Raw genomic sequence first — 144179 nt, forward strand, 5'->3', positions numbered from 1 at the left:
AGAAAACATTTGTATTATCTTTAATTCACAGTGCACGCACTCTTAAATTTGTGTTTGCCTTCCTTAATGCATCTTCAACACTGTACCAGATGTTCCCCAGCCTTTCAGGAGCTACAAGGATTGAAACTTCTTTTCCAGTCAACACTAAAAAAGCAACAACCCAAACCCAAAACGATGGCAAATTTTAATGTGAGGGGGGAAAAAGATGAATACAGCACTCTGCAATTGATAGTATATTCACAATTACACAATTTTGTGTAAAAAAAATAAAAAAGTATATTTTCTTGTCAGGGGTTGGTTAGGCTCAATGTTTAAACTTCGTTAGTGTTCTATTCTCTCTCTCTTTCCCCTCGCTCGCTCTTTTCTCTCTCTCTCTCTCTCTCTCTCTCTCTGTTTACAGCTTTGAATATCTGACATTTCTTTCTCCCTCAAACACCAGTCAGACCTGCTTTCATCACAAAGGTAAGAAGCAACACTCTTGATGAATTAAGTGGTGATTGTCAGTGGTTTTTTTTTTTGTTTTTTTTTTTTTGTTTTTTTGTGGGCAGAAGTGAAGTTTACATTTCATTTATTCATTCATTGTAATTTTTTTGGGGTGGAAATTGTGCTTTAAGTCACTTTCTGGTAAGAAGGTGAGCGTATCTTCATGTAAACACTTCATTATTCACTTCATTATTTGTTTTATTAAAGTTTAATGGGAAAGCTGCACCAAATTATGCAGCTATAATTCTATTAATGCTGAGTTTGGTTTGAGTCTATTGATCAGAAATAGAGTTAAGAATCTATTCAAAAATATGTGGAAATGTACTGCATCATACCGAGAGATTTTACTTTTTCTTCTTTTTTTGTGTATTTGTTATTTGATAACCAAATAAGGTAACAAAACTTTAAGGGATGCAGTGCAGACTGTAAACAAACATGACAAATCTCTGAAAGTCATTCAAAACTATTTTGAAACATGCCCTTTGGGCTTTATTTGACAGATCAACAATACCTGATGCTATGGCGAGTGAGAGCCTGAAAGCTCCCTAGAAGCAATTATTCATCGCTAAATTGCGACCAAAGCGAATCTCATTGGCTTACAAACAAAGCTTAGTGATCACCACTGTCAATGAACTGTCATCATTAGCTAATATAATGAATAGTTTCCTTCATGGCTACTCCATCATCACTCTGGCTCATATTTACATTGCATGTCGAGTTTCCATAGCAGCTGAAACCCAGTTTGATGGCAACTATGAATGAGTCTAAAGTTAAGGAATGTTGATGCAAGGCAGTGGCGCCCAACAGCTGTTATTAGTGACACAAATTTTAAAGCGTACTCCACTAGCAGTTACAGGACATCACCAGCAAACCTAAAGTCCATCTCAATTTCAGGCTATGAAAGGGCAGCTATCCTATGCTCTTTTCAAGTTCTTTGAGGAGCGTGAGATTGCTTTTGCGGATATAATTGACGGCGCATTCCAAGCACAGCAACACTTTTTGTACTTTCACATGCAGCCACATGACGCATCACAGCCACAGTGGAGTGATGCCATGTGAAAAGGGGTTAACAATAGCTGCTTGTGTTCAGTCGTGGTCGTTGACTGAATGGGACAAAGTCTTCGCTTCTTGAAATAAAAAAGAAACAACCCAAAAAATAAAACTTTTAGAAAAAGCCATAATCGTGGGCTTAAAGAAATGGACCCCATGCCAAAAAACTTAAAATAATCGCACAAATGTAATTTTACATGTAGAAAACAAACCTGGCACTCAAAATTCCCTTTTCCCATTTATTAGATATTCCATCCAAAACAATGCATCAAGGAACACCCTTTTTTTTTTTTTAACAGCAATTCTGCTTGTGATGTCACACCCAGAATTAATAATCATGCCTGGCTTTCAAGTGCTGCGCTAGCTAGCACATGTTGACAGAATGACAGAACGGTTACACGGCAACAACAGAATAGAAAGCCTATGGATACCATGCAAGCAGACTGCAAAAATCTGCAGCTTATTCTGATTGTGACATCAAATTCTGTCAGGAGATTTTTGAGAAGGTGGGTCAAAGGCAGCTGAGAAAGGAAGACTAATAAACCTTTTCTGTCACTTAACAGATTTTTGAAAAACTTATGGTCTGCTATCATGTTAAAACAGTGCTTCTCAATTATTTTCTGTTACCCCCCTCCCCCAGGAAGACGTAAACGTTCTGCGCCCCCCCCAACTCTCTGCCGCCACTGTGAATATACTGTAGTATCACTTGTCTATTGAATTCGTGTTATTATATGTACACCTCTTCATCACATTCTGTCCTAATATTAAAGAAAAAAAAGTATTTTAAATCAACTTACAATGACGTGTAAAAAACAAAAACCACATCCATACAGTAAAAATACACTCAAGATGTTATTTGACCATTTGAAAAATAAAATTAAATAAAATCAACAAATAATAATAAATTCAAATTGATAAGCAATATTAACTCATAAGGGCAATATGCCAAACAATTGACCGAAAAAATAAAAATTGAGACAACAAAAACAACATTTTTCATTTTTGCTGCAGGCAGTATCAGCTCCTTTGCTATGGTGTGGGGATATTTCGCACTGAGCAACTTGGTATGCCACCTTATATGATGCTAACAGTGCTCGCTGCTTTACTGATGTAACACTGACAAAGCTGGACGATTGTTGGCAATATTTGGCAAGTTTTCGCTGAAAAAAAAAAATTCCTGCTGTCTTCTGCGAACATTTTTAGGCAAAGTAAACAGACTGGTCTTTCTACGTTTCCCACTGTATTAAAAGTCAAAGCCAAAAACCAAATGGTACATATGCGTAGTCGTGTTTCTTCGTCTTACCTTTTCATATCTCTTGTGCTCTTTGCTGTGTGCTCTTGTTTGGTTAGAAAATACTGTGCACACAATGAAAATGGGAGTGCCACTGCATGCCGCTCACTGAGAGGATGTGCAATTACACTGTATTCTAGTACGGCAAAAAAGTATGTTCCCCAAGGTCACTTGCACCACCCCCAGCATCACTCTGCCCCCCCCCCGGGGGGGGGGGGCACCCCACTTTTTGAGAAGTACTGTTTTAAAGTCACATGCTGAAGTATTTCATTGCAGACAGACAGCAAGTGGTGACACAGAGATGACTTGCTGAAAAATGAAGATTTTAAATCTATCTAGTCTAGACGGGAGATAAATTTAGCAGAGGCCCTGAAAGCTTCTCTTATTTACTGGCAACACTGAACTATTTTCACTCATTAGCAGCGAAAAACCGAGGATTACTTGTACATTGTTCTTCGTGGGAACAGCTGACTATCTGACTGTGGCAGAGCATAAACACTCGGATTAAGTGATGTTGTCACTTTTATGGGGTCACAATTAGATTGCTGTTGAGACAGAAGATTTAGATGTGGTAGACTTTAAAAGAGAAAAAAAAACCCTGCAGAATTAAGGACAGCAAATTTGTTAATTGTTTTATAAGCCAATTGTTCCATTCATTGTCTATCTTAAACTTGATAAAATTAACAAAGATGTGAAATTCTGAACCTTGCAAATTTCGTACTCATAGCCCCTTTCACATACACCTGAACACCGTTTAAATCCTGGTATTTAAACGGCAGCCCTTAAATGTCAAAGCAATTTCCAGGGTCGACTGACACGGACATTTACCAAGTCACATCTTAGTATAATGTCCGGGACTTTCCCGGGAAGCGGTGTGTGTGAGAGTAGAACTTTAAATTCATGGGTCACAGCACGATGGCTGATGATGTAAATATCACAGCAGGCCGATCGTAACTTCCTTTTTCTTCGCAGGAAGACAAAAAGCGGAAAAACAAACATCACAATTATCAACATAGCAAGCTGGAAATAGCTAAATTAAAGTGAAAACGTAACGAAATTAAATTGCTACTGGATCGTAGAGCCAAGGAAGAGAGTCCATTGTCCATCTTTGGAAATGTGTGGTTTATTTTGGTGCCAATGTTAGGGTCCGAAACAAGGTTGTACCTCAATGCAGAAAACAACAGGGGATCGCGGAAAAGGGGGAGTAGCACAATGGGCCCATGACAGTAGGTCGACGGGGATCAATAATACTATTCTAAGCGGTAGGCAGAGAACCAATTAAAACAACAAAACAAATGCACTCAAATACCAGCACAACGTAGGGGATTTCAAAACAAGGACGGCAAACGAACCATCTAGCAAATGCACAAAATTCGAGAGTACAAGGTGTCGAAAGGCGCCCAGCAAGTTAATATCTCGGCACCCTTCTCTTGGATCGCCTGGGCTTTAATATACAGTCTTAATTAGCTTGAATTGGCTGCAGGTACGACGTTGGGAATACTCCCACAGCTGGCTTTGTAACAAAACACGATCTGACCAACAGAACGTGACAGCTGATGCCAACCAAAAATGACGTAATGTCCAGGTTATAAAATCGCGCCAGCAGCCCTCCCTGTGCAGAGAGCACCAAGAGGGCAACACGGGACAAGTCTGTGAAAGTGTCCAACCCGCGAGTAAATCCCGCGTCACCTTACATGGAAATTTACCGGGATATGTGTGTGAAAGAGGCTCAAGTTTACTAATTAATGGCTCATAATTATTCGTCTCAATTCTAATTATTTATCGATCTTTGTGGGAAAAGTTGGGGTGAGGTCTATTTCTGTTCCAAAGCAAAGTCTGTATGCATTTTGTGCGCAACACCTTGAGGTTTTGGATCACAAGATTTTCATATTCCTTTGAATAAATGAATGAAAAGTTTTTACACAGATACACATCAAATCCATTTGTTACTTCCTGAAGGTATGTAATGGACAGTGTTCACATGGTGTATATTCGTTACCTTTCAATAATTGGGGGGGGCATAAAGCCTGTTTTAGGGATTATCAGTGCAGAGGAGACCAACATACTTAGAGTTATCTTTCAGGAAGTGAGGCTGTAAAAGGCGTCAACATGTCAAGTGGTAATCAGAGACTCAAGAGTTCAGGGGTGGAAGAAACAAATCAGAATGATAAAAATACAGTAGTGGTATATAAAAATAATCCAAAGCTCACTACCTTGTAAAAATAACATAGAACTTGGCAGAGGTGCCATACCAGTGCAAGATGGTCACTATTAGCAGCAGGGTCTAATACAAAAGCATGGTCACCTTGTTGGATTGGCATTGTTCAAAGGAAAGTCCCGCATCAAATCATAAAAGGGATTCAAAGCCGGCGTTGAAAGACATTTAAAATGTCATCCCATGTGCTCACATTCATCTTCCCTCAGGCTCAACATGCGGCAAACCTTTTGGCTTGCGACTATGTTGGAGAAATGTGTAAAAGCAACCGCAGCGACTGAGTTCACATTGTTGTCATGACATCCACGCTGCCACTCCCGCTGGTCTGGGATAACACATCATCAGACCTCAGCTGGCGCCTCCAGGCAGTTCTCTTATCATCACACCATGTGCTACACCACAGTGGAGGTCATGTGATCATAAAGGAGAAAACTAAAGGAGGGTGCTGGAGTAATGCACTGGAGCGCTAACCTCCATCTAGGGCGAAGAAGCTAACACAGAAGAGCAATTTAGCCTCAATACTTAAAAACTGTGGTTCAAATAGATTATTAGCAGAGGTGGGTAGAGTAGCCAAAATTTTACTCAAGTAAGTGTAGCGTTACTTCAAAATAATATTACTCAAGTAAAAGTGAAAGTAGTCATCCAAAAAATGGACTCAAGTACAAATAAAAAAGTATTCAGTTAAAAGAATACTCAAGTAATGAGCAACATTTTGAGTAACTGCTTATTTTTGTTTGATTTCTTTACAATGGTAGTTTTTTGTATCTATATTAACTGTTGTTATAATGATGCTGTACAATAACCCATTAAATAAGCACATTAAGCCAAACAAATTAAAAAAATAATAATTAAAGAGAGAAAAAAAAAAACAGTGAGTGCCCTGCCCTCTAGTGGAGAATATAGTTCCTAGTTTGAATAGTGAATACTGTAGTTCCTTCATAGTTTCTATTATGAAATTAAATACTGTATATCATATCTCCGGTTTTCCGTGGTCAATCGGAGCCAAATAAAAACTGGGAGAAAGTTTTAAATCCGTGCTTTCAATTTATGTTGAGGGCAGCGCTCTATGTCAAATACTTCATTTGTTACGGTGCTTTAAAGACAGGTGATTGAACAGGCTTGCGCGAGCGTAGAACAGCAAGCTTGCGTCTGATTGGTGTAATGGAGTCATGTGATTATTGTTGCGACGTCTCACTGGTGAAATTGGTAGAGCTACTCTTGGCATTGCTGGTAAAAAAAAAAAATCTAATTTGTAGAATACAGAGGAAAACTGTAACTATTGTGTAGCTCAAAGTAGCGGAGCAAGAGTAGCGTTTTCACAAATCTACTGAAGTAAAAATAAAAAGTATGGCATAGTAAAACTACACTTACAAGTACATTTTTCTCAAAAAGTTACTCAAGTAAATGTAACAGAGTACATGTAACGCGTTACTACCCACCTCTGATTATTAGAGACTGTAGCAGTTTCTCAGTAAGCGTTCTTATCAGTACTTCTGTTCTCGCAAACCTTGAAAAACGTCATCAACCAAGTACTATTCCAATTCAAAAGTTTGCATCTGGCCAAGTCCGGTCGAATACCCCAGATGTGCTCCGCCCATTTAATTGAGGTTGTAAGCAGATGTTTTTCACAGTCATTCTTGCATGTAGATTTTTTCTGTACCAAGTGTCTAATATAAGACTGAAACTGGCAGGCAGCATGAGGGTAGACTTTTGATGCATTAAAAAAAAAATCTCTAACCCATTCATCTGAAAATGTAGGTCTGAAATGGTTACATTTTGTGATTGGCAGATGGAATTTGAAAATATTTATTTACAAAATAAAAAATAGGTATGAAAACAATTCTAAAACCAAGATAAAAAAGTAACAAAGAAATTCAGGGGCTGAAGACTCACCATGCTGTGAAACAGGAAATGACAAAACAGCAACACGTGACAAACCATCAGGGTCGAAAGAAAGCCGGGAACTAAATACAAGCAAATATACTGGACTGTCTCAGAAAATTAGAATACACAATATTCTAATTTTTTGAGACAGTCCTGTGTATATATACAGGACTGTCTCAGGAAATTAGAATACACAATATTCTAATTTCCTGAGACAGTCAGGAAATTAGAATATTGTGTATTCGAGAATACACAATATTCTAATTTCCTGAGACAGTCAGTATGAGAAAACAAGGAACACCTGTTCAGGACACAAGTGGCCCAGTGAATCACATAAGTCGGCATGCAAAGAGCTTCTGATAGTTCAGGAAAATACCAAAACCTGGCCTTAATCAGCCCTTCACTTGGCCTATACTCAGGCTGATCTAGATTTAGATGCCTGTGAAAATAGGGCCAAATATAAATATACGTATATAGCCATGGACTGATGAACATCAACAGCCAGACTTTTAGGGGTATTTTTGTAACTTTTTCCAGAAAAGTTCAGATATAAACTCCTGAGGTGAAGTCTACTCCATTGAGATGCTGTGGTATGACCTCTAGACAGTCGATATAGTAGTATTGTTTTTTATTTTTAATAAAGGGAAATGGTACAAAAATAATCCTGAATGCTGTGTATAGATAATGTTTAATTATAGCACTTGCTGCCAAAGGAGGGCCGACCAGTTCCTGAATCAAAAATTGTCCTCCTACTATGTATACCATCTCTAGTTTACGGTAAAATCCTTTAATTCAGGGCTAAAAACGCTTTTGTTTAGCACTGCATATCAATAATTGTCTATATATTTCAATCTACTTGCTTTCTATTCCTCTTGTGCTTATCTCCGTTGCTCAAAATAAATCTTATTAGTAGTAGTAGTTTTTGTTTTATTTTTATTCATTTATTTTTATTCTATTTGTGATTAAATGCGATTTTTATGTATAATTATATTTCCTATTTTCATTGTCTTGGCTTTTACATTGTATTGATTTAAATGTGATTTTTACGATCTTCATGTGAGGTAAAGCACTTTGAATTGCCTTGTGTTGAATTGTGCTATATAAATAAATTTGCCTTGCCTTGCCTAAAATGTTGTACCGGTACTTTTGCATAGACGGAATTGTCAAGCCACATAGGCTAGGTTCATACTACAGGTCTGAATGCACGAATCCAATTTTTTTGTGTTTTTCTGACTCGAATCAGGCATTAACTTGATGGTCTGAACGGGACAAGTCGCATTGAAGTGGACCATTTCAAATCCGATCTATGTCACTTTCGTATGTGGTTCAAATCCGATCTGGGCCACATTTTTTCAGAACGTGACTGGTGGTCTGAACTGTCAAGACTCCCAAATCGGAATTCATGCAGCAATTACGGTCAGCAAAGAGCAAGAGGCACGGAGGACAGCAGCTATGTAGGCATTAGCGCCTAGCTTGAACTCTGCTTTTAAGCACGAAGCGGGCTTGACCACAGTCATAAAAAAATAAAATGAAGAGATGAATAAGCCTTACAATTTTTGATTTTCATTTTGTGCGCCAAATGAGCAATATTTCATTATTGCACACATGGCCGAGTCGGGGCAAACTGACGCAACCACGTCATTTCACGTACAAACGTCAAAGCTTTGAATATGAGACTAAACGGGGAATGTCTGTTATTTGTGTCCTCTTTTAGGAAATCAAAATATGATCACTCTGGAATGACATACAGCTAGCATGTGTAATATGTTTTGACGCTTCTGCGCATGCGGGTCTCTTGGCTGAGCTCATCTCGGACTGCGAATTAGTGCGCATACGTGATATTTGAACGATCTCATTGGACAAAGGAAGTCTGAACTGGCACACCAAAAAAACATGGCAAAAAAATCTGATTTGTGCATTAAGACCTGTAGTATGAACCTAGCCATATTTACAGTAGCTGATTTTCTACTACAACACTTTTAAAAATGTGTGCTAATTTGTTTCTGAGTGGTGCTCATAAAATGACTTATTGATGATTTCTTTTACCTGCAGAAGAAATAAACGTTCCTTTGGCATAACCAGTCAGGACCAGAACTACTCACATCCAGCAATATCTTGATGTCCTGAGTCCATCTTGCTATCTCGACTTCACAGTCTTTTCAGCTATAGAAGAACGCAACAGTACAAACATGGAGCGTGTCCAGCACATTACGAAGTCAGCCATCCGTCGCGCGTCTCAAATCGAGGTGACTCCGCAGGCTAGGAGGAACCTGCAGGAGCTCTTCGTCAACTTCACCCTCATCCTTATCTGCCTGCTTCTCATATATATCATCGTCCTGCTGAGCAGCTGATGCTGCAACTGTGGACTGGGCACCCTCACACTTCATTCACCCACTCCATGTGTGACTGCATGTATCCCTAATGCTGCTCCAAGTTTGTCCACAACTTGGTGAAATTTTTTTAAACTGAAGAGTGAGCGAGCTATAGTATACACCTGTCGGCAGTATAGAGTTGGACATTTTGCACATTTACCAGAAAGGTTGTGTCACATTTACTTTAAAACATAAACAATGTGTGACACTCACAGCTACTCAAGACTTCCACAGGTTGGTTGACGTCTCACTCTTATTCTGAAAACGAAAGACAAAATCATTGCTTGTTGTGCACTGTTCAATAAACACAAAGAAACCATGGCTATGAATGAGAACATTTTCTCTTTTTTTATATTCACATGGACTCTTGGCATATGCTTTATGCAGTCAAAAGACAATCATAGCATACGGATGTTCTGGGAAATTTAAGATTACAGCTGTCATTTTCACTGAGAGACATACTAGTATGGAAATGAAGGCCAGTTACCGTAATGGGGGGAACTATGACTACACTAGACAAAATGAAGCTTCTTTCAGAATTGAGCATAAATGATTTGTAGTCTCAGCCTCTTAAATGTGCTATTGGAGGAAGTGTGGTCAAGTAGCCTTTGACAAAAATCCCAAAATCTGTTGAAGGTTAGAATCCTTTAAATCTAAGCGTGTTCCGAACAGCATTTCTGCTTTATGAATTAGATATGCCTATTGATAATCAAATCAGTACACAGTGAGACTTTGCATGAAAGTAGCTTTGTTAAATGTTGGTCTACCAAATGTACATCTTTTTGCATTTTGCAGTCACAATTTATCATAAACAAAAACAAAAAAATATATATATATATAATACCCTACCAGGCCTGAAACATGGCTGTATGTTGTGATGTTCTCTTCATTGTTCTTTTAAAACTTCAACATTCCAAATAAAACACACAAGCACAACAATGTTCAGGTATTTCTTCACAAAAAGTGATCTGTCAAACATGACAATACACAAAAGCCAAAGTGCACAACCAGATATTTACTGTTTAATAACATACAACAGAAATTATATAAATATAAACATTGTTATAATTGTTGTACATTTACGTCAAGACAAACAAAAGTCTATAAGTCACAAGATTGAATCCACTTTCACCCCAGTTCAAATAGCAAACTTGGGCAGATGGATAAGCACCAATGTCTTTCTGCAGTTTCAAAACAGGGAGTTGAAAGTGAATTGAAGCAAGCCTTGGACAGTACTTTATATAACACCACATAAATAAAAGACTCCATTTACCCAAAGGAGTTGCTATTTATGGTTCACTGGCGGCCAACCGGTGGCAGTGTTCGATCATTTTCCATGAGTTGCTCCTCAGCTGTTATTTTAAACAGACTTTCACAGGACTCGGCGTCAGGTGCTCACAAAAGTTAATATATTGTATACGGCCACTGAAGTATTAGCTTTTTTGGTGATTAAAAAACATTTGGTGGAAGATGTTAGGTCGCCAGTTGTGAACTTAAAATCTTAATTACAGTAATTCAGCTGGAAGACAATGGATGTCAGTCCAATATATAAAATAGATGCAACACAAAAAATGAGGGGTAAAAGTGAATTTTGATTACCTTTCCTACCCTTTTAAGTCAGTGTGTGGTTCTAGTTGGTGTCTGTGACATCTGTGAACAATTGAAAACATTCAACTACAACAGAGAATTTACATAGATATGTACGAAAATGTTGGATGTGCTTTTTGGTATGAACAGAGTCAGAAAACAAATTTTTAAATGCACATCCACACGGAAATTAAAAGTAAAAAAAATAAGTGCAATTAGATGCAAAGAAGTAATATAGAAATCAAAGCTTAATAACATCAACAGCTCAGTATTCTTATCACAGTGTGCAAAGTAGTGTGAACCAACAGTGGTTCAGTATCGGGCTGTACGAAACAATACAATCTGCTTCATTTGTATAGATCTTTCCTTTGTTGCACCAAAAGTTCAAATCAAAGACTTGATTTTAAAAAGCATGACGACACTCGGGATGAGATTCATGTCCAAAACAACAGCGGGACCAAAATGACATGAGAAAAGATACATTCTTTGTTTCCATTACTATTTTGTTTGCTCAGAGGAAGCCTTTCTCATCCGACTAAGCCTTGTTGCTACTGTGCTACAGAAAGGACAAAACAAAAATGAATCAGGTGAAAGATGTCAGAAATGAGCCAACAGTGAATGTCCACTTCTGTCTCTCAAGGTGCAAGCACACCACACATAGTATAGTTATTGGACTCGGCATGCCCATATATGTATATGTATATATATGTGTATATGTATATATATATATATATATATATATATATATATATATATATATATATATATATATATATATATACAGTGCCTTGCAAAAGTATTCGGCCCCCTTGAATCTTGCAACCCTTCGCCACATTTCAGGCTTCAAATATAAAGATATGAAATTTAATTTTTTTGTCAAAATATACAACAAGTGGGACACAATCGTGGGAGGAAGGAGAAAACTGATCAGAGATGCAGCCAAGAGGCCCATGATCACTCTGGATGAACTGCAGAGATCTACAGCTGAGGTGGGAGAGTCTGTCCATAGGACAACAATCAGTCGTACACTGCACAAATCTGGCCTTTATGGAAGAGTGGCAAGAAGAAAGCCATTTCTCAAAGATATCCATAAAAAGTCTCGATTAAAGTTTGCCACAAGCCACCTGGGAGACACACCAAACATGTGGAAGAAGGTGCTCTGGTCTTTGACTTTTTGGCCACAATGCAAAACGATATGTTTGGCGTAAAAGCAACACAGCTCATCACCCGGAACACACCATCCCCACTGTCAAACATGGTGGTGGCAGCATCATCGTTTGGGCCTGCTTTTCTTCAGCAGGGACAGGGAAGATGGTTAAAATTGACGGGAAGATGGATGCAGCCGAATACGGGAACATTCTGGAAGAAAACCTGTTGGTATCTGCACAAGACCTGAGATTGGGACGGAGATTTATCTTCCAACAGGACAATGATCCAACACATAAAGCCAAATCTACAATGGAATGGTTAAAAAATAAACGTATCCAGGTGTTAGAATGGCCAAGTCAAAGTCCAGACCTGAATCCAATCGAGAATCTGTGGAAAGAGCTGAAGACTGCTGTTCACAAACACTCTCCATCCAACCTCACTGAGCTCGAGCTGTTTTGCAAGGAAGAATGGGCAAGAATGTCAGTCTCTCGATGTGCAAAACTGATAGAAACATACCCCAAGCGACTTGCAGCTGTAATTGGAGCAAAAGGTGGCGCTACAAAGTATTAACGCAAGGGGGCCGAATAATATTGCACGCCCCACTTTTCAGTTTTTTATTTGTTAAAAAAGTTTAAATTATCCAATAAATTTTGTTCCACTTCACGATTGTGTCCCACTTGTTGTTGATTCTTGACAAAAAATTAAAATTTTATATCTTTATGTTTGAAGCCTGAAATGTGGCGAAAGGTTGCAAGGTTCAAGGGGGCCGAATACTTTTGCAAGGCACTGTATATATGTATATATATATATATATATATATATATATATATATACAGTATATGAATATACTGTATATATGGCGGAAAACACAGACAAGACTGAAAAAGCAGTCTCTGCTCTTGCACCCATTTTTAAAATAAACTGCTGTATCTTAAGCCAAAATAACAGTTGTGTTTGATAGAACAATGTCTATATGCTGCAATAGCAGATTCATTTTGTCCTTTTTACCCTGGAAACCCCCGTTTACAGATGTTGCGCAACCGCTTTTGTTTCAACCCAGCCATAAAAAGAAGGTAAGTAATTATATTTCTTATAAGAAATGTCTGTCAATTTTAGCTTAGAATAATTAATTGATGTCTAATATTTCGTTAAAAAAAAAAAAAAAACTACTTTAAAAAATTCACTCGAATATTTTAAACTTTTAAACAAATTACGTCTCAATGAAAAAAATGCTGTCTGTAAATAAGTAACGGATATCTACCGCATAACTATGGCTTGATTTTATTTCTTTTTGTTATGACTGTTGCATTTTCTCTGATATGTTAGATGATATTAAGCAATCCAAACAAAGGGGAAAAAAACAAACAAACAAAAAAAAAAAAAACCCGATTAAAATGGTAAATATATGAAAAAGAACATCTCGACCACTCCTTGATGTCTGCGATTTCTGCTTCACGACCCTGGTTATATTACCATGTTTCACCCATAAAATCCCCCCAAAATCCGGCTGTGGCCATTCACATCTGTTTCTTTACACTGAATGATACGTGCTACATTGAGTTTTTGGATCAAAGCAAGATAAGTACGCGATAATGTCTCGTTAAAATCATGGCGTCTTTAATTATGCTCTCGCGTGCTCTCACCTCCAGTTAGGGTTTTGCTGTTTAAAAAAATGTTTTGTTTTAAAAAATGCCCTCCTGTTCAAAAATTTTCTTCCCCCAGAAGATTGAGGTTTTAAGCTTTCCAATGATGTATCACATATGCATATCGGACAATTTTGAAATTTGGCCAAATTGGGGGGCTCAGAGCGGATTTTCAAGTTATCTGTGTTTTCCGCCATATATGTGTATATATACACAAAAATATATATGTGTATGTATTATGTATGTAGAGAAAGAGAGAGAGAAAGCGAGAGAAAGAAAAGAGTAATGAGCTACATGCAATCTGGAGGTTTACCACTAGATTGCACTAAAAATTAATATCATTCCTTTCAAAGCTGGCTCTGTGATCTATTGTTAATGCAACTATGACTAAGTTGAGTCAATTTGAGCAACATCTTTCAAGGTGATGCACTACTCTTCCTGTCTGGGCAGATGATGATCATGCAGTTGGAAACTGTGCAGGATACCGAATGGCCATCATGGACTTTTACACGTAAAAAATAATTCACAAGAAAGGTTTTGTTGTTCGTTTGTTTTTTCTAAATGGACAGTACCACAAAAAAAAAAAAAAAAAAAAAAAAAAAGCATGGTGACATTTCAAGTGAGCAACAGCGGCATTACAAGAGTGATTTGTTTTTGCATGCTCTATGGTCTGTAGTGCAGGCAGAGACACAAACAGCATATAAATTCAATGCTTCTTCTGTGCAACCAGATAAATAAAAGCACGAGAGGCTTGATTACTAATTTTCCCCATAGAGCTTCTTCTCTGAATGTCTCTGGTCTGATGTCAGACCACAAACGTACAGTTTTTCAGTACATCAAAAATATTTGAATTGTAAAAGAGCCCCTATGTCACTAGCTCCCGTTTCCCAGACTGCTGGTGCCTCATAGTAAGCTCAGAGGTTGCACTGAATTTGTACAGTCAATGCAATGAGACAGATAGCTACAATTGGTCTAAGGAGGCCAGAACCTGACTAGAATCACCAAAGGGCATTCAAAAAGTATCTGCATATCAAACTAGATTTCCTAAAGGTTTTAAAAAATCTAAAAAAAGAAAAGAAAAGAAAATAAAGGAGATCAGGAGAAATATTCCAAAGTGTCTATCTTGCTATGTATTTGCACAGGTGTGATTGTATAACAGTGCCTCTCCCCTTGCCGAAACTTGAGTTAAACTGTTCTCCAAATGTAGTTATGTGTCCCATTGCATCCCGGCGGAACAGAATTGCATTTAGCCATCAGAAAGAGAAGCAGTGAGCATACAGCTCCTCTTTTTTTGCAGTGAAAACTTTGCTTTTTCCTTCCTCCATTGCTTTGCTGTCTGACGACGTTGCATTTGCCTCATGAAGGCTAAGGGAGGGAATAAGAACATCCGTTAAAATGACTGCCAAGTGTGGCACTGTGTCGCTTTGATAAAACTATTCTCAAACAGACATGCATATGTCTTCACATTAGTGGCATCAGAGGCATTACGTCACATGCCATGCATGGACCAAGCACGTACACGACTTCACCTTTGCATTCATTTATGCAATAACACATACACAGTGTGGAACTCTGTCTTCAAATTCAGCAACGATACAAACATGCCATAAAAACGCCACGAAAACACATTTATCAAGAGACTTACATGTCCACGCATATAATTTATTGGTGCAAAATCATATAATTTAGCAGATTAGATAGGCTATAGGCATGTGTTGTATGTGTATTTTAGTATTTCAATGCTATTTTTCTCCTCCTTGTGATGAGTTAATTATAAAGTGTTTGTCCTCCACAGTTTCCACAATGGATGCTCATAAACACTGTCTCTGAGAGAAAGAAAACACATTGCAGTTATTATCTTTATTCACACATTTGCAGCCTGTGCTTTAATCGGAATTCCCAAATGATTTGTAAATTTGGACTCAATTTAGGAACAACTAAGACCAGAGTGGGATTTGAAAGGCTTCAAATTGTAATCTGGTTGAAAGATTGAATTGTAATTTATAAAGCATAATGGCTCCCATTATCCCAAGAAATGTCAACAACCTGCAAAATCTAACTTCATTCATTCATTCATCTTCCGAGCCGCTTTTCTTCACGAGGGTTGTATGAAAAATATTAATTATGAACTCGACTGGCAGAAAGGCGTTTTTTTTTTTTTTTTTTTTTAATGCCTTGGTTATTTTTGGCACATTTCAATAGTGGATAAATTCTAATGACTGTCAATAAAGAGTAGCACTAAAAGAGTGATGTGATCTGAAGGCGACAACGTCTGTGTACGTAAGGCATGATAGGGAAGCAAAGACAGGCTTTCTTGTCCAAAAAATGCCTGAAATAGCACTGCTTAAAGTTTTTGGGTAGGCGGGTAAAGTGACAGATTGAAAGAGTAAGGATGGTGTTGAAAATTAAAAGGGGAGGTTGGAGACGGTGATGAGTGAGGGCAGCAAAACACAGCTGCCGCGTTGTCTCGAGGCAGCAAGTCACAAGGGTTCTCACCTCCTACAACTTGCCTGATGCTGGGGCTCCTGAGGGTGAGGAGGATGGGCGAGAGCATGACTTGGCGGGGGATGAGGAGGAAGAGGTGGTGGATGCTGAGGGACGTGAGGGAGAGGACGGAGGAGCGGCGGAGCTTTCTTAAGCCGGGGGAGGGTGCGTCGGAGGGGGGAGTGGGGAGGCGCAAATCGGCCCGGTCCTACCTCCTCCACTACCCGACTCTCCGCCTCCTCGCTCGCAAGACTCACGGTGGGAGGGCTGACGAATCGGAGAGCTGACTGGCTAGGAAAGCTGGCCAAGTGTTGGTCTGATTGGCTGCCCGGTTTTAGCTACACACAAACATAGAGAGGCGTGTCGGGGGGGGGGGATACTGCACGGTAAGCAAAACAGCAATTTTGTATAGAGGTGGCTTTCCACAGAAGCATGCTGTTTTTCTCGGCACTGGCGGATAATTTATTGATGAGACAGCTAAACTACACAACTAAAAGACATCATAGGATGCTGAGCAGCTTTGTAAACAGAACCAGCCTTTTAATGATTGTGACTTGTTTTCCGAAAGAATGCCTCTCATTTAAATAAGATAAAATCCCACATATTATTATGTATTATTGAGGATTTCATCAATCCACGTTTCCATTTTGTAGAACCAATCTCCATCTATTTGATATTTGGATTTCTGAAATGTCCCATGATGCCACAAGATGGGGTTAAAGTACTGTGCACATAGAAACCATTCATTCATTCATTTTCCAAGCCGCTTTTTCCTCACGAGGGTCGCGGAGGTGCTGGAGCCTATCCCAGCTAACTACGGGCAGTAGGCAGGGGACACCCTGAACTGGTTGCCAGCCAATCGCAGGGCACAAGGAGACATACAACCATTCGCGCGCAAACTCATACCTACGGACAATTTAGAGTGTTCAATCAACCTACCATGCATGTTTTTGGGATGTGGGAGGAAGGAGGAAACCCACGCAGGCACGGCCGAAGCCCGGGATTGAACCCTTGATCTCAGAACTGTGAGGCAGACGTGCTAACCACTCAGCCACCGTGCCGCCACATAGGAACCACTTTCAGGTAAAACTATTGCTTAAGTTTGGCTAATATCAAGAAACCCATTGAAATGGCAACATATCAGCTTTTAAATTAAAATCTTGAGAAATATTTTTGTTGCCAATGGTCCAAACAAACGTACCTTTACTTTGACCAAGCATTTAGAATTAACAGAGCACATTAAGAGTACATTAAACACAGAGCACATTAAACAGCTATACTTGCGTTTACTTTTCTTTAACCGAAGTGTTACACAACACATCAATTTGAGTTCAGATCTTTAAAAAGGTACATTGGCTCCAGCTACTTATTTGAACAAATATGCTTCCTTGTATAAGGGAGGTAGTAAGAACACAATATTTTGTTGCGTATGTGTTGTAACACATGCATCATGTGCAAACATGCAGATACACTTCAGAACAGACAGTCTCTCTACAGGACTTTGCCGTCTGGCACAGGCAGGTGAAGACATACACGCATACTGACCTTGATCAGAGGGTTGATAACCCCAACATTGGCACTGGAGTTAAAGACCTTGCTGAAACCTGTTTCTCTGTTGACCAACTCCAGCTGATAAAACTTTTTGTCATCCTGTTTAAAATCAACACAATGTCGGAAATTGAAATTCTTGCCCAAAATAATCGCCGCGATGGTATTCTGTTTACTTACCACAAGCTTTTTGACCAAAGCCTCTCTCTCTGAGACCATCTCACGGAGCTCTGCGATAAGATGTAGGTCTTCAGGCCGGCTCTCTCTGTTTCGCAACTTCTCTTCGGTCCCCTCCAGTCTGGACAACGGAATGTTACACAAATGAAGAGGAAAAAAGTAGCAAATGAGATGGTAGGAAGGAGGCATGGGGAGGGCATGAAAAGGGCAATTCTGGGAGCCTCGCGCTCTGGTTCTCACATTATTTGCAAAGCAGTGATCTTGTCTTTGAGAACCTCTTGAGCTTTGTTGAAGTCTGCCAACATGATATGAGTTTCTCTGTGATGGACCACAGTGAGCTCCCCCAACTCCCTCTCTTGCCTCTTGGCAAAGTCTTGTTCATGAGCCCTGCAAAAGCCAAAGACATGCATTTAAGGCAACAAGACACAAGTATACAGATAAAGCAATATAGAGGTGCTTTCAGATACGGGTTTAATTTTTGCTGGAGTCATTGTGCAAATCACAACTCCCATCTCAAATAATCCTTCAGCAGTTGAACTAATGAAAATGCCTTCAATTTGTTATAGCCTTGCCCGTAAAAAAGAAAATAGCACTCTGTAGTTTTGTACTTTATAAAAAGATACATTAAAATTGCTATTGTGCTGCTCCCTGTGGTGTGCACGAGCTAGCAACCTGGGGCAATATAATGCTGTACAGACATACTGTTATACCTGTACAAGGAACTGGTCAAAAATAGTCTGTAAAATGCAGTAATTCTTCAAAGAGGATCAATGATAAATACCTCTGAAGTATTCTTATTTTATCTATTTATTTATTTTTTGACCTGTCCTGTTCAGCTGCTTGGATACGGAGAATGGGAATTTGAGTATCCTTATGGTCTGAACAGCTTTAATGTATTACATGGGATTATGATATACTCACGTTGTGATTATTCATTGTGTTTCGTTTATTAGGAGAAAGCAGCGAGCAAGGAGTTATGGGGGGACAGAAAAAGGAAAACAGAAGAGGAGAGACAGAGACAACGGAGGAGACAACAAGAAATACACTGAATGCCTATAAACTAATATAGTGGTGCTATCTTTAGCTAATTGTATTTCCCGTGGATACTATGTGGGAGCCCGAGGAGAAGGGGAGGGGGGTGAGTCAAAAAGAGATGTGATTAGGTGGGGTAGAGCATACACAAATCAGCAATGTGAGGTGTAGAACCCAGTTATATGTGAATCACTTGTATGTGTGGATATGTTGACATCCTATTCTATGATGCCTGATCGCTAATCCTGGCAACGACAATCTCTCTACTTGAGTGTGTCTAGTTGCACCCAGTCATGCATGAATCCCGTTAGATGTGTGATAGTCCTGCAAACAAGTGGAAATGCTGTGTGCGGGGCCACGGCCCCTCCCCAGTTAATCAGGATCAGGGGAGGTGAGCCAGTTCAACCCATGTTTCTTCCCGCAGCTCCAGCAGGAGGCTGGAGCCATTCCCCTGGGACTCAGGGTGGTCCCCGAAACCATCTGCGCCCCCATTAACCGGCCTTCAGGGTAGGGATGAGGGGAGTCGCCACCGCCCCCCACCATCAATCGCCCACCCGGCCTACCAGCCACTGCCGCAACCCCTCAACCGACATGGCACACAGCTGGACCCCATGGCCCGTATGCCTCGGGCAGGACAGGGTCCCCACCCGGAGTGGGGATCCACCGGCATTCAGCCAGCGACCCGCGCCGGAGCCCAAGGAGGATACCCGGGTGGAAAAGAGAGGGGAAGACAGGAGCAGGAGAGCGCCGAGAAGCCCCGATCCCCACCATCGCAACAGGCAGCGCAGGTGAAGAGGAGGCCACTCCCCGGGAGCCACGCCATGGAGAAAAGTGTGGAACCCACCTACCCCTCTATTACTGTGGCTGCCAAGTCCCCGACTGGCAGCCATTACCCAGCACCATGATGGGATTGTGTGAGGAATGTAGTGCATTTTATTCATTAAATGTACATTAAACATTAAACGTATGCATTGAATATTCCTATATAATCTGTCCAGATATGTTGCGTCAATGTTTGTGTTCAAATATTCGTGGCTAAAAAGATGATCAAAGAAACTCTGATCCGAACTCTTGTGGTGTTTTTGCATTATTTATAGCAGTGGTCTCCAACCCGGACCTCAAAGGCCCACTGTGGGTGCAGGATTTCATTCCAACCAGACAAATGACAACACTTTTTCACCAATCTGGTGTTTTACAAGTGCAATCAGTTGATTGCAGTCAGGTGCTGCTTTTTTTATTTTTTAAATTTTTTTTAAAAGCAGAAACCTCAGTGGTTCAACTCTCTGTGCTTGATCAGCAGGAACAAAAACCACGACCCACAGCGGGCCTTCGAGGACCAGGTTGGAGACTACTGGTTTAAAGCAAGCATTAACCGACTTAAATAGTTAAGCAATGTTGTTGTTTTAAATAAACTACATTCTTAGTTACTGTTTAGGTTGACAGTAAACGTAGCCTGGAGATAATAAAGAGAGATAAAAAAGGAATAAAGAGCTTGAAGTCTTTTTGTTAATACTGACTTGTATGTTGCAAAAAAATTGTAAATTGGGTCACTACTGTCTCAAAGCACTGCCAAATAGTCATGAAAAAAAAAAAACAACAAACACGTATACTGAAAAGCATCATTTTACACAGTGTCACCTGATCTGGAATTGATATGTGTCACGTTTTACATTATTTATTATACATTGATCTAGTCAATACGTGAACATTAAATGGGATTACCTTATCTGATGATTTGCTTCACTGCGAACCCGAAGCACCTCTTTACCCTTCAACTCCAGTTCTCGGGTAAGGGTGTCAATGGTCTCATTTAAAGTGTGGATTTCATGGTCTAGATCTGTGATGCGGTTACTACGGGAAAGCACTTCTGCCTGAAAGTCTGAGATTCGAACTAACAGCTCTTGCTCCTGTACAGCACAAAAGTCCGGACAAGTTGTTTTGAACTTTGTAGGAGATACAAGCAGATTTAAAAAAAACATGAAAATTAGTTCTTTGTTACCTGTTGACGGCTCTGCTCCATGGCCTTCTCTAGCTCCCGTTTAGCATTAGAGTTTTCTTTCAGGTGGATCTGCTTCAGATGCTCGATTGCTGTCGCGTGGAGGTGGTTTAGCTCAGCACGGAGTGACGCTGCCACAAAGACAGTGGCAATCAAGCTCAAACTTTGGTTACATTTAAATCAAAGAGTGAATGAATGCAATCATCAAATCAGCACAACAAATTACAATCTGATTTCATGAGTTTTGACAAATTTTGTGAACTCATAGTTAGGATACACTACCGTGAGTGTGATCTATCAGGGAACACTTTATAAATGAGGCTGAAACATTTTACTGCATGGATCAGATCTGGATGATACCTGGTTATTGCATTAAAGCTTCTAAACATGTATACACAGTATAAAGTAAATTTCATACAGCAGTTTTTTTTTTTTTTACCCTTAACGTTGATGAGTCAAGAGTAGACAGAGAGTATCAGACAAAACAAATGGCAGTATTTACTTGCAGCAATTACCTAGCTTTGCTTTGCCTTCATCTTCCAGTTCAAATCTCAACGTCTGCAGCTCCTGGTCTGACTGTTGTCTGAGGATCTCCAAGGTTCTCCTGTGGGCTTCCTTAAGAGCATGAACTTCCTCTCTTTGTTCCTGCTTTAGACGTTCCTCAAGGGCCTGGGCAGTGACAATCAACAAGAGGAAGAACAAAGTAGATGGGACATAAAAATGCCTATAAATCGTAAGTCTGACAATTTAGGTGATATAAAATCCGGTCGTGTCAGAATAGAATAGAACAGAACAGAATAGAATAGAATAGAATAGAATAGAATAGAATAGAATAGAATAGAATAGAATAGAATGGAATGGAATGGAATGGAATGGAATGGAATGGAATAGAATAGAATACGCTTTTATTTTTTAAATTAGGTAATCTGGCAGCAAAGTGGTAAATGGTAGCACACAAAGGTAAGAACATCAAATGAAAACCATAAATATGAATATATCCATGTACATGTTAGCAAACAACAGCCTTCAGCAAGCAAACTAACATTCAAACAAAGCCGGACCGCCCTTCAAATCATTCAAAGCAATCAAGACCTCATTAATTATTCATTGTGCTTTAAACGTTTCTGCCAGAAATGTATTCTAGAAACAAATTAGCCATGAATGCCTGTAAGGAGCAAATAGGTTTCTTCAAATAAAAAAAAAAAAAGTCATTTATTAGGGAAATGAGAAAAATCTAACAAGTAAAACAATTTACTTAGTCTGTCCATTCTCTGCAGTGTTGGGAATTTCCTCACAGGCTCACAACTCATTCTCTGGCTTTCCACAAAAGACCATTTATACGATTTAGGTAATCACCCTGCCTTGGCATTGGCAAAGCAACCATTGAACTCTATGATTTCCTCTCTGGAGTAAATGACTTCAGACAATGTTGCGCTTCAATGCTTGTAATGTCTTAAATTTTACCCCTTTATCCAGATGTTTGTTACGATTCCATCGTTAAATATCAATCATTATAATAAGGATTCACACAGAAAATAAAAGGAGACTGATTCAATTTGATTAGTTCTTTTGCATCTCTTTTACACTTTGCCATATTATACTATGTTTGAACTGCTACAGTGAACTACATCGGTAGATGAACTCATACTACTTCTGCCCTGATCTTTTTTGCAGTGCACTGTTTGCCCCATTTGTATTGCGCGCATATACCCTGATTTGATGCTGCCGGGCCTCCTCCATGGTGCTCAATGCACAGCAGTGAGCCTCTTGTAGCCGGTGTTCTCTCCTCTGGTGTTCTCTCTGCATCTCTGGAAAACATAAACGAGGTGGTAAACAATGCTACAACCCGTTTTACACGCCAGATTACATAGATCAGAATATTTTGACAAATATTCACTGTATGTTATTATAAATATACCACAAAGTAAATTAGGGCTGTCCCAAACGACTAATTTTCTCCCGATTAGTCAGCCGACTATTTATACGATTAGTCGACTAATCTTATAATTTTAAAAAATGTATTATTTTTTTTTTACTAATTTAGCAATGAATTTTTTTTTTTTACGCTTATTGATTCACAAAAACATTTTGGAACACTTAAATTCTTTATTAAAGTACAAATAAACAGATAAATAACAATAATAAATCACAAATGAACAATGAGTTCAAATGCTGATAGAATTAATTTGTGCAAAAGAATGGAAAGTAAACAGATTCAGAATACTGACTTCACTTTTCCAACACGATACAAAACAATTCTTAAAAAAATACCTAGCATTAATATTATAGTATACTGTAGTACTATATATAATAGTATTACAATAATTATTCATTGTCAATCAGAATTTTCATAAAGGGTGTAATTTTAAAAGTATTCTTAGTGTAGAATCTGAAGTATGTGGGATTAACTCCAGAAATAGTTATTTATATGAAGAACATGACATGCTTTTATTTTGAAATGTTCACCGGAAGTACGTTCGCTAAACCAATAATTTAAGCTTTACACTCAGCAAAAAAAAAAAAAACACTTTATGTCATTGCATGTGGTGTCAGTAATAGATTTTTTTTCCTTTTGCAAATGCTGTTAACCAGCGATTTTTCATGTTTGAAGTGTCACCTTTTAACTGCAAGTTTGAGAAGGCTGCCTGTTTTATAGAGAGCACCGGCTAAAGTAGTAGATCGTCTTTTCCCCCCATTCACCTCAATGTAGCAATGCTAACGTATATGGTGTTTAATATAAATGTGTTTTCTTATTTTGTATGTCTGAACTTTAATTCTACAGCGTGCTGATGAGAGAAAAGAGTCTCATATGCCATCAGCACGCACGCACAAATGTATGCACGCACGCGCGCACAGCGATAAAACGCAGCCGTGAAAATAACCGCCCTCATTTTTATTTACCATGCGATAAATGGACTCATTGCATATCGCGACAGGCTTAGCAACTTCAATAAAACATCTCATTAGTTAGTTAGATGGACTTACAATCTCCTGTCGTTATCATTCACGGCCGACGTGCAGCCAAGCTTGGCATTGAAGAGACAGGACACAACAGTGTACCCTCCTTTGTTTCTTTAAAAATAAGTCAATGTTTTGGACTCTGGTGCGCTTTTTTTGGCTTTGTGCCGCTTTCCCCGCTTGCATACCAAGCGTCCGACATTCTGAACTTTCCACGCATATATTTTTTTAACCCTTCATTAACCGTCGATGGGATGTTGTGCTCGTCGACGGATTTACGTCATTGATGACGTCGACTATGTCGACTAGTCGGGACAGCTCTAAAGTAAATATGTTTCTTTATCTACATAAATGGGAGAAATGCGGGAAATGCCCTTTACTAAATATACACTTATGATCCTTTACACAATTGTCTTAATACTGTGCAACAACGTGAAAATGTCCACATTTAAATTCATTAAGACAATAAGTCCAAATATTGTGCTCAAGGGTATCCTTTGGCTCTCAACTCAGCATGAGACTGCTCTGTGCTTGTATTTGGTTTTCTGTTGCTATTCCTTCATTTAAATTATCTTACGTTAAGCTGATTTTGTTTTGTTTTCGACATAATATATGGCAGTGTGTGTGCAGCTGTAGTTGTTTTTATAGTACTATATACAGTGTACTACTGTGAATAAATTTGAGTGTGGTTGAGTTGAGACACCAAGTAGTGACAGGTAGGAGAATTAAAAATGAAATACAGTGAGTAAAATAAGTATCTGAACACCCTGCGATTTTGCAAGTACTCCCACTTAGAAATGATGGGCGGGTTTGGGTAGGTGCTTGTCCACTGTCATAGACAATCTAGAGAAAAATAAATCCAGAAATCACAGTGTATGGTTTTCTAAAGAAGACACAGAGTTTTTGGTGCTCCCTAATCTTATCAAGGGTGTCCCTTTTTGGGACATCCTAGGATCACCCCCAAGCCTAGCCTAGCCTTTGTTTTGTAAATGGGGCCCTTACTGATGCACCGCAGGGGGGCACGTCGGCCCAATCCTATTTCAATTTTTCTACCTTTTTCTACCCCTTGGCCCTTCTAAACGGAGCAATAAGGGGTAGAGCTTGAAACGTCAGCCCTACAAATTGGGACACCCCTTCACACTCACGTACGTCATAAGTCCGTTGGGCAAGTTGTTACGTAACCAAAAGCGACGATAAAAAGTGCACTAAGTGCACTTGTGCATTTAGCAAAACTGAAAAACAAAACAAACATTACAAATGAAGAAACACAATGAACATTGAACTAACATTACAATTAGTGCTGTCGATTTTTTATTTATTACACCCCTAATTAGTGCACTTTTTATCGTGATTAATCTTTTTTAACTATTACTTTTCTGACCTAAGAAAACACATTGAGAGTAGATGATACTGGTCATCAGCTGTTAGAATATTATTTGTCTGTATCAAGCTTGTTTCATTTAATTTAAGCAAAACAAACAAAACAAACACTTGTAACTAACGGAAGGGTCCACAAAACATGCACATAGATGTGGAGCACTAGTTCAGTTTAATTTAATTTGGTTTCAAATTAAATGTAATATTTACACCATTGTATGAAACCTGAATGAGAGTTTGTTTGTTGAACCAAGAGTGGTATTTACTAATCTTGCATATTTTTTTCCCAGCAATTTCATGTGAGGTGCTTTTCTTGTTACCACTGCTGCCTGGTGTGCTTTGTTGTAGTATATCTATCTAATATCTATGTATATCCATGTATATCCACAGCAAATTGTTAATTGATCTTTTCAAAAATGTTTTTAACACCTAGAGGGTATTTAAACAAATACATCCGAATAAATTAGAATGATTAAAACACTATTATTAAAATATCCTCAGACGTTTATCAGTTTAGTGTCAAGTAAGAAGTAACAGTGTCTGAAAGTAACCTGACTCAGGAATGTTTCACCCAACCCCCTCCTCAGCTAATGGCTGAATTTGCAAGCAAAGAGAAAGTAGCCTGACTCAGGAAGGTTTCGCCCAACCCCCTCAACCTTCGTTTCGCCCAACCCCATCAACCGTCCTACCCCTTATTGCTCCGTTTGAAGGGCCAAGGGGTAGAAGTAGAAAAATAGAAACGGGATTGGGCCGACGTGCCCCCCTCTGGTGCATCAGTAATGGCCACATTTACAAAACAAAGGCTACACTCTGTCCCACAGTGGAACATTCTTGCAAAAGGGACACCCATGGGAGTTCTAGTGTTATATTATACTACTGGAAATAATTGTTTGGACACCTGTCTGTTAGCTAGAATTATGAGCTTCAAAGACCTGTTAGTCACTTTTAAAAAGTCCAACAAATAAGTGCAATGGAGATGGACTGTTTGAGTCTGACTTTTTGACCTGTTTGAAGGGGTTAGCCGCATTTAAGCAGCTGTCCACCCCATGCAATCAGGAATACTCCAATTCCTAACATGGTCAAGACCAAAGAGCTGTCCAAAGACACCAGTGACACAATAGTAGACCTCTACAAGGCTGGACAGGGTTATGGGGCAATTGCCAAGCAGCTGTGTAATAAAAGATCCACTGCTGGAGCAATTATTTAAAAAAAAAAAAAATGGAGGAAGCTAAACATGACTGTCAATCTCCCTCAGACTGGGGTTCCATGCAAGATCTACCTCGTAGGGTCTAAATGATCCGAAGAATGGTGAGGGTTCAGCCAAGAACTACACAGGACGAGCTGGTCAATGACCTGAAAGGAGCTGGGACCACCATTTCCAACGGTAGGCCACTGTTGGTAATACACTAAGATGACATATTTCAAAAATCATGCATGGCACGAAAGGTTCCCCTGCTTAAACCAGCACATATCCAGACCCGCTTTAAGTTTGCTTCTGACCATTTGGATGATCCAGAGGAGTCATGGGAGAAAGTCATGTGGTAATATGAGATCAAAATCGAACTTTTTGGTCTTAATTCCACTCATAGTGAATCTGAGGAAGAAGAATGATGAGTACCATCCCAACAACACAATACCTACTGTGAAGTATGGAGGTGGTAGGATCATGGTTTGGGGGTGTTTATCTGCATATGGGAGTAGACGACTACACTGTATGAAGGAAAGGATGACCAGGGACATGTATTGTGAGATTTTGGTGCATACCTCGTTCCCTCAGTTAGAGCATTAAAAATGGTTTGTGACTGTGTCTTCCAGCATGACAATGGCCCGAAGCAGACAGCCACTGGGTCTTCCAACATGATAGTGACCCGAAGCAGCAAGCCATAATAACCAAGGAGGGACTTCGTAAAAAGCATATCGAGATTCTGGAGGGGCTTATCCAAAACCAGTAAGAAATCTTTGGAGGAATCTCTAACTCAGTGTTTCTCAGTGTCAACCCAGATACCTGACTGATCTGGAGAAGATCTGTGTGGAGCAATGGTGCAAAATCCTTGCTGCAGTCTGTGCAAACATTGCGAAAAGTCACAGGAAATGTTTGACCTCTGTAATTGTAATCAAAGGCTACTGTACCAAATATTAACATTGAATCTCCCAGGTGTTCAAATACTTATTTGCAGCAGTACAATACAAATAAATTGTTAAAAATATCATACACAATTTTTTTTTTAGATTGTCTCTCACAGTGGACAAGCACCTACAATGAAAATTTCAAACCTGCTATCATTTCTTCGTGTATGTTTCTAAGCGTATATGTATCATGACTCACTGTATATTAAATATTTGACAAAAGGTTCAATAAACTTGTCATCCACCTTCCAAATATTGCAAAGCAAAAAGCAGTAACATACATTTGTGCTCAACAGGCCCAGAAACCAATACCTAAGTTTGAAGCGTGTGAAACAAAAAAAAAGACATTTGATGTTGCGTTTCACCTAGAAAATATACATTTCACCGTAAGGTCTGTTCGCCTTATTTTTGTGTCTCCATCTCATTCTACCGTCACAATCTTGCGTCACACTTTGTGTGCCATATTTTCGTGGTCTAAAATATGACACAAGTCTGTTTTTGTACCAGCACCGTCAACGTTGCACATGTTTTGGAATTTGGTAGTCCAGTCTGCAACAATAGAGGCAAGACTGTGTCCTAGCAGACTGCCTGGTAGGTCTGCTGTACTTCTTCATACCAGATGTAAGTCAACTTCCCATTAACATTAATAGTTTTCCTCCCCTTAGGTAGCAGTTAAAGGGAATAGAATAGAGCCTGTGGATTGGGTGCAAACCAGTCAGTTCACTCCCGTATCGGGCTTGTGTATCTTAACCTTCACGAAACCCCTTCGGCTTTCTCACCGAAACCCTGGGGTTTGATCAAACCTAGGTTAGGAGCCCCTGCTGTAGAGATTGACATACCTTTGAGCTGTTGACCCAGCAGCTCCCTCTCCTGGTTAAACTGAGACTGCAGCTGCTGAAGGGCTGCCTGTGACTGAGACAGCTGCAGCTCCAGAGACTGTTTCAACAGCGAGATCTGCAGGGGGGCAACGGATGAAGGGGACACAGACACACACCAGGATTAAAATCCATGTAAATGCTGGGAGCCAAAATGTGGCATGTGTGAGCAAGCGTTGATGTTTTCAGATACTTAACTCTGACTTGGCAGCGTTTATTTTTTATAATGTTATTCGAGAAAGATTGATGATACATGATGTACTCAACCCTGTTGCATTGCATTTTGGCATATCTTCTATAACTATGATGTCGCTGTTGTAGTCTAAACGAGTTGATTACATAAAAATCCAGGTACCAGCTATACAGCCCAGCATCAAACAGGCCATATTGGTTATGTCAACAGTATGATATAGAAGCCACTCATTTCAAACATTAATAGCTTGTCAGTGAAAGCCAAGAAGTATGTTGTTTTGAGGCGATACTATGTTTATGAGACGCTTAAGGGGCAGTGAAGGGCATGACTCTCCTTCATTCCATTGGCAGTCAAATCCCCTGCAGGATTTAGTGAAGTAGGATGAAAAATGAGAAGCTGTAGGGTTAGTTGGCGTTAACAGGAGAGGATGTGAAGAAGGACTGGGTGAGATTAGCTGAAACTGAATAAGGCAGTGGGGATGACCAGAAATGTATACGGCTCTTGTCAGTGTTCACTGGAATCATTACTTTGTGAAAATATAAGGATTAGAGGTATAGTTTTGATTGCTGTTTGTTAGGTTTATTTCTTTTTGATTTCGGGAAACTAATCAAATTTTAGTTCCAAATAGAAATAAGATTAAGAATATATCCTTTTGCAATTTACTTGGAGCCAAGTAGGTCAGGAGCTAAGCAGCTCTGCTGATGGAGCTACAACAGCATCAACAAATTGACACATTTAGGAATGTATGGCCTTGGCTGAGGAGATTGCTTTGGTATCCTAGTTTGCATTAGACATCAGCGCAGATGCTGCCGCAACATCGACAAGTATCAACAGACAGAACAATTAAATTATTTCATTAAATGGTAGTCAGTAAATTAAACCTGTGTATCATCCAGACGACATTCATATAATAAATTCATATAACAGATTCACTTATGACTATTTATGATCATTAAACCAGGCTCGGATTTCACAATAGGTCAGTCAATTTTTTGAATAAATTAGGAAAGGAATATGATTAATATCACCTGTAGGCACAACTTACCGAAAGAGGTTATATATTCGGTTGCAAGAATAACTATATAAACGAATAAAGGGATTATCAAACTTGCAGGGATATGTTTGTAATATGAAACAGAACACACGGTTAAATAATGGTTTACTGAGGTCAAAGATCACAGAGGTCAGAAAAGGAATTTTGCGATAACGCAATAATGGATAAAAGGCTTATTATTAAACTTGCAGGATATGTTTGTAACATGTAACAGAATTGGTAAAGCAAAGCAAACCAAAGCAATTATAGCTCGTTTCACAGAAAGGGGTGACAAAGTGCTTCATAAGTGTGTTAACATTCACGCACGCATTCATACACCAATGGGTGGCTGCTCCTGGTGGGGTGAAGTGTCAATGTGACTTGATGACAATGTGCACAAACGGGAGCTAGGTTTGAACATCCGACCGTTCAATCAAAGGTCAACTCATTCTATCACCTGCACTACTGTTGGTGGTTATATCTTGGGGTAATGAGGTCAAAGATCACAGAGATCAGAAAAGATATTTCGTGATAACTTGTTTTATACTTAAAGGGAGTGCCCACTTTACCAAATATGGTGATACTTTGAATACGGCTGCTTAGGCGCTGGTCTGCTTTCTCTGAGTGCTCCTCTAGTATATATGTATGAAAAATAAGTGTCTAGGGCCATTATCATTAAAGGAACAGTGGCAGTTTCTGGCAAGGTTAATGTGTGGGTGGCTACAGAGGGTTGTAATGCACAATCAAGCAACAAAAAGTTTGCCCAGGCCTTGTTGTGGCAAGAGGGCTTGCGTGTTCGCATAATTTGGAGAGCATTACAGGTAGTCCCTGGGTTGTGAGCGAGTTCCACTCCTAGTCTGGTGATGTAACCTGAATTTCCGCGAAAGTCAGAAAACCCTTTAAGTACCCCTCAAAACAGAATAACTGTCCAAAAACATGTATTATACGTCATATTAATATGATAAAGTAAAAAAATAGGATGCTGTGAAGTACGTTGTGTTAAATACTGTTATTTTGAATGACTAGTCGGGCTTTACAAAAAAAAATATTCAGGCTTTACTTGCGAGTAAGTTGCCTTGCCGAGAGAAAAGGGCGCTGTGAAAAGAGTAGGGAGGTCAGAAAGGGGGGGGGGGGATATCATAGCTGCTTAGGTCGCCAGCGTTGCCTCTCTTAAGGCGAGCCTGCCGTCCAAACTCAAAAGGCAAGAAGGTTCGGCACCGGGGGAGAAGCAGCAGCAGCAGCATAAGAACAACGAAGTGGGACCAGACGCAGTCAGGAACTGCAGGACGGCAGTGACTTTGCTGAGGGAGAAGGTGATCCTGACATGGCAAGAACTAGGTACTGTTTACGCGACTAAAAACAAAAAAGCAATTGGAGACAATGGCGGATGAGACTCCGGTGTTGTCAAGTCGAAATCACGTATACGCTATGTCGTAACCTGGGGTCTACCTTGTCAAAAGCTCGCTCCTGAGAGGGTCCCTCTTGGCAGGCCGTACTGGCCGGGAAGACAAACAGAAAAACACGTCCCCACATTGTGTTGTTACGCAGCAATGTGGCAGCCCCACTCTCTTACTATTCTCATCCAGGAGAAAGTTGTATTATTACAAAACCGATTACAAAAAGAAACAGGATTACCCAATATGATAATGCAGTTGAGCTTGTTAAGAGCTTTGTGTATCTGGGTTCCATGGTGACAGACAACTGGGACCTTAAACTGGAGATTATCAGCAGAAGAGCCCTCAAAGATTCAGATCTGCAATCTCTCTGGAATTTTTTCAGGTGGCATCATTTTTTTTTCACCCAACACAAAACCTCGGATCTACAACTCTGAACAAGCCCTTGGCTTTGAGAATGGATGAACAGAGTTCTTTATTTCTTTATTATAGTTTGTTATTTATTCCCACATATTTGTTCGTTTTACTTGGTATATTAATTCCCATTTTGGTTGTGTTATTCACTATGTGTCTGTAACCAAAGAATCTATTTGGATCAGAAGTGTTTCTCCCAACCATGGTCGTTATAACAGATAAGATGTTTTTCAGTTGTGCCTCACAGCTGCATGGGGAATTTCTGTTTTGGTGTGCGCCACGCGAGTTCCCTTACAGGGTCCACTTAAGGGCTTGCATCAGCCTGCCTATTCGCATATGGAATAACGAAAAGTGGATGATTTGGAACGTCAGGCACCGAATCTTCTCAAGGGCATTGTTGTGGACTCAGGAAACGAGGTCCAGATCGGCCTGCTTTTAATTGTTCTTTAATGATGATTATTGCTTTCTTTTTGCCCCTGAGTTGTGTGTTGTCAAATCCTGTTCATTTAAAAGAATTAAAAGAACCCTTTAAAGGAGAAAACCGACATTTTTCTTCTCAACTCAGGGGGGGGGGGGGGGGGGGATCTAATACTTGAATGTTTAATATTAAATACAGTAGCAGCAGGTGACTGAACCTAAGCCGCATACATCCATTGGTACAAAATCCTTTTCAGAGTCATAATTAACCGGTGTGACATTGTCAAAATGACATCTAAAAAATATAATAATATGTTTATTGCTGTAGTGATGTAGATTTTTCAATTACATTGTTTTGCAATCCATAATGCATGGAATAAACAAAACAATAAAATATGGGAAATAAAATCAGAAGTAAATATGGGATCTTTTAATATTGCGCATGTGAAATTAACACAGCAAGTATAGATTTTGTGTAGAAAATTTTATGTGCTGACCATTTTATGTCCCATGTGTGTTATTTTACAGACGTTTTCACAGAAACAAATTGATTTATGATTGACGTTGGTTAGCCTGAATGTGGGATTCTCAGCATAGTCAGTAGTCACTGCTTACAGCTTGTCACAAAGTACTTTCATCTGAGGCCATGGGTGTCTTGGCAAAAATCAGGACGGGTCTGTTTTGGCGCTTTGGTTTGTGACACAGCAGAGCTTAGCCAGAGGCAGGATGCACAGCACTTGAGCTCCAACCAGAGTGGCTCGAGCAGCCCTGCTTCTGTAACTTGATAACAAATGAGGCTCTTGTGATTAGAGCTAGAACTACACTTGTGCGTAAATACATTCAGCATATAGCGTTGCTTCAGGCAGAATTATGCTCTTTTCTTCACTGCTGGAGGCAAAAAAACATTGAGAGCACATAAATAGCTCTGCAGGTTCATTTACTGTTGCAGATGGAATCATGTTGATAGTGCAAAACAGGCAAATGTTGTTTACGGCTCACTGTTAATCATATGCACAGAGACACACCAAGGTGCGCAACGACATCTGAGAACATCAGTCAATCAAAGTGGGGGAGGTAATGGAAATTGATGAAGGACAGATGTGCCCAAACAGGTGTTGATTAACTGGTCATGATCTAAAATTATTTTTGCACAATTGTGGGCATTTGAGTTTAGCGTTTGGAAATTAACAGAAGGATGTACGATGTACATTTCAAAGATCTATTATCTATGCAAATTCAACACAGGAAGGGTGAAGCCTTGTTTTCAGAACTGTGGGGCATCATGCGAACCAGTTAGCCAGCCATGGTGCCACCCATAATTGGATTTATTTTTCTTTAAATGTGTCATGCAATAGTATGGCAACTGCTGGCAATACTATTTTCTAAACCTGTGAAGGACCATGTAAAGCTCCTCCACAAGTCTAAAATCCAAAGTAGCTTTGTTAAGGGTTCCATCTTATATGAGCTAGTCTGCACTCTTCACGAAAAAAAGCTTTATTTTGCATCAGAAACTGAGTAAGTCTGATTCATGACTTTTTGCTGTTTACCTGTTCGAGCAAGTCCTCCACCTTCCTTTGCCAGCTCTCTCTGGCCGCCATCATTTCCAGCTCCTTCTGCTGAGAGAGTTGAGTCAGGGCTGCCTGCTTGTCAACATCGTATTCCTCGCTCAGCTCCTCCCTCAGTAGACGCACTTCTTCACTAAAGAGGGAAACAAATCATTATTTTAATACACCATCTTACTCGTTTTAAGGCAGTGATTTTCAACCACAGTATTGCTGTTCATTAGAAATGATCCAATTTGACTTAATTGATGAGAAAATGATTAATTTGTAAACATAAATTTAAAAAACCTCCTTCTTTCATCTATGCAACTGACATATCATAAATAAAAATAGTTAAATGTTCTTGCAATCAATAGTAGATAATAATAAGGTACAATTAACCTGTTTATCCACCTGTTGCTATTAATACAATACTGCATACTGGCTAACTGGTAATGTATTTTTTGACCTATAAGGTGCCACTTAAAGTCTTTTATTTCTCTCAAAAATGGACAGAGCGCCTTATAATCCAGAGTGCCTTACGCATGGATTCTGGGTTTGTTGGGGCATAACTGCGTTATACTGCTCCAGTAAAGTGCTCAAGACATACGCTTGTCACTCCATAAATAAAACAATAAAACAAACAATAAATGAATAAATACAACAATTATAACAATATTAAATAATTAAAACAAGTGACAAATGCATTGCACTGATGCACTAATAATCAGGTGCACATTTTACAAATGAACTCTTCATTGGTGGGCCTTATTTTGAGAAAAATTTAGGTTTTTTTTTTTTTTTTTTTGCATCTGCATTCCATTTGAGCTCTGGAAAAAAATTAGACCACTAAAATAGCAGTTTATGCCAACATATCAAAAACGAGATGCATCTAAAATGTTATGCTTGGCGAAATAAAGGTTAGAAAACACTGACTTAATGCAACTCAGCATTAAAAATGTTTGTTCATCACATGTCATGCTGAGCAACAACAATTACCCGTATGTACATATTTGCACAACATACAAACCAATGATATACAGTCATTGTGTGCTGAATTATTCAGAAGAAATTACAGTTGGGCATGTGATGGAAATTTTAGTTGAGACTTGTTAACCACATCTGCTAATGTTACCATAACAACTTGTGCACTTCTTGCCCTTTAGACGAACTAACAAAAGTTGACACAGGATGAGCCTGAGAGGTGTAAATGACGCACATTAGAGATCTCATTTGACACAATTGACTTTAACAATACAATATTTGTTTAACCAATAGCAACAAACACATTATGATAATAGCCATATAAAGTCACGTCTTAGGGTTGGACTCCTCTCAGGAAGTACTGTACAAGGGTAAAAAAGCAGGTATCGCACCCCTTTTGGGGGGAACGCTGTGTCACAGACATTATTTTCTGTTACCGGTACATTGTTTTCTCCAAACTGCAGTTTGTAATAAAGAAATCTAGTCATCATTGTACAGAACCTTTCATTGTCTTGGTTTCCCTGGACAAGACAGGCACCAAATATAAGAAAATGTTTCGAGTTACCGAAGCGCTTCTCTCCATTTTTGCTCCAAGTTGTCAGCCATTTTGTCCATTTTCTGCTTCTCTTCAGTTCGGATGGACATCACTCGGGCTTCATGCTGTTGCTTCTGTGTCTCAATCTCCTCCTACAATGTTGGGAATTACACGAACATACAGTATAATGCATTGTTCCATTATCTCCCTGAGCATTTCTACAGCACATATATACACACACTTCCTGTCCTCATCTATAGTAGCGGGGGACTTGTCATAATGGCTCTATCATCATTATCTCACAAAGGGTCCAGCAAATTATTTCTCTACAAAATCTCCTTTCCTGCTGGTCTATCTCCATTGCATTCTGGGCTTAGAACTCGATCCTCTCTCACCTGTAAATCTGTTAGCAGGTTGCTGGTCTCTCGAACCCGAGCTCTAGTTGCGTCCAGTTCGATCTTGAGCTTTTCCTGTGTCTCCCTCAAACAAGTGATTTGGTTCTGTGCTGAGCTAACGTTCTGGTCCCTCTCTCTCACAAGCTCCTGGAGGTGGGACACCTGCAATGGTGAAAAGCAACATGGTATATTTTGTAACTGAAATTATTTTTTTTTTCAATAGGTATGTGAACTAGGGCTGTCAAACGATTAAATTTTTTAATCGAGTTAATTACAGCTTAAAAATTAATTAATCGTAATTAATCGCAATTCAAACCATGTATAAAATATGCCATATTTTTCTGTGAATTATTGTTGGAAATTGGAATGGAAAGATAAGACACAAGACGAAAATATACATTCAACATACGGTACATAAGTACTGTGTTTGTTGATTAAAACAATAAATCAACAAGATGGCATTAACATTATTAACATTCTCTTAAAGCGATCCATGGATAGATAGACTTGTAGTTCTTAAAAGATAAATGTTAATACAAGTTATAGAAATTTTATATTAAAACCCCTCTTAATGTTTTCGTTTTATTAAAATTTGTAAAATTTTCAATCAAAAAATAAACTAGTAGCTCGCCATTGTTGATGTCAATAATTACACCATGCTCACCCATTGTGCTCAAACCCATAAAATCATTTGGACCCAAGCGCCAGCAGAGGGCGCCAAACACCAAAAAAGAAGTAACAAGCGGACATTACACTGCTGTCATTTTTAATCTGTTTGAGCGGGGCATGTGCGTTAATTGCGTCAAATATTTTAACGTGATTAATTAAAAAAAAAAATTACCGCCCATTAACGCGATAATTTTGACAGCCCTAATGTGAACGTAAATTGAGAATGTATTTTTCAGATTAAATGTCTTGTTATTGTGTTCTTGCCATCAAAATTCTGTTAAAAAAAACTATATTTTTTCAGTTTTTCAGTGATTTCAGCATTATTTTTTAAAGCAAATTATTAAAAGAGCTAAGTACAGTATCTTTGTGTGAAGATGGGCATAAAATAATTTACGCTTCCTGGGGATTTGGGGGTATGGGTCACAACAGACAATAATTGTGAAGCACTGCACAGTGGGATTTCTGTTTACCATTAGTGTTATTCACTTTGAGAATCACTGAGTCTAAGCCGAGTTAAATCAGTAGCCTCCTTCTACTATTTTCTCAGACAAATTTTACCCACAACTCATCACGGTGGTGCTTGGAGCCAAAAGGCGATAAAATTTATATTTTCCGAGTTGTACCTCTTGATTGGCCATGTTGAGTTTGGCAGAGAGCTCTTCTTTCAAGTTGTCCAGCTGTTGCTGCACTCGGTCTCGCTGTTCCTCCAGAGACAGACGCTTTATCTCAAACTCCTGACTCATTTTCTGGGGAGGAGATTTAGAGCTAGATGAACCACCACAGATGAATGTTGACACTTGAGAGAGAAAGATTTAAAATGAGAGGACTGTTTGGGAAATCTGGGAACAGGGGAAAACAACTAGGAAGGAGGATTGCAAGTTTTATATACAGTACATTTCTTTCTTTTCTTTTTTTATTTATTTATTTATTTTTTTGTTAAATTGATTTTAAAGTGCCTGTGACACCAAAAAACATGTTTATTTCATACTACACGCGGTATTTTATGCTCCTGAATGAAATGGACCGCTTGGATGTGTGTGGAAGTGATCAATATATTTTTTCAATTTTTGAATCCCATGCCATGAAAATGAGTGACTTCCGGCTCCAGTCTCGGTTTGAGAAAGAAGGCGAATGTGACGTCAGCGGTAGAGATTATCTTCACAAAACAGCCTTTACTATAGACCCTACTCACTAACGTCACAGAATGACGTGTCGCTGTATCTGGCCACCATATTTTTGTCTCTGTTTAGCCCTATTCTCAATGGTTTCAATTAGTCGTTCAGTTTATAGAGCAATTCATGGAAGCCCCGGTGCTTTCAGACTCTGTAAACTCATTGGATGCGTTGCATAAAAGGCGTTATGTGGAAAAGCTTCAGTCTATTCATTCGCCAGATCCATATTCCAATGCCTAAATCGATATTTTTCGACCCGCTGTCTTCGCCCTCTCTGCCTGACATCTGCTACCATGATATCTACGACTATCTTGTCCACACAAAATCAGCCTATTCTCACGAAAGTTTGAAAAACTTTAAGAGCAGCACTCTAAGCAACATTACCACGTGTGACCCTTTACTTCCAATTTTCTAAAATGGCGACAATCAATAAAAAAAAAAAGTTGACTGCGATGACCAACGCTTCAAGGATAGGTGGATATTGGACTATTTCTTCAATAAAACACGCAACAACTGTGTCTGCCTCATTTGCAAAGAGACGGTCGCTGTTTTTAAAGAGTTCGATGTGACGCGATAATATTACCGAACAAGACACGCTGACATGTACAACATTACAGGGAAGATACGCAGCGAGAAATTATAGCAACTAGAAGCTAGTTTAATTTCACAGCAGCAGTATTTCGCAAGAGCCTGAGTGTCGAAAGAGAACGCCACAAAGGCGAGATTGTTGAAATTATGAATTAATGAAAAAAATAAAAAATAAAGTAAATGTGACACACAGAAGGGCTTGCTAAAATTTGTTTAAATATATTGTTCTATGTGAATCAGCCAAGGTAGCCCCCCGCATTTTTACCACACCAAATCTGGCCCCCTTTGCAAAAGGTTTGGACACACCTCTTTAACTAATGATCCGTAGACGAGGCCAGCTTCTTTCACTTGGTACCAGCTAAATATTATTCAAAATGTAATGATGATGGAAGAAATAAGCATCTTGAATTTGATACTGTATGTTGTCGGCGATTAGCCTCGTAATGATCTTAATTGTGGTTGTCAGCCCAAAACCCTCTAAATATATATTAAATGCATCTTACCAGATATAAAATGACTACTACATAATCTGTGGTGATCGTTTGGAGCCCAGTTTTCTCGTCGAATTGCAACAGTCCATCTCGCTCTCCTCTCCGGGTCTCTCGGAATACGGGAGAACTTCAAGTCTCTCTGTCTATCTTCTCTGTTAATGCAACCAACCGCCACACACGCCTTCACCATTTTGATTATTAATGTTAACGAGCAGAAAAACACGCCATAATAGGAGGAATTTACGAAGCGGTAATGCGTTAACATGACGAGTAGACGGACAACATGGCGCAGAGGCGTGGTTGTGACGTCATGTGAGTAGGGTCTATATAGCATGCAGATGGACTGCGGACTCAGCTGATTTTGCAGATTAATTTGTTCATTTTTTGCGTCACGCCAGCCCAATGTGCTGCAGGCTTTTGTTGCTACACCAGGGAGAATGGTGTGAGGCTTTTTGGATTTCCAAAAGATCCTTGTTCACCGCAATTGCAAAAACAAGTCAGATAACCGAGGAACCATCGGACAGGAAGGAAGTGAGTAAGCTTTGTGTTTTATATTATGTCAAATACAGGGATCATGGCAAACGTTTTAATAAGAAGGTGGCTTGCATTTTGTGAGTAATAATACTCCTCCTGTTTTGTTTATATTTTCGGCGTTACCCCTTGTCGCCTCGACGACAAGCACTGCCTGCCTGCCGGAGCGCAGCAGAACGACAAGCCATAACTTGCTCGCCGCCAGCATCTGAAGACAATCAACCCCACCACCGTGAATGACATGAGTCAGGGTAGTTTTGCGTGATTTTTCATTTTCGAAAGGCGTGAAAAAGACTTGGAAAAGCCGCTCGGTTCAGGTTAGCATGTCGGCTAACTGTCACGCCTCCTGTTTTGTCTACGCACTTTCCTCCGTCTACAAGGCCAAGGCGGGGAAATGACAAAAGCCGGACTAACTCCAGTGGCATAAAGTACCGTTTGGGAGGTGCAAGAAGTCGGCAGTTTTGACCATTATGCAGTAATTTTGCCCTGTCGTACTGAATAAATGCATTTTTAATATTTCATATTCAATTTAGCACAAGACTGTTATTTGTCATGACCATACCATTTATTTTGCAAGGGGGGAAAAATACTTAGATAAAAAGAATATTGTGTAAAAAAATTGGGGCATACAGATTTAAACAATGATGGCATTTTACTGCTCTCTGTCGCATTTACCTTGTTCTGAATCTTCCCCCTCAATGAGCTGAATTCTAAATCATCTGAAATCATGACCCTGCCGACGTCATCATCCAGCTGGGGACGCTGGAGCGCTATAATGACAGGCGGGGCTAAACGGCAGATTAAAAGACTAAATTCTTGTCATCTGTGCATTGCCAAATCGTTGTATACAGTCGATTTTAATTCACATAATAATGCTATTTAAGACTTTTCTTTATCCTATGACAGGCATTTTAAAGTTTTTTTTTTTGTTTTGGTCTGTTGTGCTTTGCAGGAAAGAGTAGAATAAATAACAGATGAGTTATAAAAATAAATAAAAGTATTAGGTTGGTGGAGCTAAAAAAAATGTAAAAGTTGAGCCCCAAACTAGTTTAAAGGTCTTTCAGGATGACCATGTTTACTTGTTTTAATTACCAGATAAATAAAAGAAAATGTTGCTGTTCTTATGACCAAAAATTTAGATTTAATTACAATGCATTCTCAAATGCTGATATGATTGTGTGCCGATGTTTTGCAAAACTGTGTCATCACTTTCGTATCCTCACCTTAGCCTGGACTAGCTTTTTACATGATGTCGAAGGTCGTCAGTTCTTTTTTTTTTTTTTTTTTTTTTTATAGAGTATTTGGTCACAAAATGCTTTGAAATTAATTATGCAGGCACTCAGTTCTTGTATCCTAATGTCAAACGTCTCCCTTTGGAGGATGAAAGCTTTTACAATCTGCATGACAGGTGGTGTTAACCTAATCCAACACAGAGCGCTTATCAACATTCACACCACAGAGCCTGTTCTCTTCAAGGACCAATGACTCATTTGGCATGCCCAATTGAGCTGCCACCTGCAGGCGGATTGAAGAAATTCTGCTGCAGTCTTATCAGGGCTTTTGGTCAACTGGATTTGGAATTAATAGAGCATGAGAAATTCATGGCATGTTTTAGGAAAAAAACGTTTTAATATCATGCTTGCAAGGATTAAAAGTTTGTAGGCGATTAAATTTGTCTTTAAAAAATGACCACTTCTGCATCGCCCTCATCTCTGCCCTACCGCATCCGCTTCATTTTGCATCCTAAGAACAGACATTGCTCGTAAGACACAAGGCACAATATGATTTATTTTTCTATTCCACTGTATTCATTTTCTCCCATTCTCATTCTTTTATTCTTTGAGAGAATCCGTCAGCTGACGCTGATGTGCTTGCACAATACTCTTTGGTAGGATTCAATGTCAGTGAAAATCCACCAATTAGCAGTCAGTGCCGATCAGCCTTTGAAGTGGAAGAGTAGAGAGCAAGTGGGCACATAATAATGAAAGATAAATCTCTTCTGAAGTAAAACGGTTTGTTGTCATGAATGAGAAAGAATTCTCTGCAGGTACAAAAATTAAACAAACACATGGCCAACCATGCTGAAAATGTACGGCTACAGACTGATGTGTTTTTGGAAAATGAAGGAAGAGAACTGAAGAAGAACTTTGAGTGAGAGATGTTGTTTGACCTAATTAAAATTGTGCAGTCACAAGAGAGGGGTGTGCATTTCTTGGCCATACATTTATCTAAAACGTGTTTTGCTGAAGGGCAAAAATTAATTGCTGATGCTCCTGCACAGCTGAGAGATAGAAAAGCTAGAGGCTGCATGTCTTAATTACTGTGTATGAAAGTTGGTACCTGCCAGATTTCATTAACATCAACCAGAGATGGGATCAATTCACTTGAGAAAGTCTCAAGTCTATATTTTCAAGTAACCTCACCAGTAGTTGCAGTATCTTTATAACCCAGACAAATGTTTTTTATTTTCCTTGCACACTGAATATATTTAGGTAAAATTCGGATCAAATTTTTCTCAGGAACCGATCATGTGTTAGCTTGGAAGACATTTTACTTCTGAAGCAGGCTTTATCAGACCTGACAGCTCCAACCTGAATGTGAGTGTGGAAACTCAAACACAGTGTATCACAAAAGTGAGTACACCCCTCGCATTTCTGCAGATATTTAACTACATCTTTTCATGGGACAACACTGACAAAATGACACTTTGACACAATGAAAAGTAGTCTGTGTGCAGCTTATATAATAGAGTTAATTTATTTTCCCCTCAAAATTACTCAAAATATAGCCATTAATATGTAAACCCCTAGCAACAAAAGTGAGTACACCCCTTAGTAAATACCTACATCCCTAAATGTCCAAATTGAGTACTGCTTGTCATTTTCCCTCCAAAATGTAATGTGACCCGTTTCAGGAGTGCTGTCAGGATTGCTGCAGAGTAGAGCTGAAACGAATACTCGAGCAGCTTGAGTAACTCGAGTTTAAAAACTGATCCTAGTAATTTTATTCACCTCGAGTAATCGTTTAATTTTGACAGCTCTAAGCATCACGTTTTGTCTGGACTACTTTTAATGTGGGACAACGCGCTGATGTCACGTGCGTAGAGGAAGAGGCAATTAAAAAAAAAAAAAAAACTTCCTGCAAAGATTGAAGAGGTGAGGGGTCAGCCTGTTAGTGCTCAGACCATACGCCGCACTCTCCATCAAATTGTCGTGCTTTGCTGTCACCTCAGGAAGAAGCCTCTTCTGGTTTGGTACGGTACACAAGAAAGCCCGCAAACAGTTTGGTGAAGACATGTCAACAAAGCAGATGGACTACTGAAACCGTGTCCTGCGGTCTGATGAGACGGGCAGGCTTTCTTGTGTACCGTCTTCAGAAGAAGCTTCCTCCTGGGGTGACAGCCATGCACACCAATTTGATGTAGAATACGGTGTATGGTCTGAGCACTAACAGGCTGAACCCCCACCTCTTCAATCTCTGCAGTAGGGCTGCAGCTATTGAATATTTTAGTAATCGAGTAATCGACTGACAATTCTATCGATTCATCGAGTAATTGGATAAAACATATATTTTTAGGTGAAGAGCAATTCTAAATATACATGAGAAAACAAGACATTTCATCTAATATTGAGCATTTTCAGTCAATCAATGTCTTTATTTTCGATGTACATTATTGAAAACAGCCAACAATTGCATCTGAGATGTAACTAGAATAAGAAAAGACTAATTGACTGATTTCGCTCAAAAAACTTTTAGATCTTATGAAAAAAAAAATAAAATATATATATATATACACACACCGTAATTTCCCGAATATAACGAGCACTTTTTTTCCCCAAAATCAACTTGTAAAACCATGGTGCGCATTATAAATGGGTACATGGATGAAGACAGATGTATATATAAACCGATTTTTTTTTTATTGACACGGCCACGTTGTGTTGAAGAAACGTATGCGGCGACCCGTTGCCGACAATTACGATACGTGATGTCACCATTTTGTTTTGGTAATACTTCACTCTAATCGGCCGAATGATTTCGTCTGTGTTAAATTCTGCTTTTTTCACTCTTCATAAAGCACAGAATTTAGTTTCTTGAACTCATTTGAGTCAACGTTTATTGCAGCTCCGCAACTCGGACCATAACAAACGTAAGCACACACTTCCTGTGTCCGTCAACTATATCTGTCCCTCGGGAAACTCAAACCCAAATAAAAATAGTTCCTCTTGTTACTGTCGTATTGACAGCAATGAGCTCTCACGGATTTCCGGCTTACGTTCCCACTTTCAGTTTACCATATCAATCCATGGAAGAAACATTTATTCATCAGGATGAAACGAGCAAGTTATACGGCAGCCTTTAAAAGAAAAGTCACATGTTTTGTTTTCTCCTAGATTCTGGTAAGTTGGAGGAGTTGTCAAATCATATTATTACCTTAAATATTGTCAGTTTATGGTAATGTTTTGAACTACCAATGTGCTATGCTTGTGCTGTGTTTCACTAGTCAGTAAAATGACATTTCTGTATCTGTACACGACCTCTGTTTTCTTGTATTCTTCTATTTATTGGTGCTAAAATTAGGGTGCGCGTTATAAACGGGTACAATAATTTTCCCTAGATTTTACAAGTAAATTTGGGGTGCACATTATACACGGGTGCGCCTTATATGCAGAAAATTACGGTAATCTATTTCTTACCTAAAAATGGCATTACACTTGATAACACACATCACTAAAAAAGTTAGGTGTTTTCCCCACGTATTTCAATTGAATTTCTATTTGTGTCAAGCTATTTTTAAGTTCTAGTTAAGTTTTAAATGAGTCCAAACTGTAAGTCCTGATAGGATTTTGAGTTTTTGCAGTGTTCAAAATAAATGTATGATACCTGCTGTATTGGAGCACATTAGGGACCGGTGCTACTTGGTATTTTATCCAGCAATGACTACTGTGCTAAAATTGACAGTTCGCATTATTAAGTTTTTATTTCACACCCTCATCACTCTACAACGCTATGTTTTCACAGATTAAATAAAGCCTGTATGTAAGACATATTAGCCACGCATCGACAGTGGTCATAATTAATAGAAACCTAGCCCTCCGCAGGGCTAACGTTACGTGAGCGAGTGACAGTAACGTTAATCTTATTTATAAGCGCTTAGAAGTCTACTGCTGTAAGATGGCGGCTGTTTACTAACACTGCTGACTCTGTCATTTCTCATCTAGTTCAACATACATGTGATCTCTATCAGATGCTACCTGCTACCACCGTAGCATCATGCGGGCTAGTTTTTAGCAACGTCGGCGTCGTTTGTAGCGGCAGTCGGCTGCAATAAGTTTTTATTTTTATTTTAAATTGCTTCTTCCTCCACACACGTGACATCAGCGTGTTGTCCCGCATTAAAAGTAGTCCGGGCAAAACGTGATGCTTAGAGCTGTCAAAATTAAACGATTACTCGAGGTGCATAAAATTACTAGGATCAGTTTTTAATTTTATTCGTTTCAGCTATACTCTGCAGCAATGCTGACAGCACTCCTGAAACGAGTGAAATGACATTTTGGAGGGAAAATGACAAGCAGTCCTCAATTTGGACATTTAGGGATGTATGTATTTACTAAGGGGTGTACTCACTTTTGTTGCCAGGGGTTTAGATATTAAAGGCTATATTTTTTAGTTATTTTGAGGGGAAAATAAATTAACTCTATTATAAAAGCTGCACACAGACTACTTTTCATTGTGTCAAAGTGTCAGTTTGTCAGTGTTGTCCCATGAAAAGATATTGTTATAGCGAATGAACTGAGAGCATCATACCTTGTGGCGAACCATATTGATAAAGCCAAGAAACCTTTCACGTTTGGAGACAAAGTCATTACGCATGCGACCAAGGATATTTGACGTTTTAGGAGAGGCTGCTAAGGTTGACTCAGCGTATGATGATTAGCATTTCCCCTGCACTTAATGTTCATTTTTAGCCCCCTTGTTTTATTTTATATTTACTGTATTTGTCTGCCACACATTGTCGGTTATTGTTTTCTAAAGATTTATTACAATCACAACTCGGTGACTGCTCGTAAAAGCCGAGCGTGCCCTCCTTTTACTCGTTCAAATAATGCGTTCAAATGCGTTCATAAAAAAAAGGGGTTCCTGATCCCTGGCAAGAAATTCCAGCTGCGGCCCGTAGTTCTCGCCCATCCTACCACGCCCCTTTTTGGTGCCCTTTGCCATTGAAAGCAGGGGGTGCAGTTGGCGGATAACGACGCTTGATCTGATTACTAGATGAAAGCACCCCTGGTCTTGAAGTTGTAGTAATTTTGAAATTTCCCGCCGGAAAGCCATAAGACCATAAGTAACGACACTACCTATTTCCACATCTCATTCTTTTCATCCTTTTAGCCTTCAGCCATTGTTAAAATTGAATAGTACACAGGTAGTTCCCAGTTACAAACGAGTTCCGTTTCTACGTTGGCAACGTAACCCAAATTTCCACGTAAATCGGAATGAACCCTTTAAGTAAACCCCTAAATGGCCCAGAAATCTCAAAATAACTATCCTAAAACATGTATATCCGTCATATACGGTCCTCGCCAGCTAAACTGTAATCTTTGCCCCCTGTCTCACATGGCTGCACGACTTCTTCGTGGGAGTAAATGCACCTTTTTCGTGAGTACATGTGCTCTTACTCACGTGCAAAAGTACCACCTGCTCTACGCTTCCTGCGGCAAAATAAAAGCATGCATCACAAAGTCAACATTATAATCAAATACACATATCGCCAAAGTGCAGAACAGTCATATTAATAAAATAAAGTAAACAATAAGATATTGTGAGGGACAATAAGTTACTGTTTACGCGACTAAAAAACAAACAAACAAACAAACAAAAAAAACACTGGAGGTAAAAATAGCGGATGACTCCGGCGTCGTAAAGTTGAAATCACCTAAATCGGGTAAATCGTAATCCGGGGTAATCCGTAATCATTAAGAAGATGATTTCACTCAAGTCACTGTTGTTGGTAGGCAAGGGACTTTTTGTATTGTAACAACTGTCCGTTTGCATTATAAAAGACTGTTGCCTCTAACTTAGAAGAATCTAGGGTTTCCTCAACAATACTACATGTATACTATAATACAATACTCGGCTAGAGCTATCCTATTAAACGTGGTTGCATGAACTGATGAAACCCCGTAAAATGAGATGCAAAACATGTTCTAAGACAACCCAAACAGTCTATTTTCGACATATTTCATACTAGGGATGGTAATTTATATGATTTTTACAATTCTGATTCCATTATCGATTCGATTCTTTATCGATTCTCTTCTCGAGTCTAATTTGGGGAAAAAGAAGAACAAATGTTTTGATTTGCACCGAGTTTGTTTAACCAGAAGTCACAGCCTTACAAACTCACGACGAGGTCAAAAGAGGCCCAAAGCCTCAATGTTAACTGTGGCAATAAGTGGCAAATGCACAAGAATGTGTAACATTTTACTGAAACATTTTTCTAATAGAAATAAAAAATATTGGTATATATTGGCATATAGGTCGTTGTTCTGCCTTTGGCAATATTAAAGTGTATTATTTACCATTATATTGAAATGCATGCCGTCTAGTTTTTATGGTGCTTTCACGCTCAAGTGGGGGCGCCCTTGCGCTTCCTCATGTGAAGAAGAACGCACTCACGTGAAGAAGAGCGCGCTTACACGCCAAGAAGAAGTGCAGCTACAAAGCATCCAAGCGAGTGAGCGAGTTAGTGAGAGAAAATAACACTGCTACAAGCCTACGTTCTTTGTTAATGTTTGTAAAATATCTACAGAGGCAACGCCTGTATGTATTATCTTTTGTTTTGTTGTTGTGTGTTTCCACTCGCGATCGGACACTTAAATCCAGTTGTGTAGTGGTTTGAACGATGTGCTAATGCTAGCGAACACATGCTAACCGTTTGTGTTACAGTATTACAGTATTAGCAGCTAATCATCGCTGATTTCTGTTGATGCAAACCATGTTTGTTATTGGGGACGAAATTGATTTGTTTCATTTCTAGTTTTAGTTTCACTCTTCAAGTGATGGTTGAATAAAGTCAGCAAATTATACCAACGTCTTCTGCATCGTCATTTGGGAGTTTAGCTAGCTGTATAGCCAAGACTCAGCCTTAGCGTCTCGGTGAGGACAGTGCATTCGTATTCCCTCCCGATGCATTTATCTCTACCTTGCAATGACTGCAAGTCGCTTTGTTGTAATTTTTCCTCGTGAAGTGAAGACACACTTTCGAGCGTTTGAACCTACGTGCTGTCATTGTTTTGTTAACGGCTGCAATGCTTGTGCTAAACCATCGTAACCTTTCATTTTCACCTTCTTTCCTGGTGAAGTGTAGCCAAACTTTGGAGTGAGTGGTTCTTGGCGCCATGCTAGTTTGATGCGCATGGACAACAACACACGTCACGACGCAATACGCGTCTTTAGGAATCGTTAAAGGGATCGTTAAGGCTTTTTCATTGTGATGTTGAAGCCTCGAAACACTAGGAACCGGTTTGGAATTGGAATCGGATTTCAATTCCCATCCCTATTCCAAACCCTGTGGAAACAATGCACTGGTTGAAAATATTGACAAGCATATTAAATTATGAACTACTGATCTTTTAAAAATGCTTTAATAGTCTTTCTGGCATCAATACATTAACGATTGAAGCCTACTGAATGTTTCAGAGAAAAGGGAAAGTGTATCTAATTTGAAACTGTGCAGTAGCATAATCTTTTCTTCCAAGTGCAGACATTGCAATTTTGTCAGGCATCCTCTGACCATTCACAATGAACCTTTAAAGAACACAAATTCATGTTTCGTCAGTGACCACAAATGTGGTGTAAACAGAGCCAGTTCTAAGGATTGTTTCATGCACGCCCTTGAACACTGGTACCGCTGTCACACAAAAAAGTCATACAGATTCAGACCATTCCCATTATCTTTCATACTTCGTACACTCTGATTAGTCTGACTTTCACTTGACCAGACACGGGTATAAAGTGGAGCCAAAGGGTATGATGAAAGACTGACATTTAGGATATTTCATTCCTGTAAAATGTCCCAAGAAGGTCACAAAATATCTTGAGAGGCCAACAAGGGCAAACAGAGAAGCAACAGAAACAGAAGCAGAAGAAAAGAAAGAAAGAGAAGAGCAGATCAGATTGAATACTAGCATAGGCCAAACCAGTACAGTACTATATACAGTAGTGTTAGACAAAATCAGGGCATTAGTTAAGGTTCAATTTTCTTTTTAGTTTTTCTCAAGTCAAAAGTACTTACAAAAATGACTAGACTCAATTTGACTTCAATCACATTACTCACCATCATTAGAAGCTTCTTCTCTTCCTCTTTCTCCTGTTGAGCCTCCTCCCTCATGGCTCGGTGTTTCTCCTCCATCTCCTCCAACGCCCTGATTTGTGCCTCCTTGTAGCGACGCGTCTCCTCTTCATAGTGAGCTCTCAGTCTGGAGAGCTCTTTCTCATAGCCCTGGTGCTCCTCACGCAGAGACTGATGGGAAGAGGAGACTGTTAATGGGATCATAAGAGCTTGCATTTCCTCCCACTTCCGGAGACTCAAAAATGCACCTGCTCCAGTTTTAGCACTTGCTGTTTATGCTGCTCGCTGGCCACCTGGTTCTGGTTAAGCAGGGCCTCCCGCTCCTTCTCCAGCCTACCAATCTTCTCCTTCAGTCGACTTTGCTCTTGGTCCAGGTTCCTGATGGATGCCTCGTGGGCCATCTGAGTGGCCTGTAGGGATCCGATCTGACCTGGGAAGCATCAAATGGAAAAATGCGTGACTACTACTGAAGATTTGTAAGATATACAGTACATACGGTACACACATACATACATATTAGTCACAACACTAGCTACACAGGATGACTAATAATATATGTCTGTGTCCTTATATTCATTAGGCATGAAAGTTAGCGGCAATTTTCCAAAGTGACTTTGGCTTAGACATCTTGAACTACTCACTAATGAGATCAAACACATACTGTATTCAGCGGTACATTGAAATAAAAGTGAACTGACTTATGATTTTTACCCTTTGAGAGCTGTAAAGAACCTAAAACAACTGGAGGTGGCATCCGAAATAATCTTCAGACAACAAGAGTGAAAGTCAATAACACGAGCAATGCAAATGCAACATTTTTTTCCAACAAGAATGGGATGGTCAAGCTAGCGTTTGTCAAAAAGTACAGAGATAAACAGAAAAAATTCTGGACGTTAATTTATGGAATGTTGAGACAAAGATGAACCTACGGAAGTGCTTGACAAGCTAAATCCTTGAGATGTAAAGGATGTGCACTGATCACAAATTTACATATAACTTCATCCTTGAAACTCAGTCAAAGCACTGTTGAATCTTGGGCTCGTGAAGCTTTTTCTGGGACATGCATACTAATTTTCACTGATGATGTAAGATAATGGACCAAGCCACACTGCTAAAACAACAAAGGAACAAGAGCTGAGCGCTCAACAGGCATTGCTTGTTATCATGCACACACATCAGTGATGCAATGAAATAGTCAAAGGATGAGATATCAGGGCAAGGAATCTCCGACCAAGTCATGTAGGGTAAGTGAATACAGGGGGCCTAGCTCAGCTGACTTTAGTCATGAGCTGAGGCATCCTCTGAACTTGTCGCCATTCAATCACACTGTACATAAAGACAAGCAAGCATTACGACTCCCACTTGCAGCAATGGAAAATTGACAGTTGAGTAACTAGTTAATATTAAACTATTAAACTTAGCATTATTTTGCATATTCTAAGCCATACTGTATTGTACTAGTCCTTGTGTTGTAAAGGTCTCACTAGCTTTGTGGAGGATCTCCGTTGCCTGCTGCTGTACTCGTTCCCTACAGCCCTCCAGTTCATACTCGGTGTCCTTCAACTGCATTACCCAGATCTCACCGTCCTGGATGGCTTCTTCCAGCTGCTTGTGCAGGTTCTACAGAATATCAAAATGAGTCAATAATCTCCATTTGGTTTTTAATGTCCATAGAACAACACACAACAAAGCAGCACGCATATCTACAACTCTTGCTTTTACCCAAAAGTGTTTTGTTTTCATCGGGTTTTCTAACCCAAACCCTCTGGTTTTGCAGAAGCGGCAAAAACTGTACTCAAACACTGTGAAAAGTGAAGCAAATTTAGATTGTATTGTAAACACACTGGAGATGGTGCAATCATTTTGTTAATAGTTCAGATTCCAGAATTTTTGCACATGTCTAAATTAGACCCCAGTGATGCACTTTTGTATCTGTCAGTTATCTGTTCTCCCTCGTGTAATGCCTTTGGTCGCATCAGTACGTATTTAACAAATACTTACCGTTAGTATTGCTGTATTTCTAAGCCCGTTTCTGCGACTGATATGTGTAATAATCTATCAAGCTAGCTACATACCTATACCTACGCCAGAAAATACATCTTCCCTGGATGACACATTTTACAGAACAGCTTGTTGCTATTATTTTCAGTAAATTCTCAAGCAAGGTGACGCTGAGGGGAGCTCCTTTATTTTGTTAGGTAGTTGATGGCTACCATCTGTCATTGTGACACGGAAAGCTCACCAAAGACCTGGTGAGAAACAATTTTTCTGCCACTGTAGGCTTACAGCACATTCAGCAGTGACACCATGAGTAGGGATGGATTGGTTTTTTTTTGTTTGTTTCTTTCTTTGTTTCTTTTTTTTTTTTTTTACTATTTTGAAAACTATTTATATAATAATTCTAATTTGGCAATGTTTTAAATAGCATTCCACAGTCTGTTAAATGCAGAGGAATTGTGAATGTTCACTCTAGTAGTTTTAATAGCACAAGCGCCTTCCAAAGAGTGTCCTTTTATACCTTAATGGTTCCCTCAGCATTAACCAGTGATGTCTGCAATCTGTTTGTCTTGTCCCGGTTCTCACGGGCCTCCTCCTGGGCTCTCTGAAGCTCACTTCTCAGCTTTGATAGTGAACGCTGCAGTGCCGCCTCCTGTGACTGGAACTCTTTGCGGAGCTCAACCTGAATATGCAGAAGTAAGTAATTACATTCGTAATTAGGCCTTCAAGACAAGATATGTAGTGCAGGTGCTCAGGACAAGGTGAAGGTTGCAATATGGGGTTGGGAGAATCCACCTCGGTCCTTTTCCAGGCCAGCAGGTTTTCGGTGGTGAGCTGGTGCGTCCTTGTCATGGCCTCCAACTCCCGTTCGTAGTACTCTTGAGCCTTGGCCAGTTTGGCCTCATACTCCTCCACCACCCGAACCTTATCCTTTGTCAGTTCTTCCACCCTTTCCATCAAGGAGTCCACCTACATGTGTAAACAAATGAAACAGCTCTTGTTGCTGATGTATTTTTTTTGTTTTGTTTCCAATTTACTCACCGATAACTGGCGTAACGCACACAAGATTATCACAACTGGATTTTATCATTTTTGTTATCAGTTATATTAGTTGGTAGGAAAGGAAAAATGTGAGTAAAAGAGCGTGATGGCATGCAACAACTCACATCTGCACAACAACCAATCCCATTGTTTTTGTTTCATTTAAATTAAGTCACCAAAACAGCAATTACCCAGTTCAGTAACTTGCTGTACAAACTGTCTTCAATAGCCAAAGTTAATGAGCGTCAACCTCTTCTCTCTTCGTTTCTGTCCCACCTCTTGTCTATGGAGCTCAGCCAATTTCTCCTGGTCTTCAGTGGAGGTGGCACTCTGGTTCTGCTGGCTGTTTAGGAGTTCCTCCACCTCCTGGCGGTGGTTGGACCTCAGTTCCTCCAGTGCTCGACGCTTATCCGCCTCAAACTGGGCCTGTGCCTGGCTGAATGCTCGCAGCTTCTCCTCAAAATCCCGGCGCATCTCCTCCACCTAGTGAAATCACGGGAAATATTCTATTCTATTTGAAGCGCTGGCGTGCAAGCGGTGCCAAGCCCAATTCCCACGGTAGTTCCCTCCAAAATAGCAAAAATATTTTGAGTTTAATATCTTGACATAAGCGAATGCTTGCAGCCTCTCTGATCCTTCTGACACAAGAAATCTGACACAAAGACAGATCACACAGACATGAGGTTAAAAAAATATATAGAAAAATGTAATGTGAGGTGTCATGCTATGAGAAGAAAGTCTGCTACTTGATCCAGAGAGTAAAACTAGGAAAGACTTGCTGCTTTGAGATGATACCAAAAAACGATGACATGGATGATGTGTGTGGCATGGTATGATATATGAAATTGTAATATTTATTTAGGAAATAGTGTTGTTTTCTTTTTGAAAAATGATTGTTTTGTACAATTAGGTTAACAACTGAAAGTATGTGTTCACATTCGTTTTTACAGCGTTTTACATGCTTATTTTTTATTATTAATATTTCTTTTGTTGTTGTTCTAATTATGTAAGCAGAATATAAAATCCAAATAAAGGCTCTTCAAATGAATGACAAAATGTACAATAAACTGTTTATACACCTGATGACGTTCTTAAAACAGAAGCTAAAAGCGCCCGTGCTCACACCACAAGTTTTTACCTTTCCTGTATGCCGCTATGGAACCCAATGCGCATTCTGATACAATATTATTGGCTGCTGCACAGCTGACGGGTAAGCCACATGTCGTATACTAGAGGCATGGCTCTACACTCATGCTCTATAGCACAATTACTCATGTTGGTAAAAACCGAACACATGCAGACCAAACGCAGAAGTGTTTTGTGATACGATCCGGATCACAGAATGTATTTAACTTGTATCTCAAAGCACAGCAGCATACTGTTAAGTCGTATCACGCCCACACCAGAAACATTAAATACTTTTTTTTTTTTTTTTTAACTATAGGGTGCACTGGATGACAAGGTGAGACATCAATAAACGAGTTTATTGACATCCATCAGGCACACTCGATTATAGAGATTATGAATGTACTGTATTTGTTCTTTGTCATTTAACATTGTAATTACTGTATTGCTTTATCTATTGAGATATTATTTGTTTTATTTATGGATTTGGTGTATGGATAATATGTGTCTTGAGCACTTTACCGGAGCAGTAAAGCACCAACAAAATAGGTTCAAGGTCATTGCGCATAACTACAATTCATACATCAAGGCAAACTGGATTAGAAGGTGCGCTGTAAATTTGGGGGAAAAAAAATAAAGAATTTTAAGTGTACCTTATAGTCTGAAAAACACGGTAATAATACAGACTCATTTTAAGGTAATGCTATGTAATCAAGTGAAACAGGCATGTCTACTGGTATCAAATGGCAAACACATTAAGTGCTTTTAAAAGGATATTATATTTCCTCTTTAATATTGTTAAATTTATTTGATTCATCAGCACTTTTTGTGTGAGCGTGGTCTGCTGGGTTGCTATACCTCTCTGCTCATAGAAACCACCCGCTGTGTGTGTTGGGCTTCCGTGCAGAGTTGTGAATCCTCCATTCTTTGTCTGTACATCTCGAACTCTGCCAGAGCCTACAATGCCAGAACCATTACAGGCTTTGTTAATATTATATTGCTAACCTTTGGCACAACTTGTGTGTCAATAGCACAGCACATGTTGATAAACAACCATTCACACCCACATTCACACTGATGGACGGACCTGGCGGCCAAATCCAGCCTAACACACAGGCCCGTCACCAGACGGTAGTCTTGAGAAAGGAATATGAAATACACGGGGGTGAGGGCACATCACTATTTCCATATGCCTATATTTTGGATAAACAGGCAATGTAATGTATTTTCTGCTGATTTTAGAGCATTCCATGGAAATCAAAACAGTCTGAGGAATACAGTGCAATGCGAGATGCAGCACATGACATTTTACCTGTAGTTTCCTTCTTGGCCGCATAAGCCTTTTGGGGGACGGCACAGTCTGTTTATCTTTAAGCCATTATGAAATAAGACTGTACATTGGTCCTTTGTTGTCTATAATCAGTGGTGAAAAACTGTTGCTTAGTGTTGATGGTATTATAATTAGGGCTGTCAAACGATTAAAATTTTTAATCAAGTTAATTACAGCTTAAAAATTAATTAATCGTAATTAATCGCAATTAATCGCAATTCAAACCATCTATAAAATATGCCATATTTTTCTGTAAATTATTGTTGGAATGGAAAGAAAAGACAAGATGGATATATACATTCAACATACGGTACATAAGGACTGTATTTGTTTATTATAACAATAAATCAACAAGATGGCATTAACATTATTAACATTCTGTTAAAGTGATTCATGGATAGAAAGACTTGTAGTTCTTAAAAAATAAATAAATTAATAAAATTTGTAAAATTTTCAATCAAAAAATAAACTAGTAGCCCTATTCTGTCCTCAATGTGTGTGTGTACACAAATTGACAGATAGCGAACATAAGTTCCAAAAAGAAATCAGACGGTGTGGCAAAGTTGCATGGGCTTTACTGAAGTCATCTCTTTTTGACAGGAGCACGTTTCTTGTATTTTTGTAAAACTGAAAATAACAAGGCAATGTGTCAATAACTTGCATAAATCACAAAATAAAATAAAATGTACACACACGTGTCCATTTGAGCAGTAGCACTAGCCAATTAGCTCACAAGCATCTAACAATGTAACTGCATTTCACCATATATGTGAACAAATTCAAATACACATCATCAATAACTATCTAATGCTCATGAATATAAACAAAGGAGGAATATAACTCACAAGCGATGCATGTATTAGACACAAACAGTGTGATGGGGCTATGAGAACTGCCACTGAATACTGGATGCGGACGTTAGCTGGTCTGAAGAGCACTGTCTATTAGTGTGAGTTCGCGTCGACATATAATCACGTCAGAAAAGCGCGCCGAAACCCAAATAATCAGCTGCACTGAATCGCCAGCAGAGGGCGACATTACGCCACATAATATATGCAAGTCACACCCAAGCGCCAGCAGAGGGCGGAAAAACTCCATAAAACACAATTAACAAGTTGGCCTTTCACTGTACTGACATTTAAATCTGTCTGAGCGGGCCTAGTGCGTTAATTGCGTCAAATATTTTAACGTGATTAATTTAAAAAATTAATTAACGCCCGTTAACGCGATAATTTTGACAGCCCTAATTATAATGTGTGTTGGGTTTTCGCACACATGGGAGAAAACATCCAACAATAAAACCAAGCTGAGATTTAAAACCATTTTGAGAAAGACATGCTTGCTCTCAAACCTAGACCACGGTAAAGTCGTAGAAATGAAGTCTTGTGACCTGTCTTTTCATGTGTTCGTGAAGTCCGACTGATTCCTCTAGACTGGCCAGCCGCCGCCGTAGGTCGGCCTCGTCTACCATCTTGCTCTTGTACTGCATAATTTTGTCTCGGGTTTCTGTCACAATGTGCTGCACCTGGAAATAGTAAAAAAAAAGCGCAAGAACATTCTTCTTTTGACACACAGCAATAAATCAAGTGGTTGAAAAATTAAAAATTATTTAAAGATTCATACACAATTGCTGTAGCTATACGTATTGCCTTATTGGCATTTTTTACAGAAATAATTACCAGCTTCTGCTATGACTCAAACTCAGTTGGGTTATATTTGTGAAAACAGATGCATGCTAAATCAGTCAGTAGGCTACCTCATCCTCGTGTGCTTCCTTCAGCGAATCAATTTCCTCTTCATGTTCGTCGTTCTTGGTGTTGAGAGCATAAATAACCTGCAAGACACAATGACAGTACACTATAAGAAGTGATTGTGTGGCTTCCATGCAGAGTCAATTTGAGATCAATAGCTGTAGAATGACATGCAACATTGCCCTCACACTGCAATAAGAAGAGTAACGAAACTGACTGACAACACATTCACCTACTGTCTTTTTTTCTGTCCCTTAGTGCAGTGAAGGGACAAGTGATTTAGGGTTATCACTGACACTCAGGTATAATTTCTGCACGTAAAAATTATGTCAGCACTTAAAATTCACTTCTCTAATAACTCACTAGTGACTTAAAGTGCATAATACAGCAAAAAGCATGTTTATTTCATATTTCACGTGGTAATGGGTATGCTCCTGAATGAAATGGACAGCTTGGATGTGTGTGGAAGCGATCGATTTATATATAAAATGTTTTGAATCCTGCGCCATGAAATTGAATAACTTCCTGTTTTGAAAAGGAATGCGAATGTGACGTCACCCGGGTCAGCATCTCACTTTACAGCATTGCTTTATAGCATGCAGATAGACTATGGATTCAGCTGATTTTGCGGATTGTTTATTTTTCGCGTCACGCCAGCCAAATGTGCTGCAGGGTTTTGTTGCTGCACCAGGGAGAGGTGTGTGAGCCTTTTTGGGTTTCAAAAACCCCCACCCTGAGATTGGCCAAAACAAGTCCGACAACTGTGGGCCCATTGGACTTACGAGGAAGTAAGTAAACATTGTGTTTTGTATTATGTCAAATACTGGGATCATGGCACACATTTTAATACAGAGGTGGCTTGCATTTTGTGGCTGACAATGCCCTTTGTCCACCGAGAATGCCACTCGGCTGACGACCCGCGGCTTGTCGTACACCCCCATCGGTCTTCTTCGCGTGCCTGCCAGGAGAGCACTATACAGGGTGACCCAAAAAAAAGTTTACACTCAATTGACTGCTTGTTTAAAAGCCATTGAAACATATCTAAATAGGTTGTCATGCTTAAGTGATTCATTAAGGTCACTCAATGCAGCTGGTAATCTCTCGTCTCTACAATTCCTGTGCTTCTGCTGAAAATGAAGAAAACTTTAGCTGTACCTGAATTGCTGCGTGCCAGTCTGACACCTACTGAGATTGCAGCAAATCTGAGAATATCCAGATGTGAAGACACAAAGTTAAAAAGAAGCTGAAAGATACTGGAACAGCCTCACGAAAACCTGGGTCTGGAAGTGCCCGATCTGTGCGGACCAAAAAGTTGATTGACAAGGTGATATGTGGCCACCCCAGAGTCCAGATCTCAATCCCCTGGATTATAGCATATGGACAACTGTGGAGGACAGTGCCTGTAAGAAGCCACAAACTTCTGTGGCAGCCTTGGAGAGGTCCATTGTTAGATCTTGGGAAAAGATGACAGCATCCTATATAAAGAAGACCTGTCAAGCGTTACGCAGGCGCCTGGAGGCTGTTGTGACACTTAAGGGAGGACACATTGAAAAATAGAGTGTACTGTACATGTTCTTTACAATAATGTATAATTTGTGATTAAATTCTAATTCTAAGATGAATAAACATGGCATTTAAGTTGTATTATGGCAGTGTAAACTTTTTTTTGGGTCACCCTGTACTAGGCTTATGCTCGTGCGGTTCTCTATGTCATCCAGACTTCCAGCCTCCTCTACCCTCTTCGTGTGCACGGCAATAGACCACTATCCTAGGGTTGGGCTCGGGCAGCTATGTGCTCCTCTGACGTCAGCCGGTTTGTCCGGCGGTCATTCTCCAGCTGCTTCTCCGGCAAATGAGCTCCTCTGCCCGCAGCGAGGGAACGACGAGCTATAACTTGCTCGCCGCTGGAGGAGTTGTAGATCAGCAAAGACAATCGACAATCCGGGGTAGTTTTGTGTGATTTTTTTCTTCGAAAGGGGAGAATAAGGCTTTGTGTCACGCCTCCTGGTGTGTTTATGTTCTCAGAAGCCAGGGCAGTGAAATGACAAAAGCCGGACTAACTCCGGTGGCATAAAATATCGTTCGGGAGGTGCAAGAAGTTGATAGTTTTGACCGTTACCGAGTAATTTTGCCATGTCGTACTGAATAAATGCATTTTGAATATTTCATATTCCATTTAGCACAAGACTGTTATTTGTCATGACCATGCCATTTATTCAGCAATTGGGGAAAAATACTTAGATAAAAAAAATATCCTGTAAAAAATTGGAGTAGAGAGATTGAAACAATGACATTTTGCTGCTCTCTTCGCCGCATTTTCTTCGTTCTGAATAATTCCCCCTCAATGGTCTGAATTCTAAATCAGATTAAATCGTGACCTTGCCGACGTCATCCTCCAGCTGGGGACGCTAGAGCACTATAATGACAGGCGGGGTTAAATGGCAGATTAAAAGACAAATTTCTCGTCATCTGCGCTTTGCCAAATTTTTGTATATAGTCGAATTGTCTCAAAATATGATTCTAATTTACATAATAATGCTATTTAAGATTTTGCCTATGTTGTCGCAGGCACTTTAAGAGGTTTTTGTGATAGCTTTAAGTACATTCTTGGATGCCCAATTTTTTGCGAGCACTGTTATTGACAGCAACCTCATGACATCGGCAAATAGGCTGCATTTACAGTTGATGAATATTATATACAGTTGTGGTCAAAAGTTTACATACACTTGTGAAGAACATAATGTCATGGCTCTCTTGAGTTTCCAGTTATTTCTACAGCTCTGATTTTTCTCTGATAGAGTGATTGGAACAGATACTTCTTTGTCACAAAAAACATTCATGAAGTTTGGTTCTTTTATGACTTTATTATGGGTGAACAGAAAAAAAGTGATCAAATCTGCTGGGTCAAAAATATACATACAGCAGCACTAATATTTGGTAACATGTCCCTCGGCCATTTTCATTTCAATTAGGTGCTTTTGGTAGCCATCCACAAGCTTCTGGCAAGCTTCTGGTTGAATCTTTGACCACTCCTCTTGACAGAATTGTAAGCCTGTCGCAATATGGAATAATTCCATTTACCGCACGGTAAATGAAAATGAAGGCGGTAATTTTCCCGCTGCAATTAATCGCCTCGCATGCACGTGCGTGCGCGCGTTCGGCAGACGTGCTGTTAAAAGTTCGGCTTCCTTGTTACCAACAACGTAAAATGCATCTTCGTTCCGGGTTCGGTGCGGGTTCAGCAAAAAAACAGCGCGGGAGCCAATCCGTTCCCATTATATCCTATTGTTCAACGTATACCGGCCGCGTCAGTTTTTCCGGATTGACGGTTTAGGCTATTTTATATTTTTGCCTGAGACGCATCCGTCAAAATGGGCGGAGCCGGGCCTGGAGTCAACAGCCCAGTTGCTTATTCACGGTTTAACCAGCGAACATGGACGAAGAACGCTCCATCAGGGAGTTGGAAAGTCAGTGATTTATGACGCAGCAGATCATCATTATAAGGACAAAATTAAAAAGGAAGCTGTATGGTGTCCTATTATGTGTGTTTTTCTGGCAATTATATCAAACACACGACTGGCTGACACCTTTGTTTTTTATTAACACACGGCGATAACAACACTTTCTCAACCTGTGGCTCTCTCACTGCCGCCTCACATGAACAAACAACATCACCGTTGCGTGCGCTTCAGGGTGCCTCGGAAAACATCCAATCAGAATATTACACATGGAAGGCCATAGCAGAAGCTATGAGGGGAAAAGTTTTCATTTGCCTAAATACTTGTTCTTAAGTGCAATTTTATTTTTTTCCTTGAAAAAGACATTTTATTTATTCTGTTTCTGTATTATATTCATATTGTTGTCTTTTACTTAAAAGAGGTATGGTCTAATGTTTTTAGTTGTGATTTCTTAAAAAGTTTTTTGAACTTAAGAGTAAACATTTATTGCATTTTAAATGGGGGTACTTGATCTATTAATATATACTATAATACGGCTGCAGCTATCGATTATTTTAGTAGTCGATTAATCGATGAACAAGTTAGTTCGAATAATCGAGTAATTGGATAAGGAACATGAAAAATTAAAATACCTGAGCTGAGCCTCAAACGGTATTAAAAAAAAAAAAAAAGGATCCATGTACAACAAAAGAACAATTGGCTAATTTACATAGCAAAAGTCCGCTAGCTTAAATGCTATAAAATGCTAACTTTTTTTTTTATTTTTATTTTTATAATGCCCTTAAATGGTTCAGACACACATTCCCACAAAAAAAAAAGGCTAAATATGAATGCATAGAAATCATTACCTCAAACAAAAACTTAGCTCACGTTGGTCTTAACAGGGAGCAGTTGGATTCAGCCATGTGAAATGAGGCAGACCAGAGGGCAGTGTATCCATCCTAATCAATAAAACTAAATGCAAACATTTTCAAAATAAACCATTACAATGCCACTTTAATAAACGAATACTTGAAGCAATAAAATTTAATTCGAATATTTTTTTCTAATCGAATACTTGAGTTAATTGATTAATCGTTGCAGCACTATACTGTATTCTCACTGTGTTATTGCAAATTGGTTAAAAAAAAATGCGGGGGGGGGGGGCGCAATAATATCGCATATCGCAATAATTTCTGAGATAAATTATCGCACACTAAAATTTGTTATCGCGACAGGCCTACAGAATTTGTGCAGTTCAGTTAAATTTGATGGCTTTCTGACATGGACTTGTTTCTTCAGCATTGTCCACAAGTTCTCAATGGGGTTTAAGTCAGGACTTTGGGAAGGCCATTCGAAAACCTTAATTCTAGCCTGATTTAGCCATTCCATTACCACTTTTGATGTGTGTTTGGGGTCATTGTCCTGTTGGAACACCCAACTGCGCCCAAGACCCAATCTTCGGGCTGATGACATTAGGTTATCTTGAAGAATTTGAAGGTAATCCTCCTTCTTCATTATCCCATTTACTCTCTGTAAAACACCAGTTCCATTGGCAGCAAAACAGCCCCACAGCATAATACTACCACCACGGTGCTTGACGGTAGGCATGGTGTACTTGGGTTAAAGGCCTCACCTTTTCTCCTCCAAACATATTGCTGGGCATTGTTGCCAAACAGCTCGATTTTTGTTTCGTCTGACCACAGAACTTTCCTCCAGAAGGTCTTATCTTTGTCAATGTGATCAGCAGCAAACTTCAGTCAAGCCTTAAGGTGCCGTTTTTGGAGCAAGGGCTTCCTTCTTGCACGGCAGCCTCTCAGTCCATGGAGATGAAAAACACGCTTGACTGTGGACACTGACACCTGTGTTCCAGCAGCTTCTAATTCTTGGCAGATCTGCTTTTTGGTGATTCTCGGTTAAATCTTCACCCTCCTGACCAATTTTCTCTCAGCAGCAGGTGATAGCTTGCGTTTTCTTCCTGATCGTGGCAGTGACAAAACAGTGCCATGCACTTTATACTTACAAACAATTGTTTGCACTGTTGCTCTTGGTACCTGCAGCTGCTTTGAAATGGCTCCAAGTGACTTTCCTGACTTGTTCAAGTCAATGATTCGCGTTTTCAGATCCATGTATGTATATTTTTGACCCAGCAGATTTGATCACTTTTTCTGTTAACCCATAATAAAGTCATAAAAGAACCAAACTTCATGAATGTTTTTTGTGACAAAGAAGTATCTGTTCCAATCACTCTATCGGCGAAAAATCAGAGTTGTAGAAATAACTGGAAACTCAAGAAAGCCATGACATGTAAACTTTTGACCACAACTGTATGCCCTGTGTTTTTTTTTTTTAATTAAAAAAAACACAGGGCATTAATTAAAAAAAAAAAAAAAATAAGGATGCATAACAGATGCATTGTGGCTAGGTGTAGCAACACAGCAAAAGAAGAAGTCAGCTAGCATAATATCCCAGAGGATGAGAAAGTCATTAACCTTTGGACTTCTAAAGTGAAACTGATACACACAAACTGGCATGGATCTAGCCATATGAGTGTACTTAGTAGTGCATCTTACAATAATTTGTTACAAAAAATACGACTAAAATGGCTGTAAGAAATTTCCTTGTTGAGGGTGTAGTATTAAATTTGCCTAGAGTCTGGAATCCGCGACCAATCGCCACCCATATTATTTGTGCCCATCTCTACTAACCCTGAAACTTTATGCCGAGCAGTGCCACCAAGCACTGTTCATGTGTACGTTATTCTCTGGCTGGCTATAGAGCTGACGCATTTTGAGATCGAAGTGGGAATACTTTGAGATGTACACATCTATTTTGGTGACATTCAGTTTTGGGACATTTTAATTGACGTAATGTAAAAATGATCTTCACTGACACCAGTGATGTTACATCAGTGGACCAAAAGAACAGTGGGAGCATTCTAATTTTTAAAAGTAGGACTTTCAGTGACAAATCAGCTTAAAAAATGAATTGAAAATAAGGTACTGAAAATTAATGCCAATTTTATTATCTGGAAAAAGAAAAACCAAAGTGAGTTCATTAATGAAAGATGGACAATATTGGCTGCACGGTCATAAGTCATTTTTGCAACGTTTTCTCCAAGGAAACTAAGAAAACAATGCACAAATGTACAAATTGAATGTTTTCCAGCATTAAAACTTCAATTAGCAGTGTACACACTTGAATGAGAAGAGCAACACCTCCTCAATCATGCTCACTCACTCCCATGACCATAATCTGCCCTTACAAGTGCTGCTGGTGAATGATATGCTCCTGCAGACGAATGAGGTCGATAAGCTTCACCAATGTGAAGCCCCCGCCAATCTCCCAGGTAACGTTTAACCACAGTCAGCGCAATCCTAAACCTGCAGGATCTGGCTCATCCACGATTATTCAAAAGGAGCTAAAGATAATTTAATTGCATTGAAAGAACAGTAGAAACATGGTCTGTCTGCTTATTTGAACATTCAAGCTTACTGTTGCAAACATCTGCATTAAGTGCAGTGAAAACACAATGGTGCCATGATTTGCAAGTTTAACGTGTTCCATGTAATTTGTAACACACACACACAGCTCATACTGTATCTAAAAATTCTGTAAATCGGGTAACACTCTCTTATCTCAATGCAACACTGTGCTATTAATAAATAAAGAAATATTATAATTATATAATAATTAATAAAGCTATTAATTGCTTTTTGCGATCAGGACGTTGTTTTGTTCCAGCTTGTTATGCATTGTATGAGACTATAGCAAAAAGTTCAATTTTAGCCCTCCGTTTGCGCAAGGCTTTGATTCCCAGCCCTGCGTCAGACATGGAAGCCGCCTTTAATTATACATGATTATTGTAATGATGCCTGCTGCCTTCATCTCTTCTTTTCTTCTTACTTTGCTCTTTCACGGAGAAGAAAGACGCATCACAGATTTGTATCCACACAAAAAGATGATGCTGACTAGGGGTGCAATGGTTCAGTTAGCCCAAGGTTCTGATTTAACCTCGGTTTTGGGATCACGGTTTCAGTTCGGTTTCGGTTTGCGTTTTGCTTTTTTTTTTTTTTTTTTAAATAAAAAACTGCCTTTATTTTGCTTCTAAGAAAGTGAAATAAACGCTTAAAATGTAAACATTTTCAACTGTAAAAATGCCTCTTACCTCTTTGGCTATTGTATTGACCAACTCTTGAAATACACACACAGTAGTAAAAAAGTTACTTGGCAAAGTAACTGGTGTTACCTTTCATGTTTCTTTTTTTCCGGTTTTTCAAAACAACATAAAAACATAGTAACCTTTGCTATGTTTGGAGGTCATTTAATGGTGTGAATCAAACGTTAAAGTAGATAAAATTGCTCCCGTTTTTGCATTAGTTCCCTTCTGTCAACTTTCGACATGTGAAAATTTAAAAACTGTTTCATCCTTTAAGGATAGACTCAAGTCAAGATTTTGCCGATTTAGGAGTATTTTAGATAAAAAGTTACTTAGGTTCGCGAGGAAGGTTCACTAAAACAGAGCCTTTCTGAGAAGTTTACTGCTCTAAAATGGCGGCTGTTTACTAACGCTACCGAGTCTGTCATTTCGTATGTAGTTCTTCTGCAAGAGATATCTAGGCGTAGATTGTAGGCTGTTGGCTACAGTCAGGAAATATTGGAGCCACCTAGCCTAGCATCGCGTTTGCTACAGCGTCACAACAAACACTCTTCCCTCTCCGTGTCTCTGACTTTTCTGGCGTCATTCAACCAACGTAATAACACACATTGTCTCGTTGCCGAAAAGGGTGACAAAATCCGAACGGAGGAAAAAAAAACGTAATGCACGAAAAGCGTACACATTTAAAAATCAGTCCTCACTTGTACAAATTACGCCAAGACCATACAACTTGATAGGTATGAATTATAGTGGACCATCACAGTTAGGTAGTAGCATTCTATAGCAAAGGACGTCCAACTATCAGTGGTCAGGGCGAAACTATGTGCTTTAGCGAAATCATCTTCCATGGCTTTGCATGCCATTTCATAAATGTCGGCCGCCGTTTGTTTTCACTGGTGTCCTCTTCGGGGTAGTCCTGCTCTGAGAAAGTGATATCTGTGGGTGATGCCGGCTGGCTGAGGTGCCGGAGTCATGTTATAAGTGTTGCCATTAGCATAGGGAACATGTGCTGAGCAATGCTTGAAAATTGTTTTATTATTTTTTTCAATATTTTCTCTCCCTCCGCATAATAGTCCACGGGGAAACCGAAATGTTGCCACACCGCAGATTTGAAAGAGGCCGGTGCTTCCTCAAAATTTTCCGCTCGCCATAGCGTTTTGTTTTCTTTCTTGTTTCACTTTCACTTCGCTCGTAAGCGAGAGACGGCCTTTCTCTGCTTCTATTACACAGCTGCTTGACAGCGATCGGACATTTACTTGCGGGGCGGGAATTTCTCCACAGCTGTGCTTCACGTCACACACAGGCACACAGAGCTCGACCAATTCATTCCACAAGCGTTCGGAATAAATTAATTGCAAAACCGAAAAGGTGCGGTTCATAAAGGCATATTGAACTGTACAGGGCCAACCGTACGGTTTGGCTTTGAACCGCAAACCGTTGCACTGCTAATGCTGACGCATTATCAATGTGCTTCTCATCACATTTTCTCATAAAGATGGAGGTTTGTCTCTTCTAATTTGTTGTATGAGTTAAATTATGTGGTGCATCTTATGTACATATTTTAATATGCCAATGGTGTTGCAGTTTTCAAAGTTGGAAACTTTTCAGGGGAATAGACGTAATTAAAACAGGAAATACAAAATTAATGGATGTCTCTTAATTGGGATATGATTTAGAGTTAGATGCTTATTACAAAAACACCTATATTCAACCCACTGAAATGCTTTACAATTCTAGGGATGTCCTGACTCCCGACCGCATATTTTTGCACTCAAGTCACCTGATTTTGAGGATATGCCGATACCGAGTTCTGATCCGATAGCGGATAAAGTCTTTTTTTGTTTTGTTTATTTTTGAACAAACGTTCAAACATGTTACAGTACTGTACTGTTCACAGTACAGGTAGTCCCCAGGTTAGGACATACCCGACTTACGTGATTTTGACTTGACGCGTGTCTCATTCTCTGTTGTTTCTCCAGTGTTTTTTTTTTTCCCGCATAACAGTGCCTCCTCCGCCTCCTCTCAGCATTGATGGTAAGTACAATATTTTATTTATCATTTGATTTGTTTTTTTTATTAGGTCTAATTACTCTAAATGGTTTATCGCTACAGTAATTGATATGCATTTCTGGTATCTCATAATATAAATGTGGTCCGCTTTGCTTTGTTGCACTCAGACTTGTTTGATATCACGCCAGCGCTATTTTCTGTTAGTTTCGAGCATTGCTTTCATGTCGGAAAGCGGAGATGAACGCCAGTTAACATTTCAATACGGCAGAGAAACGGTAAACGGTGTGGGCTCGGCGATGCCTCCCCCTGTTAGCTCGCGATTAGCCCACTAGTTCATTGGGCAGCATTCGTTTTCACCGCTGGATGAGTGCAACTAATAGCTGCTGTTTTCCTTATTGAATTGCTCAAGATTTGGACCTTATTTCCCTCTGTATTATTTTGCAACCATTGAGGTATGTTTTTGTAAGCAAATACTGTATAGCTCTAATTTACTTTATAGCATTATTGTACGTTAATTGTCATTATTGTATTTTATTTTCTAATTGCGTGTTCATAGTTTGACGGTGACAAATACTATGGCGTGATCAGTGTTACCGGAGGAAAAAAATCATTTATCATCATGTATTTAAAGGGTTAATTCTGACATATGTGGAAATTTGGGTTACATCACCAGCGTAGGAATGGAACTCTTTTGTAACTCGAAGACTACCTGTACTTCCTCTTCTGCTTTTTCTGGCAGTGTTGCGGAGTATAAAACATATATTTTTGTTTCTTTTGGCAATGCCATTGTATTTCTGGATTATTTTTGTACTTCTTAGCCCTTTAAAAAAACTATTTTTTAAAAAAACCCAATCCTTTTTATCTGATCCCGATCCTCTGAAAATTTTCCGCTCAAGTGGTCGGCTGGGGGATATCCCTACTCAATTCTGGAATCTGGGAGGGGGGGGGGGGGGTTTAAACACTACTGAAACAGTGTCATATACACTATCCAACAGAATATTGATTTTGTTTTGCTAGTGAACATCTCTGAAGTGTGCTGTAACACAATATCCTGTCACATAATGCATTTTTTGTTGGGTTTGACGCCAAAAATATACTCTGTACAATAGCATTAAGATTAAGATTAATAGCTTTACTCAATCAGTAAATAACTGAATGAGTACGTGTGATAATTGGGCTTAATTATAGTGAAACACTTTTGATAATTTGATTAGATAATTCAACCTGCCCAAGTGAACAAAGTTAGGTCCATAAAGGTGTGCTCTAATAAGTTTGGAGTGAAAGTGTTTATTCCTCTATTGATGCTAGTGATGTGTAGTGACATGAGGCATAATAACTGAATGTTCCTCACCGAGATGGAAATGTGTTTTTTTTCAGAATGACAGAGTGATAACTTTGTGTTGTATAGTTCTACGTGTGTTTATGTTCTAAATGTATTTTTTGTTGTTGTTATTCTTATTATGTGTACAGTACTATTGTAAAACAATATATGTTTAGCGGTTTGCTGTCAGATTTATTTCCAATATAAAATACTGTATGTAATTTGCTGCAATAAAGAGAGCGAAAAACTTCTTTAGGCAACAGAAATGGTCTCCTATCCCTATATTTGGGACTGTATAACAAGATTAGGGGAAAAAAATAGCACTGCCTGCTAATCTCTGCACAAAGACGCCATGACAAGAAAAAAACTCCCATTTGAGAACAGTTGGGATGCAAAAGCAGCTGATGTGGTTTAGCCACACATTAATAATCCTCATTATTGTCTTTGGTGCTTGCAGTTTGCAAAGTCATCTAATTTGTTATCATTAAAACACAAAGGGATTTGGTCTATATACATACAACCATAACAAACTGGGGGGTGGATTTAGCTCAGCCAACCAGTGAGACTGTCGCATCCACCACATTAACAATTGACCTGAATTTCTTTGGACCGTGGAGCAGGTGATTTGGCTTCAGAGTGTGCAGTAACCCCAATCATTTAAACCTGCCTTTCTTTGTCTTTATTTTACATAAAAACAAGAATGTATCTTCTGGTCTATGCTTGCCTCCACTGCAGACTTGAGGCTAAGCCACTCACAGCTGCCACCTCCAATCTCCTACTACGATAGTATGCTTTCAGGTACAAAGACTGACAAAACCCCTGCATCCCCCAAGATTACGTAAACCCCCAACCCCTCCTTTAGCCTTTTTCTGGTGGCAATGGCTGCTGCTTTGTGAGAACGTGCACAGGTTAGGCAGTAAATTTGGCCATGCAGGAAACATTAAGAGTTTGCACACACATTAATGTCAAGGCGTGATGGAGATGCAAATGAAACCTTGTATATTTTCAAGAGTCATTTTAACATAACGGCGTTCTGACCAAACTTGAGCATAATATCTGCCACACTGCGCCACATTCATTCAGTACTGAGATGCCTTCACTTTCTTCTTCGGTAGCATGTTTACAAGCAAGGTCCCACGGCGAAAAGAGCATCCCTCCACTTCACTCCACTCAACCCAAACATGCACTGAGCGCACATCCCTCACCTTGGTCAGCTGCGCAATCTTCTTGCTCATCTTCAAATGGAGGTCTTGCGTGTATTCCAGCGTTAAACTCCCGTCGTAGAACAAGCTGGATGTTGACGGCGAGATGTATTTGGATGCGCTGCCGCCGCCGCCGCCGCCGCCGCCGCCGCTGCTACTGGAGCCGCTCGTCGAGGTTCCGTATGCGGGCTGCCAGCCTGTTCCCGTCGCCATGTTTTCACCCAAGTGTAATCCAAATGTTTCGTCCAAAAAGGTGGGAAACGGAGCTACACGCGCATTCCTGCCATTGCAAGCGGAGTGACGCCGAAAAGGGGGCTTCCCATCGTACTATACGCACCAGATGCTGAATGATTAGACGCGGAGACGCGCGGCAGATGCTGTTCATCCGATGGCGCGCATGCACGCACTTTGTTTTTTTAATCGCAGCTCATGGTGCCAACTGTTAATTCAAATCAAACGACGACTGACATGTTGACGCAGGACAGCCCGGCTGCTGGCGGCGTCCTGCATCCAGCCCAGAGAAGCAGGTTCATCTCCGAAATGACGCCTTCAATGGCTGTCGGAAAGTTTGTATTCGCAAAAAAGATTACTTAAAATCTCAAATTCAGCACCGGAAAATACTGATAATAGATATATTGGTAACCGATATACACATGAATAGATAATAATAAATTGTTAAACAAATTGTCAACGAAATTTTGGGTTTATTTTTGTGTTCTGACGTCATGCACAAGCGAGCGTTTTCACCTTTGTTGACAGTTGCCCTACACTGACATCTTGTGGTGAAAGGTTTCACATGCAACAAGCCTTGAAAATAATGCCAGTGGAGTATCCCTCATATTTTTTTTCTTTGACGAAACGAAGCTGAACGAAAAATGTTTGTAGGTGTTAAGATGTTAAAAACGCTGACATTTGTGTCACCATTTCCTTCTTTGACGAGACGAGACTGAATGAAAAATGTTTGTAGGTGTTAAGATGTTAAAAATGCAGACATTTGTATCTAGGGTTGCCACCTTTCAGAAATAGAAATAAGGGACGCCCCCCTCGCGCCCAAAGCCTTATGTGCGAAAAAAAGGGGCATCCCCAAAACTACTAAAATGCATAGAAATGTATCTATTATTAGATGACAAAACTGTATTGTGCAGTATGTGGGCATGGCAGTTTCCTTGCAGCAGATTGTTTTGTTTTGTTTTCTGCAGGTTAGTGAAAACGAAGTTGTAAATATCGTGATTAACATTTGTATTGTCGGTGTAGGTTCACTATCGTCCTCCCCTCACTATCCACTTGCTCTCGCTATATGATTGGCCGTAGAGTCGAAATGCTCTCCCGTAAAATGCCTGTTTAAAAATGTTCCCGTTGTTACTTTTTGCGTTCGCTTAAAAGTGCCCATTTAAAAAGGAAAAGCGATGGATGATACTACACACAGAGCGTATTATTAACAAATGTTAAAGTTGTATAATCATATAGCGAGAATAAGGAACGTCACTGACGAGCGCAGGCACCCGCAAGTGGATAGTGAGGGGAATAGGATAGTACGCCTACACCGGTTCTGAATCCGGTCACGTGATCCATTGACAAGCCAAATTTCTTAAGGGAACGTTCCAGGAGAGCTACAATTCCAGCAACTGACTCGTCTGCATTCTCTATGAAGTCCAGCATTTTGTTGGTCAGCCCAGACTCTGGACTGAAGTACTGGACAGCAAGGGGAATTATCTTCCTGCTCAATTTATTCAAGGCATCGGTCTGTATTAGGCTTGCCACCCGTCCCTTGACATACGGAATCGTTCCATAATTGGGAATTAAAAGTTGCGCTCCGTATTGAACCAATACGGAACGTAGTTTATTCCGTATTTCACAATTGTCCCATGGGGCGACCACTCGCGACTGGCGGCTCCGGTGGCGGGGAGTGGCGGGCGGCGGTGCGCCCAGCCCATGCATGTCTGTCACACACAAATGACACAAACAATAACAAAAAGGCCAGTAGATATTAAAGACAGAAAAATAGTTATCTGCCTGCCCACTGCTGTCTGCCTTGCACTGCGCTCCACTTCCGGGTTCGTTGCCTAGTTACCTCGCTCGCTCTGTTCAGCGCACCGCCCTGCGTGTTTTCAAAACAAAAATGTCTTCTTCAGCAGTAGAAGCTCAGGACACCCGACCTCATCCTCAAAAGGGGAAACGTCTCCAAAAAATACAGTGAAGTGGAACGAGTGGAACCCGTGGCTCGATACAGTCACTGATGATGATTATAAAGCGAACTGCAAGGCAGGCAGGAAAGTTTTTGCAGCATCTCACGGAAGTGTAAAACAGCATGCTACAGGGGACCTCCACAAACGGAATATAAGATCCCAGAAGAGCCTTCGTCACAATTATTTGTACCTGAAACATCCCCTGAGCTTGATTTGGTATGTTATTATGCTCTTGTATATGGATAACATATAGGCTATATTTATATTTACCTTCATACATGCATTGATAGGAGCATAGCTAGGCTATTTCAGTTGCTACTATGGTTGATTATTTTCATAAGCGGATTTTAAGGGGGGGGAGCCCCCCCCCGGTGGCCGAAAAGTGTCATTGCATGAAATTGACTTTCATATATATATATATATATATATATACAGGGGTGCACATAAGTGGTCCGCATGCGCGCATGCGTACTGGACGTAGACAAATGCGCTGGCCCTCAATGGCTTCCATACGCTTTTGCGTACCGATGGCTGACCACTGTATCTGCGGCGGACACGAGAAAATAACTTCTCAAAATTTTGAAGAGGCAGGCCACACTGAGTAATTACTTTAGTGATGGGACGAAATGAGCCGAGGTTCCGAAGCTTGTGTCGAGTAATGGGAGGGGGGTTTCCACGAAGCTTGTAGCGAGGCGCGCTTCATTTCGGCAAAACCCGGAAATGATGATGTGGGAAGCCTCGCCGGCGGTCGTCTGAATCTCGTGAGTGCTTCGGAAGTGATCCAACGTTTGGCGCACATTCCAAAAACAGGACAGACTACGGTATAAATTGGTTAGAAAACGCAATGGCGATCGCCTGTTATCTCACATTTTGTGGATTCCGGGCTCCTGTACTTGTTACTTCTGTGCGCAACAGTGCAACCAGTGCAATCTTTTTTCGAGCCTTGTCCTTTGCTTGCGATGGAACCTGTCCGAAAAGAGCGATCCTCCCCTGTATGGGAACATTTTGATTTGATTGCTTTCAATAAGGTAAGGGAGAAAAACTACTTTAATATAAATGTGAGTGTGTGTGTGTACCTATCTGAACCAAACATCAACAGAATGAACAATCCATTAGTGTACTTGGAGGCACAAAATAATACCTACCCAAATTTATATAAACTGGCACTCACATTTCTCTGCACCCCAGCTTCATCTGTGCCTTGTGAAAGAATATTTTCTAAAGCTGGTGAAATATTTTCTAAAAAAAGAAGAAACTGTTTAAAGCCAGCCACTGTGGGAAAGCTATTATTTCTAAATAAAAATGAATAACAAATTACCCTTAGCACTTGTTGTATTTTGTTCACATACTAAATTACTAACACAAGCACATTCATATCTTTGTCTTAAGCAAATAGCCATTGAATTCTTAACAATGTTGACCTCTTGGGCTTCTAGACCACTTGATGGCGCCATAGGGTAAATGAAGCACCATGAAGCTTTGCTACATGTGCAAACCAATTGGCTGCAAAGCTTCATTGCTTCATGAGGCTTCATTTGGCCATCACTAAATTACTTCCGTGTTCCCCCACCCCCGTCAAAAGACAGACAGACGACAGAGACGTCACCGGAGCTACCGAAAAAAAGGACTTTTGCTGAAAAGTGGCTACAGGAGGTACCATGGCTAGAAGCAAATGATGCTCGCACGGAAATGCGGTACAAAATGTGCCGTGAGAATCCCAATGTTGCCGATAAGAGCAGCGCATTTTATGTAGGGTCAAAGAATTTCAGCCATCCAAACTTTGAAAAGCACGAAAAAAACAGAGAGCATGTGGCAATTAAGCAAACTATCGATGTCAAACAGGACCCCACTCGCCCTATGGACAAGTGGCGGAATAAAGGTAATGAACAGCGACATGCACTGACAAACGTGTTTTTGCTCGCATTTTACAAAGCTCAACATGCACGTTCAATGAGGTCTTATGAGGAGGATATCCCACTTTTAAAAAGGCTTGGAGTTAATGTGGGAGCCGCATAATGCCCTTTATTTTGAATTGGTGCTTCTTATTTCATTTCAAAGTAATGGCAATTTTGTTGTGCCAGTTGATGTTAATCAAGCATTAATTGTTAATATAATTAATTAAAGTTAATTGGCTCTAAGTAAAGCTTGTCATAAATTTATCGCATCAGGCGGGTCGGCTCTCAAGCTCAATGAGGACCAAGTCACATCTCCAGGTCCTCCTCTGAGAACCTGCATGGGCAAAAAAAATATGTGCACCCCTGTATATATATAGTGCCTTGCAAAAGTATTCGGCCCCCTTGAATCTTGCAACCTTTCGCCACATTTCAGGCTTCAAACATAAAGATATGAAATTTAATTTTTTTTGTCAAGAATCAACAACAAGTGGGACACAATCGTGAAGTGGAACAACATTTATTGGATAATTTAAACTTTTTTAACAAATAAAAAACTGAAAAGTGGGGTGTGCAATATTATTCGGCCCCTTTATTTTCAGTGCAGCAAACTCACTCCAGAAGTTCAGTGAGGATCTCTGAATGATCCAATGTTGTCCTAAATGACCGACGATGATAAATAGAATCCACCTGTGTGTAATCAAGTGTCCGTATCAGGGTTCTGTTTAAAGTGCAGAGAGCATTATGAAAACCAAGGAACACACCAGGCAGGTCCGAGATACTATTGTGGAGAAGTTTAAAGCCGGATTTGGATACAAAAAGATTTCCCAAGTTTTAAACATCTCAAGGAGCACTGTGCAAGCCATCATATTGAAATGGAAGGAGGATCAGACCACTGCAAATCTACCAAGACCCGGCCGTCCTTCCAAACTTTCTTCTCAAACAAGGAGAAAACTGATCAGAGATGCAGCCAAGAGGCCCATGATCACTCTGGATGAACTGCAGAGATCTACAGCTGAGGTGGGAGAGTCTGTCCATAGGACAACAATCAGTCGTACACTGCACAAATCTGGCCTTTATGGAAGAGTGGCAAGAAGAAAGCCATTTCTCAAAGATATCCATAAAAAGTCTCGTTTAAAGTTTGCCACAAGCCACCTGGGAGACACACCAAACATGTGGAAGAAGGTGCTCTGGTCAGATGAAACCAAAATGGAACTTTTTGGCCACAATGCAAAACGATATGTTTGGCGTAAAAGCAACACAGCTCATCACCCTGAACACACCATCCCCACTGTCAAACATGGTTCATGCATCATGGTTTGGGCCTGCTTTTCTTCAGCAGGGAGAGGGAAGATGGTTAAAATTGACGGGAAGATGGATGCAGCCAAATACAGGAACATTCTGGAAGAAAACCTGTTGGTATCTGCACAAGACCTGAGACTGGGACGGAGATTTATCTTCCAACAGGACAATGATCCAAAACATAAAGCCAAATCTACAATGGAATGGTTCAAAAATAAACGTATCCAGGTGTTAGAATGGCCAAGTCAAAGTCCAGACCTGAATCCAATCGAGAATCTGTGGAAAGAGCTGAAGACTGCTGTTCACAAACACTCTCCATCCAACCTCACTGAGCTCGAGCTGTTTTGCAAGGAAGAATGGGCAAGAATGTCAGTCTCTCGATGTGCAAAACTGATAGAAACATACCCCAAGCGACTTGCAGCTGTAATTGGAGCAAAAGGTGGCGCTACAAAGTATTAACGCAAGGGAGCCGAATAATATTGCACGCCCCACTTTTCAGTTTTTTTATTTGTTAAAAAAGTTTAAATTATCCAATAAATTTTGTTCCACTTCACGATTGTGTCCCACTTGTTGTTGATTCTTGACAAAAAAATTAAATTTCATATCTTTATGTTTGAAGCCTGAAATGTGGCGGAAGGTTGCAAGGTTCAAGGGGGCCGAATACTTTTGCAAGGCACTGTATATATATGTATATATATATATATATATATATATATATATATATATATAATTATATATATATATATATATATATATACAAGCAATAAAACTGGAACAAAAATGAATGAATTTTTTTTTTTTTTTAATAATGGTTAAAAATTATTTTTTCGAACAGATCATGTGACTAGCACCTTAAACGGTCATTTGCTTCGCATATAATTAAAAAAAAATTTTTGGGGGGGATTGAATGATTTAGACATAAATGTACTACCCATAATATGGCCCAAACACAAAAAGGATTGCTTCAATCAAAGAATTGATGATGCGAATTTTCAATGAAAAATTAAGTGTTCAAATGCAAATTTTTCAATGTCCAATATTTTTTCGCATTCGAAAATGTTTTCTACGAATGAAATTTTTTGTTTTTTAATTGAAGTGATTTTTCCTTTTGAAAATATATATATTTTTTGAAGCAACTTATTTTTTGATTGAATAATAAAGACAAAAGTGTATTAGCCAAAATGTGGCCCAAGCACAAATCAACATTACTTCAATCAAAAAAGTTGATTTAAAAAAAAAAAAACTTGACTCCAATAAAAAAATCAAAGAAAAAAGCTTTCAAATGCATTGCCATGCAGTTCCAAATTCATTTTTGCATTCAAACACATTTTTTTTAATTGAAGCGACTTTGTTTTGATTGAAGCAACTTTTTTTTTACTGAAGCAACTTCTTTTGATTGAATAATAAAGACACAAATCTACCTCCAAATGGCTCCGCCCAGGCGATACTATTTTTGACTGGGGTAACTACATAGGCACGATGGGCGTACCATAATCACTGAATGACGATCTTGGTGAAAAGTATTGCCTAAGCAGCCTGGTTTAGAATTCCCCTCAAGAATGATGGGAAACAAAAAAAAGCTCATTGTCAACTTATTATAAATATTCTTGTAAGTGAATTTTATTGCTGACACTGTGTTTTGGGGTCATCAGCATGTTGTGGCCCCCCTGCCCCAAAGTCAAACTCCGCCTATGCGCCTCCTTTTTTTCTTCTCCTTTATTTGGCCCTAATCCTCTGTCGGACTGGCCCTAATCCTCTGTCCTATCTGTCCAGCTGCATTTTTGAATAATTAAAAAAAAACAAAAAACAATACAATATAATCAGTCACAATAAAAGTAAACCAAACTCCCCGTTGGCACATTAAAACTGTTTCAGCTTGTAAGGACACTCAAATTTACCATTCTGCACGTCCAGTCAGCTGAACTGGTCAGGCTAAATAGTCAAATTTTACGTGCAAAAAATTTGTGCTATAATTATCATTCACAAGTGTATGATTTTGTTTTTATCTATACTTTTACCACTGACATGTAGATCGCTGCATGAGTGATTAGCAAATCCGCTTCACAGTTATGAAATCGAGGGTTCAATCCCGGGCTTGGCCTTTCTGAGTGGACTGCATGGGTTTTCTCCAGGCTTCCCCCCACATCCTGGAAAAAAAAAACATGCATGGGCTGATTGAACATACTAAATTCTCCATATGTGCGTTGTGATTGTGAAAGATTGTTTGTCTATATTTCCCCTGCGATTGGGTGGCAACCAAATCAGGGTGCACATTGCCTCCTGTCCATAAATAGCTAGGATAGGCACCAGCTCCCCGCGATGATAAGCGGGTCGTTAGAATGTATGTAATTTCCGTTAAAAACAAATTTATGATATGAATTAAACTTTTTACTTATGTTCGACTAAATTTAATTGTTAACAATGTTATAACACTAAAATATTACTTGTTTCATTTTTCTTCCTCGGCCAATTACTGTAGGTTCCAAGACCCTCGTGACCCTAATGAGGAGCGGTACAGAGGATGGATGGATGGCGATGTAGCACAATTAAATTCTTTTCTGCGAGATGGCAGGAAGCACAGTGTAGCAACCTGTTGCCATTCATAAAATAGGCTAGAAGCATCGTTTTCTGATATCAGTTCCATATTTGGCACCACTGGCACCAGTAGGTAAAATTTCGAGTAAAATGAGACATGATCATCTTATTCTTTTCTGCCATTTTTAGTTTGTGGTGTGAATATCTATAATTCAGTCATATCTGCCGAAGCTCAAAAACGTTAGGAAAAAACAGCCCTAGTTCATTGTACCATCACTGATTTTTTTTTTTTTTTTTTAAAGGGAAAACTGTCAAACTCCTCTACTGAAAACTAATAGTCCACTTTATCACGCCATCACCAGGATCTGTCTCATGAGAATTACATGACAGGTTGTGATGAGAGATGATTGCACATCTTGATCAAAAATCAAAATGGAATGTGTCAGGAGTGGACTCCGGCTTTCCTGCATTTTTTGAGTGCAGAGAACTCTACTGAAGCAGTGCACATATAGTATCCCCCTCCCCTGGAGCAATTTTGAATGAGAGTTTGGGAGGGTTAGCAGGAAACATTCGCTGCCATCCTCTCTCAGACGAAATGAATTGGACGTCTATCCTTGTCAGTGTTAGGCAATGAGTTAAATATACTATGTTCATGTCTTTTTGTTTGTTTGTTTGTTTGTTTGTTTTGTTTTTCCCAATTACCAAAAATAGTTACTTGCCATATAAAGGGTTAACATCTGTCTTATTTATTACAACTTTAGTAAAAACGGAAAGGCATCAGTGTTAAATTAATTCATGAAAAAACATACCCGCTGATTCAAAGACTCGGTGCCCTTTCCCGTTTAAGCAGCCATCAATCAACCCACGAAAGGATGAGTGACAGGAATTCAATGAGCTAGAGAGAGGGGGGGTGACTGGATAAACTATAGAGTCCATGACGAGAGGAGAAGAGAAGGAGGAGGACGAGAGGGGTTGCAGTGCAGCACACCCGTGCGTAAATGTGACCATCCACGCCGTGCTCTCCATTCAGCTATTCTCTGCATCCAGCACGGGCACCTTGCCTCCTCGCGTTTGCAGCCCCAATTACCTGCACAGTGGTCGCTAGAGAAATTTGGACCGTGGAGTCCCGGGTGTCGCGACTCGGCGCCCTCCTCCAGGGTTTAGGAGGAGCGCCGGGAACCACGTCTAGGTTTCTCCCGGGTTTCGTGAGCACCTCCGGCGAGAGTCATGGCTCGGAACGCCGGGAGAGACGCGGCTCAACCCGGTCCCGGATGCCCGTGATGCGTGGCTTGATCGCACCGCAAAACACCTTCTTGGATACCATCGCTACTCGGTTCGACGGAACCCGTGAGTTCCAAGTCTTATCCACGAATGACTTCTCATCTCTACTTAGTTGATGTTTCAAATAATTACTAAGTCGACATGACTTCAAACAACGATCAAAGACAATTAGCTATGATTATGTTGCCAATATGACTTGCATGCGCACGAATGAATCGATAACACATCCACGCCAACATTCATGATTTAATTAGCACCACAGGAGCCCTTTAGAGAATGACACTGTGATGATATACAGTAAATGAAACAAATTGACTCATGAAGAAAAGAAAGAAAAAAACATTACATACAGTAGTTGTAGTATAGTTTTCATTGATGCAAGGAGATTATCAAATGTATGTTTGGACTGTGCTCACCACCCCCCCACCCCCCCATGTCTTTTTCTTGGAATTTTATGATGGATTATAAATACAGAGTAAGAAGATGGAAGTGCAACACACATATCAAAAAAAACTAACAAAAGTAAACTAAACAAAAATAAAGACAAAATAGTGACTGTGCCCAATTTATGCAACTGGGTGCAGTTGAGTGCATATGGTTCAGCTATTTCTTGTGATCTTACACATTTGACTAGTTTTATTGTTTCACCTTTTCGTCTTTAAACACATTTCAGGGGGTGAGAACAGCCCCTATGGCCCACCCATGGTGACAGGTCCGCATATATTTTATGTTTAATCCAGAAGTAGGATGTATCCCAGATAGCAGACCGACATTGAATAATCGTTCATTTTCCATCAAAATCATCAGTGTGGTTGACATTGAATTTTTCGACATAAAGTGATGTTGAAATAACGTTCTATGGTATGTCAGGCGATGGTTGGGTTAACATTGTTTTACAGTTGATGAACTAACGTTGACACATAGTTGATTTATGATTGACCAGGAAATATGATTGAAATGTCATTGAATTATGGATAAGCGGGCGTTTTGGTCAAAAACATAACATTTTTGTTGTTGTTGTTCCAATATTATTAATAAACGAAATGACGTATGGGTTTTGTAAGGATTTCAACCTTGAAACAACATTAATTGGGGGTGCAAAATTGACGTTGATTCAACGATATAAGATCGACAGCGGAATGTTGATCCAACGTCTATTCAACGTTGGTCTGCTATCTGGGATTTAACAGATGATAATGCTCTACTACACAAAGCGGGGCTCATCTGGTGTTCAGGTATGAGCATATTGAAGCTTACATGAATGCAAAGATATTACATTGATTGCCTGTCCATGAAAAGCACGCAGAATTGCACATCTTGTTATTCTTTGACTCGAACGTAGTGTAAATCCTATTCACACATATCCAGATAACTAACAATTAGCAATGTAAACTGGAGGTTTTTTTTATTAGTGGTGCTCTTATAAAACTCCAAGCTGAAGGTGCAAACTCACAGGAGAAATGTGTGGAAAAAGGAATTCACTGTAAATGAAAGAGATTATGAAACGTTAAAAAACAAAAATACAGCACTTCATCAACTAAATGTAGAGCAGCGTTCCATTGCAATGGTATCTTAGATTTGGCAGAATTTAACTAGTCCAACCCCATATTACTCACATTGTCTTCCAAATATCTGCTTAAAACGCTGCAATAGTTAAAGAACTGCCACTATGTGATCAGTTGAAAACATCTTGAGTCATGATAGCAGTAGTAGTTTAGAGTAAATGTTCTGAGCAGTGACTGAAGCTGAGATTCTTCTTTTTGAAGCTCCAAACAAGTTAGAAGCTCAGTCAGGGAATTTTAATGAGGCATGCTGACTCAAGACCTGTTTGTTACTGTTTGTGTGTCAAGAGGGCTATTTGTCACCATTTAGCGAAAAAGATGACTTGGACAATTTAAGTAATTTGTAGGAATATAATATTGTTCAGACTAGTCCTTGTGTGCAGTGTTTCGGTTTAGGGTTTGCAACACATGGATGGATGAAATCAAACTGAGTGAATGAATAAAAGTGCCCGACTCGCAGATTTTTATTGGTAGCAACAATAAACACTAAATGAAATTGCACTTTTAGTTCTGGAAACGGGTCTCGTTGATCCAGCAACGAGTACTGCACACCCATCTGTCATCTTTTAGTGCTTTTTTGTGCATGTCAGCTGACTCATCACACTTTTTATTTTATAATACTGTATATAGATAATAGCCTACACTGAGGATAAAGCTTCATTACCTTGTCAAAATACAAAGCATGGAAAGATCACCCAGCTTGTTTGTCTGCTACAATTGCATTAGAATTACTTTTATTCACAAAGTGGCAGATTAGTCATTAAAATAAAGCTGCATACAAAACTGTTTTATTCACACATATTTTTAATCCAGGGGTCTCCAACTGATTCCACAAAGGCCCACTGTATGTGCAGGATTTAATTCCAACCGAACAAGATGACACTTTTTCACCAATCTGGTGTTTTACAAGTGCAATCAGTTGATTTCAGTCAGTCTTTTTTAGCAGAAACGTCATTGGTTCAACTGTCTTTGCTTGATCGGTTGGAACGAAAACCAGGACCCACAGCATGCCTTGTGGACCGGTGTTCTGAAAAAATACATACTACATTGGCGAAACGATGCGAATTTGACACCCAAAGTACTACCGTGCGCTTCCAACTTGTTTTATTTCGATGCATACAGGCAGAACGTACTGAACAAATGCCTTAACAAATTACTGAAATGTAGTTATATCAAAAAAAGGACCGTTTAGATACGCTACGTGACTAATGTGGTCAACAGATCAACACTGCTTTAAAACTACCACTACAATTAAAAGTATGAAAGGGAAATACATGCAAAAAGTATTTTTTAGGCAATGAAAAGGTAATAAAAACTCAGTAAAAACAAAAATAGTGAGTACTCGGCGCTCTTAGCCGTTGTGAGCATGCGTGCGGATGCTTGCGCAAGCGCACTGAGCATTGTGTAGGATGTTTCAAAGGAATTGCAGAACACAGTGGTTCTGCCAAAATATCCTACACAGTGAAGCGTCCAACCAATGCTCAATGTGCTTGCACACGCATGCGCACAACAGTTAAAAGTAGCGAGTACTTACTGTTGTCATTTTGATTGAGTCTATTTTTACCTTTCCATCCTCAAAATACTTTTGCTGTGTGTTTTCCCCTAATAGCTTTTAAAGTGCCTTGAAACGATTTAAAAAAATAAAAAAAACAACATCTTAAATACTGTAGCAGTACTGGAATCATTGGAATTAAAGTCATATTTTGAGACGATTCGACAACAATTTGGCAAAGCGCAGATGACGAGAAATGAGTCTTTAAATCTGCCATTTAGCTCCTCCTGTCATTATAGCGCTCTGGCGCCTATATCTGGATGATGACGTCAGCAAAAGAGTGATTTCAGCGGATTTATCATTGAGTCCAAAGAGGAGGAAGCGTTTTTCCGCAATTCTGGTTCAAGTGTGGATCTTTCAAGTGATTGTCGATCCAGAGCAAGCCTGTGGCATACAGCCATAGTTGTTTGAGTCGTTTTTGGAGGAAGGGGAAGATTCAGAATGAGAAAAAGGCGACAGAGACAACAAACACGAGGCTGATGACAACAGCATACTGTAAAATGTCATCATTGTTTTTATCTCTCTACGCCAATATTTTTACAGGATATTGTTTGTATCTAAGTATTTTTCCCCGATTGCTGAATAAATTGTATGGTCATGACAAATAACAGTCTTGTGCTAAATAGAATATGAAATATCAAAAATGCATTTAATCAGTTCGACAGTGTAAAATGACTGCATAATGGTCAAAACTGTCGACTTGTTAAACCTTCCAAACAGTATTTTGGCCACTGGATTTTTTAAATCTAAGACTGTGGCCAGAAGTCTCTCATTTTCGTAGCGCAGGATTTTTAAAAAATTGAATAAATATTCTGCTTCTGCACACATCCAAGTGGTCCATTTAATTCAGGAGCATAAAATACCGCGTGTAATATGAAATAAACCTGCTTTTTTTGTGTGTCACAGGCACTTTAAGCATTGTGTTTCCTTGTGGTAGCTTCAAAGCAGAGTATTGATCTGTTGTGCACATTAGTCATGTAGTGTATTGAAACCACCCTTATTTGATATTATTACGTTTAAGTATTTACTTAAGGCACTTTTTTTAGTACGTTCTTCCTGCATACATCTAAACAAAACAAGCTGAAAGCGCATGGTATCAAATTCACCATTGGTAGCACGTTTTGCCAGTGTTGCATATTTTGGCAGAACACCGGTTTGGAGACCTCTGTTTTAATTGACTTTTTAAAAATTACGGTCGTATAAACGTAAAAAATGCAGTAGGTGGAAAAATGATTTAATTACCGTACTTGCCAAATTAAAAAAAAAAATCCTCAAATGTCTATGGCTGTTTTTTTTATTTTATTTTGGTAATAGACAATTTGTAAATTTAAAATCTGACTTCAGCTACAAATTTAGCAGGGGATTAAATAAATATTTTTCCCATTATATGTCAATAACACCCTGAGTAAATTCAACTGGGTGGTGCGAATTTAATGTTTAGGCTACCTAAAATAATGAGAACCATCACTGGTGTGTTAAAATAAATAAATAAATAAATAAATGAATAAAAAGGAGCTACTTTATTCCTTTAATCTGAATAAAGTCTGGCCAGCACATTTACATGAGCTTTATTGGCTCTTTAGTCACGCATCAATGACTTTTCGCTTGGTCTCTCTTCTCATTTCGTCACTTCAGTACAGTTCATAATATATCCTTCAAAATGAAAATTCTACTCAATCCACATTCACTCATGAATGGACGTCCACGATCCCGCTGGAATGAATGTCATACTTACTCACTTTCTCAGCTCCAAAATGAATTATGCACAGCTGTCCCAATAACTGGCTGCCATGCTAGCACGTTCACGTGCACATTATCCTCTCTCATTATTATTTTGGATGATTGCCAGTGACTCTACATTGGATCAGCCAAGATTGTTTGGAGAGAACAATAGAAGAGAAAAGAATTGAAGGGAGATGAGAGGAAGTTCATTGAAAAGCAGCAGGCATGTTAAATTGTCCCCGAGGAGAACTCTTCAAAGGAAGGCGAATCACCGCTGAGTCTGACCCAAGAGCTGAGACGAACACGCTGCCAAACGGGAAAAGCTCTACATTAAATATTAATCAAGTTTTCGTTAAATTACAGCATTTTAGCACTGCTGCACAGATGACTTATTTTACAGTACTCTCAATCTTTGAATTGTGTTTGAATTAAAATGTTTAAGCGCATGCTGACTAAGCAAAAGCAACTGAGAGTCTAATTTTGTATGCAGAAGATAAAAATGTTATTGCTCTCCTGGTGATTCACAAATGCGATCACAGAATCTCATTAAAAAATCCCTGTGTCTTCCCAAAATTTTCCATTTTACACTCCCTAGATAGCAACTTTGTGCTTGGGAATGCCCAGGTCCAAACACTCTACCCCATTGTCTACTGCTCCGATGGCTTCTGTGAATTGACCGGCTTTGCTCGCGCTGAGCTGATGCAGAAGAGTTGTACATGTACCTTCCTATATGGTGGAGAAACCAGTGACCACCTCACCTCGCAGATGCAGAGAGCTCTGGATGAGCGGCGGGAGTTCAAGACTGAAATCATCCTGTACAAAAAGAGTGGTAAGGGCTGAAGAAGAGTAACACAGTTAATTATTTTAGTCACATATTGCCATCAGAGCCACTAAGGAAAAAGTTAAGCCTTTGGTCCTCTTCCTTAGAGTCTTTATTATGAACAAATTCAATTGAGAACGGCATGCCTCAATACAGAGCAGAACCCAGCATCAATCAAGAACGCTGTCCATTAGAGTGATGGTCCAGGCATAAAGACTCACTCAGTGTGTGCAACTTGTACAGTGGTATAAAAAACATATCTTAACCTTTTGGAATTTCTCACATTTCTGCATAAAATCACCATCAAATGATCTGATATTTGCCAAAATCACACAGATGAAAAAAACTCTGCTTTAACTAAAGCCACCCACACATTTATAAGTTTGACTATTTTAATGAGGAAAGCATGCAAACAACGACAGAAGGGGGAAAAATAAGTAAGTGAAGCCTCTGCCTAAGAAGACTTAAAGAGCAATTGAAACCAATTTTTACCGAGCAATTTAAGTCAGGTGTGTGCCCAATCACTGATGAGTGGTTTAAAGCTGCCCTGCCCACTATAAAACACACATCGCGTAAGAATTGTCTTGATTATGATTGTCTGATGCGAATTATGGCTTGGACAAAACGGCTGTCTGAAGACCTACGATCATTGATTGTTGATTTGTATAAAGCTGGGATAAGATACAAAACCATCTCCAAAAGTCTGGATGTTCACCAATTGACAGTCAGAGAAGTTGTCTACAAATGGAGAGAGTTTGGCACTGTTGCTTCTCTCCCAAGGAGTGGCCGTCCACCAAAGATGAAGCCAAGAGTTAAGCACAGAATACTCAGAGAGGTAAAAAAGAACCCTAGATAAAAGTCTTACAGAAATCACTGGCATAGTCTTACATCTCTGTGCACACTTTAACTATATGTAAAATGATTTCCAAGAATGGTGTTCGTGGGAGGACTCCACAGAGGAAGCCAGGGCTGTCTAAAAAAACATTGTTGCTCATTTATTGTTCGCAAGTTGGCACCTGGACACTCCGCAGAAGTTATGGAAAAATATTTTTTGGACTGATGAAACCATAGTTGAATTGTTTGGGAGTAACACACAACGTCCTGTGTGGAGGAAAAATGGAACAGCTCACCAACATCAACACCTCATCCCCACCGTGAAGCATAGTGGAGAGAGCATCATGATTTGGGCCTGTTTTGCTGCCTCAGGGCCTGGACAACTTGCAATCATTAATGGAAGAATGAATTCAAATGTTTATCAGGATGTTTTGCGGGAAAACCTGAGGCCGTCTGTCAGACAGTTGAAGCTAAAAAGAGGATGGATGCAGCAACAAGACAATGATCCAAAACACAGAAATTAATCAACTTCAGAATGGTTTCAGAAGAACAAAATACACATTCTTGAGTGGCCAAGTCAAAGTCCAGACTTGAACCCCATTGAGATGCTGTGGCATGACCTACAGATTCATGCCAGATATCAAAGGAATCTGACTGAACTACAGCGGTTTTGTAGAAAAGAATGGGCCAAGATTAGTCCTGATCGATGTGCCAGACTGATCTGCAGCTACAGGAAGCCTCTGGTTGAAGTTATTGCTGAAAAACGGGGCGCCACAAATTATTAAATGTGATGGTTCACTGACTTATTTTCCCTCCTTCTGTCATTGTGGCATGCTATCCTCATTAAAATATGAAAACCTATACATGTTTGGGCGGTTTAAGTTAAAGCAAACACCATTTTTTTCATCTGTGTAGTTTTGACAAAGATCAGATCACATTTAATGGTGATTTTATACAGAAATGTGAAAAATTCCAAAAGGTTTAGAGACTTTTTCATACCACTGTATCCTACTACTTTATATACAGTACTACTAGTTTTGTTAAATAGCTATAAGTAGCATTACAAGATCATTATGACTTAATTTACAATGGGGATGACATTTGGACGGGGTGGGGTGTATAAGAGAGGAATCTGAAAGTTGGCAAAGATTTGGATATGACTATTACTACTTATTGTACTATTTTGGAATATTTTTGTTATTGGTCAATGTTTAGGACAATGTGATTAATCACAGTTAATCGCAAAGATCTCATGTTATTAATCATCATAAAAAAAATTGAAAAATAAATAGTTGCGCCGCACTAGAAAAATGATTAATCATTTGTAATCATTTCGCCACTGTGTTTGCTATACATATGTCTCGTAGTACACAACACAGCAATGCTCATCACAAAACAAAAAAATACACCATTGCTACACTGAAATGTGATGTTTGATGTCAGGAAAAGCCTAACAGAACAGCTGCATTTTCCCCAGAAATAATTACATGCACTTCTCCATTTTATATGGGCATAAATTTGACTCTGAACAGAAATACTATGCTAGTTATAAGATGATGTCCACACCACATTATTTGGGTTGTTTATTTTAGCACCCTGTTTAAAAGATAGTTTTTTTTTTTTTTTTTTAAATTGAGTCATACAGAGTGCAGCCCATAGTGGCAAAATTTTTGATTCACCTTGGTCTTACCTTTTATCTCACAAAATCTTGGCATTTGAACAATGGTGTGTATTCTTATATATCCACTTTATTTCTTCAACTACTTTTCTTTGAGCAGGTTCCAAGTTTTGGTGTCTGCTGGACATTGTGCCCATAAAGAATGAAAAAAGTGAGGTGGTTCTGTTCCTAGTCTCGCATAAGGACATCACAGAAAACAAGGACCAGGACCATGGCAATGAGTCTGACTCTGGTGAGCTAAAGTACACCGAAACAGCTAAAAAGAAGAGGGGAAAAAAGTCCAACAGATGATCCATAGAGTCATGTATTTATCAGAATCCCTTACTGATTTCTATATTAAAGATTCAAAAACAGGGCTGGAGGTACACCAGATTAACCGCCCAGCAGGCTATAGTACGGAGCGTCGCCGAAGTCGTGCTGTCCTTTACCAGCTGTCTGGACATCTTCAGAAGCAAGACAAGACCAAGAGCAAACTCAACATCAACAATGTGAGAAATGGTGTTGCTGCTGATCAGAGGTGGGGGGATGCTTAAGGCACCAATTTTACAGCTTTTGGACTTGGGTAAAATTTGACTCTAACTTGGTATTCATGAGACTTGAATAGATGTGAACGACATAACATGTCTTTGGTGTTTACAGTTAAGCTAGCTTCTGGAAACAGACTTACATTGGAACTGCCGTTTTTTTTGGTTTATAAAGAAATACCAGAAAGGCATCAAATGACCCCGATACCAAACTGAAAACTGGGCTATGTCAAACAATAGACCACTCAAACAAGCAATCAAGCAGCCTAGATGTGAAGGGGGGGGGGGGGGTGGGAGGTTTACTCTGGATAGCTGCAATAAGCATCTTGAATATTTGCAAATACAGGGCTTCCTTGGCTTTGTCAAACAATAGACCACTCCTTGGTGGGTCTTGCAAAAGAATTGGCTCATTCTCATGTGGGCGTAAAGGCGGTGCAGAAGGAAACATTGCTTCGGCAACAACCTAAATCACCTACAGTGCTGGCCAAAAGTATTGGCACCCCTGCAATTTTGTCAGATAATGCTCAATTTCTCCCAGAAACTGATTGCAATTACAAATGGTTCAGTAGTAATATCTTCATTTATTTTGCTTGTAACGAACAAAAACAATTTAAAAAAAAAAAAAAATCATTATCATTTTACACAAAACTCCAAAAATGGGTCAGACAATAGTATTGGCACCGTCAGCCTAATACTTGGTAGCACAACCTTTAGGCAAAATAACTGCGAACAACCGCTTCTGGTATCCATCAATGAGTTTCTTACAATGCTCTGCTTTTTAGACCATTCTTCTTTGCCCAACTGCTCCAGGTCTCCGAGATTTGAAGTGTGCCTTCTCCAAATTGCCATTTTCAGATCTCTCCACAGATGTTCTATGGGATTCAGGTCTGGACTCATTGCTGGCCTCTTTAGAAGTCTCCAGTGCTGTCTCTCAAACCATTTTCTAAAGCTTTTTGAAGTGTGTTTTGGGTCATTGTCCTGCTGGAAGACCCATGACCTCTGAGGCAGACCCAGCTTTCTCACACTGGGCCCTACATTATGCTGCAAAATTTGTTGGTAGTCTTCAGAGTTCATAATGCCATGAGCAAAGCAACCCCAAAACATCAGGGAACCTCCGCCATGTTTGACTGTGGAGACCATGTTCTTTTCTTTGAAGGCCTCATTTTCCCCCCTGTAAACTCTTCGTTGATGCCTTTTCCCAAAAAGCTCTACTTTTGTCTCATTTGACAAGAGAATATTCTTCCAAAATGTTTCTGGCTTTCTAACGTAAGTTTTGGCAAACTTCAGCCTTGCTTTTTATGTCTCTGGGTCAGAAGTGGGGTCTTCCTGGGTATCCTTCTATAGAGTCTCTTTTCATTCAGACACTGACGTATAGTAAAGGTTGACACTGTTGTACCCTCGGGCTGCAGGACAGCTTTAACTTGTTTGGATGTTAGTCGAGGTTCTTTATCCAGCATCTGCACAATCTTTCATTGAAATCTCTCGTCAATTTTTCTTTTCTGTCCAAATCTAGGGAGGCCTCAGAGCTATGGGCTTTACACTTATTGATGACACTGCGCACGGTAGACACAGGAACATTCAGGTCGTTTGAGATTTGTGACCTTGAGATTGCCCATGCTTCCTCACAATTTTGCTTCTCAGGTCCTCAGACAGTTCTTTGGTCTTCTATCTTTTCTCCATGCTCAATGTGGTTCACAGAAGGACACAGGATACAGGTTGAGTCAACTTTAATCCATTTTAACTGGCTGCAAGTGTGATTTAGTTACTGCCACCACCTGTTATGTGCCACAGGTAAGTAACAGGTGCTGTTAATTACACAAATTAGAGAAGCATCACTTGATTTTTCAAAGGGTGCCAATACTTTTGTCCGTCCCATTTTTGGAGTTTTGTGTAAAATGATAATGATTTAATTTTTTTCCCCATTCTCTTTTGTGTTTTTTCATTGCAAGTAAAATCAATGAAGATTTTACAACCGAAGCATTTGTAATTGCAATCATTTTCTGGGAGAAATTGAGCATTATCTGACAGAATTGCAGGTGTGCCAGGAGAGACTTGGAGTAGTTGGCTCCAAAAATCTAAAATTCCAGCAGAGCATTGTAAGAAAGTCACTGATGGATACTGGAAGCGGTTGTTCACAGTTATTTTGTTTAAAGGTTGTGATACCAAGTATTAGGCTGATGGTGCCAATACTTTTGTCTGACACATTTTTGGAGTTTTGTGTAAAATGATAATGATTTAATTTTTTTTCATTCTCTCTTGTGTTTTTTCATTGCAAGCAACATGATGATATGACTACCAAAGCATTTGTAATTGCAATCATTTTCTGGGAGAAATTGAGCATTATCTGACAGAATTGCAGGGGTGCCGATACTTTTGGCCAGCAGTGTAGGGAAATTGCAGCTTTTGGAAGATGTAAAAAGGTTGTCCTGGGCGGTCCACTGTCCAACATGCAACAACTGTTTTGTCCAACTGGACAAGCCTATTCGGAAGGGGTTGGGGAGAAAATGACCTCCAAAGGTGTTCATTGCCTCAGACATACCATCCAATAGCACCTTTCTGTCTCCATACAGTTTACACACATATAAAGTAAATGTAAGGCATACTGTAAGTCTGACCACAGTATGGTTCCATGCATGAAGTTGAAAAAAAAAAAGAAAAGAAAAGAATACCTGACTAGTAATGTTCCATTTGGTTTATACAGAGGATAAAACTGGAAGAGTTGAAGGGAAAAGTAAACACTTAAAAAAAAAAGTCACATCCTGTCAGTAGTTTGGTCTATTTTATGGTGGCTTTTTCACCACAACCTGCCTCCTGTCCTTGTAAGTGACAACCGGCCAGCTAGAGTAACAACAGTTTACCCTTCCCCCATCAGCCAAAGCACCCCTGCCCAGCAAACACTCAAGATGCTAATTGGAGCAATCCAACCCTGTGGTTTTGCGACTGTGAATCGGAATGACTAATGACAACCATCGTGCTCACAAAAATATGCTAATTAGGGTCAAATGATCCTTCTCTGGATACAAAAGTGATTTGGAACAATTTATCCCTCCTTGGTAGTTCTAGTTGGTAATTGATACTTGCAGATGTGACTTACTCCCACCTCTGCTGCTCTTCGCCACGTGAACATGTAGTATGAGCTGTGGTATTGGCATTTGTAGCTGTTTCACTGACTAGTATGCATGTTTCTCCTTGTTTCTAAACAAGAGTGTTTTGGGAGCCAATGCTAACCCGGTGCCTGAGTACAAAGTGGCAGACATCCAGAAGTCCCGCTTTATCCTTCTCCATTATGGCGCTTTTAAGGCTGGCTGGGATTGGCTGATATTGTTGGCAACTTTTTATGTCGCCGTCACGGTTCCCTACAATGTCTGCTTCACAGCAGTTGAGGTACGAGAGGATGGTGCGTCAACAGCAAGAAGCCCACCCAGTGTCAGTGACATCTTGGTCGAAATTCTCTTCATGATTGGTAAGGATGTCACCTCAGTTCGATTAATTTCATTTTTTGTTACCAAACCCAAAATGAACCCTATGTCTTTGCATATATGTATATGTGTTTTAGATATCGTGCTAAATTTCAGAACCACTTACGTGAGCACATCTGGTCAGGTTGTGTACGACGCTCGCTCCATTTGCATTCATTATGTCACATCCTGGCTGTTTGTGGACCTGATCGCTGCCTTGCCCTTCGACCTGCTGTACGCTTTCAATATCAGTGTGGTGAGTCTCGCAGTGTTTCCCAACCCTCCCACTCTGCAAAACAGAAATGTCACAAAATGTGTACTTATACTGTACATCCTGAAACAATTCATTTACTTATGTACTTATTCACTGTATAATCTGGGCCTGTTTAACTGGCCTCTACAATGCAATATTATAATATTATAAGCAGTTTGACTGTACCTTTTGCCATGTTGTGGAAGAGCTTTTAAATATGCCTGACACTACATCACTGGCATAGATGAACAATGATACATTCATTGTAGTATAGAAAAGATATTTTTGGATCATCTAATTAAAATTGGTCCATTGCATCCATATGATTCCATCACCCAGAACTTTGGGGTCCACCTGTTGAAGACGGTCCGTCTTCTGCGCCTTTTGAGACTTCTGCAGAAGCTGGACCGCTACTCCCAGTACAGCGCCGTGGTCCTCACCTTGCTCATGTCTACATTTGCCCTGCTAGCTCACTGGATGGCATGTGTCTGGTACTTTATCGGCCGCAGTGAGATTGAAAGTAACAGCCCAGCTTCTTGGGACATAGGTTTGTGACTTCCTTCCACAAGGTCGGGACACTTTTTTTCACATCACTGTTAAGAGAAAGATAAAGCTTGCCAAAAATTCTATTAGTCTTAAATTCCATAGTTACTAATGACACTTTTATTTTTAGCAATGAGCTTTAACAAGCAGACATAGAAATGTCAAGGCCATTTGTGCAATAAATGAACATTCAGGAGATGAATCATTACTTTCCACCATGTACATACTGCAAGAAAGCAACGTGAACCCACATAAGTTGCTACATGCTTTCAAAGATTGTCACAAGAAAACTTTGTCATTCTACTTGTAGACCACACATTTTTGAGAAAACATGTTATTATAGCAAACTATCTCACCTCCTACAGCGTTCACTGCAAATAACAATGCTGTGAGATGCTCGTGAAATTAGCTTATTCTTGGTCACATTATTCCGAACAGAAAATGAAGACAAGGAGGGGGGTTGATTAATTGTTCTTTTTGTGCTGCATGTGTAATGATATAATGGATGCCAGCTAGCCCTATGTACAGGGCATTAAAACTGCTTTTCCACTAACTGGTCTGGAACAGGTCGGGTAAAATAGTAGGCTATAATACATTTCCATATTCTATGCTAAAAATTTCATAAGCTTCCCCTGCCAAAGGTTTGCCAGGGATATGGAAAATGGCGATGCGTTCCACGCATGCTATCCATAACTTTGCAGCTGAAACACTCCCAAATGTCATACTATCCTACCTGACCTGCACTAAACTGCTCGGTGGAAACATGACTTAAGTAAACCTTAAAACATGATGCATTAGGACGTGCTATGACCGGTGTGTTGGGAGCCTGTATTTTTAGCTTCGGTTAGTTCACTTAAGTACAGCACACAAATGGCTGGGAAACGCAACATTCACCCCTAAACCTCAATCAAGTTGGAGAACTTGCACAATTGGTGGTTGACTAAATACTTATTTGCCCCACTGTATGTTGTACTCGATATAACATATTTAATACTTCAAATATATATTTTTTTCCTTTTTTTTTGCACAACACCGCACCCCCCCCTCTGTCTTAGCAGAGAATGGTTTGACCCCGCCCTGGCGCACTCAAGGCTACACTACGTACATGCCCTGAAGCAGGAAATTATAATCTGTCATTGTTATAAACTCTAAACATGGCGAGTCGTCCTAAACCGGGTGCGCAGTAAAATAAAATAAAAACAGATGAAGATCATAGAGGTGAACGAGAAACATATGACATTTTTAAAATAAGGAGAAGGAGCCAAAGAATTACGGATAGAGTTGGCTTTTGACAGTGATGTTGGTAGGTGAACAACAGCCGTTAACACGGAACGTTTACATTCGCGATCACCGTGACCAAAGCCCGGTTCAAGTCTGTCATCGGCCGCTTGTAGCCTATTGAGCTGCGGTATGACAGCACATGCTGAGCTAAGGAGAGAGAAGGTGATGGGAGATAGGTTAGTCTGTGGGGAGCAGGTGCCGAAATAAGTTTCCTCCGCAGGGTGTCCGGGCTCTCCCTTAGAGATAGGGTGAGAAGCCCGGTCATACGGGAGGGGCTTGGTGTTTAGCCGCTACTCCTCCGCGTAGAGAGGAGCCAGCTGAGGTGGCTCGGGCATCTGGTTCGAATGCCTCTTGGACGCCTCCCTGGAGAGGTGTTCCGGGCATGTCCCACCGGCGGGAGGCCCCGGGGTCGACCCAGACAAGCTGGAGAGACTATGTCGCTCGGCTTGCCTGGGAACGCCTTGGAATCCCGCCGGAGGAGCTGGCTGAAGTGGCTGGAGAGAGGGAAGTCTGGGCTTCCCTGCTAAAGCTGCTGCCCCTGCGACCCGACCCCGGACTAAGTGGAAGATAATGGATGGATGGAGCAGGTGCGCGAGCCTGAACAGACTCAGGTCCGGCAGCTGGATTTATCTTGGGTTTACAATCCACTGTGTATTATAGCAAACGCTAATAAGAAGCCCACTGTTACACATGTGCATACACGTTGCACACTGCTACGCATTTTCATGTTTTTGCCAGTGACTGTAACTGGAGGAGTGCGAGCCTTCAGTAAAATGAAAATAATAAAAAAAGATCTACGCTCCACCATAGTACAGGGCAGGCTTAACAAACTAGCCATGCTCTCCATTGAGCATGAGCTTGCTCAAAAACTGGATTTCACTGATGTTATGACTTTGCTGTCAAAAAATCTAGGTGCATCACTGTTTGAGGGCTAGATAACCCTAGGGATGTGGAGGGGTCAGGCAAAGGATGTTTAGTTATTCTGTTTTGTTGTTTAGCAGGCAGGCATAGCACTCTCAGTTGTATTGTATCGTAGCCCAGGGGTTTTCAACCCAGTCCTCAAGGCACACTGTGGGTCCTGGTTTTTGTTCCAGCCGATCCAGCAGAGACAGTTGAACCAATGAGGCTTCTGCTAAAACAAGCCACACCTGACTGCAATCAACTGATTGCACTTGTAAAACACCAGATTGGGGAAAAAGTGTTGTCATCTTGTTTGGTAAGAATGAAATCCTGCACCCACAGTGTGCCTTAGTGGAATAGGTTGGGAACCCCTGTCGTAGCCTACATGGCACAATAGATGGAAATTGTTTGTTTATAATGTGTCACCTCACATTACGGTCTGTTAAATTTAACTGTCCATCTCAAATTAAATAATTTGAAATTTTACACTGCCATTGCTTGCAAAGCATTAAAAGTACTGTGTATGTTGTCGTGACAAGCCGGTGGCAGGGGTGGGGGGCCCCTATAATGGTCTCTTGTCCCCAGGCCCCTGCATGTCTGTTGACAGCCCTGACCACAGGAGTTGTAAACATTACTGCGGGGTCTGAGCCGCACCTTACTGGTCTTTGGCCTTATCCTGTTGGGTTTCAATTGCAATGGTATATTATCGAAAAGGTGAATCTGTCACAGTGGTCGTGGAGGTGAAAAAGTCATGACTGTGGGAGGAAAATAAATGTCCTCCATACCATCTGGCATTTGGTACTATCCGGTTGGTGCAGGGGTTTGAATAGGAGGGGACAATGACAGGTGCGCTTGCACATTCCCTTTTTGCCATTGATGAAGTGCTCCTTTTAAATGATTTTTATCTTTGTGTTTGTAAGCCTGTGTATGGCTTTTGAAAAAAAAAAAAAAATAATAATTTAAACCATTTTTGGGAAGGGTTGGGGGGTCTATATAAAACCTGTTTTGGGCCTTTCAATAGTAATGATTTTAAGACCTTCAAATTGTGGCCCTAAAATCAAGGCCAGCATTAACTGTTGCAAAACTAGGTGCCTATTGCATTGGCTTGATAAGTAAAAAGTAGGAAAGTCTCATTTTGGTCATGGGTGTGAACAAGCACTGATTCTTAGAAAAGCACTCTTAGCTCAGTTACCACACATTTAATCAGTTATAAAGGGGGGAAAGCACATTGTGACAATAAACACATACACATGAAATTCAACACATTTTACTGATTGGCATTGACGGTGATAGGTATCTAACCCATTAGAACTGGAAGGGCGGTCAGTTGTCATTCATTTTCAGCCTTATCCAGTGGGGTTATAAATGCAGTGGTATGTTATCTAAAATGGGATCTGTTACTGTTTGGTCATGGAGGTGAGGAAGCAGTGAGCATTCACTGTCATCCCCTGCGAGTTGGATTGAACATCATTCATGGCAGTCAATGAGTAAATCACAACAAGTGACAACAAGGGATTACAGGAGGGAAAGGACACGGGAATACAGGAGGGAAAGGACACGGCTTGACCATGATTAGCGATGAAACATGACAATATGAGACATTGTGCAGTGCCAAAGTAATCATCATTCATGAAAGCAAGACCCCAGAAAACCCTGAAAATTTGAACACAAAGTCAAAACAGTAAATCAGTGATCCCAACAGAACTACGACAGAGAGTAAACAGAGACTGTTGACAGTAAATCCGTCAACTGATTTACAATGTGCCTTAGTGCAGAATTTGCTATTAAACTTGAACCTTTTCCTCCAAACAGGGTGGCTTCATGAACTCGCCAAACGTGTGGGCACACCATATTTCTTGGCACCACTGACCTCCCTACTGGGAGTGTCTGATTCGCCTCAACGCCCTGTGGCACCAGAACTGATTAACTCCAGTCAGTGGAACAGCTCTGGTCTCGAACCATTGAATGGAGAAGGTTTGTTTGGTGCGGCCCAGTGGAACAGTAGTAGGCCCCGCGTAAGGTTGCCAGGTGTCACTGGCATGGCGCTGAGCGGCGGTCCATCCGTGCGGAGCTCCTATGTGACATCGCTTTACTTTGCTCTGAGCAGTCTGACCAGTGTAGGTTTTGGCAACGTTTCAGCTAACACAGACTCAGAGAAGATCTTCTCCATCTGCACCATGCTGATTGGAGGTGTGTAAAGCACTATGTTCGACAAATACAAGATGTTTGCTGGCAGACATTATTGTTTCACTTTTGTCTTCTCTGTAGCATTAATGCACGCCGTAGTGTTTGGTAATGTGACTGCCATCATCCAGAGAATGTACTCACGACGCTCCCTATACCACACCCGCACCAAGGATTTAAAGGACTTCATCAGAGTGCACCGGCTCCCCAAAGCCCTTGAGCAGCGTATGATGGAGTGTTTCCAGACAACTTGGTCGGTCAACAACGGCATTGACGTCAGCGAGGTAGAATTACCGTATTAAATCATGTCTCACCATGGTTAGTCACAGTCAAGAAGTTTCCAAGACTGGTCAAAACTCAGCACTTTAGTCTTTTACCCCTTTTCGGTATTCTGTAACAGTGTTCCACAACTTTATAGCGCCAAGGTACACATTTTACGTTTGAAAAAAAAAAAATCTCAGAAATGCCACAAAATTGTGTGTGGTCAGATATTACCTGTGAGTCCGTCCGATCTTCTGTCCAGTTACCACACCTCTCATTCATAGTCAACTGTGATAGGTTCTCTTTGACCATGTGCAGGATAACTACTATAGTAAATGGATGGATGGTATAGGTTTTGTTTTCTGCCATCCACCATATAAGTACTAATAGTTATGTTTTCATTCAGATTCAGTTGAGGTTTTTTCCAATGCACATTTATAATTCGTACCCACTCTACAGCTGCTGAAGGACTTCCCAGATGAGCTGAGGGCTGACATTGCCATGCACCTTAATAAGGAGCTGCTGCAGCTGCCACTTTTTGAATCAGCCAGCAGAGGATGTCTACGCTCCCTCTCACTAATCATTAAGACATCCTTCTGTGCGCCAGGGGAATTCCTAATCCGTCAGGGCGATGCCCTACCAGCCATCTACTTTGTGTGCTCTGGCTCCATGGAAGTGTTGAAGGACAACACTGTGCTCGCCATTCTGGGTAAGAAAGCAAACAAACTAGCCCGCACAACCAACGCACTAATGTTCAGCACCTTGGACAGAGACACGAGGGAGGGAGACAATGAAGTGAATGAAACTTACAGCAGAGCATAAGATAGGAAGAGATACTGATGGTAGTGTTAACATCCAGCATTTTTACCTTATATCCCTGCAACCTACCTGCCAAGTTCTTTCACAAGACACACTGCAACCCATAGTGAAGAACAATTCTGGAATCGGCTCAGCTACACATGACGCAAAATAGCTGGTTGTATTAATGATCTTACTGGTGTAAATAATGAAGTGAGCACTGCCCTCATTAGCATTTTGGCCTTGGAATGTTCCCATATTTCACGCACATAATCTCTCTCTCACAAGCGCATGTACACACACATCGACATTCATGCCTCTGGTGTGCTAATTCACAAGAGGTGTGTTGTTCTTCTCCAGGAGACACAGTTGCATGAGCGCAAATTGCTTTGGCAGCGCCACTTTGAATTTACAGCTCAGCAGAAGGGATGTGATGCAGAGGGAGGCAGAAAAATAGAGAAAGTGGTTCAACACAGGATACTACATCACTCCTTTAAAATTCAATTTTCATTCCTCAGTGAAGAATAACAATGCTATCACCTCCCTCCTACTCATCAGTAAATTATAGAAAAAAATATAAAGAAAATATATTAATAAAATATGAATTAAAACACGTACAAATTTAATGATGTATTTTTCTTCTCCCATTCTAGGAAGAGGTGACTTGATTGGCTCTGACTGTCTGACACAGGAAGCAGTCATTAAGACCAATGCCTGTGTCAAGGCACTGACTTACTGTGACCTGCAATATATCAGCCTTAAAGGGCTCCGCGAGGTTCTTTCTCTTTACTCTGACTACACCCAGAAGTTCCTTACAGAAATCCAACACGACCTAACGTACAACCTCAGGGAAGGACACAGCACGGAGGTAGAGTGACGTTGATAAGTGCATAAATGTACTGGACAACGATATGTGACGGATTAAGCAAGTCACACTCTGCAGACCCCCTTAGAGTCGGCAAGATGTTCCCCAACCAGATGGCATTTGCCTTTGGCATGTTTTGCATCTGTTCTAGGAAGCAATATTACTGAGGGCTTTCTGTGAAGTAATATAATTTTTCTCTTATGCAACACAGACAAGCCCATCACTCCTGGTCCTGCTACTGATGTCGGTTTACATTCATTCTTTTTATGGTTATCCACAATCACTCAATCTAATCAAAGGGAGACTGGATTGGTTGGCTGAGGGTGGCTGTGCATATTTATTATTTATGCGTGTGTATGTATTATGAGCTCTTTTTGATATGCTCGCAACAGATTCAAGTCACAATGTCAAACGTTAGTAACAGCAACAACTATTTTTTCTAACAATGAACATTTACATGGACACTCAAACATGAATGCAAACATTATCAGCACTTGCAGCTTGGACAGTTTCTTCCCACAACGCGAAGTATCCTGATATACTGCACATCCCAAAGGCCTCAAGCATTGCCTTCATAAATGTAGTCCATAATGTAGTACTGCTTTTCAAAAGTTGAATTATGAAAAAATAGGAGACACCATAAAAGTGATTAAAAATAACAACAACAGGTTGCTTTAAATCAGGGGTCCCCAAACTTTTTCTTGTGAGGGCCACATAACTTTTCCCTTCTCTGATGAGGGGCCAGGTCAGTTTGTAACAGAAAAAGTGTGACGATTGCAGGAGTGCCTAAATGTAAAAAAATATTGTTTTTCAGAAAGCCACAATCAAATAACCCTTTCTGGATTTTTCACGGAACAGAAGTAAATAATATAATATAATATAATATAATATAATATAATATAATATAATATAATATAATATAATATAATATAATATAATATAATATAATAATAACACTATTAATTAAATAGATAATAACCAAATAACCCTCTCTGGGTTCTTCACAGAAAAAAGCCAGGAAATAAATAACACTATTGAAAAAAAAATAAAATAAAAAAATAATTCGGGGGAGCCGTATCCGGCCCGCAGGCCCTAGTTTGGGGACCCCTGCTTTAAATGATAACACTGCCAGTATTTATTTATTTGTACATTTTTTTAAATTGACACCATAGACTTCATAATAGTATTGACGGGTCAGATCGGTCATGCACTGCACCTCGCATTCAAGTAGGGAGCTGCCCACTTCAAGACGAGTTAATCACAAACGCACACAGTGATCTAACGTCGGATTTCTGTTGAAAAAGACGAAAGATGTCCCGCATACAAACGAGAAGGATTGTCTCAGGAGTGATATGTTCAAGGATTCAAGGTAATTATTATATTGTTTTTACAATGCATGCATTTTGAAACAGTGTGAAAAAAAATCAATGGGAGGAATTAGCCGCTACTGCAGTGGCATCGCAGTTTGCAATATTTACATCAAATAAATGCTAACTGCACGTTTTTTTGCTTTTAACCAAGAATTGAGACTGTTTTACGTCTATATCTATAAAGAATTCGGGGATTTAAGCATTTATTCACAATAATTTTCACCGGAAAAGCTCTGTTTACATGAGGCGGCCGCTAGCTACATTCACTAACAGACTAGCATTGTACTTCGAAATATTTACGTAAAATAAATGCAAACTGCATGTTTTTTTGTTTTTGTTTTTTTTTAAACCAAGAATCGAGACTGTTTTACATCCATGTCTATAAAGAATTTGGGGATTTAAGAATTTATTTACTAGAATTTTCACCGGAAAAGCTCTGTTTACATAAGGTAAGGTACATTTACTAACAGACTAGCATTGTACTTCGACAAATTTATGTAAAATAAATGCTAACTGCACGTTTCTTTTGTTTTAACCTAAAATTGAGACTGTTTTACATCCATATATATAAAGAATTCAGGGATTTAAGCATTTATTCACAAGAATTTTCAATGAAAAAAGTTGTCTGTGATTCCGCTCGGTCAGCTTTGATGGCCTCGCCAACAATGCAGGCCCCGTGTCCCGTCAATACATTATGAAGTCAATGATTGACACGTCATTGTTCGTGGACATGAACATGAAAGCAGTGTAAGTCCGGGAAGCAATGGTGGATAAATAAATTTGTTCTATGTAATATTACTTTTAGTCCCTTTTAAGTAACTAGGTCCCAGGTGTAGGTTGAAATATAAGGGATTGAAAAATATCTGCCCCTGAATCCAAAGGGTTTGATAACAATGTGTTTAAATTCCATAGTCAGGAATTACTTCCCCTGACTAGATTAAACTTGTATTCCTTTTTGAGGGAAAAATAACTCACTAATGACTTGAGTAAATTGACAATCATCTGTCACATAACTAGTGTTTCTGAGTTTTGCTGCTGCGATCAACTAATCTTCTGTTCTGAATGACCAAAAGAAAATCCAGAATAAGAACTTAGAGTTGTGTTCATCTGTTTTTTAATAGTGTCATTTTTGCCACATCCATTCTCTTATTCCCTATGTTTTGCACCGTTGTCCAGTGATGGCACCATAGTATAAAAAACAGGACAAAAAAAAAAAAAAAAAAAAAAAAAAAACAGCAGCCATCTGGACTGAGGGCGAAAGAGACAAGTCTTCTGCTTGACTTACAGCCAAGGCTAAACACAGTTGGAGTCATTGGCACTTACTGTACAGATGGATTTCAGCTGTTGCATACATACATACATACATACATTGATTGTCCTTTTTATCGTTAAGCACAAGCAGACTTAAAATGTCATCACAGGTGACTGAATGAATGCACACACGTGCGTAGTTTTTCTGTAGACTTGCAGTCATGTTTTTTGTCCCCATTCAACATGGGTCTAAATATAGTGCTCTCAGAGTGGCAGGGGAGGGAGGGGTCACACATGGTTGGATAATAATAGAATGAAAATTACATGCAGATGAGCTGGTGTAATCTATTGTAAGGATGAAAAGAGACTGCGGGGTAAAGTGTAGAATATCGATGAGAGTTATACTTTTGTTTACACACACATGCACAACTACAACCATTGCAGGCATTTACACACACTGGCCCACAGTCATGCTTTTGTTCACATTTAATGCCGTAATGCGTATTCCATAAATCTGACACTTCCAGAGAGACGCATTTGCTCAGCACACTTGCCGCGGCACGTGCAGCATAAACACAGAATGAAATCCCAAACAGCCCCCTCTCCTCCCCCCTTCCCTCAGAGAAAAACCTCAGCTAAAATTAAACCTCTGTGATCTAAAAATACCAGCACGTGGACTGGATAGAGAAGATACAAGAGCCTGGGTAAGTAAATGGAGGGTGACGGAAGAGAGGAGAGACGCATTCCTCCCTTGACAGACCCAACATAGACAAGTGAATGGTGCTCGGGTCTTCATGATAGCACTCCTGAACAGATGTCAATAAAGTGAATGAAGTTCAGCTCCTGTGAATGGGAACTAGGTTTACTCTGAGAGTTTCTGTCATTTTAAATGTATGTCAAAAACAAACGTCTTTTATGATCATCTTTCATACTTCAGGCCGACTGTGAGAGCAACGGCGGACTTGTGAAGAAGCTTCCCTCCATCAAAGAGGATGAAGAAGGGTCAAACTCTGAGGAAGAACACTCACCTCTCCTGAAGATGCCGCCCGTGGGCAGGCTGGGCCGAGGCCTGCGCTCACCCCTACGATCCCCTTTGCGCTCCCCGCTGCTCCCGCCGAGACCCTTCAGACCACCGAACGATCACACTCGACCGGCTGGTCTGCAGATTCCTGTAGTGAGCTTCAGCTGCCTGCAGCCAGAGCTCAGCCCTCGGTAGGAAGCCAGCACATTTGTCTCTTGGCAGCATGTGTTAATTCACTCTCAGTGGGATGCGGCAGCTTCTTACAGCATCAATCAAAGTGCAGAGTCAATATACATCTCGGAGCCACTTACTAATCGCGATGTTTTGTCGTCTGCTCTTTTACCTGTCAACAAACGGGTTCTCGGCTTCACTGAATGGCAAAAGAGAGATTACATTTTTATCGTATGTGAGATCGTTTGTTCTTTGCAAACTGCCATCTTCATTTTTAGAATACTACAACCTGGATTATTGATAACGTGTAGTTAATAATTTATTGTGCATATGATTGTAAAACAAGTTCTCAGTTTTTTTACACCAAAATGCCAGTGATCATTCATTGCTAGCCCTTATAGTTCAGAGGATTCACTGTCTCTCGCTCTCAATGGTAGCGATTGAGTTAATTGTCACACAAGTATAAACAAAGAGCCCAGATCTCTTATGATGTGAAATCCCAAAGCCAGTGTGATGTTCAGTTTCCCTAAAATCCGGAATTCTTTGCCCTTGTTTATGCTCTCTGTTCCGTATTTCTTTTCTCACATATGCAACAGCTTTGTAGATGGCACTGAAACAGAAAATAAAAGCGCTCAAGACACAAAGTTTGACTTTACTCATACCAGCACTACACAGCGCTGTCTATCCAGCCCCGATCCAGTCACAGGTAACTTACAAAGTACAGCGAATACTTGCTTTTAACAGAGCTTTGGATCATCTGTGATGTGTTTTTGTATGTTCTCGCCATGCACAGAGGATGATGACGGCGACACAATGAAGGCTATCGCGAAGCTTAAGCGAGAGGTGAGAATGTACCCAATCTTGGTGACACAACATCAGGTCGAATTTGATTTTTATCTTTCTTTTTTCCCTCTCTATCCCTGATTCAGATGAAGGTTCTCTCCCACCAAGTAACCAACGTGAGCCAGGACCTTCAAGAAATGACTCGACTTCTCAAACCACTTTTTCACAACCCCGCCAACCTGTTGATGCCCAGTGCCATCACTCCACCTCCCAGCGTTTCTTCGCACGGTTGCTCCCCGGCACCACCGATTTTTATACAGCAAGGAGAGGGACAACATCTTCAGTGCATCCCGATAGCAGAGCCATCAGCGCCTACGCTCAGCGTGACAGGATTGGACTGTTGCAGGAGTGCACACGCAGCAGAGTTTGACCCCATTCACTGTTCCAATTCACAAATCACAGCCTCAGTTAATGCTGCAGCTGGGTCTCCTTGCTCAGCTCCACCATCCCTTCAAAATTCCCCACACGAGCAGAAGCTAATGCCAGTTCCCTCCTGGTCAGCCTCTATCCCCTCACTCTCGTTGCCACGCACACCTCCTTTGCAGGACTTAACTGGGCAGAGTTTTGAGCCAACAGCCAGAGGCTCGTCCCAATACTGGCCCCAGGCACAACACACCACTCAGCTCAGTTTCGTGGATGAGGGGCAGCCGTGAGCAATCTCGGACGAAATTTGGGAAACTGCATGGCAAACGTGTCTGAGACTGGCATGGACTTTACAATGTAAAAACATCTATTGGCACAACAGTAGTCTCTGCTGCAGTGACATATGTAATAATAAAAGTTTTATGGCTTAAATTATATTTGTTTGTTGCATAATGAGGTTTCCCTAACAGTAATTGAATCATAGCGGCTTCATTGTTGCACAACAAGGTTCCTTTAACAATAATTGAATCATGGCGGTCAGGCTCATTTTGAGTGTGAGCCACAATATTTTCCATTACAAAATCATTTCAGACTGTGAAAAATGTAACAACAAATGGAAACAAGTTCATCCACCCCTACTTATCATACATATTTACATCAGGTTGTGAAGATTGAGGCAGTTAAATATTCACACAAATTGCTGAGACAACAATTCACATACTGTATTTACACATCTTAATATGCAGTTATTCAAGTGATGCATTTTAGTTAAGTAAACAATGAAAAAAATCTGCTTCCCTCTTCTACACAAGCGCACTGCTCTAGTAAGTCAGTAGATGGCGCATTAAATTTCATTTAATCAAGTACAGTACAGCAGGGGTCCCCAACGACCGGGCCGCGGACCGGTACCGGTCTGTGGCGCATTTGGTACCGGGCTGCGCAGAAATAATAAATGATTTATTAACGACTGCATTCTGGCCGAATGACTTTGGCCTGTGCTGCTTAACACACCAATATCCCTGTCTACTCTAGATATACAACTACAGGGTAGGAGGTCATCATAGAAATGCATTGATTGGACTGTTAGCAGTTCATCTTGTTTTATATATCTATGTGTGCTTGGCCTCCATCATAACGTATGACGTAGGTCGTTGCCCATCACATTTGTTCCCGGAAATAATTAGCCCCAACACCGGAATGACTGAAAAACACGTCTTTGGACAGATTTTTCACGAGGAAAAGGGAATCTGACGAGCCAGAAGATGAGCTTACAACCTCGAAGAAAACGAAATCTATGCTTCTTACCAATCATTAAAGACCCATGAACTGCGAAGGAGTGGATTCGTGACCCGTCTGTGAATAAACCGAGTGATTCGAGCATGTCTGTGCAACAGGAATATCAGCTTGTAGAGATCGCAAATCACGGCCACCTAAATACAACCCTAGCAAGGTTCTGGATTAAGGTCATTTCGGAATATTCTGGCATCGCTAGGAGAGCACTGACAAATGTGCTACAATTTCCAACATCGTATCTTTGTGAAGCGGGCTTCTCTCACTTTCCCATCTCAGGACCGTCTCATTGCAACGAAACAAGCTCAGGCCTCCCACTGATTCAGCGGGTGAGTTGCATTTTCCCTGCACTTAACACGAAGGGGCTAAAAACAAATGTTATTTTACATTTGCTGTACTTTTCTGCCGCACATTGCCGGTGTTCTGACAAATTTGGCATGCGCATAATGTTAAAAATGACCGCGAATGGAGCGATTCCAAAGTACTCACTACAAACTTTAAAGAAAGGAATAATAACTTACGTTTGCCATGTTAGCTGCACACAACAACTGCATTCAGCGCTCTCACTTAATGACTTTGCCGTGTCGTTAAGCATTAATTTATGCCATTTTCGTGTTGCACATGTATGTTTATGATGTAAATAGTTTTTTTTAGCACTGTTGGATAACATTGAGAGTCCAACTGAATATAAAAGAGGGCTTTTTTCACCGCCACAAAAGCTTCGGGAACAACATTTTATAAGGGTGCAAAATTTGACAGAACACCGGTTCGTGAAAAAAAAGGTTCGGGACCCCTGCAGTACAGTATTTTTGGAAAGAACCCCTGCACAACCTCACAACAAATATGTGTTTGTCCTAGAACAACAACATACTGGATTCAAGTAGAAAAAGAACTATACAATAAAATATGATAAGTTGACTTAACTTAAAAAAATGCAAACTTGCTGCCTTAGAAAATGTAATTTATCTTACTTACTTTAATTAGATGCAATTTATTTAATTATTTCAAGTTTTAAAAATTCAAATTAACCCTAATAATTCGATTATAGTAAATTGTTGATTTTAAGTTTGCTATACTCAAATTAATTTGAATTCATCAGATTACAGTAACCTATTTATTTTGAGTAATAAGTACTGAAGTGTAATAAATGACAGTAGTGACCCTACCTACAAATACATGAAGTGAGTAAACTTAATGGATTAGCTCAGCGGAATTAAACTTTATTTTAAAATGCTCATCAATGCATTTAAGAAACAAGAGAGATCGACTCTTGACACACTGAAAATGTTGATGCTTGATGTGAATTCAACAATCAGTAGTATAACCAGAACTCTCATCAACACTTTTACCTACTTCACATGGATTTGGTAAGTAAATCAATGTGCGGTGAGCAACATGGGTTATTAACACATGCTGTTTTTGTGCCTCATACACCACATGGTCCTAAGACATAGAGCACTTTATTGAACAGGAGACACAAGACATAACAGCGGCAACCACTGCTCTCAGTTGTGGTTGCCACAACTACTGAAGAAAAATAGTCGTGTAAAAACTGTCAAAGACGATTTCTCTTTTCTCAGGTTCTTTTATTCTCGTGGAAAAAACAGGAAGTGAACGGCACACAATTCTAGAGTTACAGAAAATGTTCAAATACATTTATTGAGGAAATACTGACCGGCCAGGACATTTCACGGATACGGGCTCCGTGAAAGTGTCTAACCCCCCTTCTTGTCCCGTATATATTTGTGTTAACAGATGTGGTCAGAGCCAATAGGCAGCCTAGTCCTGCCTAATGGCCAAGTCTGAATACAAACTTAACCTTATTTGGAAATAGGTAATGTGAAGCTGGCTGTTGGGGGCTGTTGAATTCTGTGACCAGCACACAGAGATAATTAAGTCCAGATGGTATGTGGTAGAACAAAGAACACTGTGTTTTAGGGTATAAGATAAAGAATATATTCTAGTTATTAACTATATGAGTAAATATGCATACAAGAATATAATAATAGGTAAATATATATGTGTGTATCCTTTCACTACCCATCATTCATTGTGGCGGAACAGATAAATAACAGTTGCTACAATATTTTACTCTTTCATAGACAAGTTTCCGAGGTACTTCCTCTTTACTTCCGCATGTCTGTTTGCAACTTCCATTTAAAATTTCTCCATCCAAAACAACAGTGGAGCTGAAGTAACATTACTCATCAAAATCCCTTAAGATAAACAATTTTGAAATACCGCATCCATCTGCCATCATCACGACAGGGGAGGACAACATGTTCAAGATGGCAGATGTGGAATCAAGCCAGTGCCACCACAAACACTGTGTGTTTTTGTATCCATGTTGCCGCTGTGTTATGGAAGGTATGTCCTTCCTATCCCTGCATCTTCTTCTCAAAAAATACTAAAGCTAAAATCTTGCATATGAAACGACTCGTTGCCTTTGATATTGTTATTACGATGATGATGATTTTAATTATGATGATCTTTAATATTATTTACTACAACTACTGTATCTGCTGCTAGCCTGTTGCTAATCAGTACGTTTTGGATGGCACAATTATGTCAACGCATAAATGCAAGTGTTACAAGTCTTTTGTTTGTTTGTTCACATGTGGAAAATGCTGTTAGGCAAGAGGAAATACAGTGGGGAGAACAAGTATTTGATACACAGTCAATGGGAAAACCCACTGGCAGTGTATCAAATACTGGTTCTCCCCACTGTAAGTTGATGTGCCTCACAGCAACATTTACTGTACATTGATGGACATATATCGAGACTACGTCGTTCTACCCGGGGATGGCTGAGAGGCTGGGGCTGGAGGTGGTGGCTTGCCTCGCGACGGACTGTCAGCTCGATCCCCGAGATTCAACTACGAGCTTTATAACTGCAGCAACTTAAAGATATGGTATTGGAGCTGGAATTACCGAGGACAGTGAGAGAAAGCCTGTCTGGAGGCCATAATGTCAGGTGACAGTTTGGCGAGGCTCCGGAGCTCTGCTGTCTGATATCACAATCTCGAATGCTATTTTTCTAATAATTTCATAAATTGTCATTTATTGACCTGTTTTGCCCATGCACCAATCTTTTGAATAAATCAAGAAAAGGAATCATGTTGTCCAAGTGTTTTATTGCAATCAATATCTGCAATTAAAAAAATAATGACATAGTATTTTTGTTTATATTTACATACCTTGTAGTATTTCCTTGTAGCAACAAAATCCGTGTCAGCCCTTCTTCATTTGGCAAATGTAATATTATTTGTAATGTCACCTCATTTTGGCCACTCAAGTAGCCGGCATATCAATCTACACCTCACGTCAAAACAAGCTGACAGGTTGTTATAATTTTGTCCACGAATGATCAACGAAGTGATAAGAGTTCACGCACAGCACAGAACGTCTCGGAGTCTCATCTACGTCGTGCTGAATTCATATTCAGAGATTCCGTGGGTTCCTCTGGTTTGATTTTGCAGTTTTAACTTTGTCAACACACTGCTTACTTGAACTGCAATTCAAGTTGTTCTTTCTGTTTTGTTCGGAAGTTCCAAGCAGACATTTTCCAAGATTTTCCGACCATATTTCGCTCAGGAAACTTGTGCATAAAGTGTCCTGTTGCCATACACAACCAGGCAAGGGGACAGTTTATGAAAGAGAAAAGTATTTACTTACCAAATTGATATGAAGTAAGTTAAGTAAGTGGAGGTGTTGAAGAGGGCTCTGGATGACGGCGTGGTTGGACGTGTGCGGGAATGGTTTGGTGTGAGAAAAGTGTGGAATAGACGAGGCGGATCTGAACATGTCTGAAAGATCGCTCAAAAAACACTTGGTACAAAAAAAACAATTCTAATTTAACTTAACTGAGATACATCAAGTTGGGCAATTTTCCAGCCCCAAATTAATACTTACTTATTAAAAATGTATCAAAAGTGTTTACAGCAGGTTGATAAAAATTGAGTCAAGTTCACTTATCATATTTATTAAAGTTGCATATTAGAATTTAGAGTGTATGGCTTAAGCCATCCAAAATATAGGGGACAAAGGACTTTGTTGTCCCATGGGTTGGTTGTAACACTTGCAATAACTCACCCACCAGGGAGTGGTGTGCATAATATCAGTATTGAAATGATCATAATTTCGCCCGTGAAAAAAAAACAAAACTACACTGTTTATACTGTATAGTCACATTTCACTTTGAAGTTTGAGACAATTACTTACTGAATTTTATTAGGCTCAGTTTAAAAAAATCATGGTATTCACTATTCTTTTTTATGGGCTTTTACACTATAAGTTTCTAGTTATGAAAGAGCAATGATTGAAAATTAGGAAGACAAAACTAGAGTTTTGATTCACATTTTCTAGCTAGCCAGCAACGCTTTCTGCTATGAAATCAAGCATATTCTGGTTCCTGTACCAGTAAAACCAATACCAAAACACAACAAATCCAGCAGAACCTTCTGGATATGTTGTGTTTTGGTACCGGTTTTGCCGGTACAGAAATCAACACACGTTGGATTTCGTAGCATGGCTGTAATAAATGAATGATTATTGTAAATGGAAAGACATTCATCAAAGAGTAAAAATCGTGACAAATAACTGTTTATTGGCTCACAACAATTACAGAATATAGAATATTTTTGGCTATTACCTTGATCTGATTATAATGATATGATGACAAAAAGCACAAAATTGTTTCTTCACCTTTTACTGTCACAGCAGTGAACATAAATATATATACTGTATTTGCTTGGCCGTCGATGCATGGACATCACTGCGAAAGTTCCATGTGCAGTCAGCCACTTAGTGTCATGAAAAGTACCAAATACAAAATTGTCAAAAAAGTGTCCAAATGTAACATTGGTAGGGCAGTGAAGTCATTTTGGAAGTGATACATTTGCGTAACTTGAATTACTTCCGTACGCGCTCTCATGTTTTCTTAGCCTAGCAAGCCAGCCTGACTTTTACCATGTGCAAGACAAATGGTGAGTTAGTCTGGTATTCTGTGGTTTGGATTGGATTTCGAAATAGATGCTAGAGGTAGGACTAACAAGCACAGACTCAATCAGAAAAAAAAAAAAATCACCGGAGCACAAATGGAATTGCCTCATGCTGTCTGTTTCAGTTTGTTGTAGTTCACAAATGATAATTACTAGGGCTGCAGCTACCGATTAGTTTAGTAGTCGATTAATCAATGAACTAGTTAGTTCGAATAAACGAGTAATCGGATAAACATGAAAAATTTAAAATACCTGAGCTGGGCCTCAAACTGTGTAAAAAAATAAATACATGAGGTTCTACATATGTTCAAAATGCAAAAGTCCACTAGCTTAAATACTATAAAATACTTTTTTTTTTTTTTTTTTACAATGCTCTCAACAAATAGTTCAGACACATATTCCCACAAAAATTGGCTAAATATACCTTTAAACTAAATTGAGAATGTATTAAAAAACATTAGCTTAAACAAAAACCTAGCTTATGTTGGTCTTAACAGGGAGCAGCTGGATTTGACCATGTAAAATGTGGCAGACTAGAGGGCAGTGTATCCACCCAAATCAATGAAACTAAATGCAAACACCTTCAAAAACAAACCATTACAATGCCACTTTAATTAAACGAATACTCGAAGCGCAAAATTTTAATTCGAACCTTTTTTTCGAATCGAATACTCGAGTTAATCGATTAATCGTTGCAGCACTATAATTAACGACAACTGCCGTTTTTGAGGGGAAAATCGATGAGTAGGCTCACATGGTGTACTGTATTCACGTATTGTACAGTACTTGTCTTCTAAAAGAGAACAAACAGCAAGCCATCGGGAACAGTCCCACATCTCCTGATGGCCTGCATATAAAGTACTTTTAATAATATTTTAAATTTGAACTCTGAAGTCGTTGAAAACTGAAAACCTAACCTCTTGCATTAGTTAGGGGCATTAGTTTGGTAAAGTGCGGCTCCATTCAAATCATGCTAGAAGTGTCAACACTGCCCCCATCACTGAAAACATACTCATTGAATCTATAGGCATTGCAGCATAAAATTTACATTCAGATCTCATCCTTTCTCTGCTCCCATAAGCATTTAAAATCCCAGATAGCAGACAGACGTTGAAATGATGTTGAATCAACATTCCGCTGTCAATATTATATCATTTAATCAACGTTTACACCCGACATTGATGTCATCACTTTTTCACCCTCAATTAATTGTGTTCCTACACTGAAATCCTTACAAAGCCTAAACGTCATTTCGATTATTAATAATTTTAGAACAACGCTGAATCAATGTTATGTTTTGCTTTATTTTCAATCATGATGCTATTAATGCATTCCAATTTCCCCATATTTAGATGTCCTGCTTTATTTACAGACAGTAGAAATAGCTAGGCTGACTAATAAAATATTATACATGAACGATTTACATATTTATGTCAAATAGATCATTATAATATTAAAAAAATAATTTAAAAAAAATTGGCTATATTTCAAATTATTTTTAATTGAATCGCAACAATAGAAAATTAATGCTCAGTAAACATTTCAACTTAAGCCTCCTCCTCAGTCTGACGAGCTTCACTGTGAACTTTGCCATCAGCGCTGTCTGACACATAGTGTAGCCACTTCTGAACAACAGCAGAAAATGCATATTGTAACTATCTGCCTCTCCAGTGAATTGAAAAATACAAACAAAATGGCATTGACAGTTATTTCATATCAAGGAACACAAGCAGGTATCATGGGTTAGTTTAAAATACTTCAGTATTTTGTGGTGAAGTGAGTTTCTCAACCAATCCCAAACCAAAATAGGGCTACATATGGGAGATGAGCTAGCTAGCTACGATGGAAAAATGACCGCACTGTCTTGGTGTTCAATAAGTTAATTTTGACAAGGGTCGATTATCATATCTAGGTATTTTAGCGCTTTAGATAGAAAAAGAATTACGTTTGACTGAACTAAGTTCTACTTAGCTAACATCCGGCTAAGTATGTCTTCGCATGTATGCTAATCACAGCAAATGCCCCGTTTCTTACAATTTCGGCAACTTTGTCACATTATGTCAGGCAAATCATTTTATATAGAACTTTAATGACAAACGTGTTTTATTCTACCATAAGACATCATTGCTGATAAAGCCCGTAGCAAAAATTTGCTACTCATCTGTTGCTTATTCTCGTCTCGTGAGATGAATTTCATCATCTCAAACTTATCTTATTCTCTGCTTATTTGTTTCTGAGTTTGTGCTCCTAAGGGTACCCTTAGGAGCAAGTAATGAGTCAAAATGAGCAAAGACATCATTGAGACAAAGGAGATTGATTTGAGAAAACCAGATTTGAGCAATATTTGAGTAGACAAATTATCTTCATTAAAAATGGAGTTACATCTATACAGCACCTTTCAGCCACTCAAAGCGCTTTGACACTATATCCTCATCTACCTGCTGGTGACACAACAACGTGGGGTTCAGTGTCTTGCTCAAGGATACTTAGATGCATTCAGCAAGACAGAGAGTTGAACTCGCAACCTCTGAGTTGAGGACTTCTCTACCCCTGAGCCACGCACGGGCTCAGATGCACTGTGCTCGATGTGATGCAGCACATCAATGGAAAGCAACTTCAGAAAGTGCGTGTAGCAGCAATGAAGAAAATTTATTATATCTTGGTTCATTTAATAATAATAATAATAATAATATATATATATATATATATATATATATATATATATATATATATATATACATCAGAGGTTGCGCTAGACATTTTCGTTGTCTGTCATTTTGACTGACAGGGTCATAAAAATCCGGTCATAATCTATTTTTACCAGTCACTGAAATTTTTAAAATGATAATGATGACATATTCAATAGTATTTAGTTTTCATTCATTTTTAATTTTGTAACGCTTGGCGGCGAAAAAATAGACACTGAAGTTGTATTTTTCTCCCTCTTTTTACTCTGCTTACCGCCAACAACACTAACAAAACAACTCCACTCCCAAAGAAAAAGAGGCAACCATATAGACCCCAATCACCAACGTCACACAATGATCTTAATTGTGGTTGTCAGCCCAAAATCTTCTAAATATATATTAAATGCATCTTACCAGATATAAAATGACTACTACATAGTCTGTGGTGATCGTTTGGTGCCCCGATTCCTTGTCGAATTACAGCAGTCCATCTCGCTCTCCTCTTCGGGTCTCTCAGAATACGGTAGAACTTCAAGTCTCTCCGTCTATCTTCTCTGTTACTGCAACCGACCGCCACACACGCCTTCGCCATTTTGATTATTAATGTTAACGAGCAGAAAAACACGCCGTAATAGGAGGCATGTATGTAGCGGTAATGTGTAAACACGACGAGCTGACGGACAATATGGCTGCTCCAGTCAGGAGGCGGAGTTGTTACGTCATGTGATTGGGGTCTATAGACAAGTTTCCTGAGCGAAATATGGGCGCCGCCATCTAGGAAAATGTCTGCTTCGCACTTCCGGTCCGGTTGAGTAGCAGTGTATTAGCAGTGTATTGATGACGATAAAACTACGAAATCAAGCCAGAGCAACCCATGCAATCTTCAAAAATGGATTCAGCACGACCTAGATGACACGTAGATGATCATTCGTGGACAAAATTATTAACAACGGTCAGCCTGTGTTAACGTGAGGAATGGATTGATACTACGGCCATTAGTGACCAAAATGTGGTGAAATTACAAGTTATATAACTTTGCCGACTGCAGAAGGGCTGACATGGATTGTTTTGTTACAAGGAAATGCTACAAGGTTATGTACATATGATGTTAACACAGATAGTATGTCATTCTTTTTTTTTTATTGCAGGCATTGATCGCAATAAAACATTTAGACATGATTCCATTTCTTGTTTTTTTTAAAACGATTGGTGCACTCCAAAACAGGTCAATAAATCACATTTATAAAAGTATTGCAAAAATAGCATACGAGAATGTGATATCAGACCGCAGAGCTCCGGAGCCTCGTGAACAAATAGCGACATCACGGAGGCCCTCGGCGGCATTTAGATGTGCTTTTTTCCCGTCCTCGGTAATTCCAGCTCCAATAGCATATATTTAAAGATGCTGCCGTTCACAAGTTCGTAGTTGGATCACGGCGATCTCGGCGAACCACAGTCTGTCACAATTCCTGCCTCTCTCTCGGCCTCTCCCGGGAGTCGAGCTGTCATCATCATTGTGGAACGCAAACGATATATGTTCGATATATGTCCATCAACGTACAAGTCAAGTTATCTTCCCTTTTATAACAGCGTTTCCCAGCTGTAAACAAACGAATAAAAACTTGTAACATTTGGATTTATGTGGTGCATTCAAACACGATTAGCAACAGGCGGATAGCAGCAGTAGCAGAAGCTAGTTGTTGTAAAAACAATTAAACTTTTTTTACAATCATCATCGTAATATCAATAGCAAAGGCAACAAGTCGTTTCATGCGCCAGATTTTAGGTTTCGTATTTTTAGAGCACATTACCTTCTTTTTCCTCCAAACACGACGAGCCGAGTTTAGACCAAAAAAGTTAAATTTTGGTCTCATCCGACCACATGACCTTCTCCCATTGCTCCTCTGGATCATCCAGATGGTCAGTGGCAAATTTCAGACGTGTATGGACATGCACTGGCTTCAGCAGCGGGACCTTGCGTGCGCTGTAGGATTTTAATCCATGACGGCGTAACGCGTTTCCGATAGTTTTCTTTGAGACTGTGGTTCCAGCTCTCTTCAGGTCATTGACCAGGTCCTGCCGTGTAGTTCTGGGCGGATCCCTCACCTTCCTTATGATCAGTGATGCCCCACGAGGTGAGATCTTGCATGGAGCCCCAGAACGAGGCAGATTGACTGTCAACTTGAACTTCTTCCATTTTCTAATAATCGCTCCAACAGTTGTTACCTTCTCACCAAGCTGCTTGCTTATTTTCCTGTAGCCCATCCCAACCTTGTGCAGGTCTATTATTTTATTCCTGATGTCCTTACACAGCTCTTTGGTCTTGGCCATTGTGGAGAGGTTGGAGTTTGTTTGAGCATGTGAACAGGTGTCTTTTATACAGGTAACAAGTTCAAACAGGTGCAGTTACTTCCGGTAATGAGTGGAGAACAGGAGGGGTTCTTAAAAAAGAACTAAGAGCCGAAATATTTACTAGATGGTAATGTATCAAATACTTATTTCATGCAGTTAAATACAAATTTTATTATTTAAAAGTTATGCAATGTGATTTTCTGGATTTTTGTATTAGATTCCGTCCCTCACAGTTGAAGAGAACTTATGATACAAATTACAGACCTCTACATGGCTTGCAAGTGGGAAAAGCAGCAAAATCGTTCTCCCCACTGTATATATATGTATATATATACATATATATATATATATATATATATAAAATCGTCGTCTCGCCCACCCGGGCGGCATGGTCTCTCCTTTCAAGCTCGGGTCCTCTACCAGAGGCCTGGGAGCTTTAAGGTCCTGCGCAGGATCTTAGCTGTCCCTAGGATTGCGCTCTTCTGAATGGAGACGTCGGACGTTGTTCCTGGTATCTGTTGGAGCCATGCACCCAGCTTGGGGGTTACTGCCCCTAGTGTCCTGATCACTACTGGCACCACTCTTGCCTTCACTCCCCACATTTTCTCCAACTCTTCCTTCAACCCTTGATATTTCTCCAGCTTTTCATGTTCTTTTTTCCTGATGTTGCTATCGCTCGGGATTGCTACATCTATCACTACTGCTGTCTTCTGATGTTTAGCCACCACCACTATGTCAGGCTGGTTGGCCATCACCAGTTTGTCTGTCTGGATCTGGAAGTCCCACAGGATCTTGGCGCAGTTGTTCTCGACCACCTTCGGAGGTGTCGCCCTCCTTGACTCTGGGGTCTCCAGTCCGTACTCGGCACAGATGTTCCTGTACACTATGCCTGCTACCTGGTTATGTCGTTCCATGTATGCCTTGCCTGCTAGCATCTTACACCCTGCTGTGATGTGCTAGACTGTCTCAGGGGCCTCTTTGTATAGCCTGCACCTGGGGTCCTTTCTGGTGTGATAGACCCCAGCTTCTATTGCTCTTGTGTTAAGGGCCTGTTCTTGTGCTGCCATGATCAGTACCTCCGTGTTGTCTTTCAGTCCGGCCTTTTCCAGCCACTGGTATGTTTTTCCCATGTCAGCTACCTCCTCGATATGTCGGTGGTACACACCATGCAGGGGCTTGTCCATCCACGATAGCTCCTCAGGGTCCTCCTCCTTATTGGGCTTCTGTTGCCTGAGGCATTCACCGAGCAGGTCATCACCGGGGGCCATTTTCATGATGTACTCTTGGAGGGATGTAGTTTCCTCCTGGATCGTGGCTCTGATGCTCACTAGTCCTCGGCCTCCCTCTTTCCGCTTTGTGTAGAGCCTCAGGATGCTGGACTTGGGGTGAAACCCTCCATGTATTGTAAGGAGCTTCCTTGTCTTGATGTCGGTAACCTGCATCTTATCCAGTGGCCAGGATACGATGCCAGCAGGGTATCTGATTACTGGTAGGGCATAGCTGTTAATGGCCTGGATCTTATTCTTGCCATTCAGCTGACTCTTGAGGACCTGCCTCACCCTCAGTAGGTATTTGGTTGTGGCAGAACTTCTAGTTGCTTCCTCATGGTTTCCATTTGCCCGTGGGATCCCCAGGTACTTGTAGCTGTCCTGCACATCTGTTATGTTGCCTTCAGGTAGTTCAGTCCCTCTGGATACCATTCGCCCACACTTATCTAGTCCGAATGACATCCCGATGTCATTGCTGTATATTCTCGTGAGGTGGATCAGGGAGTCGATGTCACGCTCGTTCTTGGCATACAGCTTGATGTCATCCATGTAGAGGAGGTGAATGATGGTTGTTCCACTTCGGAACCGGTACCCGAAACCACTCTTGATGATCTGGCTGAGGGGGTTAAGGCCTATGCAGAACAGCAGGGGTGACAGAGCATCTCCCTGGTAGATACCGCATTTGATGCTCACATGTGCAACTGGCTTCGAGATGGCTTCTAGAGTTGTCTTCCACAGCCCCATCGAGTTTTGGAGGAAGGTCCTTAGTGTCCTGTTGATGTTATACAGCTTCAAGCATTCCAGTATCCATGTGTGTGGCATTGAGTCATAGGCTTTCTTGTAGTCAATCCAGGCAGTGCACAGGTTGGTGCTCCTAGCTTTGCAGTCCCTGGCGACTGCCCTGTCCACCAGTAGTTGGTGTTTGGCTCCCCTGGTGTTATTGACAATCCCTTTCTGTTCCCTGTGCATGTATTGTCCATGTGCCTGCTCATTTTAGCCGCTATGATGCCTGATAGGAGCTTCCATGTGGTGCTGAGGCAGGTGATAGGCTGGTAGTTGGATGGTACTGTCCCCTTCTGGGGGTCCTTCATGATGAGGGCTGTCCGACCTTTGGTTAGCCACTCTTGGTGGGTCCCCGACCTCAGCAGCAGGTTCAATTGTGCTGCTAGGCGTTCATGGAGTGCAGTTAGCTTCCTAAGCTAGTAGGCATGAATCATGAAATGTCGGGCCCTGGAGCTGTCCAGTTCTTCATCTTGGACAGTCTTGTCTGGATGTCTGCTGTTGTGATGAGTACTGGGTCTTGTTCTGGGATGTTGCAATGTTCTGACTGCAGGTCAGCCATTGGGCATTAGCGTTGTGAGACGCCTCTTTTTCCCAGATACTCTTCCAGTGTTTTTCAGTCTCAGCCCTGGGTGGGTCTGCTGTGGTCTTGGTACCCTGCCACTGAGAGTAGACCTTAGCTGGATTATTGGAGAACATAGTGTTTATTCTCCTGGCCTCTACTTCTCCTGTGTACCTCTTTCGGCGGCTAGCTAGGGCTGTGAGCCTTTGCTTAGCAGTCTCCAGTGACTCAGCTGTGGACAGCTTGCTGTATTTCTTGGGCAGTTGTTTTTTAGGTTTCACGCCTTTGCTCAGCTCTGTTAGGAGGCTAACTTCTCTCCGTGTTGTTCCGATTTTTGCCTCTAGCCTTCGTTTCCATGGAGGCACGTTCTGGCTACTGGCGCTGCTTATCTTGTAGCCAAGTGACTCAAGGATGACTGATGCTGCTGCATATATCAGCTGATTGGTCTCAGTGATGTTTACGGTGGGGATGTTCAGCAGTGCTGTGTTTACATCCTCCAGCAGAGATTCTGATGGTACTTTGTTAGCCTTGGCAGGTAGGAGGTAGTTGAGTTCCCCCGGGACTTCATGATCTTCTCTCTAAGGTCTGCTGCGCTCTCATTCTCTTTATTTCAATAAAAACTTCCATATTGCAGACAAGTTGCCTGTGAGCCAGTAGTTGTGGCGAGACATCGTCAGCCAGCATGTCGCCTGTTTTTATTACGTCACCAAACAAGAGGACTAAGGTTCTTCACACTATTTTGTGGTAAACTTTCGGTCTTCGAAACTAAAAAACGATAATGTAATTGTAGCGGCCGATAGTTTTCGGTGCCAGATTTTCGGTCACATCTCTAATTTTTACATTGAACAAGATGAACCAAATGAACCAGATATAATTTAATTATTTGACCAATTCTAATATTTCTCGGATTTTGGCATGAGATGAATTAAGATGTGATTGGACATGTCAGAGCAGACACTACTCTTTCTTACAATGAAAGAATCTTGAAAACCAAAAATGAGCAATTGCAGACTGGAAGGAGATCAAATTGAGAAATATTTGTGAATGGCACGATATAAGGTTGCTCCGCGAGATCAGTAAAAGAGGCAGTTTTGAGGCAAGTTGAAGAAATAAAATAATTTGCTCATCCATATCTTTTACTGATACATTACTGAGATCGTGACTCCAAGTAAGGAGATAAAATTGAGACACATTTGAGATCTTCACAAGTACTCATAGTTGTCTCTTGGTGAGATCTTGAAAGGAGACAACTGTGACACTTTATTGAAAAATCGTGCCAGTAAAACTATTCTCAAGATCCTCTCATGCAATGCTCACTATGAGACTTACTTCTCATGAGACAAATTTGAGAAAACCTCTCTGGTCTCGATTATTGCTGATTCATTTCTCAGAGATGTAAATGACACATGAACAAGATCTCATCTTCAATTTTGCTTTGCTATGGGAGGCTCTGAAGGAAAGCAACAGGCTTACTTTAATTATGACTATTCTTAGATGAGGTCTTTCCTACGGTGGCCGAGAGGTGTCAGGCGAAATGCAAAGTCCAAACACTTTGCAAATAGAAAAAAGCACAAACCCCAATTGCAAATGCTTTGCAAAGAAAAAAAGCACCAATGCGAACTGCCACAACACGATCCCCAATTCCTAAAGCGCGATTGCGAATTGGCAAAAGCACAAACCCCAATTGCCACAACACGACAGCAAATGGCTCGCAGCACGAATGCAAAAGGCTCGCAAGATAGATGCAAATACCCGCAGCACAACAACAAAACCCCGCGGCACGAGAGGATGACCCGGAAGTATAAAAAAAAAAAAAAAATGAACACAGCACAAACAAAACTTTTACAGCACATACGATTGGCATCATTTTTATGTAAATTTGCATCTGACGGGGTGGGGGGTTGATTTTGTGCAGGTCCGTAGAGATTGTCACCAAGCACATATAGCAATGTTCAAAGTGTAAATGTGTGAGCGAATTATGTAGCTTATGTTTCCCAGCTCTGTACGTGTGGAAATGATGAGTTGCGGTTACGCGACAGCAGGAGGAGGGCGGTAGTTGTAGTCCTCATGTCTGCTTTCGGGGCTTCCTCTTGGGCTTCTTGCTGTAGTATTGTGGCAATTTGCTGTCGTGTTGTGGCAATATGCATTCGTGCTGTGGCAATTGGTTTGTGCTTTTGCCAATTTGCAGTCGTGCTTTTGCAGTTGGGAATCGTGTTGTGGCAGTTTGCATTCGTGCTTTATTCTTTTGCAAAGCGTTTGAAATTGGGGTTTCGTGTTTTTTCTTTTTGCAGTGTTTGGACTTTGCATTTCGCCTGACACTTCTCCGCCACAGTAGTTTCCAGTGAAGTTCATTTGAGGTGATACGCTGTCTTCCCGCTCAACCACGAACACAACTATTTTTTGAAAATAACTCCCGCTCATCCATAATTCCATGACTTTTCAATTATATTTACTGGTCAATCAAAAATCAACTATTTGTCAACATTATTTCATCAATTGTAAAACAATGTTAAACCAACCATCGCCTGACATACCATAGAGCAATGTTGTTTCAACGTCACTGTCAGGTGTCATCGGTATTTGCAATTTTGATTCAACCTTGAATATTGTCGAAAACTTCAATGTCAACCATACTGATGATTTTGATGGAAAATCGACGTTTATTCAACGTCGGTCTGCTATCTGGGATTACATTAGCAATGAGAAATAAACATTAGCAATAAGAAATAAGCACTCCGCTCCTATGGTATTATAACAAAAGGGTGACTTTGTGGACAATTGGAGCCAAATGAATGAAATGAAAGACAGTTACTACTCATGTTAGCAGTCAAAACAAACAAACAAAAAAAAAAGAACTTGTACCACTCATCTTAGCAGTCAAAACAACAAGAGAGCTTGTTAATGCAATATGTAAAAGTAAACATTACTCAGCAAAAAGTTTCAATAAAAATGTTTTAATTTTTAAGCATGTAACCTGCACAGCACAGCAAAAGCAGAAATGTCTTTACCAGAGGGCCGTCTTTGACCCAAGAGCCTGTCGCGCCCTCTTCTGGCACATAAAGGCATCACAGCTCAGTTTCACATTCCGCTATGCCAGTACTTCTCAAATAGAGGGGCTCAAATAGTAGGGTTGGGAATCTCTGGCATGAAGCCGATTCGATATGTATCTAGATACACAAGTTACGATTCGATTAAAAAATGATACATTTTTAAGGCCGAGCGATTCGATGCGATTCGATACGGCGTAAGAACGATACGGTTCGATAGAGTGAAAACGATACGATAGTAAATATTTGTTGTGTGTGTTTGTACAGTATTTTAAAAATATAAAAAGACCACATTTCTAATATAGCAAAATTAAACAACAAAATTTCATACTAATGTTATGTTTTATTTTTTTATGAAAAAAAAATTAAAGCTTACTATATGACCGTCATTTTGTTGGATGGGATTGATAATAAAATAAAACTCCAGTGACGGACAACAATAAAATGCAGTAATTCAATTACTGTATTTCCTGGTGTTTTTAACACAAGAGGTAAGTAATTTAAGTGCAAACTTTCAATGTAAACATCCTACAAACAAAACATATTAATTATATGCATCAGCACTAGAAAAAAAAAAGAATTAAACCTGCTAGTGTTATCATAAATAAATAATAAATTATGCTTTACGACTGGTATAATTAGGGGAATAAAACATGGCATTTTAGACAGACAGGTCAATAATCATTACTTTAACCTAATACACAGCAAAGTCATTCACTTATGCCTGTGCTTCCTCATTTTTTATTCCTCATCACTGTCCATATCTTTTTTGAAGGGCAGATTTTTCTTGAGGAAGATCAACCGATCCACATGTTCATGTTTAAGTAGACTGCGTTTCGTGGAAAAAATATGCCGCCCTTTCCACCATTGTAGTGGGTTATTTTCAGGGTTAAAAACCTCACGATCTATGTACCATTTCACACTTCACAGTAGCTCTGTCCCATGCGAACAGATCTGGCTGCCTTCGTCACTTCAAAGTCCGACTTTTGTTTTGCTGGGCGCGTTGAAAATCAATCACTGCACGTCGCTGGCGTCGCTGGCGTCGGTGATCACACTGTCCATTGTTTTAGCATGTTGCTTCGTTCCCACTACTAGTTTCGTTTTGGGCTGTGAAGAAAATGCTTCGGAGCGTGCGTTACAGTGGTTCCGTTAGCTCTCGCATTGTTATGACACGCCCGTGACGATCGGGTAATGACGGTGACTAGTAGCAGTTCTGCCGAAATGCATGGGAAGTTGATGCAACCATGACTGTGAGTAGTGCTTGTCCATATTATATCATGCGTGCGGTCTCGATCTAAGTGTGCTGTGTGGTAAATGACACAAGCACAGCATGTGAAGTAAAAGCTAGATTATTATCATATTAAGCAATGCATTAAACTAGGCATTAGAAGCCAATTCTTGTGCTCGCGATAGCCGAATTCTATCCCTCCTATCGGTTCATTGAATATTTAATGGCTAATTCCTGCCGAATGGCAACTTTACTATCGAAACATCTGTATCTCTCACCTGTAAAACCGGATATCCGGTCGTATCGGTTATCGTTCTCAAGCTTATCAAATAGAGCGATGTCAGGGGTGGTGCATGTGACCTTGGGGAACATGCTTTTTTTTTTTTTTTTTTGCCATACTGGAATAAAGTGTACTTGCACATCCACTCAGTGGGTGGCAGTGGCGCTCTCATTTTCAGAGAGGCGCGAATATTTTTGAACTAAGCAAGAGCACACAGAAAAGAGATATGAAGAGCTGTGAGTGTGCGCCGTTTTTGAAAGCTGTTTTCCAGCCGGACTTACGCAGCGACTTTTTCCGGTTCTCACGTGTCTGCCCGAAAAGTGCCATTTTCGGCTTGGGATCGTCACGACGACCGCCCTCACCTATGGTTCTAACTCGGCCGCTGAGAATACGCTTTTTATCGTGCCGTTTGCCTTTTGGCTTTGACTTTTAATACAGTGGGAGATGAGGAAAGACCACTTTTTACCGTGTCTAAAAATAATTATAGCCGACAGGCAGAAGCTAAATCAATTAAGACGCCACTTAAAGGCATTAGACCCCAATCTCATTGATAAGCCGCTTGTTTTTCAGCGAAAACGTGCCGAATATTGCCAACAATCGCCCCGCTTTGTCGGTGTTATATCAGTAAACCAGTGAGCACTGTTAGCATGCTCGGTGCAAAAATAACCCCACACCATCGCAAATGAGGTGATACGGTGAGCAGCAAAAATAAAAAATTGTCCTTCTGTCCAAAGACACTTTTTTTTTCTTTTATTCAGTTTTGTTTTTTCGGTCAAATTTTTTGGCATATTGTCCTCATGAGTTAATGTTTCTAATCAATTAGAATTTATTATTTACTGATTTTATAACATTTTATTTTTCTGTATCAAATGGTCAAAAATGTACCTTGAGTGTATTTTTACAGTTTGGATGTGACTTTTTAAAAAAATTCAGGCAAATTGATGCGCGTTAAGTCTTTCCTGTTACAAACAAAACATTGTTAATTTATATAAGTATAACACCATATAACACCATATAAAGTTATCCTTGATTATAAGTTGATCTATGTTACTTTTTTTCTTTGATAGAAAAAAAAGACAATGTTAGGCAGAGGGGTACTTATAATAGTAATTTTATAGACAAATGATACTATTTACAGTGGCGGCAGAGAGTTTGGGGGGTGGCGCGGAACATTTACGTCTTCCTTGGGGGGGGCGACACAGAAAATAATTGAGAAGCACTGCGCTATGCCAACATGTCGCTGCTTTTACTTTTGTTCTTTCTCTGTTTCTATTCTTGCATAATCTTTAATTTGCTGGCAAATTGATGTTTACATCCTCCTTCTTCTATATCCCACAAAATTATGGCCCTATGTTGTAATAAATTGTATCAAATTGTTTCACTTGTTTAGCCTACATACATTGGTCTTTAATGTTATATGGGGTTTTGATAAAGTTTGGGTCCAGAGATTTAATGAGGGATTAATTATGTAAAATTAATCCAAATTTCAAATATTTTGTTTTAAATGTGAAAAAAGGCATGTAAGTACATTAATTACTTTATGTTGCAACAGCAGTAACAGAGCATTTGTACTGATTGCTGTTGCAAATAATTAGTAAACTTGAAAGTTTGATGCTTTTCTACTTTAGCTCATCTATAAAATGTGGATATGTTTCCGTTATTACTTATTTTTATATCGTAATTTCTTGTCTTTCTTTTTTTTCTCCCCATCACTGTTTTTTTTTTTTTTCATCTAATGAATTGTCACAGTTAGGAATGCAATTTCTGGTTTGCTATGACATAAAGTTGAATAGTTTGAGACCGAAAAAAATGGCATTCTTGAGTTTTCTTATTGTTTTCCTGTTTTGAATTCATGTTACACTGTGCACAGGGCGTCAGGGATGATGATGATGATAATCTCCGCCTATCGATTTTGGAGGCTCCTCCACAGAAGTCTACCAGCACATTTCGCCGTCTGGTGGACACAGAGTGTCATTGCAGTGTCATTCGCATAGAACAGACATCTGACGTCAGATCCGAAAGGTAGTGCATTTATTGCATCATAAAGCAGACGAGGAAAAAGACAGTGTAGTGCAAACATACTCCACTAAATACCTGAGTAGGTATCTTGATAGTCTCAGCCTGTATTTCAGCACATCGCTCTACTTTGTATTGCATACAGAACCGCCTTGATGAAAGTGTGCTTTATATTTATGTACAACCCCGACCATATTGGGAGAAGGAGTTGAATGGTGGTATAGGAGATGAAGAAAGTCATACTGAACATACGGCTTTTCTACAATGCCTGTCTGACGGGTCATTGCACTGCTTTCCCTGAACGCTATTACAGTGGTACTCCTAAATTGAAACCTCAAAGGTTAGACGACCAAGTTTAATTTAATCAAGCTATTCTCTTGCTTCATTTATTATTTATTTATTTTGGGAAAAAGACTAAAACTCCCAGGAGAAAAGTCATTGGCAGCATCCAAATACTTTTGTCTGGTGTGTTTTGAGTGTAATGATAGTTGTCATGTGGAATTGTAGATCCAGTTTTGGTCATCTGTGGCTTGCTTCTAAATCCAAGTCACTATTTACCAATGATTTTACTCCCCAGGACTTTGAAATCTCATTTGAAAGACAAAAGTAACCCTTAGTAGATGACACACTGTACTTCTGATGTACAGATTCGCTTTCCTCATTGATTGGAATGTTTCATCATTTTTGACCCAGTAGCATTAAACAGGTTAATATTGGCTTGCACTTGCATGAATAGAATTACGTAATAATGTAACTTAAATAATTGCATGTACAGTTAATAAAAAATAAATGATTCCAAATATCGTTTATCTTGATGATATTTTGTTAAGAGTCCTACCTTGAGATACCACTGTATTCTAATGTGGAGTACATATATCAAAATGCGTGCTATCTGTGGTTTGTGTGTTTTCCCACCGTTTTTTTTTTTTTTTTGTGCAGTTGGATAATCATCGTAATTATAATCACTAATAATTATATTATTTCCATCTTATGCATTCAGTCTGTAAAATGAAGCGTTGGTACTGCATACATAATACGTCTGCATGGGGAAGCTTCTGCCAAGCCCTTCTGATGAAACAGCAATATCATTATGTCATGCACATCCAATTATTTACAATGTTAACGAGTTGATGGTGTGTAAAATAATAAAGAATACATGAAAATAGTCTGTTTACACTGTAAATACATATTTTAAGTCATCAAAATGACTAAGTTGAGCATTTCCTTGATTTATGTAAATTCATTATCAATGTAGATACTGCAATTCATTCCCTTAAATGGATAAAAATCTGTATGAACTCAAATGTATGTCATCCCCTTGGCAGGCAGTATGAAGACAGAAATGTAAAACATAATAATAATAAGTACACTGGGGACTAATCTGACAAATGCCATTATGTGATATAATCAGTCATATAACAGTTTTATACTTTAAATACTTTCACAAATTAAGTACGTTCAATATATACATTTCAAGTCATTACCTGGCATACAGTAAAATGTCCAAAATCCACCACAATAGCTGAGGAAGAGTTAGTGGTTTAAATCACCCACAAATCGAGTTGGAATTGACTGAGTTGTATTTTATGAATGCTTTTGTCTGACTTTAAGCATTTTTTATGGTGGAATCGTAATCATAATTTTAAAAATGTGTTGATCCATTTATGTGATTTGTTGGAAAAACCTCAATAAAAACGCATGTTGCTTTAAATGTGTTTTGATGTTTTTCTTCTCTGATTTTGGTGCAAGTATAATGGATATGATCAAAGGTATGTAATATAAGTGTAATTATTGACTTCTAAGTGAGGCATTTGGCAGTTATACATCCATGACATGACAAATAGCGTGAAGGCTTCCCTTGCGAGTCTGTTTGACATGCATCGCTGTGTGCAGAAAATACGTGATCAGCTACTACATACTGTATCTTAAGTGTAGAAAACAGACTGTACAAAAAAAGCTACATCACATCAGAAATTGATTGAGTGACTCAGAAATATTTGAGATTTCATCTTTGAGGGTAGAAACAAGATGTGCCGTTTTCAGGAAATGTTTGGTTCAGTCGGAATGTCTTCTCTCACGGTCTATAGGTGAGAGTGAAGAGCCTTCAACATATTTGTCGTCGTAAGCCCGCTACACACGTCAAAAGTTTTCAATGGAACACAGGAGAAAAATGCTTGTGTGTGCTGCAGTTTCAAAGTCGCAGCCAGTGCTACTAGGAGCCAAAAGCTGAAACAACAACCTGTATTAGTGGGAGTAGAGGTATCAGTAGTTAGCATAATATCAGGTAACCAGTCATTGTATAACTAATTGTAGTTAGTTAACATTTAGTAGTAGTGGTAGTAGCTGTAATTGTTTTACTATTACTAGTAGTAAGTATAGTATTAGTTGATGGTACTGGTAGTACCACTAGTAGTAGCTAGATTAGTACTAGTGGACAATAGTTATTAGTTTTCATAGGGACATTACGTAAGTAATAAGATTGTGGTAGTTAAAGAGTACTTAGCGGTTGCCTGGCACGGCCAGACTGTTCTCCCTGTATTTTTCAAACACTGAGAAAAAAGTCTGGGACCCAGCCCATTAACGGCCTCTCGAGCAAGTACAAAATCTATCGACAAATCAGATTCGTTTATTTGCGTGATGTGTTCTTTACGAGCAACGTCACTCTTCCGCGTCGGAAGTCGTCTCCACAACAACATAGAAGGCGAACGGGAGAGCCGAGAATATGTTCCAATCCACGGTAAAATCAGTTTTAAATTACCAAAAACACATCGACACGAGTCATTGACAACAGTCTGTCTCGCGCTAGCCATGTTGAATAAACTCCACTCTCCTCGTATGTTTACTTCCGCACGCAAGTCCCTCGTCCTGCCCTCGTCGTTTTACTAACGTCATATCTGCCCGTCGCTGATTGGTCCACTCTGCTGTCTGTTTGCTGTAGCTTGCTCCGCCCTGGAAATTGTATCCGCTGAATGGTGGCCTGACTCAATAGCTGGAACAGCGGTGAGTCTGGTGTACCAGGCAAACTTAGCGGTATTGTTAATACTTACTCATACTAGTATTAGTACTACCATTACTACTAGTAACAATGTAACGTATAGTAATGATGCTCGTGAGCTCTACTATTAGTAGGAATAGGTAATCATTTTATTAATATTAGTGGTAGTCTTATTTCTCAGTAATTAGAAGAAATGACCTGTGCTGATAGTATTAGCCATAATACGGTTATTGGTACTACAACTGCAACTACTAGAACACAACTAGTAATAGGAGTAGTATTAGCAATAGTATACAGTAGAAGTGAGTAGTAATTTTAATGCCCCTTGTGTTGGAGGTTAGTCCTCGTAATAGTAGTGGTAGTAGTTTGAAGCAAAAAAATAGGACTGAATAGTAATAGCAATTATTGAGATGGCTATTGGAGATAGCTATTAGTATTAGTTGAAATAGCGACAATGATAATCTAGTAAATTAGTTATAGTACTGATGTAGTATGATAGTGGTAAGGGTAGAAACAGTAGTAGTAGTTATACTGTGTACAGTGTAAGCAAAGTACATGGGAAATGTTCCCAACAATTTTTACGTGTGTAGTGGGCTTCATACTGACTGACAGACGACCGGAAAGTGGATCCCTCACCACGGTGTACAACATTGCGCCAGACTGCGTACGTGTCGGTGTGTTGCAGAAGGTTATCAGAAAGTGTGCAGAAAGCGACCCTGAGTTGTCACATGGCATCAGGAGCAAGGGGCAGTACTGACTGGGGCACTGGGAGGAAAGGGTGAGGTGGGGGGTTATGGGTGGACCCCCTTCAATCCCCAACTTGCATCCGCTTCCTGCTGCTACTTATGCCGTTTGTCCTCATTCGCAATGAGTATGGAGATGCTGCTAATTCGCCACGGTGGCACACTAGGCCCCTCTTGGTCTTCCAGAGATGGACAGAAAGGAACATTGCAACATTAAAAAGACAAGGTCGTCAAATGTTCAAAAAGGAGTGAACGGAAGACTCACCACAAGTGCTTACTCGATTAACTCTTGAGTCTCAGAGAACTGGAAAATAAATACAAGCAACTAGTTAGTAATATAATATGGTAGCTAGTGGTGCGACACAGGGGACCGTGTATACAAGCCCCCCCTATTCTTCTGGTTGCTTAGGAGCAGTAGTCAGGGAATGGGCCACAGTACTGGGTTAAGATAAGCACAATGTTGATTTTCTTGTTGTCTTACCTGTTGACTGGAATTAGCAGATGGAGGGGTGATCACATTTTGGTCCTGGGCTAGGTTAACAGGGGCAGAACAAGGAAGATGAGTCGCACGCCAGTAAATGTCCAGATACTCGGCCAGGTGTTCGCATGCATCCTCAAGCTGGTTCTCGTCTAGGATCACGTCAAACATCTCCTGGTAGGCCCACAAAAACAGGATCAGCAAATACTTAACTGTAAAAATCAATCTATTCATATGTACTATGTAGTCGATGTGCATCCATCCGTCCTTCCATCCATCCATCTGAACCTTGCACCCCTACACTGCTGGCCAAAGGTATTGGCACCCCTGCAATTCTGTCAGATAATGCTCAATTTCTCCAAAAATGATTGCAATTACAAATGTTTTGATAGTAATATCTTCATGTATTTTGCTAGCACTGAAAAAACACAAAATAGATTGGAACATTTTTTTTTCTTTTCTCTCTTTTTTTTTTTTTTTTTTTTTTTTTTTTTTAAATCATTATCATTTTACACAAGACTCCAAAAATTGACCGAACAAAAGTATTGGCATCTTTGAAAAATCATGTGTAATTAACAGCACCTGTTACTTACCTGTGGCACATAACAGGTGGTGGCAATAACTAAATCACACTTGCAGCCAGTTAAGATTGATTAAAGTTGACTCAAACTCTGTCCTGTGTCCTTATGTGTACCACATTGAGCATGGGGAAAATAAAGACCAAAGAACTTTCTCAGGACTTGGAAAGAAAAATTGTGAGGAAGCATGGGCAATCTCAAGGCTACAAGTCCAACTCCAAAGACCATGTTCCTGTGTCTACCGCGCGCAGTGTCATCAATAAGTGTAAAGCCCATGGCACTGTGGCTAACCTCCCTAGATGTGGACGGAAAAGAAAAATTGATGAGAGAGTTTAGTGAAAGATTGTGTGGATGGTGGATAATAAAGCTCGACTAACATCCAAACAACTTAAAGCTGTCCTGCAGTCCGAGTGTACAACAGTGTCAACCTGTACGATCCGTCGGCGTCTGAATGAAAAGGGACTTTATGGTAGGATACCCAAGAAGACCCCACTTCTGACCCAGAGACATAAAAAGCAAGGCTGGAGTTTGACAAAACTTACCTGAGAAAGCCAGAAACATTTTGGAAAATATATTCTCTGGTCAGATGAGACAAATGTAGAGCTTTTTGGGAAAATGCATCAACATAGAGTTTACAGGGAAAAAAACCGAGGCCTTCAAAGAAAAGAACACGGCCCCCACAGTCAAACATGGCGGCGGTTCCCTGATGTTTTGGGGTTGCTTTGCTGCCTCTGGCACGAGACTGCTTGACCGTGTGCATGGCATTATGAAGTCTGGAGACTATCAACAACTTGCAGCATAATGTAGGGCCCAGTGTGAGTCTGGGTCTCCCTCAGAGGTCATGGGTCTTCCAGCAGGACAATGACCCAAAACACATTTCAAAAAGCACTAGAAAATGGTTTGAGAGACAGCACTGGAGACTTCTGTAGTGGCCACTAATGAGTCTGGACCTAAATCCCATAGAACACCTGTGGAGAGATCTGAAAATGGCAGTTTGGAGAAGGCACCCTTCAAATCTCAGAGACCTGGAGCAGTTGGTCAAAGAAGAATGGTCTAAAATTCCAGCAGAGCATTGTAAAAATCTCGTTGATGGATACCGGAAGCGGTTGATCGCAGTTATTTTGTCTAAAGGTTGTGCTACCAAGAATTTGGATGAGGGTGCCAATACTTTTGTCTGGCCCATTTTTTGAGTTTTGTGTAACATGATAATGATTTCATTTTTTCCATTCTCTTTTGTGTTTTTTCATTGCAAGCAAAATAATTGAAGATTACTACCAAATCATTTGTAATAGAGATCATTTTCTGGGAGAAATTGAGCATTGTCTAACAGAATTGCAGGGGTGCCAATACTTTTGGCCAGCCGTGTGAGTATTTATTTGGTATGGTGTAATTCTAAATCAACATTATTGAAAAATAATTATTTTTTTCATTAATTTTCATCAGTTACAGTTAACAGTATAAGTGGGTAGGGTGGCAAAATGTTTTCAAATTTGTCTTCATAAGTACACCTATTTTGAGTTGATATCTATTAGCTTTTCATATGCTGTCTTCTGATAGAAACTTTAAAAAGTTTTTTTTTTTTTTTTTTTTACAGGCATATAAGTCGAAACCAATATTTCTTTACACTTTGGTCCAAATGATTCCATCTTTTCTAATTACAACTAAATATTCTGAATGTTTATTAATGCTTTTTTTTTTGCTTTTGTCATTCATTTGTGCCATTTGTGACCTGTCGATATCCAGATTTGCCCAATAAATGGATGACTTGGACAAAGGTGGAAAGATGTGGGGGTTATTAAGTGTATTATATGAAAATACAAAGCAGAAAGCACATACAGGCGGACACTGAGCAAGTTTGTCCCCTGCCATCATCTGGACATTCAGGTGTTTGCTCTGTGACTTCCCCCGAGATTTTATCAGCCTCTGCAGAACCTGGAAGTTCAGCCCACACAAAGATACAAAATGTAAAGAAAATACAAAAAAAGTTAAGTCCAGGGTTGCAGTTTCCAGATTTTGGAGGGTTCTTGTAGTTTTTGTTTGTCGTTGCTTGAAGTCTTGTTAATAGAATTTCATGGCCTTCAATATTACATATATACTGTCGCTAGGCAGTATTATTTGCAAACAAACATTAACGTTCATTGTGATGCTGATTATGCCCAACTATACAGTACATCCCCTCAAAACTAAATAGCCCACTCGATTGGAGAATTTGGGAGGCGTGTCTCATTGAGATTAAACAATGGATGTCCGGTAAAATTTTGCTGCTCAATCCTGAAATAACTGATGGACTTTCAAATGTTTTTTTTTTCTTTGATATATAGTATAATTCAATTTGATAAATGTTGCCCACTTGACATCCATTGCTGTCATCCTGAAAGGGAGATCATCCACCTGTGGGCCTTCTCAAGATTTCCTGTTTTTCCCAGTTGGGGTTTTTCTTTCCTCGTTTGGAGGTTCAAATCAATTGCATGAAAAAGACTTTTGAAAATGTTGTATACAATAGAGTTTTGGATGCCTGCCAGTGCATACTGTTCAAGTGTAACATAAAAAAAACCCCAAATTGTTTTAAAATCCTGCCAGAGCCGAAAGGTAAGCTGAAAAAGTGGCAGTGCATAGGGTGCGTTTGTGATTTACCTTGGGTGAGGACACTTTAACGTAGACGACGATAGGGGCCAGAGAAGTTTTGAGTAGCTGTGCAGGGTGGTTGATGGTGTCTGCATCCAGGATGACAAGCTGCAGGGACTTGGCGAGCTCAAAGATCCTCTCAATTTCACTCTGAACCTCAGCTGAGTAGCACGGGAAGAAGGGTTATGTGAACATTCACAGCAAAGGACGACATTATCATTACTCACCGAGGCTGGACCGTGTGTTGGATCGCTCCATAATAGCCTTCTTGTTGAGCACCGAGCGCTTGGCCAGTGACAGGTCAGCAGTCACACGTGTGATGGAGATCCTACAGACCAAAGCATCTTGTCACAAAATGACCATTGCAGCAATTTTGCTTCATTAGGCAGCAAACATGCAATCTCGTGGCTATACATGATCTATTAGTATTATTAGACAAACAACTTTTACCCACCTGCCGTCAAACCTGTGCTTTAGAAAGTCAAACAAGGCTTTCTGCATCATGTCTGTCACCTGCAAACAAATAGTGTGAAGTTAAAATAATCTTGCTTCAACTTTTTGTTTATCACATTATACCAGAGTTGGGTAGAATGAATTTCAAATTCCACGAAAACTATAGAAAAGGAATATGCAAATACAAATATTGCTAAAAAATATTAAAAAAAGTTCAGACACATTAAAAATAGTGCACAACTGATGTGAACATGACAAAAATAATTCAAATATATATATATATATATATATATATATATATATATATATATATATAAATATTTATATATTTTAAATTCAAATCCATCGACTCATGTTTAATGACACATTTACTTATATTTAAGTACCGTACTGGCCCGAATATAAGACGGTGTTTTTTGCATCGAAATAGGACTGAAAAAGAGGGGATCGTCTTATTTTCGCGCTCTAGACATTATACCCATTCACAACGCTAGATGGCGCCAGATATCATTGAAGCGATGTTCTGTCATGACAGATCTCAGCTACTCTCAAGTTTGTTTGCATTATTTCATTGCAATGTTTTTCTTTATTCAGATTTGTTTCAAGACTACAGTTACAGTTTTACTTCACTTTGATGGTTAATGCAGTTATTGCAATTTTGTTGTTTTATCACAATAGATTGGTTTATTTACATTTCAAAAACCAGAAGCCATTCATTTACGAATGTGATGGCACTTTAGTTTACATATTTAAATGTTCAGATATTAAGATTTGAATGAGGCAAATTAACATGCTTTTTCTCTCAAATATATTGTTATAATCATTTGTTTTGGATGTACTGTAATTATTTTCTGTATAAAAATTTGGTGTTCAAAAAGTCTTTTTTCAAACTTGAGTCTTGAAAACCAGTGGGTCGTCTTATAATCATGGCTGTCTTATATACGGGCCAATATGGTACATTAAAAATTAGAAAATTAGCATTGGCATTGAAGTGCAGAAAATGATAGCCACTTAATTACTTTTAATTAATAAAAAATCTAAACGATCTGTCAGCAAGTTATTTTCTGTTAAAACACTGTACAGTACATGTATATGTCCTCCACATATTGCTTGCAGGTGGTCAATCTGCAATTGTCTCACCTCATAGCCTTTCAGCGAAGGTCCAACCAGCACCACAGGCCGCATTGAAGGAACAACATCATATGGGGGGACGAGTTCAGTCTACAGCAGATAAAGACCAATACATAGAAATGATGACACAAACACATTACACCAAATTGTATAATATAAATGAATGATGCAACGACATCCATAGGAATGCATTTATTACATGAAAAACAAACCTGTTTCTGCTTCTGTTTGGCTTTCAGAACAAACATGAGACAAGAAGTACAAAACTCATGAAGCAAATCATTATTTGTTTTGGTAAAAAAGCATTAACAATACCTGTCACAACACTGTAAAATTAAGCTTTCAAAAAAAAAAAAAAAAAAAAAGGAAGGAACAGAATTACAAAAATCAGATGAATTAAAAAAATTCAAATATCTGTCAATGGATCGAGAACATTTTGAGTCTAACCCTTAAGACTCGTATTCACAGAGAATTTAGAGAGTGTCCAATGTACCGTGGACATTTTTGGGATGCGGGAGGAAACTGTAGTCCGAGGGGGAAACCCACACAAGCACGTGGAGATCATGCAAACTCCACACACAAAGGCAAGAGACTGGAATCCAACCCTTGAGGCAGATGCGCTAAACAGCCACCATTCCGCATATTTATTGAGAAGAGCAAATTTAATGTCTAAACATAATTTTTTTACATTGCAACATGACAATGACTGTTCTGCCTACATTAATTTCTATTTAAAAAACTCATTTGTGAAGAGCAATTGTATGTTTAAAAGCATACTTCACTGGAATGTGCTTGCGAACATGTACTGTGATTATTGAATTTTCATGGTTGTTGCCAATCTTATTGATTATATATTGTACTATTACATGACCTTCATGATGTACTTGTGATTAGTGAGAAAATGTTCAAGTATTAAAGAAAAAGTAATAATTTCAATCATTATGAATAACAGTTGAGTGCATGAACTGTTCTTCAGAACATGTTAATTGGTAACTTGCTCCATTGCCTCATCCCGGTGCTATTTTACATATTTCTTCAATGATGTACTTGTGATTATTGAAGGCCATTCGGTATGTTGTATAATCAACAAGACTGGAAAAAACATGCAAATAGCGCCTTCCATAATCACATGTGCATACATCCCAGTGAAGTATAATTGTAGAGACATCATTGCCCTTCACTCGAGTCTGTTGAGTTGAGTTCTAGTTAATGTAGTTTTACCCGCATCTGTCATGTTGCAATGTAAAAAGTGTGTTAGGAAAGGAAAAAAATTCAGATGAAGGATCTATTTTCTTGAAACGTATTAAATCGATTCGTCGAAACAAGAGGATTGTCTATTTCAAATAACACAAAATCGTGAAAATCTTATGACATCAAAAAGCTTGTTTTAAATCAGATGTTAAGATGTTTTTGCAAAAAAGCTTTTCAATATGTATTGTCCTAAAATAAGCCGTGCCATCTTTAAATTTATGACATTTTATTTGTTAAGGGATTGCGTCTTGTTTGAAGGGTGATGAGATATTTTTTATAAGAAATTAGACTCATATTTTTGACTAATTTTGCATTATTGCAATGACTGTGCTATTGGGGAAAAACAAAGAATGGTGTTTTAGGGGTTATTTCATGCATCACATGCAATAAACTAAGTTTCCTGTTAACATGTATTTTGTTAAGAGGCTGGTACAGCTGTCGCTTGAGAGGCAATCAGTCCCCAAGGAAGAGTGATTCAGTAACAGGATTCCTCCAGCTCTACATACCTGCAGATGGTGGCGTGGATCTCCAGCCTCCAGATGACGCGTTGCCTCCTTTCCTGCAGGGAGACAACATTTTGAGTGTCAGAGGACGAATCACCCTCAGGTGGCAATTTGGAGAAAAGCCGGGAAGACACGAGACAATGCGTGCCAACAAGGAAACCTTCATTAAAATGTGGAAAATTTACTTCGGGGCAATGACAGCAGGTGGATGATGTATATAACAGAACAATGTTTTGTCACATCGAACAGCTTCAACTGTACAGTGCTTTTTACAGTACTTTATCCACATTTACAGCCATTATGCAAAATGGCTTGATGTAGATGAAGTTTATTTTGTAGAGAATGTTTTGCATATTAGATTTAGCTTGGCACTACAAACATTCACTTCCTCAATTTTCCACAACTTTGTCAGCGAAACAAAAAGGGGATGGTGGGAGGGTGTGTGCTAATGAAAAGTCTGATGCTAGCTGTAATATGTATGCTCACTTAAACACACTAATACAGATCCACATATCCTCAGACATGCTTTTTAACCCCTGCCCACCCTGAGGCCCTAGAGGCCCGGGCCTAGGTACATCCGCATAGCCAGGACCACACCCAGCCCCTCCCCGCCCCTCAAAGCACCACCCCTGCTCTGCTGCGACTTATAGTCTGAAAAATCCAGTACAGAGATCTGTCGCTACTTCGCATTTCAGACTTCATGCCCTCAGTCCACCGCAGATTTTTTTTAATTAAAAAAAAATTAAAAATAAAAAAAATTCAGATGAGCTGCCCCGAGCTGATCGCGTAGTCCAGGGGTCTCCAAACCGGTCCTCGGGGGCCGCTGTGGGTCCTGGTTTTTGTTCATACAGATCAAGTACAGACCTTTTAACCAATGTGGTTTGTACTAAAACAAGCAGCAACTGACTGCAATCAACTGATTACACTTACAAAACACCAGATTGGTGAAAAGGTCTGTACTTGATCGGTATGACCAAAAACCAGGACCCACAGCGGCCCTATGTGGAATAGTTTGGAGACCACTGGCGTAGTCTCACTCTCGCTCCCTTCCTCCCTCTCCCTGCTTTTTGTTCGTCAGGCACTGCAGCACTGCACTGGAGTTGCTTATTAAAGTTAACGATGTTGCCATATGTTTGTGTTCGATCTTGCCAGAGTCATAAACTTCATCGTGTGTAAGTGACAGGATTTGAGTAGACTTACTTAATGAAGCCTTTAATAAAGCCAAGAATTTTTCAACTACTACTTTATTCTTGTTTAAAAAATAATTTGGTGGGACAGTAACATGTTTAAAACTTATCATAATTATTACATTTTAAGTACTTAAAAAACATTTATTTAAAAAAAAAAAAAAAATCACTCTGGTCCCCATTAACCGCGAAAAACTAGGGATCACTGTAATTAAATTTTATCCAGGCTCCTACAAAAATCAAAACACTCTAAATAATTCGTACAAAAGCTGCGCATAAAATGCACTGTGCACTTAGTCCAAGCAGTTTTTCCCGCAATGTAAATGTTGACTGTGTGGCCTCTAACCTTGCCGCCGCCTTCTGCTCCTGTTTTATCCTGATGGCCTCAAGTTTGACAGGGCTCGGGATGAACGTGATGTCTGCTCCCTCCTTCACCAGTCGACCGATCCACCAGTCATTGTTGTATTTCTGCAGGACAGGAAATGCATGCTGCTCAGAGTTTCCCGAAAGATTCATTTTCCTTTGCTAAAAAAAACGAAGCACACATTGTAATTACAGAAAGCTGGCCTCTCACCTCTTTAATGTGCAGAAAGTCTTTGGTTTCAAAATTAATGGCTGCTCCTTGGACTGGGCAATCTTCATCCAGAGCCCCACAATAACTAACATTGGTTTTCACTGCAAAGGCCACTGGTTTTGACTGTTCACAAGAAATTTATTTTTAAAAACTAGAACATTTCAATCAATAAAAAAGATAAGAATTCAAATCTGACTTTGGCTCTCTCCAGCTGCAGTTGAGCCTGGCGCTCGGCTTCGCGCCGAGACGCCTCCTGGTCGTCCTCCAGGGACAGGTCGGAATCCGAGGGTCGACTAGTGTAGGAATCGGCTGAACCCTAAAGGACAAATTTAAACTGAGTGACACACAGCATAGTAGGTATGAGACCAAAAAAATACCTGAATAAAATGTACAGAACACAAACAAAATAGGTATACAGTATTTCAAATATGCATGACAGCATGATTCCAATAATACAAAGATCATTATACTATGGCAAGTAATAACAAATATATCGTGGTTTTTAATGTCAGGAAAGTAGGGCTAGTTTTAGTCATCGTGTGTAATAGAAATTCAATGGGTCTGACATCTTGACCCATATCACCACTACAATGGTGCGAGATAAAGGCCTGTAACTTGCTTATTCTCTCACAGTTTGTGGAACTTCCATGTTTGTGTATAAATTGATCACTTCTTTGTTCGTAAAAAATTGAACGCTAATCAAATAATAAAGCATACATGATTTCGGACTGCGAATCTCCGGGTTCGCTACTGTAGTTGCCTTGGCTTGTGCTAGTGTGCTAGTGCACGATGTACACATACCTACACAAAGTCTAGATTCAAAATGCAGGCCCAAGTGCTTGGTTCATTCACATACATAGTTCATGTTGGTCTATAATCATGTGCACCTAGTGGTACTTTGATTTACAAGTAACTTATATGGCGGGAAACACAGACAAGGCTGAAAAAGCAGTTTCTGCTCTTGCACGCCTCTTCAAAATAACCTGCTGTATTTTAAGCCAAAAGAACTGTTGTGTTTGATAGAACAATATGTCTATATGCTGCCATAGCAGTTTCATGGCGCATTATGCCCCCGGACCATTTTTAATTTGTCAGTTTTTACCTGGAGACCCCCGTTTACAGACACTCTGCAACCTCTTTTGTTTCAACCCAGCCATAAAAAGAAGGTAAGTAATTATATTTAATATTCAAAATGTCAATCATTTTTAGCTTTCATAATTAGCAATCATCCCATCTTTAAAAAAATATTATTATAAATAATTGATCCAAACAAAGTAAAATTGGGAAATTTTTTTTTTAAAGGGTAAATATTTGAAAAACAAAATATCACCACTCCATGTTGTCTGTGAATTACAGTGTTTCACCAATAAAATCTCCACAAAGTCCGGCTGTAGCCATTCACAGCTGCGTCTTGACACTCGTTGATGCATGCTACATGGAGGTTTTGGATCGAAACAAGGGCGATAATGTCTCGTTAAAATCATGTTATATTTAATTATGCTCTCTCATGCTCTCACCTCGAGTTACCGAAAAGCCACAAAAAGACATACAGTACATGACAGTCGAACGGGAGCGCGAGAATTATGGACACAGCAGGCTAACTGACTAGCATGCTGTCCATTACCTTTTTGACCTTGTTGCTGTTTGGAAGCTAATTATGAGATGATATCGTTGTATTAGATACATTTGATGCTTAAATCATAAAGCCTAGGTCTTAGGCTTCAAGGCTAAATACAATAAATAGATAGTGTTATGTACTCACATTTATATGTTGCCTTTATGCATATAGAGCCTTTTCTTCTTAATATCTTGCATTCACATTCTTCAATCATAATTGAAAAATATTTTAATGCCCACTGCAAAATTAAAATATTATGGTATTTGAATTTAATCCCTAAAATTTCAGCTATTTTTCACTCACCTGATTTGACCTACTTATAAAGTGTCAAAAAATGTCCTCCTGTTCAAAATTTTTCTTCCCCAGAAAATATAGTATAGTATAAATATTTTAAGGTTTCCAATGATGTATTGCTCATGTACATATAGGACAATTTTGATTATTGGCCAAATTGGGGGGTCTCAGAGCTTGAGTGTTTTCCGCCATATTTATGTAATGTAACATATATATACATGCTGTTGTATGCAACCAATTGGCCCAAAAATACCTTCACAAGGTCTACAGCACATTAAATTAAAGGTTGAGGCAGGAATTTATAAAGTAATGATAAACAACCACAAAACACAAACCAAGCAGATGGACAGAATACTATCGAAGATGACTGGCTAAATGAACTACACTTGACCGACAAGCATGCTTCAAATCATGTTGAAAAAAACGCCTACTGGGTATAAAACAAGAAAATACAAATAACTTTGACAAGTGTGACGATTAGTAGGACACACGAAAGGCATTAATGTCAAACAGTTCAAATCTCTAAGAGATCCATTTGAAAAGTCATTCAACACATCAAATAGTGTATTAATGGTAGGTAGACTGTGTGAGTGTCATGATGGTTCCAAATGTTTGTCAAACTAGGGTTGCCAACTCCCTGAAAAAAATATAAGGGACACCTCATTGGTAGAGCATGCCGGCCTAATAACGGTCATCCTTTAATTATTTTTTTGTATGTGAAAGGTTATGTTTTAAGTTAATATAATATTTTTACTCAAAACTGAATTAATTAGATACATATTTGAGTGATATCAGCTATGTAGTTTTATACTATAAATATTAGAATTTAATACAATTGATACTAGAATAAATTAACGTCTGCAATGCTAAATTTAAAACTGTATGATTTTTTTCACCCCTAAAGTCCCAAGCCTTTTTTGTGTGTGTGTCTGTGTTTTTGGACGTTTTTTTTTTTTTTTTTTAACGTGTAAGCATAAACGCTGAGGTGGGTTCAAAGTCCCCTCAGCAATAACAGTTTCGCAAATGACCACACCAAATATAATGTGGACATGCAAACGAAATTGACGGAAGACAAAAATATAATACAAATAGTAAAAATAAAATACAAAGGTAGAGCAAGAAAAGAAATGTTTTACTCACGCTTCACACTATCTCCCACACTCTTACACTGCTGGCCAAAAGTATTGGCACCCCTGCAATTATGTCAGATAATGCTTAATTTCTCCCAGAAAATGATTACAATTACAAATGCTTTGGTAGTAATATCTTCATTGAGTTTGCTTCCAATGAAAAAACACAAAAGAAAATGGGGGAAAAAAACATGAAACTGAAAAATTCATGTGAGGCTTCTCTAATTTGTGTAATTAACAGCACCTGTTACTTACCTGTGGCACAGAACAGGTGGTAGCAATAACTTCATAAATCATACTTGCAGCTAGTTAAAAGTTGACTCAACCTCTGAGCATGGAGAAAAGACAGAAGACCAAAAAACAGTCTGGCGACTTGAGAGGCAAAATTGTGAGGAAGCATGGGCAATCTCAAGGCTACACGTCTATCTCCAAAGACCTGAATGTTCCTCTGTCTACCGTGCGCAGTGTCATCAATAAGTTTAAAGGTGCCAATACTTTTGGCCATCAGTTTATGTTGTCTTCCGTTTTCCTCATGGCACGCTACAGTACCTCCTCGACCAATGAGATGTCATTGTCATTCTTCTGTCAGCTGATTTCAAGCAGGAGAGGTCGGAGAATGCGTTTTCCTCCATATTTTTAAAAGTACTGTACCAATTTCTTGGTTCTACAAATAAAACACTTTTCGATTTTCATGATAATATGGGACTGAGCGTGTCCCTTGTAAGCTTAATAAATGACATGTACTTTTGTTTCTGAATACCGGACAATTCCGTTTTTGAAAGGCACGGTTGGCACCCTTATGTAAGACAATGAATGAGGGGAAGATGAATTCACATTTTTTTTTTAAATTTCAAGATGAGAAAATGCAAACTCTACCAAAAATCATTTACACCAGAAAAATGACAACACTAATCAACCATCTTCAATCCTTTGGTAAGTATTTTTGTTCCAACTTTTGTTTAACAACAGTGACATTCTGAGTGGATGCATGTGAATGGAGCACAAACTCAGATGATCATATGATGTATGGAGATAGCTTGGAGACAGCAACTAAAGGCAATTCAGCACCTGGGAGTCCCAGCCAGACGCCTAGTGAAAGCCGACAGCTGTCCAAAAGAAGCCTAGGAGTACCAAGAAGTGCTTAGCTGCCAGATTGTAAACATTTTGTAAACAGTAAGTGGGGGGATACTTCCAGGTGGCAGAAAAGAAATGGCTTTCAATGACCTATAATGAAAAAAAAACCCCCCACAAAATCATATATCTTACAATGTACTGTATATAAGCCCAAGGGGTCCAATATGGCCCATGGTGTTGTTCTGTCGACAGGCACATTTTAGTTAATTCTTACATTACATATGAATCGCATGCTTTTATTTGTATCGTATCATAATAATGTTTGTTAGACAATCCCATGTGCAGTTACATAAGATTATGTAAAGTTGCATACTTAATGATAAGTTTATGTGAATGGGAATGTTGAGCTCCATGACACTGTAATGAAATGCTTCCCAATGCATTTTGATGCATAGAGGTAGAAGGGGGAGGGATAAGTGTACTTTCATTTTGAAAAGTTCCTCCCTTGGTTTGCAAGCTGTGATGAGACAGTAGAAGGTGTCATGATTTCAAGATGGACATGTAAAATTATGTACATTTAAAATCATGTTTACATCATTAATTTTTGTGATGATATGATGAACTAAAAGTAGAATGGATGGAGCAAGTTGTTTTATAACGGCAATCCACTGAGATTTGCTTATATCTAAACGAAAACACTGATTCATTGTACTGTACTGTACTGTTGTTCCAGGACCTAGTTTGGAAATCGTCGTATGTCAAGCAGGATTTTCCCATTAGAACACATTATAATTCCATCAATTCATTCCACCCAAAAATCTACACTAAATCCTTAATAAATACTGCTGGAATTGTTACAAATAGCAATTACACAGAGAAAAACAAATAAATTGTGAGTAAAAATTGGAATAATAATATAATCATAGTAATAATTCCTGTAATATTTTAACGAATCGTGTTCTAATGTGGCGAATGTGTTTTCGCGTAGTACCTGAACGCATCGCGTTGCTGACTTGACAGAGTGAGATGGGACTTTTTAACTTTCATTTTGTTCAACTGCGGGGGACAGTAGGCGTGTTGTGTTGCACAAGTTGATGGAATAAATGATTAGAAACCTGACGAAACTGGCAATTTCCGTGGCGATGTTACCTCAACAATAATTGCCACCTTAACTTATAAATACTGGCAAACAGAAGTCGGAGGAGGACCGTTGAGAGTAGACATTCTACTGCGGTATTATCGAGCCAGTTCACGGATGCGCACAGTACGGTTATATTTTTTTATTGTTTCCACCTTCATTTCAAGGGTAAGCATCACCTTTTTGCTTTTTTTTTTACCACCTGCACGAATATTATTTAAACCCCTGTTGATTGCTTTTACAAGATAATCTGCCGTGCGGCCATCTTGCAGGAAAACAAAGAAACTGCGGTGCTGTCGTAGATCGTCATATTTCGAGCATGTCGTCGGGTGTAGAAACAAATGGCGAGTCAAATTTTACGTTGGATGTCGAAAAGATCGTGTGTTGAAGCGATCAGATTAGAGGTACAACTGTACTGTTAAAATTGCACCTATTTTTGAGGTTTTTTGTTTAGAAAATGATTCACAACAAGATGTTTATCAGGGAATGTGAATATTTATTTTGATATATATTTATTTTGAAGAGAGCATATCTAGGCAATGATCCAAACAACAGAACATTTCAAAATATATCCAATATAGCCCAGTTTAAGAGGTAGTAAGAGCATCTATCATAGCAGATTGGAAGTCAACCAGCCAGTATTTTTTTTTAATTGTTATTTCTGGAATTACTAGTTGTTGTTGTTTTTTTTTTTAATACCTATGTATGCATTCCCATCAACTATTAAAGTGCCAATTTAAATTAAGAGACGCTGGGACTCCGATTGAAAAAGTTTAGCTAATACTTTTTCGATTGACATTGACGAATTCAAACTATGATGCCAGAGAGTAAGGCGAAAATCATTCAAGCCATCTACCATGTTTTCTCAATTGCTGTGCTTTGGTCAAAAACCTGGTTTACGAGTGTTACCGTCAGAAAACACATTTTCCACTGGCAAGAAAGTGTAACTTAATTGTGAATTGGTCTATATATAGAAGAGAGAGAGCGAGGGGGGATTCGTGACCATGAGTCTGCCTGCAGAGCGATGCAACAAAGACGGGCACATCACAACATACCTTGTTAAAGATCAGTCCTGTAGCGCTGGAGTCAGACATGATCGCCCCCCACCTCCCCTATGGTTGCAAGGGGGAGATGGAGGGAGGCACCATCAGCCTAAGTGCTTCACTGCTGCCATTGCTTCCTTCCCTACAGTGATTTCCTACACAAAAGTGATGCAGCGACTGGATGGCTGCTCAGTGTACAGCTCAGCATCAGCATCAGCTCCACCCCGATCGAAAATCTCGAGCATCTGACTGTGCAGCATCACACGTTGCTACTATATGTGGCAGCCAATCCCTCATTCAGGACATTCTGGTGTCACTTCTAGAATTAAAGGGACATATTTTGATGCCCAGGAGCACGGTAAACAAGTAGTTGGCACAGCTGGCTCGCAGATTTAAGTTTTTTTTCCTACTGGAATCGTATATGGAGTTTGCATGTTTCCCTGTGTTTGCCTGGGTTTGTATGGGAACTCTGGCTTTCTCGCACATTTGAAAGACTCTATTGTATATTGTCCCATACTGTGAGAATGATTAGTTTGTTCATTGTACGTGTCAGTACTTTTGTTTAGTTGCTTGGGAAAGGCTCCTTCCCCTCATCCTAGAAGCAAAGTTCTGAGCTTACGAGCACAGTAAAATAGAGAAGGGCTTGCTCACAGAAAATTTACCAGATTCACTGTACTTGGTTGTGGAATTTCACACTTCCACAGCAATTCAAAAGTAATTTTTTGCAAATATGTTTCCTTTACAGTGATCCCTCGCAACTTCGCGCCCTCGGTCCATCGCAGATTTTTTTTCAATTTAAAAAAAAAAAAAAAAAAGCCGATCGCTTAGTCTCAGTCTTGCTCCCTCCCTCCCTGCTCTTTGTTTGTCGGGCACTGCGGCAGTAAGTTAACGATGTTGAACAATGTTTGTGTTTCATCTTGCCAGAGTCACGAGCTTCAAAAGGGCCACATGCGTCAATCATCGTTGAACTTGTTGAACAGTTGCTGTGGCAACTCATTGTGTGTATGTGAGAGGATTTGAGTAGACTCACTCAATGAAGTGTTGCGAGTGCTGCCTTGGAACAAACAGGCTCTGTGTGCGCATGCGCGGGCAGGGGGATAGGCAAGCGCACGCTGGAATGAATGTATGTGTGTGCAGTGACGTTCGAGGCAGCCAGACGTGTTGTGTTCGCAGCAATAAACGTGTTAAAAGTGATCCCGAGCAGTTTGTAATTTCCATATGTCACTCCAAGACTCACAGCCAAGGGAGGTAACAGAAGCATTTGAATAAAGCCAAGCATTTTTCTACTACAGTACAGCACTTTATTCTTGTTTAAAAATAATTTGGTGGGACAGTAACTTGTTTAAAATTACCTCGAAATAATCGTATGTTGAACAGGATTTTCCCATAAGAATACATTATAATTCAATTAATTTGTTCCACAGCTGGAAAACCTAAACTAAATTCTTAATAAATACTGATGTTACGGTTGCAAATATCAGTTACAAAGAGCAAAACAAATAAATTATGAAGAAAAATTGTAATGATAATATAATATTAATACTAATAATAATATTACCTGTAATAATGTAACAAAGCGGGTTCTAATGAGGCGAAAGTGTACCTGAACGCATCGCATGGCTGACTTTACGGATTGAGCCTTTTTACGTTCGTTTTGTTTACCTTGCTGCGGGGGACACTAGGCGTTTTGTGCTGCACAAGTTGATGGAATAAATGATTAGAAACCTGACGAAGCTGGCGATTTCTTTGGTGATGTACCACAATAATAATTGCCACCTTAACTTATAAAGACGGACGAACGGAGGAGGACCACCATGAAAGACAGTCTACGGCTGGATTGTTGAGCCATATCACGGATGTGCACCCCACGCTCATATTTTTCTATCATATCCATCTTCAGGTCTATGGTAAGCATCATCTTTTTTTTTCACCACTTGCACTAACATTGTTGGAACTCATGTTTATTTCTCTCACAAGAAAATATGGCGTGCTTCCGTCTTGCGGGAAAACAAAGAGACTGCGGTGCTGTCATAGATCATCGTATTTAGAGCATGGCGTCGGATGTAAAAACAAATGGCGAGTCAAATTTTACGTCGGATGTCGAAAAGATCGTGTGTTGAAGCGATCGTATGTCGAGGTACCAATGTATATGGCATTTTTTTAAAATCACAATTTGGGGAAAAAAGTGAAAAAACAGGTCTTATATGTATCTATTTCCAATGCTAAATCAGAATAAATATATTGAATGCACGAAAAAAAGAAAAAATAAATGTTTTTTTGGGGGGGGGGTGCGCTACTTTGTGGTTTTTCACTTATCAAGGCAGGTTCTGATACCCATTAACCGCGAAAAATGAGGGATCACTGTACTTGTCATTTGGTAAGCGCTGCTAAAGAATGACATTTGGTTTGCCATTAACGATGTACAATTTGGCACAATCTGAAATATGGCTCATAGATTGGAAATTGTTTGGTTTGACCCGATCCGATGGTTCAGTTTGAGGTTCTGATCTATCATTGGGAAATATACTTAACCAAGGGTTTCCCACGATGCACGAGCACGCAGATGGAACAAAAACAATTTTTTTTGAAATCATTCCATTCAGGCCCTTGACTGAATGGCTCACACATCCGTTTTGAAACCAGTATGGCTCATCGTATTACGTTTTCTAGTAAACCACAACCATATCCATTTGCAAGGCTTGGCCATGGTTTGGCAGAGTCAGAGAACCTGGAAATGTCCGTATTACGTACTATTTACATTCGTTCTTCATGAAATGGGCCTGAACACTATAAAATCCTTGTTTTGAAGTGTTTTAGGATTTGTCTTAAAAAAATTTTTTTTAGCAGTCTTTGAATGCAGGAGTGAGATGCATTGTCAGTCATCTAGTTCTGCTAAGAAGAATTGGCATGTATCAAAAGCAAAGTGGCCGGATTCTTGCGTGCTCCCGTGATACTGTTGACGATTTCAAATCTGCTCATTTGCAGACTATTTAGACTTGCAAAAGCGATTGGAATCCAATCACAAACCGCATAGATGACAAACTTCACAAACACCAGGTGACACGCTTTTTTCTCCTACAGTTATGGTATGCATGAAACAGTGGGAAGAAAAGTGGAATTCCATGATAGGTAACTAATAACAGTACAGTAAATAACGAAATATTATGTCCCTGACTGGCACACAATTACATTCTTCTGGCACGTCAGTTCCTGCCCACAGGCTGTATGTTTGATATCACAACAAAAAAGGAGCAACTATGCTATTAAAAAACACAATATAAAATTGCTTCATGGATTGGTTTTAGTTTGATTTTAACTAATGCAATCTAAATAATGATGAAATGGCCCTTGCAGATTTCCATTATTCAGTGCACAGCACTTGGAGGAAAAATATTGCACACCCCTGTCTTAAAGCAAAGGAGCAGCCTCCACAGCTGGGCTGGCTCATCCCCAGGCCTGAGGCACCGAAGACCCTACTTTGGTGTCCATTATGCTGGTATGCTCTCATCAGCCTCATTTAAGGTCGCTGCTTATAAATGAAGTGCACTCCACCACAGCTTTTAGCAGAACATGTCTCAGGGCTTTAGTCCTGAAATGTTTATCTATTTATTTATTTATTTTCATGAAAAAGGCACGCACAAGCACACATACACACAATCACAGCCTTTGGAGTGGACAATACACGGTGACTATTTTCATCATTAGGGCTGAACATGAAGCAGGAGTTGGGGGTGCAGTGCCTCCAAACAAGCGTGAGGTTGGCGAGAGAATAAAGACAAGGCGAAAGAGAAGAGAATAGAGAGAAAATAACATTTAGAAATACTCGTTTGCTGTTAATCCATTGTTAAAGATAGAAAGTGAATTGATGACAAGAGGATTAAGCGAAAGATGGCACAAAATGAGATTAGCACAGTCTTTTCTTGTTTTTTTTTTATACTCTTCAGTCAGTCTAATTATAGCTCAGCATTGTCTCATTTCTCTTCTCCATCTTTACTTTTCTAATTCTTCTCATTTTCACTTCCCCTCCAAAATTTTCACCTTCATTCTGCCAGCTCGTCTCCTTTTCGGTTAGC

At 39.7% G+C, this 144179-nt stretch overlaps 4 protein-coding genes across 8 annotated transcripts in view; 2 read left to right on the forward strand and 2 right to left on the reverse strand.

Moving 5' to 3' along the window:
- Positions 1 to 375: 375 nt before the first annotated feature.
- On the forward strand, positions 376 to 10448 carry pln1 (phospholamban 1). The gene is made up of 2 exons (XM_057821349.1): positions 376 to 462; positions 8976 to 10448. The coding sequence occupies exon 2, from the start codon at positions 9113 to 9115 to the stop codon at positions 9272 to 9274; it is 162 nt and encodes a 53-aa protein (XP_057677332.1). The 5' UTR covers positions 376 to 462; positions 8976 to 9112; the 3' UTR covers positions 9275 to 10448.
- A 2736-nt stretch (positions 10449 to 13184) lies between these two features.
- Positions 13185 to 67853, reverse strand: LOC130906725 (protein FAM184A-like). Of its 4 annotated transcripts, none has more exons than XM_057821316.1 (23): positions 67335 to 67853; positions 55208 to 55285; positions 54842 to 54976; positions 52980 to 53078; positions 51273 to 51479; positions 50751 to 50924; positions 50476 to 50637; positions 49442 to 49577; positions 48206 to 48387; positions 47943 to 48128; positions 36447 to 36569; positions 35155 to 35316; positions 34790 to 34911; positions 33247 to 33397; positions 28213 to 28327; positions 22622 to 22719; positions 21427 to 21580; positions 20915 to 21042; positions 20638 to 20822; positions 18124 to 18270; positions 17887 to 18004; positions 17704 to 17808; positions 13185 to 15039 (listed from the first exon to the last, which is right to left on the reverse strand). In XM_057821316.1, exons 1-23 carry the CDS (start codon positions 67542 to 67544, stop codon positions 15031 to 15033), a joined length of 3186 nt encoding a protein of 1061 aa, XP_057677299.1. In that variant the 5' UTR covers positions 67545 to 67853; the 3' UTR covers positions 13185 to 15030. The 4 variants fall into 4 exon arrangements, with proteins under 4 accessions (XP_057677299.1, XP_057677281.1, XP_057677290.1 ...); XM_057821298.1 differs by lacking the exon at positions 13185 to 15039 and adding an exon at positions 15046 to 16496; XM_057821307.1 differs by lacking the exons at positions 13185 to 15039; positions 51273 to 51479 and adding an exon at positions 15046 to 16496.
- An 8281-nt stretch (positions 67854 to 76134) lies between these two features.
- On the forward strand, positions 76135 to 101147 carry LOC130912154 (potassium voltage-gated channel subfamily H member 3-like). Of its 2 annotated transcripts, XM_057830024.1 has the most exons (15): positions 76135 to 76593; positions 81959 to 82192; positions 84796 to 84927; positions 85038 to 85183; positions 88424 to 88682; positions 88776 to 88933; positions 89270 to 89477; positions 93467 to 93844; positions 93923 to 94122; positions 94559 to 94808; positions 95551 to 95765; positions 99321 to 99595; positions 100172 to 100281; positions 100369 to 100418; positions 100505 to 101147. In XM_057830024.1, the coding sequence occupies exons 1-15, from the start codon at positions 76518 to 76520 to the stop codon at positions 101069 to 101071; spliced, it is 3258 nt and encodes a 1085-aa protein (XP_057686007.1). In that variant the 5' UTR covers positions 76135 to 76517; the 3' UTR covers positions 101072 to 101147. The 2 variants fall into 2 exon arrangements, with proteins under 2 accessions (XP_057686007.1, XP_057686006.1); XM_057830023.1 differs by having other exon boundaries at positions 88424 to 88933.
- Positions 101148 to 124690: 23543 nt separating this feature from the next.
- The window catches only part of LOC130911980 (voltage-dependent L-type calcium channel subunit beta-4-like), a 20989-nt gene continuing 1500 nt past the window's right edge, over positions 124691 to 144179 (reverse strand). Inside the window, exons 1-14 of the mRNA XM_057829686.1 lie at positions 140119 to 144179; positions 134006 to 134125; positions 133810 to 133932; positions 133582 to 133703; positions 132052 to 132104; positions 130507 to 130526; positions 130304 to 130384; positions 129165 to 129223; positions 128938 to 129038; positions 128720 to 128871; positions 127922 to 128017; positions 125511 to 125681; positions 125295 to 125333; positions 124691 to 125208 (exon numbers count right to left, since the gene is read on the reverse strand). The exon at positions 140119 to 144179 is cut by the window's right edge and continues 1500 nt beyond it. Coding sequence (XP_057685669.1) covers positions 125304 to 125333; positions 125511 to 125681; positions 127922 to 128017; positions 128720 to 128871; positions 128938 to 129038; positions 129165 to 129223; positions 130304 to 130384; positions 130507 to 130526; positions 132052 to 132104; positions 133582 to 133703; positions 133810 to 133932; positions 134006 to 134125; positions 140119 to 140157 — 1167 coding nt within the window. The 5' untranslated portion in view covers positions 140158 to 144179 and the 3' untranslated portion in view covers positions 124691 to 125208; positions 125295 to 125303. The remainder of the gene's footprint in view (positions 125209 to 125294; positions 125334 to 125510; positions 125682 to 127921; positions 128018 to 128719; positions 128872 to 128937; positions 129039 to 129164; positions 129224 to 130303; positions 130385 to 130506; positions 130527 to 132051; positions 132105 to 133581; positions 133704 to 133809; positions 133933 to 134005; positions 134126 to 140118) is intronic.

This window comes from Corythoichthys intestinalis, chromosome 2, assembly GCF_030265065.1.
Source record: "Corythoichthys intestinalis isolate RoL2023-P3 chromosome 2, ASM3026506v1, whole genome shotgun sequence".
Classification (NCBI taxonomy): Eukaryota; Metazoa; Chordata; class Actinopteri; order Syngnathiformes; family Syngnathidae; genus Corythoichthys; species Corythoichthys intestinalis.

Bases quoted from the DNA above. Each gene is read 5' to 3' on its own strand.
- pln1 (XM_057821349.1), top strand. From the start codon at position 9,113: ATGGAGCGTGTCCAGCACATTACGAAGTCAGCCATCCGTCGCGCGTCT.
- LOC130906725 (XM_057821298.1), bottom strand. From the start codon at position 67,544: ATGGCGACGGGAACAGGCTGGCAGCCCGCATACGGAACCTCGACGAGC. The intron at 50,925-51,272 runs GTGGGACAGAAA...TTACACATGTAG, and splicing joins CTGAGCTCCATAGACAAGAG to GTGGACTCCTTGATGGAAAG. The intron at 17,809-17,886 runs GTAAGTAAACAG...GATTTTAAACAG, and splicing joins CTTTGGTCAAAAAGCTTGTG to GATGACAAAAAGTTTTATCA.
- LOC130912154 (XM_057830023.1), top strand. From the start codon at position 76,518: ATGCCCGTGATGCGTGGCTTGATCGCACCGCAAAACACCTTCTTGGAT. The intron at 89,478-93,466 runs GTTTGTGACTTC...TCCTCCAAACAG, and splicing joins CCCAGCTTCTTGGGACATAG to GGTGGCTTCATGAACTCGCC. The intron at 94,809-95,550 runs GTAAGAAAGCAA...CTCCCATTCTAG, and splicing joins CACTGTGCTCGCCATTCTGG to GAAGAGGTGACTTGATTGGC.